Raw genomic sequence first — 142,079 nt, 5'->3', positions numbered from 1 at the left:
ACTTTATTAAATTCTGGTAACAGACAGTGTTAAGCTTTTATGAATCCAAAAATTAGTTCATCATCAAAACTAAAGAAAAACTGAAAAAAACCGGAAAACATTCTGTGAAACCATCAAACTCATGTGCAGTTTGTAAGCAGTATTTTGAAAAACATTCTAGTTGCCAAATAGGCTTCTGAAACAAATTTATTTGGGGGATCATTGAAATACATGTTCTGGTAAAAATTAATATGTATTAATACAGGCAAATCGTTGTTGTTAACCTGTAATGTGCACCAACTTGGTCGAACATTGGAACATTTCATTTTATATTGTGCACAGGAATGTAAATCAAAATACATGTATAATGTATCTCGTAAAACAATAACAACTGCTGATCCAAATACTAAATACAATAATTTTACAACCAAGGATCTGAATACATGTACAATAAAGTTCCTCTTACAACCACTGTCAAAGATATTACTAACAAATAATATTTACTTTGTGACATCACTAGATATGTAAGAGACTAAAATCAAAACATTGTCTAATCAAAATAATATAAAAACTACAAACTGAATATTTCCGCTGCAACCCAAGCACAAGTAAAATGTACAAACCTCTGCGGTAATTGAACAAGACAAGTTAGCACCTTGTTAAATAGTTTAAGCTCTGCCAACAAACAGTTCGCGTAAACCAACATATTTTCGTGAGCTATTAAATTTCGTGTATTTTGTGGACAATAATAAATTGAGAAAATATATTGCCACAGTTTTCAAACAAAGGTAATGTAGATACAAGTTATACGCCTCGATCGCGAAATTAGAAAAAAAAAGTTGTGCAGTATAAAAAAAAAACGAATATCGATTAGTCATAGCGAAAATTGGCCGGTTTACCGTTGCAGTTATACAGTAATATATAACAAGTTAAGTACCGTATTTTTATCAAAAAATAACACTAAAGAGTCAACTTATCCCTGATATACCATGTAGATCATACGTATGACGTGCATAATTACAGGACTAGAAAAAATTCGTTGTTAAAAATTCATAGTGCTGATATAGAGAATGCATTTATTGCCTGATAAATTACGGTAACAGTGTATATATATATATATATATATAAAAGACATGGTTGACGTGGTACAATAAGCATAACATTGACTTTTGATTATACCCAAATTAATGATATGGCAAACATATCACCACATGTCTGCAAGAAAATGAAACAAAAATACCAGTTCCACAAAAGGAGAAATATATATGAATTGTAAGAGACTGTAATATTTCTGAGCTGTTGGTTCAGTCTGTCTACCTAAACTTAGCCACCTTGTTATTGACTGGCATAGGTTTATAACTGGGGTTCTCTAAATAAGCCTTGATCTTTGGTAGCTCTGCGAATCGTTTATGGAAAGCCGTCAATTTGGGAAACTCATCGAGACAGCCAGGCTTCATAAGGAGATGCTGGTCCAGAAGTTCGTACATTGGGAAATCACATGCCGTTACCTGAAGGTAAAATAACTTATATGAATTATGTTATTTTTATACTTTTCATGGCATTCATTGATATTACTGTATACACTCAAATCAAATCTGTCTATAAATATTTCCCAAAGAACAAGGAAAGTCATCTTTATAGTCAGCTGGTCTTTACACATGGGTCCAATGGTACAATGTATAAAAGCCATTTGCATTGGGCCATCAGAAAGTAGTCTTATTAAGCAGGTTGTCTTGATACAGAGGTTTAACTGTACCATAAAAATATATCTGCATGTCTGACAGTCTAAATACAATACATATGAAATGTATAATGGTTCATACATGTATATAATACTGCAGTAAATATGTCAAAGATCTACATCAATTTTCTAAGCTATCACATGGGAGTTTCCTCACTTCAATATTCACACGCACATATTGATATAATATTTCATATACATGTACAAGCATTTTATAGGTATTACCGACAGAAAGAGATAAAGCTGAAGAGATGAAAGTATCAATCTGCACTTTCTTAAATCTATTCATATATTATATATAATCAAAAGGTCAAATTTATTAAAGATTTCTCAGTAAATGCCAATATAAACACATTTGTTATATGTAAACCTACTCTTAATCTAGCTAGTATACCTCTTCTCCATGAGCAAACCAGGATTTGTCACCCAGAAATTTCTCAAAACCCGGAAAGACAACTTTCATAAGTCTCTCAAAGTAGGCATCTTTCAGGTTATCCTGGAAAACAAGGATAGTTTTAACAAAGAGGTAGTTTATATGGATCAACATGTACATTAAAAGCTTACGATGTCCCTAAAACAAAATTCAGAGTTTATCAATAACAATTATATATGAATGAACATTTGTATTTCTGGCCTAAAATGGAGTTACCATTTACAACATCAAATAATTACAAGATTCTCGTGTCAATCTGTATAAAAAATGAAGGGTTATTTCACGGTATTGACTTGTAGACATAATGATATATAGTTAACGACTGTGTGGTTTAATTAGGGCGCGACACCATGAAAGTATAAGACAAACCTGTGTTATTGAAAATCCAGCATTTAATCATCTAATCTGGTATCTAAAATTTCCTGGGAGTGATAAGACCTGGTAGTGTAATAATATCAGTACATAGCATAATAAAATTAATGTGACAGAGCACAGATTTTTTCATTTTAATCATTGCCATCGTTAGGTATTTAACATTTGGAATCTCTGGTTTCACTTTTCTTAAATGCTCAGCCAAAAATATATTCAGAGTATTCACCAGGGTTACATATTCAATTTTACAGAAAATATCAATAAGCACAATCATATTGTAGTGTAATGTTTTTGATGCGATGAAGCAACTGAAATATGATTACTGCTAATATGTATTACTAATTACTTATCTAAATGAGGAGAACTGTGAATTCTATTATCTATATATAGTTATTAACTTACATAGTCTGGATTATAACAAAGGCGAACAGTTCCATTTCTGAAGTCCATAGCATTTTCCATACATCAAGTCACATTTTTACCTTTTCTTCTTTAGTCTTTCCTCACTAAAAAAATTAATTCATGACATTTTTTAAAATTTCTAATGATGAAGAACAAAAATGTAAGGATATCTTCACAAGTCTGCTACCGTCACCCCCATCCTCCTCCTATAGATTGGAGGGTAAATGGTAATATTTCAGGATACCTGAACAAGTCTGCCACCGTCGCCCCCATCCTCCTCCTGGAGATTGAGGGCTAATGGTAATATGTAAGGATACCTGAACAAGTCTGCCACCGTAGCTCCCATCTCCTCCTGGAGATTGAGGGCTAATGGTAATATTTAAGGATACCTTAACAAGGTCTGCCACCGTCGCCCCCATCCTCCTCCTCCAGGAGATTGACAGTTAATGGTTAATATGTCAGGATACCTTAACAGTCTGCCACCGTCGCCCCCATCCTCCTCCTGGAGATTGACAGTTAATGGTAATATGTCAGGATACCTTTACAAGTCTGCCACTGTCACCCCCATCCCTCCTCCTGAGAGGGAGATTGAGGCGACTAATGGTAATATGTCAGGATACCTTAACAAGTCTGCCACCGTCTCACCCCATCCTCCTCCTGGAGAGATTGAGGGCTAATGGTAATATGTCAGGGTTACCTGTACAAAGTCTGCCACCGTTGCCCCATCCTCCTCCTGGAGATTGAGAGCTAATGGTAATATGTCAGGATACCTTAACAAGTCTGCCACCGTCGCCCCCATCCTCCTCCTGGAGATTGACAGTTTAATGGTAATATGTCAGGATACCTTTTACAAGTCTGCCACCGTCGCCCCCATCCTCCTCCAGGAGATTGACAGTTAATGGTTAATATGTCAGGATACCTTAACAAGTCTGCCACTGTCGCCCCCATCCTCGCTCCTGGAGATTGACAGTTAATGGTAATATGTCAGGATACCTTTACAAGTCTGCCACCGTCGCCCCCATCCTCCTCCAGGAGATTGGACAGTTAATGGTAATAATGTCAGGATACCTTAACAAGTCTGCCACTGTCGCCCCCATCCTCCTCCTGAGATTGAACAGTTAATGGTAATATGTCAGGATAACCTTTACAAGTCTGCCCACGTCGCCTCCCATCCTCTCCAGGAGATTGGACAGTTAATGGTAATATGTCAGGATACCTTAACAAGTTCTGCAACCGTCGCCCCCATCCTCCTCCTGGAGAAATTGAGGGCTAATGGTAAATATGTCAGGATACCTTAACTAGTCTGCCACCGTCGCCACCCTCACTCCTCCTGGAGATTGAGGGCTGAAAGGTAATATTATGTCAGGATACCTTAAAAGTCTGCCAACTGTCAGCCCCCATCCTCCTCCCCCTGGAGATTGAGTTTAGGCTAATGGTAATATGTCAGAATACCTAAACAAGTCTGCCACTGTCGCCCTCTTCCTCCTCCTGGAGTTTGAGGGCTCGATGGTAAATATGTCAGGTATTCCTTAACAAGTCTGCCACCGTCGCCCACTATCCTCCTCATGGGAGATTGACAGTTAATGGTAATATGGCAGGTTACCCTTTACAAGTCTGCCACTGCTCGACCCAACTTCCTCACGCCTCCTGGTAGATTGAGTGCTTATAGGTTAATATGTCATGATTCCTTATACAAGTCTTGCAAACGTCGGCCACCCTTCCTCTCAGGAGATTGAAAGTTAATGGTTATATGTCAGTGTTACCTTATACAAGGTCTGCCACTGTCGCCCCCATCCTCCTTACTGGGAGGGAATGGAAGGGTTGATGGTAATACTGTCAAAGATTCCTTTCTCAAAGTTGGCCACCGTCGCCTCCCATCCTCCTCCGGTGGAGATTGTCGGTTTATGGAAATATGTCAGGGACAAGACCTTTTACAATGTCTGCCTCTGTCACACACATTCCCTCCCTCCTGGGGGGAATGACAGGTGATGGGAACTATGTCATGATTACCTTTTCTAAGTCGGCCAACACGTCCGCCTCATCTACTCCTCCAGGAGATTGACAGGGTAATGGTAACTAATGTCATGATACCTTAACAAGTCTGACCACCGTCGCCCCCATCCTCCTCCTGTGAGTTTGACAGCTAATGGTAATATGTCAGGGATACTTTAACCTAACTCTGCCACTGTCGCCTCCATCCTCCTCTGGAGTTTGACGTGCTAATGGTAATATGTCAGGATACCTTTTACAAGTCTTGCCACCATTGCCCTCCATCCCTCCTCCTGGAGATTGAGGGCAAATGGTAATATGTCAGGATACTTTAACAACTCTGCCACCGTCGCTGCATCCTCCTCCTGGAGTTTGACAGCTAATGGTAATATGTCAGGATACCTTAACAAGTCTGCCACCATCGCCCCCCATCCTCCTCCTGGAGATTGAGGGCTAATGGTTATATGTCAGGATACCTTAAAAAGTCTGCCACAGTCGCCCCCATCCTCCTCCTGGAGATTGAGGGCTACTAATGGTAATATGTCAGGATACCTGAACAAGTCTGCCACCATCGCCCCGCATCCTCCTCCTGGAGATTAAGGCATTAATAGGTTTTTCAGGATAACCTTAAAAAGTCTCCACCAGGTTCGCCCCCATAGGAGATTGGGGCCTTAGTAATTGTACAGGATACCTTAACAAGTCTGCCACCGTCGCCCCCATCCTCCTCCTGGAGGGTTATTTTTAAGGGTTAATGGCCAATAATATGTCAGGATTAGTAATGTAACTACTTGCCACCATCAGCCCCCCATCCTGAGTTTGACCCCATATTTGATGTCAGGTTATAATTGAAAAGTTAACCACTTAGCCACCATCCTCCCAAAGATTGAGGGTTAGTAATTTGTCAATACCCTTAACCAGTTGCCACCAGTCATGGCCCCCAGAGGTTAAGGGTTAGTATTTATTAAACCTGCCTACCACTCAGCCCATGGCCCCAAAGGTTGATTGATAGTAATTCAGGATACCTTTGACCAGTCAGCCATCATGGCCCCCAAAGGTTGAGGGTTAGTAATTTCAAACCTTAACCACTTAGCCCCCATCCATGGCCCCCAAAGGTTGAGGTTAGTATATGTAAATAACCTTAACCCCTTTTCTGCCACCATCTCAGGCCCCCACCCCTCCCCCTATCATTTGCATTTGAATCCCCAGCCTATGGAGTTACCATTGAATTATGTTGCTATAATTAATTATATGGAAATAGCCTTAACCACCCTGCCACCATGGCCCCCATCCTCCTCCTCATTTGACAATTATGTCAGGATAAGGATTTACCATACCACTCAGCATTTGGGGTTAGTTTTTAAGCAGACAAGGCCCCCAATATGTTAGGGTTATATTAAACCTTTAACCACCACTAGCCTTAACCACTGCCACCGCCATCATGGCCCCCAAAGGATTGACAGTTTAGTAATTAAGAGACCTTTAACATGTAGCCACTTGCCCCCATTCCCCCTTGCCCTTGAGGGCTAATCAGTAATATGTAATTATTTAACCACCCTTAGCCACCATGCATTTGGGTGCCCCATGCTCCTTGAGGGTTAGTAGATAGGGCTTTAATGGTAAACCACCTAACCATTTTGACCCACCGCCCCCATGGCCCCCAAAGGTTTGAGAGTTAGTAATTTGGACCCTATTAAGGTAACCATTCATCATGGCCCCAAAGGTTGCAGAGTAAGAAGTCTCCATTTATTTGGAAATTAAGGTTCAGGAATTAACCTTAACCACTTGGCCACCAGGCCCCCAAAGGTTGAGAGTTAGTAATTTTAAGCCTTAACCACTCAGCCATCATGGCCCCCAAAGGTTGAGAGTTAGTAATTAAGCCTTAACCTTAACCACCATGGCCCCCAAAGGTTGAGAGTTAGTAATCAAACTTTAACCACTTAGCCATCGTGGCCCCCAAAAGTTGAGGGTTAGTAATTTTAACCTTAACCACCTTTGCAATAAGGCAAACTTAAACCAATCTAGCCTTCATGGCCCCCCAAAGGTTGAGAGTTAGTTAATCTAAGCACTTTAAACCAACATCAAGCCATCTCATGGGCCCTCAAATGGTTCAGGGTAAGTAATTTAATCGCCTAAAAAATCCTTAGACATACATTGGACTCACATAGGCTTGAGTGATTGAGTAATTAAACCTTAACAACCTAGCCATCATGCATCCAAAAAGGTTGATGGTTAGTAATTATTTTCAAACCTTATCCCACTCAGCTCATCATGGGCCTCAATGGTTGAGGGTTAGTAATTTTAACCTTAATCTACTCAAGCAACATAGCCACACAAGGTTGAGGGTTAGTAAATCTATCCTTAAACCACTTTGACCCTCAATGGACATCCCAAAGGTTGAGAATTAGTTTTTAAAAATCCATTATCCAATTTAGCCATCATGGCCCCACAAAGGTTGTCGGGGTAGTAATTAAGACTTACACACACTCTGCACCCCATGGCCCAGCAGAAGGGTTGTGGTGTAGTAAATTAAACTTTAACCCCACACGGCCACCACACAAAACACAATTGAGCAGAGGATTTTTAGTTGAAAATTATATCTGGGAACAACCTTAACCACTGGGCCAATCTCTGGCACCTCTGACTGTTCAACTACTGACGGGGGGGGGGGGATTACTATGAAGGTGAATATTTTAGCTCTTTAATTTAGACCACGGTACATATAGATGAATCGTTAGGTAACGTTACGGAGATGTATTTGCTCAAGCAGATTTACACTAAAAACATTGTATAACTCGGGGTCATCTATACAAATCGTCATCCATCAAAATTTGGGCAACTGGAATATAATTCAGATAAAATTAATTTCAATTTTCCTTGGTGTTATCAATACATATCCTGTAGAAACTCAATTAAGTTTATTTAACTTTATTAAAGTTAATTTATTAGATAATTAAAGCCATTGACAGCATATCAAAATCTAGGTTGAGATGGATCATATTGAATACCACGGTACCCTAGGTTTCAGGTTGTGTTGGTCATATTGAATACCCAGGTACAACTAGGTTCAGGTTGAGAGGGATCATATTGAATACCAGGGTACCCTAGGTTCGGTTGAGATGGATATATTGAATACCAGGTACCATTGGTTCAGGTTGAGATTTTGAGATGGATCATATTGAATACCAGGTAACATAGGTTCAGGTTGAGTTGCATAATATGAAATACCAGCTTATAGGTACCCCTAGGTAAATCGCATTGTTTACTCTAGGTATCCATATAAACATGTACTTATCATATATGTTCAGTACATTTATTGCTGAGAATAACTTTATAGTCATACTATATTGCGTTTACGTAGAAAATATGGTTACATTGTTCAGAAAAAATCATTAATTGGAGCTTAGGTCATCATCAGTGTGACCTTGTAATACTCCCGTGCAACACGGCCAAATGGACATGACATGCCAATTGATTTTGGTTTAAAATGGTGTTTTAAATGGATGAAAATGCCAAATTAAACCTGAAACCTACTGGTAATGAATACTTACAACTGGGAAATCTAGGCCAACAGATATCTTTCCACACCTAGGCTTCCATGCTTCCATGCTGAATTCTGGACATACAGAGAAACACAATAATGTTACAAGTTAATAATAATGATCTGATTTGGGCCCCCCCCCCCCCCCCCCCCCCCCCCCCCCCACCCTTACGTCATCGGGTTTTTAAATAATCCACGGGATTACAAGCTACTACACAGCTAAGACAAAGCTCGGAGGCTCTATAAACTATCCTTCAGATGATGGGTACTATTGTTGCATTTGGACGGTTTTTTTGTTTGATCTGGTATTGGTTGGATCGATTTCACTTAACATCACTAATTATGCTAATTTGAAGGAACAAAACTCAACCTGCTGTAGGGTGTGTGTGAAAGTCTGTTTGTTTTGGAAGGTTCAAAACCATTGTATAGGCAATATGAGCTGTATTAGAACCAAACATCATTTCTTTGACTACTAACTCATTGTGATTTCCATTGTACAACATGTTTTCATTGAACATTAAATCATTCAAGTATTAAAAAAAAAGTGAACTAAAAATATTCGGCAGAACCGCCTACAATTATGCAGCGGTGTGAAAACCCTACCATGGCTGAACGCCAACATTGGTGCTTACATTTTTGGATAGGATCACGGTCTTCGGCTTGTTTCCCACCAACTACCTTTGGCACAACTGGGTTAATTTTGCTCCCAATATTTCGCTGCTATATATTTGTCTACTTTCATTCTACTTTCATTTGTCCCGTATTACTGTATTTGTATCTTATGTTAGTGTGTTTCATTTTGGTGTATCTTGATAATGGGCCAGGAACGTCGCTAACACATTCGACAATTTTTTTGTCCACTTGGGTTGGAATTACTTCTTTTGTCTCACCCTAGTTAAAATTAGGTTCATGAATATACAAGTAAACTAATTAACATCTTAAGAGGGAGAGTGCATCAGAGCACTTCTTGATTGTGTGTTAAATTAGAGTTTTATAAAAGTTTGGAGTTACATGTAACCTCATTCACCTCCTGGAAATCACCCCCAAACCCATCATTTTACAATTGGACCTGTTCAAGTCCTGGATTTGGACAGCAATCTAGATGCTGTTTCCAGGGGTGAATGTCGAGTTAATTGTGGCTTCAACTTATTTACTTGATACTTGCATTATTGTTTAGTTTATTCACCTACCTCTCACAGTTTGAATATAATTTTATGACTGCTATTATGTCAAATCCTTACTTTTAAATCTTGTTAATAACCTCAATGATTAATGTTCCATATATACACAACCAGTTTCACATACAAAATCCGTTACGTTGATATAGTGAGTGACTATTAAACTTTAGGGATTATAACATTATATGACTCACACCCTAGCACAGGATAACTGTCTCCAATACTTTCCATTAGCGTGTGTATAACAATATACAACCAGTGGGGACGTGTTTGGTATTCAGAATCACTTAATACAAGTGTAGTTAACGACCAAAAACTATAACTCAGACAAATTGATACTGACAGTGACTAAATATTGACATTTTTCAGAGTTAAGTAGGGGATAAAAAGTATATTTGATTGATATGCATCAATTTACAAATGTTGTTAATCTTAATAGTGGATAGATTTGGCTCTATGGGGAATCAGAACAACTGAGTATAGAAAGCTAATGGTTTTACATATAACATTTATCAAATGTGGCAATGCTTTTTATTTTGAAGTAGACAAAATAATCTACTATGTGTACTTTAATATAATTGGAAGTTATAGGGTCAATGGACACCCATTCCCGCTCATTTTTTTAATCGGGGGTTGGCATTGTTTAGTCTCCAATTACCCTGGGGAAAGGGATCTCACATTGTCTTGTCCCGCTTACACTGGGGTAGGCATGAACTCAAGTCACTGAGTCCCACCTTACTACTTGGTGTTGGACATGACCCTAGTGTAGTTCCCGCAAAACGTATGTAGGACATGGACCTCAGCTCTAAGGTTTTTTTCTTGCTACATCTGGGGTTGGCCCGACCAAGTCTATTAGTCACTTGCTACCAATGGGGTAGGGACATGAATCCAGTCTAGTTCCACTACTATTGGGGTAGGTACTGACCAACTAGTTTTGTTTCCGCATACACTGGTTGTAGGAATGACCCAGTATAGTCAACACTAAACTGGTTTCCTTTTTTTAGCGGTAGGACTGACCCAGTATTGTCCCGCAACACTGGTGTAGGACTGACCTAGTCTAGTCCAGCGTACTCTGGGGTAGGGACTCCCGGAACCAGGTCTTGTCCCATCCAACTGGTGTAGGACTGGTCCCAGTCTAATCATGATTACATTAGGGGTCTAGGACTGGACCCAAGTCTTAGTTCTGCTGATACATGGGCGTTAGGTAGCCTGACCACAGTTAGTCCACCACTACTCTGGGGGTTAGGACTGCCACAGATTAAGTCCCAGCTACACTTGGTGTGTGTAGGCATGACCACATTCTAGTACCTTACTACTCTCGGGGTAGGAACTGCGACCCAGATCTAGTCCAATCACTACACTGGCGGTTGGAACTTGGACCCATGTCTAGTTTTTTCCCACTACTCGGGGGTGGGAATGGACACAGTATTTGTCCAGCATGGTTGGTAGGACTGACCCAGTCTAGTCCTTTACTACTCTGGGGTGTTGAGGGACTGACCCAGATTTTATGTTACTTCTACTCGGGGGTTAGGACGGACCCAGTCTAGTACCAGTACTATCACTGGGGTGGACTGACCCAGTTTAAGTCCAGCTACTACTGGTGTAGGGAATGAACCGTATGGTAGTCACACTCTCAAACCTCATGAGTAGGGGAGAGACCAAGTCTACAGTCACCCGCTACACTCAGGTATCGGAATGACACCAGTTTAGTCCAACACTTCACTGGAATTGGGCCTGACACCCATCTAGTCCCCACTACTCATGGGGTTAGGACAGACCCAGTCTAAACCCGCTACACTGGTGTAGGACTGGATCCAATGTATACGTCCCACTTACTCTCTGGGATTGGAGAGTTTCCAAGTATAGTCTCCCGCTACAATGGTGTTGGACTTACCCAGTCTAAGTAACAATACACTAGGGGTAGGGATCTGTCACCCAGTATAGTCCCCACCTACGCTGGAGTTGGTCTGGACCCAGTCTAAGTCCAGCTAATCATTGGGGGTAGGATCTGACACATAGTCTAGTCCACTACTCTGGGATAGGGACTGACCCCAGTCTAGTTCCAATGACACTGACGCTTGTTGGACACGACTCTAGTGGGGGCTTAGGATTGGGGTACCACAGACCCAGTCTAGTCCCTACTTACACTGAGGTAGGACTGACCCCTGTCTAGTCCCGACTTAACACTGGGGTAGGACTGACCCAGTCTAGTCCCACTACTCTGGGGTAGGACTGAGACACAGTTTCTAGTCCCATCTACACTGGTTTGTAGGACTGACCCAGTTAGTCCTACTACTCTGGGGTAGGACTGGACCCAGTCTAGTCCCCAATACAATGGTGTAGAACTGACCCAGTCTTTGTCCCCGCTTACACTGGGTGTAGGACTGACCACAGTGTTATTCCCACTACACTGGGGTTGGACCTGACCCAGGTCTAGTCCCCCACTACACTGGAGTAGGACTTGACCCACTGTCTAGTCCGTACACTTTGGAGTAGGACTGAACACAGTCTAGTCCCATACTCTGGTTAGGTAGGATGACACAGACCCAGTCTCCACGTACACTGGTGTTAGGACTGACCCAGTCTAGTCCTCACTACATTGGGGGTAGGAATCTGACCATGTCTAGTCCCACTACACTGGGGTAGGGACTGACCCAGTCTAGTCCCAATACACTGGGGTAAGGACTGACACAGTTATAGTCCACACTACACTGGAGTAGAACTGACTAGTCATTCGTGTCCCTGCTACAACTGGGGTAGGACTGACCCAGTCTTGTAGTCCACTGGGGTACACTTGACTGGCCTACAATGGGGTAGGACTGACATGTAGTCTTGTCCCACTACACTGGGGTAGGACCTGACCCAGTCTAGTCCCGCTGACATTGGGGTAGGGAATGACAGTCTAGTCCCACTAAAAAAACTCTGGGGTAGAGACTGACCCAGTCTAGTCCCCGCTTACATCTGGGGTAGGAGATGTGACCCAAGTCTAGTCCCACAACTACACTGGGGGTAGGACTGACCCAGTCTAGTCCCACTACACAGGTTTGTTGGACTGACCCAGTCTAGACCAACTACTCTGGGGTAGGATTGTTTATTCCTATCTCCAATACACTGGGGTAGGAACTCACATAGTCTTGTCCGTTACACTGGGATGGATAGGACTGACCCAAGTCTAGTCCCACTACACTGGGGTAAGTAGGACAGCTCTTGACCCAGTCTTGGTCCCACTACTCTGGTAGTAGGACTGACCCAGTCTAGTCCCGCTACATTGGGGTAGGACTGACCCAAGTCTAGGTCCCACTACAATGGACGTAGTGATGGTAGGGGCGGTGGCTGTTCCCCAAGGTCACTGCATATAACTGTTAGGTCCCAGTCCCCACTACACAATGGGGTAGGAACTGACCTCAGTCTAGTCCCAAAGTACATTGTGGGTAGGAACATGACCAAGTCTAGTCTCCACATACAACTGGATGTAGGATTGACCCAGTCTTGTCCCGCTACACTGGTGAAGAACTGAACCAAGTCTAGTCCCACTCTACACTGGGATTAGACTGACACTATCTTGTCACCGTACACTGGAGTAGGACTGACCCAGTCTAGTCCCGCTTCACTGGGGTAGGACTCACACAGTCTAGTCCACTGTTACATCTGGGGTAGGACTGACCCCCAGTCTTGTCCCGCTACATTGGGGTAGGACTGACCCAGTCTAGTCCCACTACACTGGGGTAGGACTGACCAAGTCTAGTCCCACTACACTGGGGTAGGACTGACCCAGTCTAGTCCACTTACATTGGGGTAGGACTGCTACCCTAGTCTAGTATGTTCCACTTTCATCTGGGGTAGGACTGACCCAGTCTTGTCCCGCTTAACTACACTGGGGTAGGAACTGACCAGTCTAGTCCCCCTAACATTGGGGTTAGGACATGACCCAGTCTTTAGTCCCACACTACATGGGGTAGGACCTGACCAAGTCTAGTCCCACTACTCTGGAGTAGGACTGACCAGTCTAGTCCCCCCACTATCAACACTGGTGTAGAATATCTGACACAGTCTTGTCCCACTACACTGGAGTAGGACTGACCGTTAGTCTTGTCCCACGTACAACTGGAGGTAGGATATGACCTCTGTCTAGTCCCACTAAACTGGGGGTAGGACTCACCACAGTCTTGTCTAGTCCCGTTCTACTTACTGGGGTAGGACAGACCCTTAGTCTTGTAGTCTGTTTACTGACTGGGGTAGGACCCCTGTAACTGCCGCTACACTGGAGGTAGGACTGACCCAGTCTAGTCCCGCTACACTGGGGGTTGGACCCAGTCTTGTCCACTACATTGGAGTAGGACTGACCCAAGTCCCCCACTACTCTGGGTAGGACTGACCCAGTCTTGTTCCAATGCACTGGGGTAGGACTGACCCAGTCTAGTCCCGCTACACTGGGGTAGGACTGACCCAGTCTAGTCCCACTACATGGGGTAGGACTGACACAGTCTAGTCCCACTACACTGGGGTAGGACTGACCAGTCTAGTCCCTTACACTGGAGAAGGAACTGACCCAGTCTAGTCCCACTACACTGGGGTAGGAACTGACTCAGTCTTGTCCCGTTACACTGGGGTAGGACTGACCCAGTCTAGTCTGTCCGCTACACTGGGGTAGGACTCACACAGTCTAGTCCCACTAAAAAACTGGGGTAGGACTCACACAGTTTAGTCCCTGCTACATTGGGGTAGGACTGACCTAGTCTTGTCCTGTTACACTGGGGTAGGACTGACCCTGTCCTAGTCCCACTACACTGGGGTAGGACATCACACAGTCTAGTCCCGCTACACTGGTGTAGGTTTGACCCAAGTCTAGTCCCACTACATTGGGGTAGGACTGACCCATAGTCTAGTCCCCACTACTCTGGGTTATAGGATGGACTGACCCAGTCTTGTCCCGTTACACTGGGGTAGGACTGACCCAGTCTAGTAATCCCTTTACATATACTGGGGTAGGACTCACATAGTCTTTATCCCACTTACACTGGAGTAGGGACTGACACAGTCTGGTCCCACTACCTCTGGAGTAGAACTGACCTAGTCTTCGTCCCTTTACTACACTGGGGTAGGACTGACCCAGTCTAGTCCCGCTACACTGGGGTAGGACTGACCCAGTCTAGTCCCACTACACTGGGGTAGGACTGACCCAGTCTAGTCCCACTACTCTGGGGTAGGACTGACCCAGTCTAGTCCCACTACACTGGAGTAGGACTGACCCTTCCCACTGTCCGGGTTACACTGGGGTAGGGACTGACCCAGTCTTTTAGTCCACTACACTGGGGTAGGACTGACCAGTCTAGTCCCACTACACTTGGTAGGACTGACTCAAGTGTAGTAAGAACAGGTCTTTGTATATCCCAAGTGTTAGTACTAAATGCTATGGTAGGATTATAAGTACCCCCATGACAGTCTAGTTCCAAGATCACTGCTGTACAACCCAGTGGGTTTAGGACTGACCACAGTCTAGTCCCGCTACATTGGGGTAGGACTGACCCAGTCTATGTCCCGCTACACTGGGGTAGGACTGACCCAGTCTAGTCCCGCTACACTGGGGTAGGACTGACCCAGTCTAGTCCCACTACACTGGAGTAGGACTGACACAGTCTAGTCCCACTACACTGGGGTAGGACTGACCCAGTCTAGTCCCGTTACACTGGGGTAGGACTGACCCAGTCTAGTCCCGCTACATGGGTGTAGGACTCTGACCCAGTCTAGTCCCACTACACTGGGGTAGGACTGACCCAGTCTAGTCCCAATGCTACATTGGGGTAGGACTGACCCAGTCTAGTCCCGCTACACTGGGGTTAGGACTGACCCAGTCTTGTCCCCCTACATTACACTGGGGGTAGGACTGACCCAGTCTAGTTCCCGCTACACTGGGGTAGGACTCACATCCCACACACTGTGTAGTCTTTATTGTCCAACTACACTGGAGTAGGACTGACACAGTCTTGTCCCACTACACTGGGGTAGGACTGACAACAGTCTTGTCCCACTACACTGGGGTAGGACTGACCCAGTCTAGTCCTGTCTTGTTACACTGGGGGTAGGACTGACCCAGTCTAGTCCCGCTTACACTGGGGTAGGACTGACCCAGTCTAGTCCCACTACACTGGGGTAGGACTCACATAGTCTTTATCCCACTACACTGGAGTAGGACTGACACTAGTCTAGTCCCACTACACTGGAGTAGAACTGACCTAGTCTTGTCCCTTTACACTGGGGTAGGACTGACCCAGTCTAGTCCCGTTACACTGGGGTAGGACTGACCCAGTCTAGTCCCACTACTCTGGGGTAGGACTGACCCAGTCTAGTCCCACTACTCTGGGGTAGGACTGACCCAGTCTTGTCCCACTACTCTGGAGTAGGACTGACCCAGTCTAGTCCCACTACACTGGGGTAGGACTGACCCAGGAGAAGTCTAGTCCCACTACACTTTTGGTAGGACTGACACAGTCTAGTCCCAAAGTACTTGTGTAGACCCAGTTGATCAAGTGTAGTAAAGTACCAGGGTACCCTTTGGTAGATTCCAGTGTTGTCCTAATTGCTTATGGTCCAGACTGAACGCAGTCTAGTCCCGCTACACTGGGGTAGGACTCACATAGTCCTTTATCCCACTACACTGGAGTAGGACTGACACAGTCTAGTCCCACTACACTGGAGTAGAACTGACCTAGTCTTGTCCCGTGTTACACTGGGGTAGGACTGACCCAGTCTAGTCCCGTTACACTGGGGTAGGACTGACCCAGTCTAGTCCCACTACTCTGGGGTAGGACTGACCCAGTCCAGTTCCACTACTCTGGAGTAGGACTGACCAAGTCTAGTCCCACTACACTGGGGTAGGACTGACCCAGTCTAGTCCCAATCTACACTGGGGTAGGACTGACCCAGTCTTGTTCCAATGCACTGAGGTAGGACTGACCCAGTCTAGTCCCGCTACATTGGGTTAGGACTGACCCAGTCTAGTCCCCCTACATTGGGGTAGGACTGACCAAGTCTAGTCCCACTACACTGGGGTAGGACTGACCCAGTCTAGTCCCGCTACACTGGAGAAGAACTGACACAGTCTAGTCCCACTACACTGGAGTAGAACTGACGTAGTCTTGTCCCGTTACACTGGAGTAGGACTGACCCAGTCTAGTCCCGCTACACTGGGTTAGGACTCACACAGTCTAGTCCCACTAAACTGGGGTAGGACTGACACAGTTTAGTCCTGCTACATTGGGGTAGGACTGACCTAGTCTTGTCCTGTTACACTGGGGTAGGACTGACCCAGTCTAGTCCCGCTACACTGGGGTAGGACTCACACAGTCTAGTCCCGCTACACTGGTGTAGGTTTGACCCAGTCTAGTCCCACTACATTGGGGTAGGACTGACCCAGTCTAGTCCCACTACTCTGGGGTAGGACTGACCCAGTCTTGTCCAGTTACACTGGGGTAGGACTGACCCAGTCTAGTCCCGCTACACTGGGGTAGGACTCACATAGTCTTTATCCCACTACACTGGAGTAGGACTGACACAGTCTAGTCCCACTACACTGGAGTAGAACTGACCTAGTCTTGTCCCATTACACTGGGGTAGGACTGACCCAGTCTAGTCCCGTTACACTGGGGTAGGACTGACCCAGTCTAGTCCCACTACTCTGGGGTAGGACTGACCCAGTCTAGTCCCGCTACACTGGGGTAGGACTCACACAGTCTAGTCCCACTAAACTGCGGTAGGACTGACCCAGTCTACTCCCACTACTCTGGGTAGGACTGACCCAGTCTAGTCCCGCTACACTGGGGTAGGCCTCACACAGTCTAGTCCCACTACACTGAAGTAGGACTGACACAGTCTAGTCCCACTAAACTGGGGTAGGACTGACCTAGTCTTGTCCTGTTACACTGGGGTAGGACTGACCCAGTCTAGTCCCGCTACACTGGGGTAGGACTCACACAGTCTAGTCCTGCTACACTGGTGTAAGGTTTGACCCAGTCTAGTCCCACTACATTGGGGTAGGACTGACCCAGTCTAGTCCCACTACTCTGGGGTAGGACTGACCCAGTCTTGTCCCGTTACACTGGGGTAGGACTGACCCAGTCTAGTCCCGCTACACTGGGGTAGGACTCACATAGTCTTTATCCCACTACACTGGAGTAGGACTGACACAGTCTAGTCCCACTACACTGGAGTAGAACTGACCTAGTCTTGTCCCTTTACACTGGGGTAGGACTGACCCAGTCTAGTCCCGTTACACTGGGGTAGGACTGACCCAGTCTAGTCCCACTACTCTGGGGTAGGACTGACCCAGTCTAGTCCCACTACTCTGGGGTAGGACTGACCCAGTCTAGTCCCACTACTCTGGGGTAGGACTGACCCAGTCTAGTCCCACTACACTGGAGTAGGACTGACCCAGTCTAGTCCCACTACACTTTGGTAAGACTGACACAGTCTAGTCCCAAAGTACTTGTGTAGACTTGAGACTCAAGTGTAGTAAGTACAGGTACTTTGTAGATTCCAGTTATGTCCTAATTGCTATGGTCAGACAGATTATAAGTATAATGGCCATGATAACACTGTTTGTATCCCATGACAGATGACTGTGATGGTGTGTTCCCTAAGGTCACTGTATATACTGTTCAGACTGACCATTTAATAGCACCATGAGTCCTATAGACATATAATGGGGCCTACTACAGTACTGGGGATAATCATAACTCTATTTTTGTACTGACCATCTCCTTGTTCATATAAAATGTCTTCAAAGTCTTCTCCAGCATAGGTCAGCAACAGGCGGATAGGCTGGGCAAGCTGAAACAGGTTTTATAACCTTACATTAGTAGACATAGACAAAATTAATACCTATAAGACAACACGATTCAGAAGATTGTGTACAGGCAGCATTGATTTCCGAAACATTTCTAGTTTGCTACGGAAATGTCCATGAAAAACATTATCCCCCTTTGGTACTTTATCTGAAGATTTAAGGGGCTAGTCTTTCTAGGTAAGAGATCTTTATGTGTAAATAGCAAACATGGTCCTAGAGGGTTGTTCTAGTTCCTCACCTGAAACACTGATTAAGATTCTCCATATACTGTTACCGGTATATTGCTGTAGCCTGTACACAGGGTAGAATTCATTAAAACACAAAAAATGTTGACTCTGCATTGTTCATCATAAGATATACCATATTACCCTTAAGGCTACCAAGAGTATCTGATAGTCTGCTACTTTTTAAACCCTAATTACATTTGTATTTCCGTTTTTGATATATAATAACTACACCTGGTGGTGTGTTACCTGTCTAATGAGACCATGAATCTACCTGGTGGTGTGTTACCTGTCTAATGAGACCATGACTACACCTGGTGGTGTGTTACCTGTCTAATGAGACCAAGAATCTACCTGGTGGTGTGTAAACCTGTCTAATGAGACCATGAATCTACCCTGGTGGTGTGTAACCTGTCTAATGAGACCAGACTACACCTGGTGGTGTGTTACCTGTCTAATGAGACCATGACTACACTGGGTGGTGTGTTACCTGTCTAATGAGACCATGACTACACATTGGTGGTGTGTTACCTGTCTAATGAGACATGAATCTACTTGGTGTGTTACCTGTCTAATGAGACCATGAATCTACCTGGTGGTGTGTTACCTGTCTAATGAGACCATGAATCTACACTGGTGGTGTGTTACCTGTCTAATGAGACCATGAATCTACCTGGTGGTGTGTTACCTGTCTAATGAGACCATGAATCTACCTGGTGGTGTGTTACCTGTCTAATGAGACCATGAATCTACCTGTGTTACCTGTCTAATGAGACATGAATCTACCTGTGTGTGTACCTGTCTAATGAGACCATGACTACACTTGGTGGTGTGTACCTGTCTAATGAGACCATGACTACATGGTGGTGTGTTACCTGTCTAATGAGACCATGACTACACTGGTGGTGTGTTACCTGTCTAATGAGACCATGACTACACTTGGTGGTGTGTTACCTGTCTAATGAGACCATGACTACACCTGGTGGTGTGTTACCTGTCTAATGAGACCATGACTACCTGGTGGTGTGTTACCTGTCTAATGAGACCATGACTACACTGGTGGTGTGTTACCTGTCTAATGAGAACATGACTACCCTGGTGGTGTGTTACCTGTCTAATGAGACCATGACTACCTGGTGGTGTGTTACCTGTCTAATGAGAACATGACTACCTGGTGGTGTGTTACCTGTCTAATGAGACCATGAACTACACCTGGTGGTGTGTTACCTGTCTAATGAGACCATGACTACTACCTGGTGGTGTGTTACCTGTATAATGAGACCATGATTTTACCTGGCGGTGTTTACCTGTCTAATGAGACCATGACTTTACCTGGTGGTGTGTTACCTGTCTAATGAGACCATGAATCTACCTGGTGGTGTGTTACCTGTCTAATGAGACCATGACTACACCTGGTGGTGTGTTACCTGTCTAATGAGACCATGAATCTACCTGGTGGTGTGTAACCTGTCTAATGAGACCATGACTACCTGGTGGTGTGTTACCTGTCTAATGAGACCATGACTAACCTGGTGGTGTGCTACCTGTCTAATGAACTGACTGACTCTACCTGGTGGTGTTAACCTGTCTAATGAGACCATGACTATACCTGGTGGTGTTTACCTGTCTAATGAGACCATGACTATACCTGGTGGTGTGCTACCTGTCTAATGAGACCATGAATATACCTGGTGGTGTGCAACCTGTCTAATGAGACCATGAATCTACCTGGTGGTGTGTTACCTGTCTAATGAGACCATGACTCTACCTGGTGGTGTGTTACCTGTCTAATGAGACCATGACTCTACCTGGTGGTGTGTTACCTGTCTAATGAGACCATGAATATACCTGGTGGGTGTAACCTGTCTAATGAGACCATGAATCTACCTGGTGGTGTGTTACCTGTCTAATGAGACCATGACTCTACCTGGTGGTGTATTACCTGTCTAATGAGACCATGACTCTACCTGGGGGTGTTACCTGTCTGATGAGACCATGACTCACTGGTGGTGTGTTACCTGTCTAATGAGACCATGACTACACTGGTGGTGTGTTACCTGTCTATATGAGACCATGATCTACCTGGTGGTGTGTTACCTGTCTAATGAGACCATGACTACACTTGGTGGTGTGTTACCTGTCTAATGAGACCATGAATCTACCTGGTGGTGTGTTACCTGTCTAATGAGACCATGACTACCTTGGTGGTGTGTTACCTGTCTAATGAGACCATGACTACACTTGGTGGTGTGTTACCTGTCTAATGAGACCATGACTACACTTGGTGGTGTGTTACCTGTCTAATGAGACCATGACTACACTTGGGTGGTGTGTTACCTGTCTAATGAGACCATGACTACACTTGGTGGTGTGTTACCTGTCTAATGAGACCATGAATCTACCTGGTGGTGTGTTACCTGTCTAATGAGACCATGACTACACTTGGTGGTGTGTTACCTGTCTAATGAGACCATGACTACACCTGGTGGTGTGTTACCTGTCTAATGAGACCATGACTACACTTGGTGGTGTGTTACCTGTCTAATGAGAACATGACTACCTGGTGGTGTGTTACCTGTCTAATGAGACCATGACTACACCTGGTGGTGTGTTACCTGTCTAATGAGACCATGACTACACCTGGTGGTGTGTTACCTGTCTAATGAGACCATGAATCTACCTGGTGGTGTGTTACCTGTCTAATGAGACCATGACTACACCTGGTGGTGTGTTACCTGTCTAATGAGACCATGACTCTACCTGGTGGTGTGTTACCTGTCTAATGAGACCATGACTACACCTGGAGGTGTTACCTGTATAATGAGACCATGATTTTACCTGGCGGTGTTGACCTGTCTAATGAGACCATGACTACACCTGGTGGTGTGTTACCTGTCTAATGAGACCATGAATCTACCTGGTGGTGTGTTACCTGTCTAATGAGACCATGAATCTACCTGGTGGTGTGTTACCTGTCTAATGAGACCATGAATACACCTGGTGGTGTGTTACCTGTCTAATGAGACCATGACTCTACCTGGTGGTGTGTTACCTGTCTAATGAGACCATGACTATACCTGGTGGTGTGTTACCTGTCTAATGAGACCATGAATCTACCTGGTGGTGTGTTACCTGTCTAATGAGACCATGACTACACTTGGTGGTGTGTTACCTGTCTAATGAGACCATGACTCTACCTGGTGGTGTGTTACCTGTCTAATGAGACCATGACTATACCTGGTGGTGTGTTACCTGTCTAATGAGACCATGAATCTACCTGGTGGTGTGTTTACCTGTCTAATGAGACCATGACTACACCTGGTGGTGTGTTACCTGTCTAATGAGACCATGATCTACCTGGGGTGTTACCTGTCTATGAGACCATGACTACACTGTGGTGTGTTACCTGTCTAATGAGACCATGACTACACCTGGTGGTGTGTTACCTGTCTAATGAGACCATGAACACCTGGTGGTGTGTTACCTGTCTAATGAGACCATGACTACATTGGTGGTGTGTTACCTGTCTAATGAGACCATGACTCTACTGGTGATGTGTTACCTGTCTAATGAGACCATGAATCTACCTGGTGGTGTGTTACCTGTCTAATGAGACCATGAATACACCTGGTGGTGTGTTACCTGTCTAATGAGACCATGAATCTACCTGGCGGTGTGTTACCTGTCTAATGAGACCATGACTATACCTGGTGGTGTGTTACCTGTCTAATGAGACCATGACTACACTGGGGGGTGTGTTACCTGTCTAATGAGACCATGACTACACTTGGTGGTGTGTTACCTGTCTAATGAGACCATGACTATACCTGGTGGTGTGTTACCTTGTCTAATGAGACCATGACTACACCTGGCAGTGTGTTACCTGTCTAATGAGACCATGGCTACACTTGGTGGTGTTTACTGTCTAATGAGACCATGACTACACCTGGTAGTGTGTTACCTGTCTAATGAGACCATGACTACACTTGGTGGTGTGTTACCTGTCTAATGAGACCATGACTACACTTGGTGGTGTGTTACCTGTCTAATGAGACCATGGATCTACCTGGCGGTGCCTGGCGGTGTGTTACCTGTCAAATGAGACCATGACTATACCTGGTGGTGTGTTACCTGTCTAATGAGACCATGACTCTTCCTGGTGGTCTGTTATCTGTCTAATGAGACCATATACGTATGGTGGTGATCAGCTATTAAGTAAGACACTAACTGTCCATGTACTGTACATGCATGTGGATCTCTGATAAATTTAGGTCACATGTTATAGTGGTAAAATCGTATGCACACATATACGTACGTACGCCGGTACAGGCAACAACGCGTACACGTGTAGTCTAACCGGTGAATTCCGACACGCATATCCCTACATGTCGATATGCATGTATAACAATGATCATTAATGAATTATCACTGCACATTGTCGCATAAAACACGCACGAACTTACGTATAACGGTGATCAAGACTTCGCTTGTGATTGGGGCACGGTTATGTAAAGTATCATATCCAGAGAGCTAACTATAAAAGTCAATCTACATATATGTACAGCATGGCAATCAACTGATTATTTCCTTCATAATTGCTTACCCCTCTAATTTTCCAGTATCCTAAGCGGGACGGCATGTTGGCTGTTGTTTCGTGCACACACACACACTAACTGCTAGCGTTGATAATCTTGTAAGGCGGTGTACATATGTGTGATTTTGATTACAATACGATGACGTCACACTGCCCGGTATTCGGTACGTACGTGATATATATACACGTGTGTCTATCTAGCCTACACATGGATATGATGTACTTTTATAGGAGAACATTTATTTATAGTTACCAATGAACGAGCGTCATTACTACTAGTCTGCAATACTAACAGCTATGCTTAAAACCAGAAACATATATATGTATATATGTTTCTGTGTTTCTGTTAAAACTAACAGCTATATTATAGAATTCCTCTTTACCAAGGACGTACATGTATATATATGAGACTCACTTAAAAATCCTTGCCTTTCTTCTCTTCATATGTGGAACGGCTTTGATTGGATGACACATGAATATGAGAATTGGTTACAGTTTATATAATTTAATATGGACCCACCAGATCATTTCTCTTAGACCATTTCAGACGTTTTTATTTCACCTTCTCTCTTCTTGCTCATCTTCTGTAAAAACAAACACACACACACACAAGCATTTTCGTTTTGAAAAATAAATGAATCAACAATGTGTTGTCTCATCACTACGGAAGCGTTCTAGACTAACTTATGAAAATATTTTTCATGATAACGAAACATTTTTATTGCCCACCAAATAACTATTTGACGGCCGCCACTTAAAGCTGCTCCACCGCCGACAGAGCATAAATGTTATTAATCATTTGAGCAATAATTGGATAAGTACACTGTAACTTGTCTAACTGAAGAAAAATACTAAATCGTCTGCTCCAGTTTTTCTAGTGAAAAAATACCATTTTCAGCGGTGGAGCATTTTTTTTGCAATAAAAATATATAAAAAAAAACCACATAGTATTGTTAAATTTAACTACGGAAGCGTATTAAATTTGAAAACAATTTATTTGGCGGCCGCTATATGATATTATATTACGACCGCCACCTAGTTATCTGGCGGCGGCCACCAGATGAATTATTTGGCAGTTGCAAGATAACTATCATATACCAGAAATTAAATAATGAAATATTTCTGAAATGAAATAAAAGTATGTAGTGTCGCGGTTATCAGAAACATATATACATAGAGATTGGAAACTCCTTCTTTGTCTTTGTTGACAGGCAGAGGGACCTCCCGTTTATAGGCATTTTGCCTTGGCTAACTACTTTTAATCGTATTCTTTTAAACATAATATTTTTGGATCGACACAAAGTTTAAACATTATATCATGGTTTGATGTGATCAGTTTTCCCGATTGATGTTATTTAATATGATATTTTAAAGCACGAAAATAAGCAATTTTACCTGGTTTTTCGAAAAACAGGCATTCAAAACCGGAAGTGCGTTTTGTTTTATTAATAAATAAGTTAAAATGTTATTTTTTTTCTATCAAAAATCGTACTCAAACCATCTGCAAATTACTCAACTTTTACAACATATCAAAGTTATTCGTTTATATTCATCTATTGAAGAGTTTATCTAAAAACCCCCTAAGCACATACAGAGGTACATCTGCCGATCGTAAAATTGGAGGAGTTGCCAATCTCTATGTATATATGTTTCTGCGGTTATTAACATTAATTTGGATGAAAGCGATTAGTTATGATGACCTGATGTCTACCAATGATAATGCGTATGCTAGAGGTGAATTCGAACTGACTGGTCAACATTGATGATGAATGACTGACCGATATGAGTGATTATATGTAGCACAAACCAATTAGATTGAAGTAGGTGATGAACGAATGAGATGAATAATATTTATTTCAAAATGATTATGATACAGTGTGTTGTTTGTAAAAATAAAAAATACACCTAAAAATCAAGCGTTTTAGGGGTCTACATCATATAAAAAAAATCGGTAATGTATATGGATTGAGTATGATTTTTACCGATTTTTCATCTAGACCCCTAAAACGTCTTAAAATGGTCTTAGGGCAGGATCCCTGTGCTTCTAAATAGCAACATTTAAAAAATGTATAGGTCTATAACGTAATTCTAACAAAAAATGCCTAATTTATTACAATTTTGGTGACAGAAATTAAAATACAAATATTGTACATACAAAGTTAAGACATCGATGACTTATTTCGTGTAAACCTCACCAACAATCCAAATTGTGGCTGTAACTTAAGTGTGAGAGTATAATCGTAATAACCATTGTGACTCTACAAAATCATGAAACTAGTTTCACAGGTAAAATTAGAACAAAAATAATAGCCGTTTCGGAAACTTAGTGGTAAAATAATTGTGTTTTTTTTATTCCAAAAACCAAAACAGGGCTTACACAACTGTGCCATCTCACAGGAGGGGAACCATTCGACACACTTCATTCATACCAGGAATTTACTGTTAATATCTTATTCTGAGTTTTCAAATACACCGTATATTATGCTGCTATGATATCATAAGAGTGAATGGACAAATATCATACCTCTCAGCTACAGTGTAGAGTTCAGACAATGTGGTGGTAAATTATAGAACATGTTAAACGTTTTAGTGGTGATCAAAGGGAGATAAACACTATACACAATTACGCCCCTTGTTTACATTATAGGTGGCGCAACCGAGTTGTTTATGGAGCAACAAAGATGGCGGTGCATGGACTGAAACAGCTGGACCTTGGAAGGAAATACACATGATTCCAAAGGTATAAACGGTAAAAAATTCGCGACTGAGCCCCAGAACAATTTATGTATTTGTTAGAATGTGTTGTCTCTGTCCACGTCTATCGGCTCATACTTATACTGTACTAGGCATACTACTGATTGAGCCAATTTACTAAGTTGCAATTGAACAGTTAACGTAGTTATGCCTTTTGTACATATGCTTGCCATTAGACACTGCGTTATGTGTCTTATCTTGCTAAGCCTCTTGTGTAAGGTCGTGTATGAACGTGGCCAGTTGGGTTTCGCACGATCTGGAAGGTCTAAAACCATGTTGTTTATCGTATAGTATGTTGTTGTTTTCCAGATGTGACATGGTGGCACTGGTGATGATGTGTTCCATTAGTTTACATGTGATGCATGTGAGTGACATAAGTCTTTAGTTTGCGGGATTGTATTTGTGGCTTTTTTTGTAAATGGGATTGACATTTGCGTGTTTCCAGTCAACCAGTTGAGGATGCCCAGACACCAGACTTAGGTAGACATTTACTCCAACAATGTTAGAGGTATAGCACGACGAGACACTTTTGGAACATTACGTCGTGTCTAACCTCTAACTTCCGATAGGCCATTTACCCGATGCTGAGGGTAACATTTTCAAAGTTTGGATTGTGACGATTTAAAATGTTTAAATCATATCTAAATCGTCACCAATGTCAAATACCTACCTCTTTTTCATAAATCAACAAGTATTTTGACAAAATCAGCAGTAAAATCCATCTAAAACAAATATTTACATCTCCTGACGTAAACTTTCATGACCCAGACAAAACTTCATGATGAAAGCGATCCGGCCGGTAAATAGAAAAAAACGCATTGCAAAGTATCCAAAATGCTTGAACTGCCTTTACTTTTCCTTGCATTCTGCCCACTTGAATTCACGTTCTGTTTTTTGTGGTAACCAGCCGCCATATTTAAAACTAGGTCAAAATATTACGGAAGGGATTCATCATATATAATCCGCTGAAATACTATCTTATGAGGCCTCAAGTTATGGTTTTCCTAGATAAATGGGATAATTAATACCTAAACTGTAAGTACACATCATTGTTATCACTTTTAGAGCAAGAAATATTGATATTATTGCACTTTTCCTTCCGCTTTCATCTGACGTCGGAAGCTGCATCAAAGAAATAGGCCTTCGGAAATGAGAGTCGACAGTCAGCAAAATAATGTCCGATAAAAAAAACGCCTGACCAGACGATTCTCATGTTATGGGAGTAAAAGACATTATGCCAAAGCCCAATGCTATATCAAAAGGTGTAATTAACTCACCGACACTGTTTGGTATCGGGCTGACGAGATTAGAGGCCATTTGCATACTATGAGAAAATGGCAACGATTACGAGGGAAATTTTAAGATTCAGGAATGAAACTACTGTATTGACATAATATACATGCATGCGTGATAAAATGAATTTTTAGATAAATTATTAATTTGTTGAAAAGACCAAGGTAAGTGACAGTTCTTGGTGGTAAAGTTTTTTAAGCTGTCTGAATTGAAGATGACCTTGACTGATACCAGTGTTGACAAGTTCCACCTTATATAGCAGTGCACTTTGACCCTACACCAGACTAGACAACAATCTGTCATAATGTCTAAGCCTGGTATCGGGGACAGAGTATCTTGGGCTAGACTAATGCTTCTCCCTGAGTTGATGGAATTTATCTAATTTACATACATAATTACTCCAACAATGTTAAAAGTATAGCACGACGAGGCACTTTTGAATCATTACGTCGTGTGGAACTGTCAGCAAAATAATGCCAATAAAGATAGGCTGACCATTGACCTCTCATGTTATTGGAGTAATACATAGTATGTAACAGGTTTTAATTGTTAATAGTGGTAGAACGCTTTCTAGCTTTACGCTAGGGAGGGGGTGTTCCCTTTAGGTCAGTCGCTAGAGCAGTAGACCAATTAAGAAGTCTGGTGTCATGGGTTGAAGTCTGGCTGGCTGCCCACTACTCTAGTCCTGACATTTGGTGCTGCAGATCGCTATAGTAACTGACACACTTCCTATAAGAGAATCTGGATTAGTCTATGTGAGGGGGTTGAATACATTTGGGGAGAATATTGCATGCATATGTAGCAGGTTAATTGTAAATAGTGATACAGGCAACATCAAGCGGTCACTGTACAGTCAGAAATCTTCCCTCTGTTGTACAGGGCTACGATGTTGCTCAAGATTGTCATCTGTCCTGTTGATTTCTGCATAGCTCATGTACACTCAGTAGATTTACTTACCCTGGTACACTTGAATAAAGTTCCCAGACAGATATCTTAAATAATTCAAATCATACATGAACATATGTGTAAGAATGAATTAATAATCATCTCCTGCCTTAAATCACTTGATTTTTATGACAATGACAATCTGTCAGAAATTATCCTATGATTATACCGAGGTTATATTTAACTGAAGGTCAGTTTGATTGTCAAGAATTTACAATTTGGTCTTTCGTTACTTTTACAGGTCCTGATTTACTATCTTGTCATGAGAGCTACATTGTAGTTAGGAAAGCTGTCTATTTGATCACCAGTTAAAAGAAAAGAGAAAAATGCCGCCACACAGGGGTGGACAGGTGGACATGATGGACTCGGACCTGAGTTTCCCACTCAAGCGGTTGTTTGATGAGTACAACCTGGACCATGTTCCTGAGGAGGATCGCATGAGTCTATTCAAACACCGAGACTTGCCACATGTCAAACATTACAAGGCTGCAGTGAAGATATTTGGTGGTCCACTGAGCAGGAAGAGGATCATTGTGGCTCCTCCAATGGAGACAAAGATGAGACATCGACTTGGTCACTATCTCAACCAGAAACCCAAACCTGCCCCAGTTGATATCACCACAAGTGTGAAACCCCCTGAACCTTTGGTCGATAAACTTGAGTATGATCAAGAAGAAATACAGAAAGAAATTGAAAAAGATAAAGAATTCCAATACAAAAAATGGATTCAAGAAAGACAGAAGTTTCGAAATAACATAGAAAATATGGGACTTAATGAAGATTGGTTAAGAAATAAACCAAAGAAAACTGCATTGGAGAAGCGTGTCCTACGACGTATGGAACAAGAGAGAATGCCCAAAGAAGTGGAGCTGCCCCCTCCCCCAGAGACCCCCATTAGTGCAGAGATAAAAAGTGTTCCAAGTGTCAAGGTCCCATCTCCGTTGGGTATCCGAATATTGGATTTATTCCTCAAGCGGAACAAAATGAGACTGATAGATTTGTTTACACAAACAGACAAAGACAAGAACTGGAAATTATCTCGAGATGAGTTCAGAAAATCTATTCGACAGGTATGTAAACAGATGCTTCAACATTTTTAGCTCACCTGGCCCAAAGGTGTCGTTGAGCTTATGTCATGGCGCATCGTCCGTTGTCTGTCCGTCAGCATTTCCTTTAAATCACAACTGCATATTATAGTCATAGAATTCTGCATGGATTTTAACCAAGCTTGGCCAGAAACATCCTTGAGAGCAGGAGAACAGAGTAAATATAAATTTTGGCTCGACCACCTGGGGGCAGGAGGGGATTGGCCCAATAGGGGAAATAGAGGTTAAATCTTTTAAACGGCTTCTGGTCATAGAGTTCTACATGGATTGAAACCAAATTTGTCCAGAAACTTTCTTGTGGGAAGGGGCACAGAGCTTGTATAAATTTTGGCTCAGACCCTGCAGGGGCAGGGGCTCAATAGGGAAATACATTGTACATCATTTAAAGGCCCACTACCTTTCCGGAGCAAAATATAAAGGTTCCTTAAAAAACATTAATGACAACAGAAAATACATGCCGATGGCCTAAGATGAGGTTACAACACCAAACTTATGCAAGATTTCTACATAATATATGGAAACAGTTGAGAGTCAATTCGCTGTTTTGCCGTCTGACGCAGTGATAGTCAACTACCTCGCAGTATTTAGAACGACATTGGGAAACATAAAATGACCCACGTTATGAAAATTAACATTTTGTTTATTTTAAATAAATTGTTCAGAAGGTGATGATATGTAGTATTAATGGTAAGTTAATAACTTTTGCAACTCTACAAAGGTATCGATTTTGTTTTACATTGCCATTTCAAAAACTATATGTAAAAGCGGTTTAGGTAAGGTATATATTATATATAGTGGACCTTTAAATTAATACTATTGTCATAGAGTTCTACATGGATTATGGCCAAATTTTGCCAGAAACATACTCTGGGGAAGGGGGAACAGAGTGTGTATACATTTTGGCTCTGACCCCCTGGAGCAGAAAAAATGGTATGTTATAGTGAAATTAGAGGTAACCATATTGAAAAAAGCAGTGGAATTCCAGTGGACTCCATTGGAATCACCAAATTCCAGTGGAATCCACTGGAATAACAAAATCCAGTGGAATTCCACTGGAATAGAAAAAAAATCCACTGGAATAAAAAAATTCCACTGGAATTCCAATGGAATTTTTGTACTCCAGTTGCATTCCACTGGTATTCCAGTGGCATATAGAATTGTTTCCATTGGAATTCCAGTGGTTCTTATTAAGTATCTAAATCTAACATTAAGCCAATAAAATTGATGAGAAAACTTTTCATATTAAATGTGTTTGTTTAAGTTCTAAATATCCAAGGTTTTATACGCTTTAAGCCCACATATCATTTCCCATATCTTCCTGCTTCTAAATTTAAAGTTACATGACCACATGAGTCACATGACTTATATATGTTTCCCGCCAAAACAGTCACCATCCAAAATGGCTGTTGTGTCTGCTGGAGTGTGGAAGGGGAAACATGTTTTATCTTAAATGGAAGTTTTGCCAAATTAGTGAAAGGATTATCTAATTCCTGAATTTCTTTAGGCACAGATGAACACTTTAGTAAGTTTTAATTTATCTGCAATTCTTTTTCAACATGAAATTGTTGCACCCTGATGTTGTCACATGTATAGTGTTTATATTGGTTTGTGTAGGTATTTGTCATTTGTTATTGAATTATATTGTCTATATAAACTATAATGCTTTACAACTATAGGTTTATTTTGGACTAATACTTATTTCTTGAAATGTATTATGAAATTGATTGCTGCATATCCCTGAAAACAGATTTTCGTAGCATTTATCTGTGGAAGTTTAAAACATAACGAACACAATAAACTGTTGCCATTGATGAGAATTTGTTACATCAAATATTTCATTGGGTAAGAATTTCAGGAATTCAATAGAATTACCATTGGGTTGATAGACCATTTCATAAAAAATTATATCACTTGAATTTTAATCGAAATATCGTTGGAAACACCAGTTGAAATTTCAATGGAATCCTGCAGAATCCAGTGAAATTCCAATGAAATTTCTGTAGGGCAACACTGGAATACCACTGGATTCCAGTGGAATTCAAGTGGTAAAATCTTGTGGATTCCAGTGGTATTTCAGTAGAATACTTGTGGTAAAATCTTGTGGAATCCAGTGGCATTCAAGTGGTATTCCAGAGGAATTCCAGTGGTATTTCAGTGGAATTCCAGTTATAAAATCTTGTGGAATTCACTGGAATACCACTGAATTCCACAAGATTTTACCACTGGAATTCCACTGAAATACCACTGGAATTCCACTGGTTTTTTTCACTAGGGAAATCTTTAAATCCTTCAGAAAAGAAACAATGATCCTGTATTTAGAACATTAAACTTGACATTACAAACCAGGTGAGCGATACAGGCACCCCGATTAATGAGGATTACATGATCCTGGGTAATTGTCTTCAGAGGCAGCATTTTGTTTATGTAATCATGGTGGATATTTCTAAACATTTCTTTGGGTTGGAAAATGTAGTTTGATATTTTATGTATGGTTTACAATTGTACAATGTCATCTTCATTTAATCATCAGACAGAAGATGACAACTTGTACACATTGATAATGGGCTCACTAAGTCAACCAAATGTCATATATAAAGTACTCACTGGTTCAGTGTAACAAATATTGTATTATTATGGTGGAATTTACATAACCTTAAAGTAAGTATATGTTGAAATTCGGCAATAGTTGTCTCTTACTATATTTCCTGGCATGTCTATTATTGTTTCAAGTCCAAAGTTCCTTTGTCCGAACCTTTGCTGGAAGACCTCATTTTATCCCTGGATGCAGACTTTGATGAAGAATTAGATTACAAGGAGCTGGCTCGAGGACTGGACAGCTGGCATAGAGAGCGTCGAGAAAACAGACGCAAACAACTGTCACGGGAAACAACATCAGTGTCATCTAAAGGTTCTGGCTCTCATACTGGTAGGTGGCATTAATAAACACTATGCTAACGATAAAAAACTTCAATTTTCAAAATTCAAGATGTTGGAAATCTTGTTTTTGTGTCAACCAATCCCAAAATGCAATATGCATATAGAAAATATAAAAAATACAAGACATACAAATTAGAAAATACTGAGACACATAACAAAGAATACTTTTTATATTATAAAAGAACCCAAAACAGGCTTTATCATAAACATCAAAAACCAAATTTATTTACTCGTCACTCTTGATCATATATGACTCTGAATCAAGCTCAAAGTCGGTATTATAGGTCATAATACGATTGGAAGCTTCATTGATATTGTGTACCCGCTCATACATTTTGTTTTGGGCCAGTAATGTTGCAATTTTCAGTGGCCCAACTATGTTTTTAATCGCCACTGGCGACCAGGCGACTGACTGTGTCAAGCACTGCAAAAAGGCTCAGGTGTTGAAAAGAACTAGTAAAAATTATTACATATTAGTAGTATTATTGATTATTGAGCACTATTTTTTTATATTAATTCACACCTGGCGACCAGGCGACTGACTGTGTCAATAGCACTGCAAAAAGGCTCAGGTGTTGAAAAGAACTAGTAAAAATTATTACATATTAGTAGTATTATTGATTATTGAGCACTATTTTTTTATATTCCTACCATTAACACACATGTTAAGATAGATACTCTTTGTATGTATGCAATATTATTATATAGTAATCTTGTTCTGGTAAAAATAATTCCATGATGTTCATTTCCTGTGTATAGTAAAACCTGCCTTATCGACCACCTCTGTATAAAGACCTAGTATTGCTTATTAAGATCACATTCTTAGGGCCACAAATGTATAATGTCATCAAACTTTGACCTATGTATCAATCCCATTTGGCTGTAAAGACCATTTTTCTTTGTTCCTTGAGTGGTTTTAGGTTCAATGGTATATGATATCCAAATGATTTACGTTCTAAAGTCAGTTGAGTAAATTCTGAGTTTCTATCTTTTGTTAATAATAATGCTATAGCTATCACCATAATTCTATTGTCAGCTTCACCCATACCAGTAACAGAATCTGGTCCAGAGAGGGAGTTATCTGACCTGACCAAAGTAACTATATTATCTGGTACCAAATCGGCCAAGTCCAGCGCAAGATCCGCCCCAAAGTCGGCCAAGTCGGCTGGTCAGGGTTCAGTTGGAACTGACCAATCTAAAGTAGAAGGCCAGCCTACTGCAGTAGAAGGGGAGGTAGAGGCGGTGAAGAAGAGGATAGACTCGGGTAAGGAGAGCGCCCAGGGCAGTAGTCGAACTCTTCACACCCAGAGTCGCAGTAGTACCCCACAATTCCTTCATCCTCCGGACATTGACACACGGCCGGAACAGATGGTGCTCAAGTCTGACGAGGCCATGGTGGATTTACGGAAACGGGACAGAGAGGCCCTGAAAGGGTCCAGTCATACCCATAAAACGGTATGTCAGAATGATACACCCCTGGGTTGTTGATAACCTGACAGATTTGGGTAGGTCATTTCACGATGGCCAAGCATGCCCCCACCCCTACCCCACTTTATGTTGATCAGGGTCAATTCTTCCTCAGCAAGAATTTGCTTTAATGTATCAAATAATATGAAATCATAGACCTTGTTTTACTGGTATATAAGATAATATAGATGAAATCCCTATGTATGTCTAGGTTGCATGATCATTGTCTTTTAATCAGTGATTTATTAACTGCTATATGAGGAGGTAAAAATGGCTACTCCTTTAATATGAAAAGTGTAGGTACGTAATGTGATTGGAATCAAATTACTACATCTTTTTTTTAATAGTTTCCATTTCACAAACAAAATTTTCTGAATTTAAAAATATTTTGTTTGTTTATAATTTATAAGTAATTTTTTTCTAAATTCATAAAAAATTACTTTGTCAGTTTACAAAAATGATTTTCTCATTTCACTCTATATGTGTAGCTATTAACCCATATAGATAGAATCAGCTGATTGATGTTGAGGATGATACTCTGTCTCTGTTATATATGTTTGACCTGTAATATGATTATGAAGATATATAATGTGGGACTCTTCATAAATGATTCATGCATGTTTAGCTACATAATTATGTAATCCACAAGAGACTTCTACTGAATCTACAGGATGTAGATACTTGGTCTAGTTCCGATGATCTGTTCTTGTTGGACCTGGAAGATGACAATTTGGTGGTAAACTTGATTGGTTCTATTGTAGATTTTTGTTATTATGGGGCTTTGGGTTAAAGTTATATTTGATGGTTTTCCAAGGTATTTGTACATGTATATTGTATAACTATTAAGGTTTGTAGCAGTGATATGTCAATAGATTGTTTACTACCATATGGGTTCAAAGTTTTTAAACTGGAATTAATTTTTCAACACCTTTCATGTATAATGCAGTAAAACATGTTTATAATGAACACCTATAAAAAAAATCCATGGTTATTGTATAGAAATTTTCATATCTCAAGGTGTTTTCTATATTATCTGTATAAGGAATTATGCAGAACAAAGAAATTTTGTTCATACCCAAAGGTGTAAATTGTTATAACCATGTTTTATTTTCATGTGTATATAATTATACATGATATCAACACATTAATGTCAGGCCTTTCAAGCCATTTTCAGGCGATAATATATTTATACATATATAGGTCTTTTTTACATTGTTCTGCTAAGTGTAGAAAAATGAATTGACAAACATTGAACTGTAAGCACTTAGAGGTATGTTTACACAAAACACTCTGATAGTTGTCAATTCATTTAGATATTTTGGTATAAACTTCTAACACTGTAGTGTATTTCATAGATTGTGGTGAAGGTATATATAGGTACACTTTAACTATTTTAAGAAGTTACAGGAAAACATGATTAGAGGAAATTTATCAATGCAGACAATAATTCTCGGAAATAAGCTAAATTTAGAAATTACAATAACAACTTTACTAAACTGAATTAAAAGTTACAATTTATGACGTTAATCACAGTTGATGACACAGGTAAAATTAATTCAGGGATAACATTAATATAGCTAATGGTAGAGGTTAATAAGTTTAAGTGTGCATTATTAATCAATTAGTTACAGGTGAAGGTACTGGTTATATACAAACATTAATTAGATGTGAGGTTAATAGAATTAGAATTAAAATGACTTGAAATGGAACTGTTTAAATACAGAGGTCTCCAACTGTACTGTACTGTGATAAATTTCTGACAAAATATCTTATAACACTTATAACTTAATTTTTCTTACATCAAGGAAATATTCTGAAGGTGACTGCCATATTCAGTTGCCAGGGTTTTGTCCCTTGCCACACCAAACTCAGATCCAAGCAAATCTCTTTCTTATAATAGTCATTTTGTGAAATAATGAAATTGCAATTACAATATACTTATTTTGTTTTCATTTTTTTATCCATAATATAAGAGCTATATATGCTATAATAATGTAAGTACTAAAGTAAACTTGAGTATTAGACAGAATGCTTATTTTGACAGTATGAGTATTAGACAGAATGTTTATTTTGACAGTATGAGTATTAGACAGAATGTTTATTTTGACAGTATGAGTATTAGACAGAATGTTTATTTTGACAGTATGAGTATTAGACAGAATGTTTATTTTGACAGTAGTTTGACAGTATTTTTGACAGTATGAGATTACAGAATGTTTATTTTGACAGTATGAGTATTAGACAGAATGTTATTTTGACAGTATGAGTATTAGACAGAATGTTTTATTTTGACAGTATGACGTATTAGACAGAATGTTTATTTTGACAGTATGAGTATTAGACAGAATGTTTATTTTGAGTATGAGTATTAGACGAATGTTTTTTGACAGTATGAGTATGAAGATGTTAGACAGTATGAGTATTAGACAGAATGCTTATTTTGACAGTATGAGTATTAGACAGAATGTTTATTTTGACAGTATGAGTATTAGACAGAATGTTTATTTTGACAGTATGAGTATTAGACAGAATGCTTATTTTGACAGTATGAGTATTAGACAGAATGCTTATTTTGACAGTATGAGTATTAGACAGAATGTTTATTTTGACAGTATGAGTATTAGACAGAATGTTTATTTTGACAGTATGAGTATTAGACAGAATGCTTATTTTGACAGTATGAGTATGAGTATTAGACAGAATGCTTATTTTGACAGTATGAGTATTAGACAGAATGTTTATTTTGATAGTATGAGTATTAGACAGAATGCTTATTTTGACAGTATGAGTATTAGACAGAATGCTTATTTTGACAGTATGAGTATTAGACAGAATGTTAATTTATTTTGACAGTCTCCGAAGAAAGTTCAGGAAGATACAGCTCCGGGTATCATTAAAGTTGGGGATCGCGCCATCGACAATCACTGCATGAAGTCTACCCTACAGGGAGAAACAGCTTCTATGATTGACAAATACAGACAGCTGAAGCTAAAGGAGTATTACGAGATCACACGCATGTGTCAGGTCCAGAATACTCCACTCAGTAAAAAACTGCTGGAAAGAGGTAAATGTAGGACAGTTATATGGAAATCTGTAGGTGCACGTTTGAAAGAAGAATGAGAGGAAGTCTTAAACCTGCGTCCTCAATATCCATGGTGTTAATAGTCACTTTTGATCCCTACTTTTATGGGTTTGTACTAAATTATAGTAACTTCTGCATATATGGAGGATGGTCTTAGCCAAGGATTTATTTATATGTAGTTAAGCTGTGGAAATATCACTAAAGTAATGTTATTTATGGATTAATGACAATTTTCGGTTTGAAATATTCTTTATCTATATGATGTGCACTTGTATAATATCAGATGTTGTACCATTAGATCCATGTTCATTGTTACTATAACCTATGTTTTCTGTATAATTTCAGTTTTACTCCATCCTCCTGATCACCCACGAGTCTCCATAGAGCGACGAGTCAAAACTCCTGGAGCACCCCTTCTGTCCAGTCACCATGCCGACCCACCTAAGCGACCCCGGACACCAATAGAGGTCAAACACAAGGACAAAGTTCGTAGGTCCCGTAGTGGTAAACTCCTAATTGACAGTCGACACAAGTACCCACAGCGATCGTCTGTGGCCGCCACTGGTACAAAGGAAAACCTGTCCACTGGAAAGGCTGTTATTAGGCGGCGGGTCGACTGCTGGATGACGTTCGAGGAGTATGACAAACTCACAAGGTAGGCTTTGATCTTAAATTTTCTTAAAATACTAATTAAGAAATGAATAATAAAGATTGATTATCTGATAATGTAAACGTTTTTGCACAACTTTAACACTAAAATACTGTTACATGTAACCAACTATATTTTGCGGCTACTAATTTTCGCCATTTCCTTTACAAATTAATTTCAGGGTGATGAACTTTTACAGATAAAATTAATGAATTGAAATTGCTTCAATATAACATTGGGAGATTTTAATTCACTGAGTTAAACCTTTTTTGCGAATATCAATCAAACGCATAAGAAAAGTTGCGGTATGATTTTGCATATTATCTGTAAATAATATTAATTCAACTGTATCTTAAGTATCAAACCTGCCAAAAGGAAAGGAAAAAAATCTGTGATTTGCTTATCTTGTCTGTTATTTTTCTGTAACAATGTGAATTGCTCCAGACCATTGTTACACCATTGCTGTTACTGTTTAATTTCTGTAAATGTAGTGACCCCTTGTTTTTGCACCGCTCGGGTAAGAATGAATATCCATACAATGTACAATTTTTCTTTTATATTTTGGATAATGAATACCTTATTATATATACTAGGAGGGGATATTTTTATTATTACTTGTACGTTGGATTGTTTTTCTCAAAGATAGATGGTGTCTTCTTTGTTTAATTCACTAATTATCTCCCTTTGGATTTGGCCTGGCCACATCATTGTTACATTCCACTCAACTCTCTTACCATTACTTAACTGTAATTCCATTGTGTCTTATACTTTTGTTACTGTTACTTTCCCCTCTTAATGTCTCATCCTTGTTAGTCATAAGTTAATCTTTCTTTTGTCTTTTTTCATACAAAACTTTTTTATATTATATTAAACTCTTTCTTATACATAAATCCTCTGAACATTTCCAAAACAATCTTCCTCTCATTTCAATTTCACCTTTTTTAAACAATACCCCTTATCTTTGTTAAGCTACCTATTTTCCTTTATCTCTTCTTTTTACCCAAACAATGTCACTCCATTCAATGTCAATTCTGTAATATTTACTTAAACGATCTCCATCCCTTTTATCCCTTCCATAAATTTCTAAGCAATCTCAATTGTCATTTTGATAATTTCTTGCAAGCTCTCATCGATCCCTTTCTTTAATATTTGATCCTTTCTGAAACTGTCTCCCACCCTTTTATTTCTAACTCTTTCCTGAAAGCTCTCCCTCCCCTTTATCTGCCATTTATCTCTATTCTTTCCTGAATGCTCTCCCTTCCTTTTATCTCTAACTCTTTCCTGAACACTCTCCCTTCCTTTTATCTCTTATTCTTTCCTGAAAGCTCTCCCTCCCTTTTATCTCTAACTCTTTCCTGAACACTCTCTCTCTCTTTCATCTCTTATTCTTTCCTGAATGCTCTTCCACCCTTTTATCTCTAATTCTTTCCTGAACACTCTCCCTTCCTTTTATCTCTAATTATTTCCTGAACTCTCTCCCTAACTTTTATTTCTAATTCTTACCTGAATGCTCTCCCACCCTTTTATGTCTAATTCTTTCCTGAACACTCTCCCTTTCTTTCTTCTCTTACTATTTCCTGAACGCTTTCCCTCCCTTTTGTTTCTTATTCTTTCCTGAATGCTCTCCCACCCTTTTATCTCTAATTCTTTCCTAAATGCTCTCCATTCCTTTTATCTCTAATTATTTCCTGATCTCTCTCCCTACCTTTTATCTCTAATTCTTTCCTGAATGCTCTCCCTCCCTGTTATCTCTAACCCTTTCCTGAACACTCTCCCTCCCTTTCATCTCTTATTCTTTCCTGAATGCTCTCCCACCATTTTATCTCTAATTCTTTCCTGAACACTCTCCCTTCCTTTTATCTATAATTATTTCTTGAACTATCTCCCTACCTTTTATCTCTAATTCTTACCTGAATGCTCTCTCTCCCTTTTATCTCTCTTTCCTGAATACTATCCCTCCCTTTCATCTCTTATTCTTTTCTGAACGCTCTCCCACCCTTTTATCTCTAATTCTTTCCTGAACGCTCTCCCACCCTTTTATCTCTAATTCTTTCCTGAATGCTCTCCCAACCTTTTATCTCTAATTCTTTCCTGAACGCTCTCCCTCCCTTTTATCTCTAACTCTTTCCTGAACACCCTCTCTCCCTTTCATCTCTTATTCTTTCCTGAATGCTCTCCCACCCTTTTATCTCTAATTCTTTCCTGAACACTCTCCCTTCCTTTTATCTCTAATTATTTCCTGAACTCTCTCCCTACCTTTTATCTCTAATTCTTTCCTGAATGCTCTCCCTCCCTTTTATCTCTAACTCTTTCCTGAACACTCTCTCTCCCTTTCATCTCTTATTCTTTTTATCTTTTATTCCATCCTAAACGATATTCTAACCTTATATCTTTCATTCTTATCTAAATGATCTTTCTCCCTTTTATCTTTCATTCTTTCCTTAAAGATCTTCCTCGCTTTTATCTCTAATTCTTTCCTAAACGATCATCCTTCCTTTTATCTCTAGTTTTTTCAAGGGAATGGACTATACAATAATTCAAAATTGTTTTTGTTTCTTAACACAGTCGTACCAAACATGATTATAGTACTAAAAATGCTATTTAAATAAATAATAATTAACAGGGGTGAGGTAATTCTCCCAATTCATCACTTATATCACAATAATTACATGAAATCTCTAATTCTTTCATTAACGATCTTCCTCCATTTCATCTGTAAATCTTTCCTAAACGGTCTATTTCTCTCCTTTTCTCTCTCCAGCAATCTATCTTTCTTTTCCTTTCCACGTACTTTTTTGAGTTGTCTCTCCTTTATCTTAGATCCTTTCCGAAATAATTTCTTTCTTCTCTCATCGTTTTTTCCTCTCATTCGAGATCCTTTCCTAAGCAATACCATTTTCTAGAATTTTCTTCGGACATTCCGGTTTTACTCCACCTACTAAACCAGTGAGTTCAAATGGTATTTGTTGTTTATAGGGCATAAAACAAAAGAAACCGGATGTCTATTACCCCATTCCTTCTCTGTATTTAGGTCATCTGACCCAAAGGGTCAGAATGACCTATTATCTTCATGCATCGTCCGTCGTCGTGCGCCGTGCACCGTGCGTAAACTTAACATTCAAACGACTTCTTCTCAACAGCCAAAAGGCCCAGGGTACTGATATTTGGCTTTAGCATGCTGGAATGAATGGCTATCAAGTTGTTTGTTCAAATGAATGACCTTGACCTTCATTCAAGACCACAGGGGTCAAAAAGACTAAAATCTTAAAACCACACCTTCTGAAGAACTAATAGGCCAAGGGTACTCATATTTTGCCTGCGGCATGCTGGAATGAAGGGGTACCAAGTTTGTTCAAATTAATGAACTTGGCCTTTATTCAAGGTCACTGGGGTCAAATAGGCTACAATCTTTGAACACCTTCTTGTAAATAACCAAGAGGCGTAGAGACTTAATTTGTAGCATGGTGAAGATCAAGGGACCTTCATTCATGGTCTAATTCATCAAATTTATAAGAACCTGAACTTCTGTTAAAAGAGATCTTTTGTATTGCCTTAATTGTTTGCCACTACTATATTATGTGGACCTCTTGTCTTTATTCTCTTTCAATTCATTTTCCTTTTCTTTATTTTATTGTCTTTCAAATCGGTATAACTCCTGTAATTGATAATAAGTTCAATGGGGTGTCTATAATGAATAACATATAGTGGCAATATGAAATAATGATAGCATGGATAACATTTCCGTTGATTTAGTTCATTTTACTATGCACATGTTATATCTATCTGTACCTGTCTCCCAGCGCCTGACCAATACGAACCTTACAATCTTTCTGACTCCATGTTCAGATTAAGCACTGAAAAAATACAACATCATTTATTCTGCTGATTTAGTAGGATCACGCCAATTTGTCTGTCTCTGGGCTATTTCAGCTTAACTATCTGTTAAACATTTTTATCTGAAACATTGACTCGATTTAAAAATACATTCTCACTTCACAGCATATTCAGTGAAAACCAAAGACAAAAGCTACTAGTTTAGTGCCCTAAAGAGCGTAGCCTAAGTAAATCCCCTTTGAATGTGAATGTGTATTCTATGGAATTTTGACCATTTTCGTACAATTGCTTCTGCACGGCATTTCAATGTGAATGTATGTATTTGTTTTTTACCGCATCACAATCCTTGTGTTTTTATTGTACGTTGACCATTCAATTTATTTGGTGTCAGGGTTTAGATGGTCTCGCAATGAAACCCATGCCACCATCCCAATTTCGTCCTCGATGAAGTGCTGTTGAACGTTAGTTTTTCGCCTTGCCATTTCCACTAACACAGTATTGTACATAAGTACTTCACAACGTGTGTTTAGATAATGTCGCGTTTTGTCTTGCTCAGGGGACTTCTATCGCTGTCGTTCCCAGGTTTATGGCAAAAACCTTGTACGTTTAGGTTTACTACATTCTCGAATGTGTTATAAGCTATATCCAGAAAGAAATGACGCCAGCATGATCCCAAGACATTACGAAGTGGAGTTAACAATATTTACCTGGGGGAAATCTAATGTCTAGAAGCTAAGTTGTTCTAACACACGACTTGTATAAACTGTTTTCAGACAACATTCCTCATATTCCATTTTTAAATCTTTGGTGAACATAAAGTAGCATCTGTACTACGGAATAGATTTTTAGAATCCGGTAACGGTTTTTCGAATGGTGATGGGTTCAAACGCATTCGTCTCATTTCAAAAAGGTGAAGTGACAAGACCAGGCCACGATTTCTCGAAACAAAGCTTATGTAAAGACTCAAGAACGGGCTTAAGTAAAAGCATTTCATATAAGTTACCTAAGGAGGAAAAATTAGTTTTCACTTAAGTCTGCACTTTTGTTTCAAGAAATCAGACCCAGCTTTATTTATATATATTTAACATGTTTGTTTAGGGGGGGGGGGAGTTTCAGGAAAATGTGTTATGGACTATGATTTCTTTCATACCTACACGTGTAATACTGGCTGGTCTAGGGCAATACACTCATGTCGCCTGAGGCTGTATTGCATGGCTACCCATGCAATAAAGCCTCGTGACGTCACGGCGTCAACAAAATCTCTATTTCCTCGGTAAAATTTTAACATTTTTTTCACAAAATTGACTGGTTTTACTATAAAAGATGCAAGCAACGGAATTTGTGTTGAAAATATCACGTAATTTTTCATGTATGGAAATTGACTTCCTTCGTGGATTTCTTCGAATTTATTTCAAAATGGCGGGATATTATAGTTGTAAAATTGCAGTAAAACGTCGTGGTATGAAAGAAAAATACTCTTTCATAAGTGGATATGAAGGATAGGGATATTCTACTCTCGGGATCACAAAATGTTGCAAAACCCTCGGCAAGCCTCGGGTTTTACTACATTTTGTGACCCTCGGGTAGAATATCCCTATCCTTCATATCCACATATGAAAGAGTCTTATAATATTTTATGTTTGTTCATAAATAACGTTCTTCATCAACATAATATATCACAGACAAAAGCCATGTTGCTGTATAAAAGTGAATATGACGAGAACACTTTTGTAATGAACTTAAAGCAATATGTATCCCTATATGTTTGATGTCAATATAATTAATGGTATTTGGTTTAAAGGAAATGTTGTATGTATATTAGGATGAGTTATTGGTGAACTGGTTTGTGTATCAGGTTAAGGACGGAATCAATACTTTTTGTAAATATTTATTTCTAAAAGTATGTTTGAACGATTTTGCCGTTGCCGAACCGCTGAGTGCATGGAAACATTCTATAGTGTCCAGAGAATACAGGAAATATCTTGATAAAGCCGTGAGAATTTTTAGCCATTTTACATTGTATGAAGTAGTGCTTCCTCTTTGATTTAAATACCGTTTTCCATATAATTCAAATGTATATGTGTAAACAAAGGCAGGCATTGCTATATAGTTTAGTTACAAAAGACGAAAGAAACCGTAATTCAATCATGATGAAAAACCAAAAGCATTACACAACAGATGTTTTAGATGTATACCTTTTTCTGAGAATATATTCAGTAATTCATTTCATTATATTGAATCTATTAGATTCCAAGGAAACAAAAAGACCATTATAGTTTTCCTCTAAACTGGTACACATTACTTTGTCTGTGAATATTGAAGATATGGTTTAATTAGGTTGTGTATATTGAAATGTTTTGATTGTGTATACTACTTGTGTATTAAATTTCGCGACTTTAGGTGAATTCACGAAATGAAAACTCACACGAATATTAGTAACTATACCATAATATCCCAGGTCAGATTTATTGATATTTTGATTGTGTATACATATTAGATTTTTGGTTTTGCATGCTTACAGTTTTGGTAGTGTCTGTTGGAATCAAGGTTGCATATGTTGGAATTTTCGTTTTGTATATTGGAATTTTCGATGCGTAGATCCACAAATGCATACATAATTTATATTGGAATTTTGTTATGCATATTTATGTTGACCGTTTATATTGATGTATATGTCATTCTGTATCATTTACAGTCACTTGGCCATTAGATACCAGCAGTTACATGGTACAACGAATCAGAATGCATTTTGGCCTGGACACCTTCTGGACAAGGTACGGCTCTGCATGCCGCCGTATAACGAGTCTGAAATAGCGGACGGTGCTCACAGCCTTTTCACCCACGTCAAGGGAGAACAGAGTATCTACCCCGGACTACAACGGGAGAACAGTGCATGGCCTGTTAACGAGGATGGTTTTATTCAGTCAGGCATTCATGACCCATTCGCTCGCAAATTCACTTACCTGTGATATGAATAAAAACTAATATTAGCTGTTCCATGTTAATAGTGCTCCTTTCAGTCAGTTTTTGACGCTGGTTATGACACGTGAACAGGAAGAAAGGAAGACACTGTCGGACCAAGGTTTGATAAATTAAGATGAATGCCAATTGTGTCTGTGATAAAATATTTTTGATTCTATACAGGGACTTTATTAGTAACCGGTATATTTACTTTTTTGTTAAGACTATGTGTTAAAAGGTTTAATGGGTTTCGAACACCCGAAATGTTGCATAATCTCGTGTCGTGTCCTTCAATGTGTACATGCCTACCTTATATATTGATGACACGGCCTTTTGAACTGTTTGTTAATTGTATTCTTATCTATTATATATCAAATGACTGCCAAATTGACACGACATCTTTTGAAATATTGATTATTTTTCACCCTCAGCGTTGATTTTAACTCCTCTGGGGATTTTAATGTTGAGGGTCGCGCTACACGAGACATGTGTATGCTCATATTTTAAGGCGTAACCATAATGTTATACCAGTTACTATTTTGAAGACATGCTTATTTCTAGATACTGTACAAAACGTGCTTATATTCCTTTGAGAGAACTGCGTCTGCGTTTCTCTGTTTATTTCTGTACATGGCATTATTTCTTGGTAATATAATTGTACCATCAGAGTAACGAAATTACCAAAGTTAAAAAAAAATAAAAATTCGTAGATTAAGAGTATGACGCAACTCCTGAAATAACTGAAACTGTATGTAAAGGTGGGGTGATATATATACGTGCTACTTGTATATAAGGGGGTCTCTTTATAGCTTTCGGCGATCTTTAATATACACATGATAGAAAAAAAACCAAGATTTTTTGTTACACAATGCGGTTGGCATGGCAATGGGAAATAAAATTGGTTCTTTCATCAAAACGTTATGGACAAACATATATCACATATTTTTGTATCTTCATTAATTTTGTTTATTAAATCCATTTTATATTAAAAAGTTGCCATTTTGCGTTGTGTTTCCTTTTACCATACCTACCGATTCCGCATATTTTTTTTCACAGCTGTTAAGAAAAATAATAATAAAGCATCGGGTATTAGAAGGATTTTACATTAATGCACGAAACCATTTCTATAGATGCCGCACCTTATTACACTGTTAGTACATAAAACGTTTCGAAAGGTTAAATGTGGTCCATTTGTCAGGTAAAATATGGTGATTTTTCTTAGTACACACAGAGAAAAAATTACCATAGTACGTACATTTTTAATTAAACATTGTAATTTAATATAGTCAAGACAAAATAAGTAATTACTATACGAACTTATATCAGTCCTGATGAAGAAAACATCAACAGTTGTTACTGAAACGTCACGAACAGCTTTTATACTTGTTGTATCAAATAACTAATTTTTCTCAAATCAATATATGATTCATGGGCCTCTTGCTAATTATACATCGTAATTCGAGAAAGTCAAGACAAAATAAGTAATTACTATACGAACTTCTATCAGTCCTGATGAAGAAAACGTCAACAGTTGTTATTGAAATGTCACGAACAGCTTTTATATTGGTTGTATCAAATAACCATTTTTATCTCATAATGAGATATGTTTCACAATGGAAATATACGATAAAGACAAGTTATTCAACAAATTACTGTTGTTCATCGTGTTTATCAAACTCGGATAAAATTGACAAGTGGGTGTCGTTTCTATATTAGAAATTGTTTTATCTTAGTATAACTTTTAAGTCTATACCGTGGTGTTTTGCGTCACATTCAGGAAACTTCTCTTTTTCAAACGATAAATATCGTAAACAATGTTCAACGACCCATGTCTATATGCTTCATGTTTTTCAACTAAAATAAACCCCAAAAAAACTGGCGTGTTCAAAACTTGTCTTTTGGAATGCTAACCTCTTAGGCTATCTTAAACACGAAGATTACATATTCAAAGAGACCCGATAATTTAGTTCATCGGATCCACTGGAAGTTTTTCTTAACTGAAACAGACGAAGGTGTTATGTAGCTTTACTGTATGTTACGGCATCATATTACTAAATAACATGTTATATCATAAGAAACAAACCGGATATTTTCAGGACATTTCCTGATCAGTCAGATTAAAAGCTATAATCCAAACCGATATCTTGTTCTAATAGTTCGATGTTGATCTAAAATAGCGAAACTTTAAAATAATAATGGTAAAACACGACTCCAAAGCCAATCTGAGGATATCTTAACTTGAGATTTGCGTACATTTAAGTGGTGGTTTAGCCATACACTTCGTTGGATATGTGATATATAATTTGTATAATAAAACATCTATGGGATCTTGTGTGTCTCCTGACGATGTCGTTCAATTTTTGGTACGACACCAATCATTTGGCGTTCTGATATCCGCGAATTGAACTACCGGTTATACAAAAAACTTTTTTTTAAATATATTTTTGAAGAGACATTCCTTCACCGCATGTTTGCACGGAAATCACATTGCTATCACTACGGTAACGACGACTAAAATGGTAAAATTACAAGAACCAGTTGCGCATGAGTAAGGGAATGTACGAAATTATAACTTCTTGAACATAAAACGCCAGAGTGTTTCGAAAAGTTAAATGTGGTCCATTTGTCAGGTAAAATATGGTGATTTTTCTTAGTACACACAAAGAAAAAATTACCATAGTACGTACATTTTTAATTAAAAATTGTAATTTGATATAGTCAAGACAAAATAAGTAATTACTATACGAACTTATATCAGTCCTGATGAAGAAAACGTCAACAGTTGTTACTGAAACGTCACGAACAGCTTTTATACTTGTTGTATCAAATAACTAATTTTTCTCAAATCAATATATGATTCATGGGCCTCTTGCTAATTATACATCGTAATTCGAGAAAGTCAAGACAAAATAAGTAATTACTATACGAACTTATATCAGTCCTGATGAAGAAAACGTCAACAGTTGTTACTGAAACGTCACGAACAGCTATTATACTGGTTGTATCAAATAACTAATTTTTCTCAAATCAATATATGATTCATGGGCCTCTTGCTAATTATACATCGTAATTCGAGAAAGTCAAGACAAAATAAGTAATTACTATACGAACTTCTATCAGTCCTGATGAAGAAAACGTCAACAGTTGTTATTGAAATGTCACGAACAGCTTTTATATTAGTTGTATCAAATAACCATTTTTATCTCATAATGAGATATGTTTCACAATGGAAATATACGATAAAGACAAGTTATTCAACAAATTACTGTTGTTCATCGTGTTTATCAAACTCGGATAAAATTGACAAGTGTGTGTCGTTTCTAAATTAGAAATTGTTTTATCTTAGTATAACTTTTAAGTCTATACCGTGGTGTTTTGCGTCACATTCAGGAAACTTCTCTTTTTTAAACGACAAATATCGTAAACAATGTTCAACGACCCATGTCTATATGCTTCATGTTTTTCAACTAAAATAAACCCCAAAAAAACTGGCGTGTTCAAAACTTGTCTCTTGGAATGCTAACCTTTTAGACTATCTTAAACACGACGATTACATATTCAAAGGGACCCGATAATTTAGTTTATAGGATCCACTGGAAGTTTTTCTTAACTGAAACAGACGAAGGTGTTATGTAGCGTTACTGTATGTTACGGCATCATATTACTAAATAACATGTTATATCATAAGAAACAAACCGGATATTTTCAGGACATTTCCTGATCAGTCAGATTAAAAGCTATAATCCAAACCGATATCTTGATCTAATAGTTAGATGTTGATCTAAAATAGCGAAATTTTAAACTAATAATGCTTAAACACGACTCCCAAGCCAATCTGAGGATATCTTAACTTGAGATTTGCCTACATTTAAGTGGTGGTTTAGCCATACTCTTCGTTGGATATGTGATATTTAATTTGTATAATAAAACATCTATGGGATCTTGTGTGTCTCCTGACGATGTCGTTCAATTTTTGGTACGACACCAATCATTTGGCGTTCTGATATCCGCGAATTGAACTACCGGTTATACAAAAAAAACTTTTTTTTAAAATATATTTTTGAAGAGGCATTCCCTTCACCGCATGTTTGCACGGAAATCAAATTGCTATCACTACGGTAGCGACGACTAAAATGGTAAAATTACAAGAACCAGTTGCGCATGAGGAAGGGAATGTACGAAATTATAACTTCCTTGAACATATAACGCCAGAGTGTTTCGAAAAGTTAAATGTGGTCCATTTGTCAGGTAAAATATGGCGATTTTTCTTAGTACACACAAAATAGAAAATTACCATAGTACGTACATTTTTAATTAAACATTGTAATTTAATATAGGCAAGACAAAATAAGTAATTACTATACGAACTTATATCAGTCCTGATGAAGAAAACGTCAACAGTTGTTACTGAAACGTCACGAACAGCTTTTATACTTGTATCAAATAACTAATTTTTCTCAAATCAATATATGATTCATGGGCCTCTTGCTAATTATACATCGTAATTCGAGAAAGTCAAGACAAAATAAGTAATTACTATACGAACTTCTATCAGTCCTGATGAAGAAAACGTCAACAGTTGTTATTGAAATGTCACGAACAGCTTTTATATTAGTTGTATCAAATAACCATTTTTATATCATAATGAAATATGTTTCACAATGGAAATATACGATAAAGACAAGTTATTCAACAAATTACGTTGTTCATCGTGTTTATCAAACTCGGATAAAATTGACAAGTGTGTGTCGTTTCTAAATTAGAAATTGTTTTATCTTAGTATAACTTTTAAGTCTATACCGTGGTGTTTTGCGTCACATTCAGGAAACTTCTCTTTTTTAAACGACAAATATCGTAAACAATGTTCAACGATCCATGTCTATATGCTTCATGTTTTTCAACTAAAATAAACCCCAAAAAACTGGCGTGTTCAAAACTTGTCTCTTGGAATGCTAACCTCTTAGACTATCTTAAACACGACGATTACATATTCAAAGAGACCCGATAATTTAGTTCACCGGATCCACTGGAAGTTTTTCTTAACTGAAACAGACGAAGGTGTTATGTAGCTTTACTGTATGTTACGGCATCATATTACTAAATAATATGTTAATTCATAAGAAACAAACCGGATATTTTCAGGACATTTCCTGATCAGTCAGATTAAAAGCTATAATCCAAACCGATATCTTGTTCTAATAGTTCGATGTTGATCTAAAATAGCGAAATTTTAAACTAATAATGCTTAAACACGACTCCCAAGCCAATCTGAGGATATCTTAACTTGAGATTTGCGTACATTTAAGTGGTGGTTTAGCCATACTCTTCGTTGGATATGTGATATATAATTTGTATAATAAAACATCTATGGGATCTTGTGTGTCTCCTGACGATGTCGTTCAATTTTTGGTACGACACCAATCATTTGGCGTTCTGATATCCGCGGATTGAACTACCGGTTATACAAAAACCTTTTTTTTAAAATATATTTTTGAAGAGGCATTCCCTTCACCGCATGTTTGCACGGAAATCTAATTGCTATCACTACGGTAACGACGACTAAAAGGGTAAAATTACAAGAACCAGTTGCGCATGAGGAAGGGAATGTACGAAATTATAACTTCCTTGAAGGCAAGTGACAGCAAACATCAAAAACCTTTTAAAACTATTTTTTGCTCCTGTTATTTGTCTTATTGTCCAGGCGTAAGCACCCTTTGTTCTTCCAGTTCCTAACAGAAAGTATTTGCTATTGCGTCAGCTGACAATTATATGACACGTCTTCGTGGTATGAAGGGGCTATTTAGGTGAGCTGTGTATAAATATAACCAGATAAGTAGATAAACAAAATGATGATATTGATAAAAAAGTTAATGAGCTATTCATCTTTAGCCAGAATTTCGTTCAATGTTCAATGCAACCAAATCATGGTTTGAACCGCCAGTAAGACTTTGATGGCTTTATAAAGTTTATACGTGTACCAATCGGTCATATCGCTGTAAAATTGGAAACATAACGACAGTAAGTAATGATAAGATACGGTATACTTGATGATTCCTGATGAATGATTGAGAGGAAAACAATAACCAATTCGGAAAGTAAATAGGAATAATCGATTTAACAAGGCAATATAACAGAAATGAAACCATGTATCCCACAGGAGAAAGCGTAACCGACACCCACAATACAAATCTAGGTCACGAAGACACCCACAATACAAATCTAGGTCACGGAGACACCCACAATACAAATCTAGGTCCGAGAGACACCCACAATACAAATCTAGATTACAGAGACACCCACAATACAAATCTAGGTCACGGAGACACCAACAATACAAATCTAGATCACAGAGACACCCACAATACAAATCTAGATCACATAGACACCCACAATACAAATCTAGATCACAGAGACACCCACCATACAAATCTAGGTCACGGACATACCCAAAATACAAATCTAGGTCACAGACACACTCACAATACAAATCTAGGCCACATAGACTCCCAAAATACAAATCTAGGTTACATAGACACCCACAGTACAAATCTAGGTCACGGACACACCCACAATACAAATCTAGGCCACATAGGCTCCCTCAGTACAAATCTAGGTCATATAGACTCCCACAGTACAAATCAAGGTCACAGAAACACCCAAAACACATATCTAGTTCACATAGACACCCACCCCACAATACAATGTAGGTTCAATAGACTCCGATAATACAAATCTAGGTCACAGAGACACCCACAATACAAATCTAGGTCACGGAGACACCCATAATACAAATCTAGGTCATGGAGACAACCACAATACAAATCTTGGTCACAAGACGCCCACAGTACAAATCTAGGTCACATAGACACCCACAATACAAATCTAGGTCACGGAGACACCAACAATACAAATCTAGGTCACGGAGACACCCACAATACATAATACAAATCTAGGTCACATAGTCACTTACAATACAAATCTAGGTCAAATAGACACCCACAGTGAAATCTAGGTCACATAGACACCCACAGTACAAATCTAGGTCACAGAGACACCCACAATTCAAATTTAGGTCACAACGACACCCACAATACAAATCTAGGTCATACTGACATCCTACAATCCTGATTTAAGTAAAATCCGGTCAAGGCATCATCTCAAAAGAAACATTCAGCGACAAAGGAAGCACAGTCTTGAACAAAAAATATACATGTAGAAACGGTACACAATTAGAAACCGGTTCACAGCAGTCTCATCCACATTGGCTGTTCAAACGTTATCGAACATAATGTAGGTATTACTTTAGAGATTGATAAGTATATTTGACAGCATACTAGTGAATCTGGATTAGCATTACTTTGGTTACCATATGAACAATTAACTTTTGTTTGTATGCAACGAACAATAACATTAAAGATTTCCACAGAGGAAGGTTGATAACAAAGTTTTTTTCACAATGACAGTCAGGCATTGTTTTATTACCATTGATAGGATGTGTTACGATGAAGAAGCAGTAAATATGTTATTTCTCGCGACTTAATGTCTTCATAACTAAAAATATTTTTTTAAATATACAGTTTATAGTTCTGTGTTATTGATTTTGTCTAGAATCTAGAACTTCCTTGTTTTTGGCAAAAATTTACAATATACACACAGTTATAAAAAACAGACGGGAGGACCGGTATCATCCCAAAATCTAAGTTGTCTAACAGATTAAATGGACGCAAGAAAAATAAATCCATAAAGTGATATTGTCCATGTAATATGTTACCATCTAATGTTCAAGAAAATATACATTGTACGCAATAAAACACTTTCTAACACAATAAAGATATTAGTATTGACGTTAAGCTTAAGGAGTATGTGTCCTTCGTCATCCTTTGACAAAAACAGTTTGTGCTGTATTTTTCAAACTCAGGAATCAAAATGAGCTTTTTTGTATTCTATTTACCACAAAAAAGTTACTTACATTTTGAAGATAAGAATATCTATTATTAATTTTGAAGATAAGAATATCTATTATTAATAATGAATATAATGTAGTTTTTAATGTTAAAATTACAAATAAGAGCTGAAAATGATTTTTGGCAGTACTACCAAAATTATTATATTTACATTGTTGTACAGTGCTGTGAAATGAGCATTGCGGTCTACAATGTCATTTAACATGTTTTAGTGCTATAAGTAATTGAAAAGTGTGTTTTTCCTTTATGTTTCTATCTTTACAAACTAGTACATATGGCTTAAAACAACAATTTTACAATGCATAATGTTTGAGTTGTAACTAACGTTTATAAAGCATCGTATATGGTTGTCTTTCCTTTTGAATAATTTCCACGACTTAATTCATTCATTAAACCTTATGGTTTTTAAAGTTATATGTGCCGTACTGTTTATACTCATGAAACAATAAGAGTTTAACATATGTTATTCACCACCAAAATTAATTAACATTTTGAGAGTTATAATACTTACAATGGATAGGTTTAAATTTTATGAAGTCAACTAAGAGGTCAAAATAAGTTTTGGTAGTATGTCTACAGTGCAGTATAATGAGTACATCAAGTCAAACCATGAAGCCAATTGTGGTCTACATTTTCATTTCACATTTTCACTGTGTTAATAGTAATCTTAAGTGACCAGGCAAATATGTTTTCGTTTGAATATACATAAAGCAAAAAACAGGAACTTTTAGAATGCAAAAATATCATGTTAAAACAATTGTGTATAAGGTATCATACATGTTTGTTTGTGCTTTCGAATGAGTTCTACCGCTTAATTCATCATAACTTATGGTTCTCAACAGATTACTGAAGAAAAAAAAGCATGTCAAAACTTACAGTTTCCGAAACGATTTTTATTTTTTTTTAAATGTGAATGTAAAACGAAGGTCGATAATTTTGTTGAGTCGCCAAAGTTATCAACTTACTGTTAATACTACATCTATCATCACCTTCTAAACAATTTGATTCAAATAAATAAAATGTTAATTTTAAAAACGCCGTCGTCCTAAATACCGCCCTGTAGTTGATTATCACTGAGCAAGCAGGCAAAACAGGGAAATGAAACTGCACTGTCATATATAACGTATGCATATGTTTCGTGTTGTAACGTCATCTTAGGCCTTCGATTGATTTTTTCTTATGTTATTAATGTTTTTTTAAGAAAACTTTAATTTCTTCTTTCTTCTTCGGAAAGGTAGTGGGCCTTTAACGGACGTCTAAACTTTTACAAAATTCCCCAACAAACATTTTTCCCCATTGTGACAAATACCGTCACCTACTTTAAAAGTTTATAAACAGTAATATTAATGCTATAGAGTAATCTCACCGATAAGAGTTCAATATATCAGCCAGACAGGTATACAGGCTTTAGATTAGTGTCCCACTTACGTAACTGACAGTATCCAGCGGAAGGTTATATTGTGTACGTGAGGTCAGACCTACAGCGGAAATAGCGACGTGTGAGAGCATATCAGTCAGGTCACTACTGGAGTGCTATAATACATGGACTTCACGTTATCTAGTAGCACTGCTATTTATCGTCAAGTTTTGTCCATTGCACAACCCCATTTTGGTTCCTATTAAATTGCACGTGTTTGTTGGTAATGAAAGGTCGGGGTATTCGGAGAGAAATCACCGACTTACGGTCAGTACATGGCAAATGCCACACGAGCACCTCAAAATGACAAAACAAAACACTAATATTGATAGAAGAGCAAGAAAGCAAGCTGACGTATTATATAGAATGTTCTTCAAAACTTATCCTTTTTTCAAAAATGACCCCTTTAACCTTGATTTCACTTATCTTTCCTGTAGGGATGCAGATGGTGTGAAAAAATTAATTGATGTTTTTTTTTTGTATAAAGATAAAAAATAAGTGAAAAACAAACTAATGTACGAGGGCATCAATGGATACGTAAAGAATATGTGCCTGAAAGGCCTCGAAGTGGTACATTGTACTGCAGGTAATGTGAATAGATTTCATCGGTTATTGTTTGTGCGAAAAAGGAATATTTGTATGTGTTCTTTGTAGCAGAGATTTGTATGAATGTATGTGGATTGGAGAGTCTTGCTTTGATAATTCTCATTAGTGATGCGAATGCGGTAATGCATCTTTGCAACAACATTGAGTTACTACGGACCTTATAGTATAAGCTTACTGAAAAAGCCTCAGTGCAGTAGAGGAATTATGTTGGTATATTCTCATTAAGTATTGCGTATAGAGTAAACATGTAAACATTTAAACATATACACTGTATGCAATATCCATAAGACATACAACGTACAGGGAAGACAATTGATATGCTTTGAAAAATATATACAGTAATACTTTATAAACTAGTACAAATGAATAAAGATTTTATATTTGTAGTCATCTATAGTGCAGAAAACAATATTTGGACATATATAATAGTATTTTCTTAAATATAACTGTTTCTGAATATTAAAAAAGAACATGTCATAAGATTTGATACTTCATAGAAAATTCAAATCACAATAATGCAATTTCCTATTTTGATATTCAACATTAAAACCAACTACCAATAACAAAGCAAATAAAGGGATAACTAATTATATAAGCTTCCTAAAGACTCAAGCAACGGGGAACTTAGCTTCCTATATACTCAAACATCAGGAAACTTAGCTTCCTAAAGACTCAAACATCAGGAAACTTAGCTTTCTAAAGACTCAAACATCAGGAAACTTAGCTTTCTAAAGACTCAAACATCAGGAAACTTAGCTTCCTAAAGACTCAAACATCAGGAAACTTAGCTTTCTAAAGACTCAAACATCAGGAAACTTAGCTTCCTACAGACTCAAGCAACGGGGGAACTTAAAGACTCAAACATCGGGAAACTTAGCTTCCTAAAGACTCAAACAACGAGCGAACTAAGTTTCCTATTCAAACTGTTGTACTGATATAACTCAGGTACATTTTTACAAGCAGTGATACGCATGGGAAAGTAAGAAAATACATAGAAAAAAGAAAGCAATTTGAATTCGTGTAATGAGACATAAGTAATGTGATGGTTATTCCTAAAGCATCGCACTATTATTCAACACATGATTGACTAGCCATTTTTATGCTCTTCTTTAGATCTTGTTTGTAATTTTTTTTTAATATAAAGTAAAGTTAAAGCATAATTGCTACAAAGTGTTAATACAAAAAGGTCTAGACCAAGCGACCTACGCTGAAACTCACACTTGGAGTACGCTAAACCTTCCGGAACGCAAAGTTAACACAACTTATTCTCATTACATTTTTAAGTATATTTACTTATATTTTTCAATTAAATCTTGCATTTTGCATTGTGAAATTTATCGATATGTTCATTGATCAGGTATAACTTTAGAGCATGCCATAAAAAATGAACAAACAATGATAGAACAAAAGCTGTGGCCGAGTTTTCGCCCACACAGCGCTGATAAATGGCGATAACAAATCACGTATTTATTCAGTGCGGAACAACGACAGCAAAAACAAGGTGACTTCTATCACTAAGTGTACCTGTCTGTCACATCTACCGGCAACTGTTTATTTACTCTAGTTTGGTAATAACTATATTTTATTATCGTACAGGTTTGTACAGGAATACTACCTTTTTGATATATAGTAAATTAAAAAAAAGAAGAAAACAAAAACAAAAAACAACGAAATAACCGAAAAACCAATTAATGAATGATAAAAATAATTAATAATTAGGTAGCAGGTAAAAACTCAGTTATGTTGGACTCGGTTGAAAAATACCAATGTTTCGCATGAACGTAATTAGGTCCAACTTCTAAAAAAGTATCGGTTGTAGAGTTTGCTTACTAATCCATCTCGCCTGTACATTTTTGCTGTTCAACCAAAACCATGACGTGCACATAGAGTTATAAAGTAACGCATGACGTTTTGACATGTTTAACTGTCATATTTTGCTGAAGACAAGTGCGAAATAGGCCTACTGTAGACTTCTGAGTTTCGGAAGCCGTATGCTCTTGTCAAATTGCTCCTTCACACGAGAGATGTCTCTTGTGTATCCTTTATTCATAGGCGACGTTTAACCATTAAACGAAGCAAGAAACAATAGCCACACCTTTAACTTTAGCATATTGTTTAATGGGAAGGGTGAAGCTTCTCTCTCACAAAAATGTTACATAAGACAGAATGTCTACATACACAAGAAAAGTAAAATAAAGAGGGAAAGTCAATGAAAGCTGTAAGGGTGACACTTTATTAACATCAATCTACGATACTTAAATAGCAAATGTAGACAAAACGATTTTTTATTTGTTTGTAATCGATTACGGAAAGCTACAACAGGGGAAAACGCGTCAAGAAGTTGAATCTGAAAAGATAGGGAAATAAAACACATGTGAAACATTCGACCTGCAAAAATTGTTATAAACAAAGAAGAAAATTTATTGGTCGACACAAGTTTAGTCACGACCCAAGGACATTGTAACATATTGTGTTTTAATATTAGTACTCGTCTGGGCGTTGAATAAACGTCAGGACTACTCCTACCTCACATGACGCTTATCGAAGGTCAGACACCAATGCTTATTCATCACGGAATATTACATTACCAAATTGATTAAAAGTATAAAAATGTCATTTAAAGAGAAATAATTGCCGAGGATAACTGAACATTTAATGCTGTATATGATTCGATCGAATCAACAATGTTATTATGTTATTCCACGTTATAAAATTTTACCGTCCTACGTTAAACATGTATCACGTTTAATGCATTTCTATAGTATTGTTATGTTAAAGAGACAGGAAAAAATACCTTCTTGTGGACAATAACCACTAAATCGAATCTAGGTTGTTTTCAATGTTAAACATTAGTCTACGTCTTTAATTCTATAGAACAAAAATAAGACATTTCTAGTGTATAACACATTAACAATGACCGCTTCTACTCAACGCTATGTTAAAGTACAATTTATCGGGTGCAAAATCCTGGAGCTATACTCTCGTGGGCGCAATACTGATTATAATACCGGAACTTTCTTTATAAAAGCTGTGAAGTATTTGAAATAAAATACGGTACACCATCTTATTCTAAAGATATATAAACATTAGTCTTATTTTCTCTGTACCACATTTGAAAGAACCACGCGTGACAATTACACTAGATCGCCAGGACAAATCAGATAAAAAATTATCTAACCTATTTGTCTGCGGAAAAAAAGTCCACTCTTAGTCTGCGGCGTATTCAAAGGCAATTGCACCTACGAGAACGGTATACTGTGTAATCAAAAACGACACTAGAATACAGAGACAGTTCTATACCTTGTTACTCGGTAAAGTTCCCTTCAATTACACGAGACTCTGTATATATATATATATGACTGAGCTACATTTTGTACGCGATGGTTCCTTCGGGTTGACGGAGGTAATTATATAAATGGCCCTTAAAAATTGGGTATAATAGTACTATACAACAGAAAGTAACAAAAGGTCAATGAAACCATCAGTAAAGATGTGTACTTGTTACTAACGAAAGAATGCACCAGCTTCACGTGGTCCCTAGTGTATGTGGCTGCTCAAAGAATTACTCGACAGAAGAGTTTATGGAAGGGACGTTAATCAGGGGAATAATCCAATATGTCAGACGTAGGGCGAGTGACGCCATGAACGATAAAGATCCTCCAATGGTAAATCGGAAAGAGAAGGCTTATTACAAGTAACCACCACAGGCATGTAGACTTGTGTTAGGTTAATATAAATAAGCAGGTATGTTCGTTTAGACATAGTTATTTGTCTAACGATACCAAAATACTTTATTGTTTATTTTTGTTCTCTTGGTTGTCTCACGAAGATTTGGAACAATGTATAAAGTGCAGAATTTGGACCCCTTGTCCAAGGAGCGTTTATAGCCGAATCAAGAACGTTAAGCCCCATCACATAATCAAGGATTTAAGGAAATTTGGTCAGGTGGGAGGTTACAACAATAGAAAAATAGAATAACAGCTAAATGAGAGTGTGGGGATATGGAAAAATGACTATAATAACAACTTTTTAGGAATAAATATAAATCATAAAAGGGAATATATTTAGCAGGAATATAAAAGAAAATATTAATATCAGCATTAAAAACAATATGTTGAATGACATTACGAGAATTAATTTTGCATAAAGATAACTCAAGAACTCATCAAAAACATATTTTAAACTTTTTTTTTTGTTATAACAAATATTCCGGTATATTTTCCTTTTTAATTCGAGCAAAACCAAGATAAAATGCTAAATTTCTAATTGAGTTTTATGAAAATCGATACCAATTATCTTCCTAATTCAGTTATCTATTTGACAGCTGTGTTCCCCATGTTACCAATATATCGCCCATCAGATAGCAAAAGAGTTTCCATATTCCAATATCATACAGAGCTGCTGCTACTTCTCCACGCATATTCATCTCGGAACGACATGTTTATTGGGATTATACGACAGTTTTGCGCGCCTGTTTCGCAGATTAACTTTCCTTCCAATTTTATATAAAATCCACATATTAAACCACGGTGTTTCTGGCTGATTTTACGGAAGCGCCCTTTTGTTTATACTTCTATGGTGTCTTATATTCCCTACAAACCATGCATGTGATAAAAGTAATACAAGTAGAGTTCAGTCTATCTAAAAGGCTACCCAGGAGATAAAGTAAAATGGTCAAGTGGACGTTATACACAAGTCACACTGTAGAAATTGACCATCTGGTGTCCTAAAAAGAGGTCTTAATAAGCAGGTGGTCTTTATACAGAGGTGGTCGCTAAGCAGGTTTGACTATAACACGTTCCAAAAATCATTTTTAAAGACATTAGTTACAACAGTATCCCGTACCGAGAGAAGTGAGTCGCCATTTTTATCAATCTCAATTGAATACTATCGATAGTGCTTTGTAATTCGCCTGGTCATCTTTAGCCGGTAACCAACACCACTGAAGATTTAGTGGTCTGTTCAGCTGCACACAACGTTTAGTTATAAGCCAACAATTTCCGGTTTACTGGATTGGTATCGTCCTCATACTTTGCCCATTATCGTTGTATTATTATTGCTTTTTATGGTTTCATTTGGGTTCCGGATAATTAAATTTCAATTGGCGGTGGAACAGCCTAAACGTTATTTAAAATGACATTACCATAGTGATTACTAATTAGATCATTTCCAATTAATAATGGTATACTATACAGCAGGATAAGAACAGATGAGCATTTAGTGATGTCGTAATTTTAACTTTTATTGATCCTTTGTTAACCGATTTTCAAGGATGTAGTAAGGTAGTTGGTGTTTAAATAACAATGTATATTAGAATAGTCTTTCCCGTGTCGCTTCCTCAGTATTGCATTAAAATTGATAACTATTATTTTGTTTTGTTTATAGCATCACTGAAAAAAATATAGCTGTATAATTAATGTCCCTAAATTTACCGACCATTCCTAAAAAAGATCAACAATTCTATGGTGACCCTTACATCACTTACGAGTCCGAGAAGAAGGATCCAATTGCTTAATGATGTCCCTAACATCACTGATAAATTCTGAAAGATTAAACTGTTGTATGTTGACTATAACGTCACTGACGAGTCCAGAAGGATACTTACACCAGGATTACCGACGAGTCAAAGAAGGATTAAACTGTTATATGATGACCGATAAGACGTTACCTAAACAAGTCCTAGGTAAAAGGGGTCGGACTTTGTTTTGCGAACAAATGAAAACTATGTGATGCTATTTTTCAATACATGCGATTTTGTCAACTCGATAATACTATTGGATTTCATAGACCGCACAACTTTAAAAACACCTTTTAAATTATTTGACCGCTATATGTATAGGCGTAAGTGTACATTGTTTACATTGTCAGTGAGGTATTCATACGCTTGACCAGATGGGAGTTCATATCCTGATATTGCCTACCTGCTTTAAGTGTACACGGAAGGGAAAATTATATCTTGATATGTTTTTTTTCTGTTGATCTCCTGACAAGAATGTTGAAAACCGCATCAAACCGGAAACTGAAAATAAAAAGGAAATATAAGGCTATATGTACCCAATCGTACATATGGTATAAAGCAGAAAGACAATTAATAATAATATACGGAATATGAAATAACGACACCATTTGTACACACAATTAAAAAGACACATATGCAAATATATGTCAGGTATTACTCGATAAAGCCATAAGAATACAAAAGGATACATCAGCGTCAGGCTTTTATTCTTTATTCAAAAATGTAAATTTTATCCCTATCTCATAATAATATTTTCGCAACAGCTGTAACGCGTACGGTAGCCTGTTATTTAAAACACATCATTTACCGACTGTTAAAGAACAAAGATCCGCGCATGCTCTTTATCTAGTCTTTTGCACTCAACACATCTTGGGAATTTCAGCTATAAGCAGCAGAGTGAAAGTATTAGGTAAACTTACCAAGAAGTAAAGCCTCGGTATCATTGACCGGCATTTTAGTCGGTTGACGACTGGCGTTGTTGGGGTCTATGAACGCCAGAGACAAGCAATTTCATACCATATGTATTGTGGTATGCTATAGCAACATGTGTTGGTTGTAAATAGACAAAGTCCTCAAATGCTCTTCACCATCACCCACTTCTGTATTTTTTGTTGGTGGTGGCTGTCAGAGTTTAGTTTTAACCTCTTCTTGAGACTTGTTGGTAACCATGCAGGCATTATCCCCTTCTCACTCATTTCTGAACACAGACTTGGACGCGGCTACAACGGGATTACACTCACTTCTTTATCTCGTCATTCTGTATTTGAATATTAAAAAGTTATCTGTTCTGATGGGTAGGTTGATTGTTACGTCAAGTGTTTGTGAGCGTGACGTCGTGTTCCAGGGAAAAGAACACAAGCTGGTAAAAATTGTCGAAATGGACTAAAGACTAAAATGCAGGGGGAAAAGTATACAATTTTGATGAAGGTATCCAGAATTACTGAACACAATACATTGTTGTTTGTCTTTCTCAGTGTGGCAAAGCCACGTGATCGAATGGTACCGTATACGGCTGCACACATTAATTTGCTCTGCGTTTTCCTTTGTGCCATACCCGTAGTAGCATTCCATATAATCCCGAAAAGCGAGTTTTTTTTTTAAGTTTTTTTTTTTTTTTTTTTAAATATTGTAGTTTTTGCACCAACTTTGATACCATTAGACGCGTACGTTACTTTACGGATGCATCCATAGTATCAAAATTGACTGCAAAATCTACACAGTTTTGAAAGTCATCGGATTGTCTATGTTGAAATTATAAAGAATGCTATTACGACTATGTACACTAAACCTCAAAACAATCGATGCAGTAAAACGTCAGTTACTTTGTACCAGATCATGGTGGTATACTTTTTGGTCGCTTGGCTTCTGTTTCTATTACAGACAATTTATTAGTCTAAAATGGTGTTTTGACAGTCAAAAAAATCTATAAGATATTTTTAGAAATTTTCTATCGGTTCAGGAATCTAGTGTTATTTCATTAGAGTACATATTGCTACAATCCTGTTAACATGTTCATTCTATTTTAAGCTTATATTGTAAATTATACACTGACCATGTCTTTTCGATAAAGATGTTATATTTCCCACCGTATACGAACAGAAACGATTAATCTATATGCTATATTTAGAGACAAGGGATACATACATGTATGTTGAAATCGAAAGCTTTATCTTAATCGACTAGAGGCTTGAAAAAATCGAATCCTGCCACTGTAGCGAAAAAAACCCAACTAACAATAACAAAAAGTTCGGAAGTAAATCTCGCACGTCATTGATTATAATGTTGTCTGTGGATTTACAATGTTTTCTTAATCTAAGTACTGAATTAGCCATTATGTCGAATTAACGCTCAATCAATAAGCTTTCAGGACAAAATATCTGATTTGTTACTGCGGTTTTTTATAGGTATCCATCGTCAGTTACCCGGCACGTAAATAAGAGTGGTGTAGTTTAGACAGTGTGGTTTCTATATCAGAACTCTATGAATCTCAAACAAGGACTCAATAGTACACAAATAAACCATGTACGCTGTACCATTTCCACGTCATGTCTTGCTATGTGTGGTATTAACGAATCTACAAAATTATCAATCTCGTTTTATATTCCCATTTTAAAAGCCGTTTTAAAAAATGTGTCAAGGAAATTATCCTAGTTTATTTTATTGGTAGACGAACAGAATTTAGACAACTAGTGCTATTAGGGGGAGGGAGGGGGCAACATTATTTACTAGTAAAAGTTAGCTACTTTAGTACTCTGTCATGTGTCGCATAAATGAGCAATGAACCCCAAAGTACAAATGTCAGTTACCACAAATCTTCCAAAATAATTTTGGGATAAAAGTATTGAGTTTGTGAATTATTTTCATAACGGATGTATAATGATATTTTTCTGAGATATAAAGAATGGAAGCCTACCGAGATATTTGTGAAAAAATCATGTATATGGACAAAACAGTTTCTTAGTACACTTGGAGGGTTATGAAAACGGCACTACAATTTTTGATCGTATGCGCATTAACATTAGAAGATCATGTTTATATATCGATGACTTCCATTTTACATGGATTGCCAATGAACATAACGGAAATCCGATTTTCAATCACACACCACGTGGTATGTGACACCTGGGTATTAGATGATTAACTTTTACCAGTCATTTATATAGCTTCCTCCTAAACACATGCAGATAGAGACTTACAATTCAACATTTGTCGATAAACTTCATTCTGTTAATACAAATATGAATACGGAGACATGCAAATTTAATGTCTACGTTCATAAATTATCATTTTCCATAATGCCATAACAATGAGATGATGTCACATATGTGGCTCAGTTATAGCGGCTTGTTTTACGTTTGTGCTAACAACATCATACATGTATGACATCATATAGAAGTAAATGATACATTTCTTTTTGATTTTTACAATATGAGAAGGAATCTACATCCTTAATCGTGTTACATATGTCGAGTTTGCAGTTGACGCGAACTACTTTCACCTGATAAAGATTGCACACAAACATATATTATTATTATTGACTGCATGTGTGGTTTTGCCATTACAATAGTGTGGAGGTTTAGATTATTTACCTGGACTATGTCTCTTGGATTATATTCCTTGTATTTTGTATTGGTAAGATGAGGCTATGGGTAGTGTTGTATATGGTCAGGTCATTGGCAGTGATAACCGTATAAAGTAGTCTCTGACTAAGAATAGGAAACATAAGCAGTGTTAAATAGCAGAGTAAGTGTAATTCTTAAGTCTGACTGTTTACATCCTCGATATTCCAGGGGTTCCGTTCACTTACGATTTCTACACCTCTGGACTATCTCATAGTGAAATTGTAGGCAGCTCAGCGGAAAACATTTGACCAATCACAGGCTAGCAAAGATTTCCTTTGAAGACTACAGAGAGAGCGACGCCTAACATCAAAGCCACACAGTCAACCACAGTGTACCGTTATACGGGTCTTTTGATGTACGTCGTATGACTTAATTACCTGTTCTATTCTGTTGCCTCCAGTTTTACTATGAGATAGTCCAGGGGTGTAGAGATCGTAAGTGATCGGAACCCCTGGAGTATCGAGGATGGACTGTTTAGTGGTCTGGGAGTTCTTTTTATACGTATACATGTATGATACAGAGCCTGGGTACTGCAGTGTATTAATAAATTTCAATAAAGGAGTTAGTGTGTCCAGTTCCTAGGGTGGCAGGTGATGGTCTTAAAATATGTATGATGTCATTGATGGTGGCTTATTTAGTCCAGTTCCCTCGTTCCCACCTTCTGGTGAAAATAAGTATGATGCTATTTAGGGAGTTAGCAGTTTGCTATGGTTTTCACTTCCAGTTTAGGTTTTGTTTTTGAACATATGAGACCATTCTAATTTTAGATTTTAGTGGTACTTATATACCCCAGTAATAGCCAAGAACATAGGGACTAATTTCTGTTGTTAAGAAATAGTTTTGAGGTCCATATCAAAATGACTTTAGAGTCTTATTAGGGGGTTATGCTAATTCTGCAGTTCTTTGTGAGGGTTTATTTTAGTTGTTTACGTTGAGTTGTTGAGTTTCTGAATATTGTAGGATTTTGTGGACTTACAAATGTAGCTCATGCGGAAGAATTGTTTCAGCATTCAAACAGAGTTTGCAAATTCTTTGACGATAAATATGATAATAAGAGATGGTAATAGAGATTACAGTGCTTTGATGCTAGATATTACCGGAAACTGTGCTGTGTATAGATAGTTTGGTTTTGTGTATTGTGTTGAGTTATTTACCTACGAATTTTGTGTGACCACGTATGATAACTTACGCTAAGAAATAATTACTTCAGTAGTTCTGATTTTACTTTGAGAGTTTACTATACATTGTTCTTAAGTAACCATTACGTTTATTTTGGAATTTGACTTTAGACTTTAGACTCATGGATTACATATTCGGATTTTTATTGGAGTATTTTTATGTGGCAAGTACTTCAAATACATCCTTGATTCTTCTTACTAATAGATACAACGTTTATGAGATTTATAATTTGTGTATATTGTTTTCTTGACAAAGCAAAAATGTAGCAAAGATTGGTTGATACATATAGTTGAGACTAAGCATTTTGCGAATTGGTGTTTGAATGCACTGTATGTACGAAAAGCTAATAATAGATAGTGTATACCTACACATTTTCTGAAGGCGGTTTGTGGATACGAATTAGGGCATATCATTCTGTAGAACGTAACAAGAGCGCTGTATCTCCATTTTAAACATCTAAGTGCAGATTATTTATCAGAGTGTAAAGAGGGCATGTCGGTGTGGTTTGTAAAGAGTATTACGGTCTGTTCACTCAGCTAACTATAAAGGAGCCGGCTTCGTTGACTCAGTAGAGCCGTCAGTACACAACTGAGACCCGGGCTCGATTCCTGGTCGGGCCTCTCAACAGGGAAGTGTATTTTCCCAGTTTTTCTACAGGAGCAAAATAATCTGGATATTTCAAAATCTTTTAACATCAAAGCTATCGTTTAAACAAATAGAGTAATTCCATTCCTTAAATCGAGATAAATCTACAAAGAAAATCTAATACGCCCATTACTTCAATGGCCTTGGTAAAAGGATAATGGCTGACGAAAAAGCAGATACACCAATAACCCACGACAATACACACAGTCGTTGTAATACTCCTCAAGTGTTATTCCCAGTATATCAATAGTGATATCACAGGTATTGTTACATGTTATTTAGTTCTACTAGAACCCGAATGAGAAAATGTTAACCTGTAAGTTGGACTAGTGCATTTGTATGTATATGTGTAGCTCAAAGGAAAGAATTCGGTCTTTCAGCATGAGGGTTACCATGTGCTGATAAGCAATACCTTAAAAACTGTTAATTTTTTTACCTACTTGGTGCATCCATGTATTATTTTATGATGATATCACTACACCTTATTTGCATATGTCGAAAAATATCTGGTTTTTGCCTTCTTGTAGATGATTTAATAGTGGTAGAAACAGGTCACACAGCTCAATGTATTTTGATATGGAATTTATTACACACTTGTAAGTTATTTTTTAAAAGTTACAAAAGACACTCGTTGAAGCTCGTGTCTTTAGTAATTTAAAAAAAAAATAACTCACTCGTGTGTAATAAATTCCATATCCAACAACCAATCGTTGTGTAACCTCTATTTCTAATATTCAATTTGTATTTTGTTGTCCGATACGACGGGAAAAGACATTAACACTCCAAGAAGAGAGAAAATGTAAAAATTGTAACAACACCGGGATGGAGTTTCACTTTCTTCTGAAATGCTCTATTTCAAGACTTCACATATCCCAAAATGGATAAGTTTACTGGACTCTTCAGGTTAATTCATTTCAAACAAAATTGCTATCTTTGTTAAAAAGGCAAAATGAAGTGAGGTCAGAAACCATGTACTATACACAGTTTTATGGGTCATTGTACAAACTAAATGTTTGTATATAGCATATATAGATGTAATCTGTTTACTATATAAGGTATTGATGTCAAAATATTGTTAAATCATACTGCGGGCTGGAGGCCTCTTGTTATTGTTATTATTGTTATAAAAATATATTTATAATAGCCTTACCTTACACCAATTATAATTACCCTATTAACTACCTATTGTTGTACGTTTACACAAATATATTAATCTATTGTGACACTTATAGTTTATGTCATAAATAGTTATCGGAATGAAAACGCCATATTCAAATACACGATCATTTCGCTACTTTGATGTAATGGCGACTTAATCCCATTCTCTCTGACATTCGTCATACATATACATACTTTTATTACGTGCTTAAGTACAGCCCTATGGGCTCGATTCTACTGTTTACAAATATGCGTTTGTTTTTATGTTCGATAAACAGCGCTCTAAGTTAATCTGGCTATGTAGGGTTATGTTACAAAATATCAGATCACGTGGAATTTTACAATCATTCCTGATATATATACTTTTGTCGTTTTCATTTTTTTGAAAATAACATTGAGATTTAAATCATTTACAGCACGTGTTTGCTTGAGATGAAGCATGTAAAGACAAAGCAGATATGTTACCCGAAGCGTTGTTAATGGGTCAATGGACTTCAAAAAAGGAAAGTCGTTTATGGGAATATTGATCTTTTGTGATCATAATCCTCTCCTGGAACAATAACCAGTTTCTGTGTCCTTAAGCATATAGCAGTATAATAATCAAATAGAACGTGATTTGTGCAGCTTTGCTTTATAACAAAATGAAGTATTTTCCAAATTCCTGAGTCTTACTTCTGAATAGGGCATAAATAAATAAAGTGTTCAGAGGAATTTCGACTGAACGAAATGGTTGCCGTGTAATCTCGATATTGGCTGATGTTTCTGAATTTGGTAAAATACAGGTTTACGGGAGTATTGAACTTTTGGGGCGTTTGCGTGTTTTTTTTTTATTATCATCGTTTGCAACATGTGTTTTCTTAATTCATATTTCGTAAAATGGTCATAGTTTCATTTTATCCATATTTTAATCTTATCAAGTTATCATATTTTGTCAGGCCCTGCAGGTATGTCGTTAGAATTGTACCTGCTGCCCATATTGCATGATCGTAAAAGGCGACTAAATTTAGGACCTTATCTTTTCTCTTCTTCCTAACTGACTTTATCCTTCCTAATGCCTCCCTTGGCACCGTCTCACTTTTGGCCTTGAGTTAAGTGTTCGCCCCTGTGAGGAAGGTCCTGGATTCTGTCCCCTTGTCGAGACACACCAAAGTCTATAAAAGTGGTATGCCCTAGTTTCTGCTCCTGCTTCGCGCTCAGCATACAAGGAGTGGGACGACTGGTTTGCCCGTTGTCAGTATAATCTGACCGGGTGGGATGTGTTGCTTGGTGTCTTCGGCGGCATGCTTCAGTGATATAGCACTATAAAAAGGGCAACAGTTCCACTATACAAGAAGACACTACATGAATATACCGCAGTCTCCCAAAACACGCACCTCGCACAAAAATACACGCAACACACAGCATACATGGGAGGCCGTCATTACATGACCCTGGCTGTTAATAGGACGTTAATCAATCAAACAAACAAATCATTCATTCATTTAAATGTTTAAACTGTAAAAAAATGTCATTCATCAGAGTCATCTTCAGACGTTGTTCAATTTATAACAATGTAATTTTCGAAGCTGAAATCTATCCATGATTTAACAACACTTGAAGAGACCATGATAAGAGGTTAACAGTTATTCGATTATAGTTGGTTTGCTTAGGATTTTCATAAAACCAACTCAGAAATTATCTTGATGTACACTGGACTTTATTTATTTTTGCTGTTAAAATACCAAGAAGCAACCTTATAAAACATGATGAAATACGTATAAATGGTCAATGTATCTATTTTTTATGTCATTTTTTAGAAAAAGTACTCATTTGAAAACTTAACATCTAAACTAGATTGTATAGCAAACATATAAAGCATACAATTTCATATAAATGGTCTACATATCCAATGTATATTTTTACTAACTTTGCAAATTAGGAAACATTGACGTCTAAGATAAAATGTTATGCTGTGACAGAGTAGTACCAGGACAATAACCCGATCATTAGTTACAAAAAATCATTACACGGCTAATTATTCTCTTCCTTGCGTAATCCTCCCTCGAGGCTAAGTTAATACATAAAGAGAAATTAGAATACAGAGACTAGAAACTGTAATGGATCGGAGAGGTGCAATGTGGAACTAAAATATTACGACCACTTCTGCTGGATTCGTTAGAGAAATAGGTTACAAACTGGTGGTCGTTAGAGAAATCTGTTACATATCTTTAAACTGATGGACGTTTTAGAAAGAGGTTAGGTGGCTACAAACTGATGGTCGTTATAGAAAGAGGTTAGGTGGCTACAAACTGGTGGTCGTTATAGAAAGAGGTTAGGTGGCTACAAACTGATGGACGTTATAGAAAGAGGTTAGGTGGCTACTAACTGATGGTCGTTATAGAAAGAGGTTAGGTGGCTACAAACTGATGGACGTTATAGAAAGAAGTTAGGTGGCTACTAACTGATGGTCGTTATAGAAAGAGGTTAGGTGGCTACTAACTGATGGACGTTATAGAAAGAGGTTAGGTGGCTACTAACTGATGGTCGTTATAGAAAGAGGTTAGGTGGCTACTAACTGATGGACGTTATAGAAAGAGGTTAGGTGGCTACTAACTGATGGACGTTATAGAAAGAGGTTAGGTGGCTACTAACTGATGGTCGTTATAGAAAGAGGTTAGGTGGCTACTAACTGATGGACGTTATAGAAAGAGGTTAGGTGGCTACTAACTGATGGACGTTATAGAAAGAGGTTAGGTGGCTACTAACTGATGGACGTTATAGAAAGAAGTTAGGTGGCTACAAACTGGTGGTCGTTATAGAAAGAGGTTAGGTGGCTACAAACTGGTGGTCGTTATAGAAGAGGTAAGGTGGCTACAAACTGGTGGTCGTTATAGAAGAGGTAAGGTGGCTACAAACTGGTGGACGTTATAGAAAGAAGTAAGGTGGCGACAAACTGGTAGTCGTTATAGAAAGAGGTAAGGTGGCTACAAACTGGTGGTCGTTATAGAAAGAGGTTAGGTGGCTACTAACTGATGGACGTTATAGAAATAGGTTAGGTGGCTACTAACTGATGGACGTTATAGAAAGAAGTTAGGTGGCTACAAACTGGTAGTCGTTATAGAAGAGGTAAGGTGGCTACAAACTGGTGGTCGTTATAGAAAGAGGTTAGGTGGCTTAAAACTGGTAGTCGTTATAGAAAGAGGTTAGGTGGCTACAAACTGGCAGTCTTTATAGAAAGAGGTTAGCTGGCTACAAAATGACTGTAGAAAAATTAACACCATACCTATCGTTTCAAAAGTCATTAAATATTGATCAATATTAGTGAACTAAAATAAATTTAAAATATATTAAAACGGTAGCAAATGTCTAATAAATTTTGATTACAGTAGACAATAACTACTTCATATGAATACAGCTGTTGTATTTACATAATACGTGCACGGGGCAACTATTTTGGAATATCCAGGATATGCCTACCGTTCTTGGCCTAAGTACCAATGTAATCCAATTCCATCACAAGAAATCATTACGGATCCTTGTTTCTTTACGATATCAACATTTTGTATAACAAGCAAAATCTTCCTTGTTATAGTTGGTGGGGAATCCTGTTAGATCCCCGCACCTAAGCAGCCAAGTGAGAATTTTCCCCCCAAATCGCAACGAAGAACAATGCCGCGTTGGAAACCTGAATGGCTCGCGCTGCCAGTTTTTGGAATAAACCAAGAATGAAAAGAAACCTACGTGTACATGTGGTTATTTCTAGCTATATCGATGATATACTAAAGGTTCATCGTTTGTTTTCTTATTGAATTTCGTACTAATGCATCTCCCCTCAAAAATATTGTAAATGTTCTGTTTATGTTACAGCTCTCTTCATTGCTTCCGAGTAACTATAAACGAAGTTTTAGCTCTACTCTATCTTAATATGCGACAAATCTTATGTTTCTGCGTGTGTGTGTTGTATGTGTGTACCATTCATCAAGAATATCTTCTATCGAGACATAAATAACAATTAACACATAAAACGTCGGATAATCCGTTTATGGCGGTATCAGATGTAAAACTAAGACCTGCTAGCCTATTATATAGTTTTCCTTATCGGGTGGCTGCCCAATTCGACATGCCATTTTATTCATGTCACAGTCTGTAAGACGACGCCCGCTCAACCTATCAAGTCACCATGTTCATATTGGTACAGAACGCTGGCTTGAGGACACACGATTTCAATGTTGTCAACCTTGCTGCCTACATTGCTTATCGATACGAGAACAGAATAGGGTTATACATGTCATACCATGTATTGATCGGCGTTAGAGGATGCGTTTATTATACAATATATAACATGCATTATTCCTCTAAACCTGTTAGAGATGACAATCTTGTCATATGTCATACGATTTATGTCGCGTGGATCAATACTACTCCACACCTTCCTAACAAATGTTACTATGCAAAACAAACTTCGGTAATGTAAGTCACATAACACCAACAAAGAGCAGTACTGATTTTTAAACTGGATTGCAACTCGGTCAAGCCTATCTCGTAAATGTGTTCCTCTTCCAGGTCAAGGTCGACCCAGAACGGAGGCCGGTATTGACAGAAGTACTCCATGCGGTTCACATGTAACACAGGTGTACTATCGATAATAACACTGTCATTTTACGTTGTTCTATGTTATTAGACTTTCAATCCGGGTAATTTTAAGTCATTTTCCAAGACAGCACGTGGAGAGCTGTGTTTCAGTCTACATCGATCGGAGCCGGTACCTCGCCTGCAGATGGATAACATACAGTGACAGATGACCAAACAGCCACTCAAACCAGCAGTTACATTAACGGTGCTAGCCATTACATGTGAATTATTACGTCCAATGATAAGAGTGCAGCACCTGCGACTACACCCGGCAAATATGGATCATATACCTGTCATTCCCGCGTAATGGTGACAGTTAACTGCCATGGTAGCTAGACGATATCGCCAAATTTCGTGTGTTGGTAAGGTTTACTGATGATTTATATGAATGATGACTTTGACAAGCATTAGGAAGAATGAAGAAGCTTACAATGTGTTTGGAGTGGATGACGTTTAGACTGTGGTATACCATACTGATATTATTCCATGGATGCTGGGGATGTATCAACACTAACCTGTCTGAGTGTCAGCTTTGTTCTACACAGGTACGTACATACTGTATTAAATGACAATGCTTAGGTCTTAGTCACGTAGTTTATGTGTATATCAATATTATCATCAGCAATGTATTACTTTTCTATCACAAACACGCATACACAAGGAAGAATCTACCCACTATCACATGTTATCATAGGTATTGTACATGTCATATTACTATACAACACCACTCGAACTGATCCTCACATATTTGTGCTTCAAAATACATCACTGAAAACTTTTATTTATTCATGACAACTTTGGTACAACTGAAAACAGGAAAAGTGTTCACTGGACCAGAAATGAAGCAGTTATCTTAAAAATGCATGACTATTCATATTCAGACATCGCTGACGACTGTAAAGGTTTTTTTTTTAAAATAACCGTAAGACCTCATGCAAGTACACAAGTCTGTATGCAGTATGTGAAAACATTCACAAAATTTCAAATGCATACACACACGGACACATACTTTGATGTAGAAACACGTGTACCCTACACCTCCTCGTATCTGATTCAGTTACGTCTATCATAGACTAAACAGTAAGTTACACCTCGCTGACTTAATCAGTCGAGGGTAGAGTTTTACAGGTTACTCGTTTTCACTAACCCACAAAATGTATTTTTATTATAAGGATGTATTGTGTAGCTAGATTACTGACACTTCTAACTAGAGGGTTACTTTAAATAAATACGCTTTGTAATGACATTCAGATTTTACTCACGAGTAGTCATATTCGGTTGTGGTAATTTAAACATGACTCTATGTGCAATTTAATAACTGATAGCTAATTTGTGTATATAATTCCATCCTCTAAAGTAACTGTTAAAACCGACATGTTGCCAAGGGATGTTTCACAATGGATCCATATACATAGGCTTTTATTTTGTGTACATTTAGAACACTATTTTTACATTGATATTAAAATGAGATAAGCAAACAGTCGTCCTTCATAGTATTGTTTATTAGTTCACGTACTCCATCAACACGTGGATTTACAACCCGTGTTAAGCTCATAGACTGCAGTATGTTAAAACATTCCGAACAGAAATACTCTCTATATATTCTCATCTATATTTTACTAAATGTTCTAATCCTTTTGTTGTCCTTCTTTCTAAACTATTCATGGACGGCAATATGTTAAACAATCCAAACAAATTATTCTTTATATATCCTCATCTATACTTCACGAAATACGGTGGTGTATTCATTACTTATCATTTATTGAATACAAATGTACATAATTTGATTAAATTGAATACAAGGAGTGAAATATTGACGTTTCAAAGAATCCATTCGAACACTTACCTTAGAATAGTCACAGTTAACGGATGTCCAATGGATGTCTGTGTTTTCCTTTTGTGTCCTAATCCTTATAACTAGTACTGTTAGACTGTGGTCCGGAACATGAGGTTTTTTTTGTCTTTTTTGTCACAATCTGCATGGCTTTGTCCTTCTTAGGTGTTCGGAGCTTCAATTTATTTTACTCCCTCACTTCCCGCTTATTTGTAATTTTACGGGTAGCATAATGAAGTCTTTTCCATTTCATTGTATTTATGTACCCACACATAAAACAATAAATACACAGACTTTGAATCCGAAAGGATAAAACCTTGGAATTACCCAAATATAACTCTTTTTATCGAAAAATTGCAACGTTTCTGCTTAATGGCGATTCTTACTATGTATACATGATGAAATTGCTCAATTTATTGAAGTTACTTAATCGCTTAAGGTTGAGAAAATTATCTAACAAAATAAGAGATGTCTTATTGCTAAATTGTATTGTATTTTTACGAAGATTTAATTATATTAATAAAATCATGAGTAGAAAAAGAATATTTTCTGCGACCTTTTGTTATAATTCCGTCATACTATTGATGGCCTAGCTTCAATAGAACAATTAGCGTAAACTTACATATTCGTGAATTAATCATTCATAATGTACATTTAGCTTCCGTGCATCTTTGAGAAACATACTAATTGTCCCTTATATCATTCCAATTTGCAAATTCTGCTTTTCCAAGTCTAGTAGCTTCCCTGGAACTGTCCAGTGTCAACTTAGTCCTTGTTTGGAGACTCATTGGTAATATCCACGGATTGAGCTTTTCCATTTAAAATAAAGTTCCGTACATATTGATATTGTACAGTATTTCAAACGTAGATGTGTCGGAATTGACTGTCTAGCGAGTCCGCAAAGTTAAACGTTTATTATCACAAAATCCTATTAATACCGCCTGACTTTGTCTATATTTGGTTTCTAATACAGCTCGGCTAATTGCCTTTTCATATGGAGTTTGATGACAACGTACAGCTATACAATTTGAAGGCATATTGGATATCTGTTCATGTAATGTAATCTTTTTTACCATTTGCTTTGATATCAATTTTAACAGAAACGTCCACATCATTTATCTTTATATATTGTTTATGATCATAGTAATAAAAAGCTTATTATATTGTTTGTTTAGTTGTAATTATATTCTTATTTTAATAATTCTGTACAGTTGTTTCATATCATATCAAGGATTTCAAGCAAAAAATGTTGGTATTTTAATTTTGTCATACGCAAATGATCAATATTGGATATATGTGAACAAAACGTATTTCTATTTCTTTCTGACAATTATTTGATCACTCTTCAATATTTATGAAAATAAATCCAGAACATGCTGTCATTCTCTTTAATATTGAACAACGGTGGCGATAGAAATAAAATCGAAATCGACCACGATAATATGATCATGATAGCAACAGGTTTTGTGGCCGAGAAAAAGAAAATGACATTTATCGACCACGATAATATGATCATGTATCAAATGCAGTGTACTATTGCCATTTCAATTAATTTGTTTCGTAGTTTAAGAAATATTTCTGTAAAATGTTAATTTTGACAAGCTATTTCGAAAATTTAGAGATGTGCCTTGTCGGCTTAAGGACAATCGTACCGAAAAACGGAAAGGCAAACTTTTAAACCACAGCCCAAAAATGTTTTCAAACTAATTTTAACATTCTTACTAACTGATAGTTTTTTCTCATACTCCAAATACCCTATATGAATGTAAGGTATTTTCGCTATCTACAAAAGTGCGTCATCAACTTTGTGTAGCAATTTCTAAAGTGAATTAATTTCTATAGACGCTAATAAAATAATTGTTTACAATTTTCATATATACATATCGTCTAATTAACTTTGTTAATACTGCTCGCTGGGTGTTTAAATAAGCCTGATTTTAACGGCAAAAAATCGGCAGATTATTAGAACTTAAATATAGTTATTGAATGTATTGCTAAAAGATCGCAGTTTGTTACATTTATGTGATAAAAAAAATCAATATTTCTTGGAGGAGAATGCTTTAACATCTCCTGTGTGTGTAAATCTTTATTTAGCGCAGCATGTTTATGTGTATGTACAAAGCCTTGCATCACAATTCATAAATCAAGTCTGGTTGTTTAAATCTGTTAGGTAATATCGCTACGGTCCATACCAAATATTACTAAGATTAATATCACGAAAAATACTGATAACATCACATCGATGGACATTACCCTGCCATTAGTGTCACCAGCAATATTTAATTTGAATAAAACCTTCAATTTGAAAATATGAAATCGGAAATTCAAGAGGTTTTAATGCCTTTGTAGTATGATGCTTCGTGGACAATTGGCGTCTAGTTGTAAATGATAACAGCTATGTTATAAACAATATGCAAATATTATTCATGAATTATTCATAATATATAATATTAACATTTATTGCAATACATATATGGTCTTTGATGCGTGACTTATCGATAAATCATTTAAATAATACCGGAGAATCATTGGCAGTCTATATGATATTTATGAAATTAAAAAAGTGTAACGTTTTATCTCGCTCAAGCTTGTCAGGCACGTTAATGTTATGGAATAAGAGCGATTATTAATGCAGAAGTAAAATTGCATTTTGTTATCTTTATATTTCCCGATTATACTGAATTTTGCGTCATCCGAACGGTTTTGAGAGAGTGATACTATTGTTCCTAAGAAAAGTAACATCTGGTTGAATTAATGAAATATCGATTTCAATATGATTATGTTTTAGTTAGAAATATCATACAATATAACAAAAATAACATATACATGATAAACAAAGCAATAAGTTTTCTGATATCATGTCAAGGTGACGTCTAGACGGATTAATGAAATACACATTACATAATATTGTATATATATTTTAGCATCATGTATTCCGCCTTTCCATATTACAGAGTTAGCTCCCATGCGGATATGTACCCATTGTTACGTCATTATTTTGTGGGCGCAATTCGCATCGTTTTCCTAGATATAATTGGCGTTACGCTCGCAAACACATGACATCACAATCAATACCTACCTGCAAGGACAGATAACTCTTCGATATACAAATACAGAATAAAAGTATAAAATGATTAAACTGATCATGGGTTACTCCTATTTATCATATTTGGTGTCCTATCACCCTTTGTCTTACCATCAGCAGACAATATGCTTTTGTCTTACTATCAGCAGTTATTATGTGTCCCCCCTTTTGTCTTACTATCAGCAGACTTTTGTCTTACTATCAGCAGACATAATGTGTGTCCCCCCTTTTGTCTTACCATCAGCAGACATTATGCGTCCCCCTTTTGTCTTACCATCAGTAGACATTATGCGTCCCCCTTTTGTCTTACTATCAGTAGACATTATGCGTCCCCCCTTTTGTCTTACCATCAGCAGACATTATGCGTCCCCCCTTTTGTCTTACCATCAGCAGACATTATGCGTCCCCCTTTTGTCTTACCATCAGTAGACATTATGCGACCCCCTTTTGTCTTACCATCAGTAGACATTATGCGTCCCCCTTTTGTCTTACTATCAGTAGACATTATGCGTCCCCCTTTTTGTCTTACCATCAGCAAACATTATGCGTCCTCCCTTTTGTCTTACCATCAGCAGACATTATGCGTCCCTTTTGTCTTACCATCAGTAGACATTATGCGTCCCCCTTTTGTCTTACCATCAGTCAGTGACATTATCGTCCCCCTTTTGTCTTACCATCAGAACATTATGCGTCCCCCTTTGTCTTACCATCGTTACGAACATTATGCGTCCCCTTTTGTCTTACCGTCCCCCTTTTGTCTTACCATCAGTAGACATTATGCGTGTCCCCCTTTTGTCTTACCATCAGTAGACATTATGCGTCCCCCTTTTGTCTTACCATCAGTAGACATTATGCGTCCCCCTTTTGTCTTACTATCAGTAGACATTATGCGTCCCCCTTTTGTCTTACTATCAGTAGACATTATGCGTCCCCCTTTTGTCTTACCATCAGTAGACATTATGCGTCCCCCTTTTTGTCTTACCATCAGCAGACATTATGCGTCCCCCTTTTGTCTTACCATCAGAACATTATGCGTCCCCCTTTTGTCTTACCATCTCAGCAGACATTATGCGTCCCCCCTTTTGTCTTACCATCAGCAGACATTATGCGTCCCCCTTTTGTCTTACCATCAGCAGACATTATGCGTCCTCCCTTTTGTCTTACCATCAGCAGACATTATGCGTCCCCCTTTTGTCTTACCATCAGTAGACATTATGCATAACCATGTTGTTTTTGTCATCGGTAAAAGACAGAACAGATAAATGATGCGGCCTTTCCTACTATTCTTAAAGCAGTTTTAATGATTTGACTTTTGTGTACTTTCGTCATTGCTAGATTATTGATTACACCCTATATGGCGCCTATGTTATTAACAGTTAATTCTACATATGATCAATTTCACTTATCTGTATGTACTTAGTTTTCACACTTAAGAGTATTGTCGTAAAACTATAGAGCTTACTCTATGTATGTATCTTTCTTTAATGATGCTCCGGTTTACATTGATAAAGTGTACTAGGGCCTAAGCTTTATAAGAGACAAACAGGAAACGATAATTAAGTACAATAGAATATTGTATAACTTTAACATAAAAGATCCCTAATATAAGTGTATATCCTTGTATGGTACAGATCACCACGTGCTGTGAAACACCCTTTCTGAATTTTGTCCCTGACCCATTTTCGCAACCTCTAACAGAACGTTTAAGATATTGAGAAACGTAAGATCGGGTTTCAATCAACCAACAAACGCTGTTAATAACATATATGCACGCTATCTGCCAATACAAGTCAAGGATTCGCCTGAATGCTTGCCATTTTGGTCCTCAGTTTTGTTTGTGTGTTTGTTCCAAGACCATGCTGCATACATGAACACTTTTTGATATCAGTAATGTTAAAAGGCATGATTAATTAGAGGTTATGCATGAGACACTAAATATAGTTGATGGCTGAAAATACTAACCTAGGTGAAACAGACACCCGTTAAGGAATTCAAGGACTTTACCTTAACCGAGATTCTTTGTTAATAAGTACTTATTAGATCAAATTACTTTATTTCCATTCTACTGGGCAATATAAGGCTATGAACTCTAATCTGGTCAAGCGTATGAATATTTAACGTTTCCGCCGCGTCACAGTCAATGTATACCATGTATACTTAGGTATAACGGCGAAATAAAAAAAAAACGGTCTTAACGTTGTGCGATTTTTGAAATCCACTAGTAATATCGTGTTGACAAAATAGCATGTATTGAAAAATATCATCGCATAGTATTCATTTCCTCGCTTGTTTCAAACCGTTTTGTGTTGATTTTTATTAAGATGCTGATGCTATGGCTGTTAATACTAGCGCAAGCGGGAAATTCAAAAGATATACGTGAATGATTTTGAATATGAATGATCTTAATGAAAATATAAGTAATAAACCTTTACAAGATTGGACATATAGTTGATATGAATCCCATCCGTCAGAAAGATAAATATTCATGGCGCCCTAACGGACGCCACTCTATTTATCGTCCTTCCGGATGGGCTTCATATCAACTGTATGTCCAATCTGGTAACAGTTTATTTCTTAAACGATTCATTTTCAATATACACGTTAAGTACTTATTTTTCCAGTTTAAACTACTGTTACTTTTCAAAATGTAGCATATCGAAGGATTCACTTCGGTATTGATAAGTCTAACAATGTCACTACCCACCTGGTTCCTGGCTCCCCGTGCGAGATGGTATTAATGACATCATGAATATTCATAAATGATTCATGAACTTTCAACAATATTAGCAGATTGTGGTTCATGAAAAAAAGTTCATGAATATTCATCAAATGACACTCATGATCTATTCCTGAAGTTTTATGAACCCATGAAACATTCATGATTGTTCATGATCAATGTGTCAAGAATCATTCATGAAGTTTTATGCATGACTTATATTCATTAAAATTCTTCAAAACGAATGAAAATGTTTCATTTATTTTTAAGCATTTTAATGAATATAAGTAATGCATAAAACTTCATGAATGATTCTTGAAATGTTATTTCATTCATTTTGATGACTTTTATTGAATATCCACTGACTTGTCACATGACCACATTAGTCACATGACTTCTACATAAATTTCCGCCAAAACAGCCACAATCCAAAATGGCATTGTATCTGTTGGCATGTGTGAGGAAAAACATTATTCATCTTAAAATGGACGTTTTGGCACATTAATGAACGGATTATTTCATTCCTGGATTTCTTTAAGCACAGATGAACACTTCCAGTAAGTTTTGATTTATTTGCAGTTCTTTTTTCAACATGAAACTATCATGTTTCACACTGATATTGCTATAGTGATTATGCATAGATATTGGTTTGTGAAGTTTTGTCAAATGTATTTGAATTAAATTTTCAACATGAAACTATCATGTTTTACAATTATAGGTTTATTTTGGACAAATACTAATTAACTTGGAATGTATTATGAAATTGATTGATGTGTATCAGTGAAAACAGATTTTGTTAGCACTTATCTGTGGCAGTATGAAAATATAATGAACACAGTAAACTGTTGGTGATCCTCTGATGTTATATATCAATAAATGGATTATACTTATTGTCTTAAGAATCTGTTTAATCAAATATTGAATTGATTCCAGTAGAATTGTCATTGGTTTGATAGAAAATTTCAATTCTGGACCCCCGTACAGTTCATGAAATTTAGATGCCGCTGACTCCATATTGCATTCATTAAACTTCATGAACATGACACAAGTTCATCAATATTCATGAATTTTTCCAGTTCATGAAGTTTATTTATATTTATGAATAATTTGTGCCAGTTGTACTTCATGATTATCACGAATAAACTTTCATGATAATTCATGATGGTTTTAAATTCATGAATATTTTTAAAATATTCATGAACTTTTTTTTGAATTTTTATGAATGAGTTGTTCATGAATGAACACGATTTCATGAATAAAAGATTTTCATGAACCTTCATGAATTTAGGAATGTTCATGAATTTTTTTCCCTTAAATTATTCATGAAGTTTTCAGTTTATGAATTGTATGAAAATATTCATGAATAATTGAAAAATATTCCTGAATCTTATCCAACGTCTCGCAGGGGACCGATTACCAATGATATCAGATTTCACATTCCACTTGGAATATTCCTTCTTTGCATATAACAGAGTTATATCCCTTGCGGGTACGTATCGATTGTTTGACGACACAAATGTAAAGGCTAATAACTTTGTGATATACAAATACAGAAAGTATTCTTTATGCTTATTAGAAAAATGTTTCATTAGAATGAATAACCAAAACAAAGTGCCAATATCAGGGTAGGATGATTCAGGATTACAAGAAGACAATGGATTTTATGATATATCATCAGCATACTAACCATAAAATGGTATGGAAGTCAAATTTGTGGCGAGATTAATAGTTTGATTTTCAGCATCAATATGTGAGCATTGTCGTATTTAAAACCACAGGCGGTGATTAATCATAGACAATGCTGGAGTAATATGTTATCTAAAATCGATCTTTTAGTCCGGAAGCATGGCTCTTCAACTTTTTATCACCGCTTGTCACCACCTAACCTATAAGTACGATGACTTTATTAAGCAATAGCTGTAATAACGTCATGTTACACGTACGTTAATTAAGTACGGGAATGGTTTAAACAATATCTCTAGTTAAGTTCCCTGTTAAAGGTGTTATATAATACAGTGATTTACACGAGCACTGGAAATTATCTCAACACACAGTCGGAAAGAACACACGACAGGTCCGGGCAGATAAATTTAAAGGAGACAAACGAAGGGATTAATACAGAATCGAAAATAATAAACATGATCTTCACCATGGTACCGGTAAGACTCCAAATGTCGGTTAAAGAGTTACGATAGCGAGAACTATTTACAAGTAATTGTTACAACAGCATGCAGTGAGATGGAAATTATTAAATTGTTATAATCGTATAATTACATAGGTCTGTCAAGTGGAAACTCGAGTGCTCAGATTTTGGTTTGTCATTGTGAGGCTTGCCGAGTTATTATCAGCCAATATATGGACAAACCACGAATATCTCTACCCACGAAATATCTTAAAGCTTCAAAGAAAGTACTCACGAACATTTCATATTATACAGTATACAAACACACATATATGGTTTGTCTGAACAACGAGAGAACCTGTATAGGCTTATCCTGTTGTTTGATCCCTTTTCATATTTTGTATGAAATGAAAAATGTTGAAATTGAACGGCGAATAGAAGGAACACTGAAATATATATAATGTTCGAGTATTAATGGCGCTCTTGTACTCATATATATTTATATGTATCACTAAATGTTTGTACTTACACGTAAGACATATATTTTGATATTTCTATCAAGCCTATTTTCAGTATAAGAATTTCAATCCTTTCACAAACATTTTAGTAAGTTTATGTATGAAATAATTTTGGGTATATCTAGGTCATAACCATTTTGCTGTTTTCTGCCACTCAGGTAGATGGATGGAGTCAATAACTGATTTATGTAAATCAAAGTCATAAACATTCTGCTATTTTTTCATCCAGGTAGTTGCAGATAAAATCGACACCTTAATTATCTAATTTACATCTACTCTGCTGCTTTCTGTCACTAAGGAGTCTACTAATGAATTCGGAAGCTGACTCGTTTAGGTTATGACATTTTAGCCGCTTTCTATCATCCAAGTAGTTGTGGATGAAGTCAATACCTAACTTATCTTGTTCATAACCTTTCTGCTGTTTTTGTTACATAGGTAGCTACTGATAAAAAAAGACAATACATGACTTATCTAGGTCACATATCAGTGTTCCTTGACTTTTATCACTGAGGATGAATTAACAGTAGGCGTTACATTGATATTTCTCCATAGGTTTCTTCAAACAACTGTTAACAAAATACTGTCCATCCGATGTTGTTTGATTTCCCGATTTTAGTTCTAATACATATTTCAATTTTCTGTTGGGCACTTAAGACTTGTTTAATATTATTAATGATAATAATTATATAATGCTAAATAAATATTCCTCGATGTCGAAAATCGCTGGGGCTTTAGACCTGATCGTTAATCGCATCACAACTAAAATGTCATTGCTTGCCGCTGGGATTGTGATCGCGACTTAAAATCCATAGTCGTATAATCCTGTATTACACAAAACCACAACTGTCGTCCATTGTCCATGGAGGTTTTAACATCATCTGATATCTTGATCTGAATCGAGTATTATATTCCACAAAACATGTTTTAATCTTCTAATAATTTTTAATGACGCCTAAGATTTAAACGATGATTAAAATTCTAAAAAAATTTATCATAAATTGAATAACTCTGATAGCCTGAACAAAATTCTCTCTTTCTTGTTCCTGTTCTCTTTCTTTGTCTTTTTTTATCATAAATACGGATATACTAGCACTTGCAGTGGTATTGTTTTCCGATGCAGTACAGCGTCGTTTTCTGTATTATATTCTATGACACCAGACATGGTAACACCTCAGGTCAAGTATCCCTATATGAATGTGGTGACTGTGTCAATACGATCGATACAGTGGAGTACAAGTTCAAACACCTCTGGCCTACCGAGATATAATCTCCTACAATGGAACGTAAGCTATGGCAAAAGGGTCATTTTATCTTAAATAAACAAACGGTTCTTCCTCAAGTATCTTATGTCTTTATTACTTGTGCCCGTATAATGCATGTATAAAGCCAGTCAGTGAATTAGGAAGAAAACAATTGTCTACTTGATAAACAAAAAAGGCTTTTTCCGTTCACGCATCGTTCTTTACCACAATCTTCAACATAACATAAGCATCGTATACATCTATCATTTAATCCTCCCGTCATTGGTAAACAATGACTAACACAGGAAGCTGCCGTTCAACAAAGCAAGTGCACCAGGGTTAACGTCTGTCAGCTTGCACTTGTTTTCATATAAAGATAAATAATCGAAATGTCTGCCAAAATTTACTACCTGGTGGCGATACCGTAACCTACTTAGCACAGTAGAAGTAGAATCAAAGACACAGAAAGCTTTGTAGCATCACATTCCCAATGTATGCATACATCGAAAAAATCAGAAAAGCCTTATAAATGTATTTCTTATTATTTCATTTCTAAATTGTAACATATATCCCAAAGACTGTGAACATGTCAAAGTACATACTATAGATTGGTTGCAACTACCAGAAGTTTTATTGCTGATCATTTTGGTACTAACTGCGATTAGAGGTCAGACTATTCATTGTGTCCCGTTTCACTACTTGAGTAAAATGTGAGAATGTATGATAAGATGGATTGTATTTAAATTTGCATAGTGGTACCTGCGATAAAACAGAGAGTGTAAATCCTTCATTAATTGACTGTTGTCTCTATATACAAAAATAACTTTTTTCCTATTATCCCTAGTTTATATCTTGCTATTCTATCACTGTATTTTTGTGCAGTTCTACTGGAAGTAAACATTTTTTATCCTCATCCACATCTCGTTCTCTTCCTCATTCTCATCATCATCATCATCATCATCATCATCATCAATTCGTTCTCTTCCTCATTATCATCATCATCAACATCATCATCATCATCATCATCATCATCATCATCATTATCTCGTTCTCCTCCTCATTCTCATCATCATCATCATCATCATCATCATCATCAATTCGTTCTCTTCCTCATTATCATCATCATCAACATCATCATCATCATCATCATCATCATCATCATCATTATCTCGTTCTCCTCCTCTTTCTTTTCTCCTCCCTTCTCTCCCTTCTCCTCCACTAGTATTGGGTTGTGTGTTTAAACGTGTATGAGCGGGGTTATGCAAGTGACCGAATGGAAAATATTACCACCATTTCCTGAGTTCTCATTTGTCAAAACATATATAGACATTTACTTATTTCAGCGAAAATTGAAAAATACAGGGTATCGAGAGATGCCTAATAAAATAGTAACGTTTTAAACAATTGTATTGCCATGGTAACAAAGAAGAGGCTTCTAAAGGATTGAAATAGGACTTTTGCAATAACATCTAAATACAATTGTCGATGGATTTCTGTTTTTTTTTTTCATTTAAATGAAAAGATACCACATTTTTTCTATTGTGAAAACAAATTGATGAACGATAAAGCCACAGAATCAAGTCCATTCAATAAATATCTGTTCAGGTCTATTAGATTTCCAAAATATTTTTTGCCGATATCGTAGTTTTCAGATAATAGTTAGCATCCTCAACCATCTGTCGTATCTATATGCATCTGTGGTGACGTTTACAACACACCTTTTTTCTCTATTGACGTCAATGCACTCACATTTTCTTCTCAGAACAAAATTTCAAATTTTCACCGTTATATTACATATTTTCTGTGCTTGCTGAATATAGGTCAAAAGTTGAAGTATTATGAAAGTGAAACATGACTTATGGTACATGATGTCTATCATGATTTCGTTCAAGGTCACTATGGTATTGAATAAAAGATATGTTTACAATACTGTTTCCGCTATGTGTCATTTTGATGAGTGTTCGACAGTATTCTACTTTCCTGGGCACTAGCATTGCTCAGAAGATGACAAGGGATGCCACAATTTTACGAGGTGTCATCGACTCCAAGACTAATAACTTGCTCATCTAAGCTTATTGATTTTAGAAGCGTAACATAATGATTACCCAGCCAACATGTCGTTTAAGCAATAAATATAGCCCAGGTAGATCTGCGAGTTCATTAACTCCCATAAATAAAGGGAAATAACTCTGTTATCAGAATAAGCAGTATGAAGATAATGTGGTCATTGAGTGTAAATCTCTATGTGTATTTAAGTCTTATACAATTTTATCAGTTACCTTAAATAAATGACCAAATCTGGTTTGCCCCTTTTTGGCCCCTTAATCCGTCGATTTTTTTTAATTACGTGAAGAAAGTTATATATGTGGCAAAACTGGGCGAAAAATATGTGGCATAACTGGGCGAATTTCGACATGTTATTTTATCATCAGTTTTGATGAATAAAGCTATGAAAGTCATTCAACCAAATAATCATACTGTATTATGATTTACAATACAATACAAAATAAATAATGCAAAACACACTATTTGCACTGTAAAAGGTTTTTATGTTTACAATATATTTAAATGAAGACAAACCTACAGAAATCACTTTAAATCACAATTATTAAAACCACTGTAAAAATGTGAAATGAAATCGTAGACCTCAACCTGGACCACATGTACTCATTTCACTGCTTTGTAGACATAAATATAACGATATTTGGCAGTACTTCCCAATATTCCTTTTGAGCTTTTATATGACATTGTAAAACTAAACCTACGCATTGTAAGTAAATGTGTTGTAATTCTCAAGATGTTGATATGTTTTTCTTGATTCGTGAGTATGACAATTACTGCACACATATACAGGATCTTACATGAGTGATCATTTAATATGAGATTATATAAAAGTCAAAGAAGTTTTTATTTTTACGAGCCTTGGCGAGCAAAAATTAAAACTTCGAGACGAGTTTCATAAAATCATATGAAATGATACAGATTACTTTTTATCACATAACCACAAAACCTACATTACAAAGAATTTAACATCGAAATGTATTCCGAAAATCCAGCGATGGCCGCCATTTTGTCTCCCCGTCCTCGTAATCCTGACGTCACGTCATTTATTCCTGACGTCATTTTATTGTTTCTGTCTGACTTCACAATGAATTTTCATGCAATGAAAATCGTTCTATGTCATATTACACTAGTGACATATGCAACAAAATTACATGAGCGAAATTACTGGATATCAGGCGGATTATGTGATAAAACTAAGTAATGACGGTCTACTAAACCTATTATATATATACAAGACCAATACCAATAGGCAGAGCACCATTCCTTCAATACAAACAACTTTTTCATATCAAAACAAATATCCTTAACAAGAGCAAACACATGTTTATTTCCATACCAATGGTTAGCATTGTGATTATCAATGACGATTAAAATCGCGAAATAGGAAGAGACATTAAGACAGTGTAGGCTACAAAACCTGCGTGTTTTCTAATTGTTGACTCACATAAAATTGATGTTCCAAGAAAACGTTGGTACCAAATACCATGTATAGAGAAGAGTAAGTACGCACGCCCTGGGGAATCGACAAACTAGCTATGCGATATTAATGATGTGAAGAAGCAGACATTCATATAATAACAGTTTTTAGTAGGCCTATGTGGGCGAGGTTGACACCAATCCTGTTCTCCTCGGGGCTAAACCTCGGCGAAAACAGCTTTAACTAAATGTGATGGTGATGAGGTTTGTCTCGGCTAAGCAGCATACATTTTATTATCTTTTTACAATACAGGCGAGACCAGCTAACGCATTTCTCTGTGTAATCGTCCTTCAGATAGTGATGGTGTGTCCTTTTAACTAAAAGGAGTTAAAATAATGATGAATTATTTAACCATTAATTCTATACTTCTCGGTTGTTGAATTAATAGAGGATAGTGGCATTACAAATACGGCCATTAATAGTCGTGTTTTGTCAGAGCTGATCAAGGAGAGAAATATGCGCCTTATAAACTTGCAGGTCATGCTTGGGTATGAAGGGGATAACATGGAGAAGCTGTTTAATGTGTTTCACATGACGAATGTTCCATAATGCTTTAGGAAGCCCCCTTATAAATTGTGATATCCTCGACGCTACCTGATTCTCTGTCTAATTGGTGATTTGCATAAGAATGTATAGTGCGGAAGAGGAAGAAGGTGGAGGGGCAATGATAACAAGAAAGCTTTCTTTACACTCTACATTTTGTTTTATTTTGAATTTTGATCATGGTTTCGTTAATATGGTATGTTAGTACATGTATGTGTTATTTTGTGTTCTATATTATAATATACATGAATGTAATATGCCCACTTTTGTAAACGCTTTTGAAACAGCATATGTCTCATCTTATTCTGCATTCAGACAATGCAACTCATCCTAAATCTGCTCGAATCAATCATTATCATTTAATCCATTCTCAGTTGAAATAAGCCTTGATTCATTTTACATTAAAATGTATCATTATCTAATTGATGGCCATACTTCTGTCAATAATTACTTTCAGATTATTATATTTCAGTACAGGGCTTCCATGTTACTGTTCAATATCAATTTCTATATTTCTTTATCTCATTTTGATATATGGTACAATGTATATTGATTTTCAATTTTCTGTACTTATATCTAGATTTCAATATGAATAAAATGACTTCGATTACATTATTTTAGTTCTATTACAATAATTAACTGTAATTACTGATTTATTTATTATAAGCTAAAGGCTTATCTACCACATTTTCGTGATTGTGTTGCTCACATGCCAATATTAACATACATCATCCAGCAGTTAACAGGTAAACTATTCTGAAATGATGGTCAGTAAAAAAGGTCGTAAAAAAACAAAGAAAACAAGCAATACGATGTAAAAGTACTGAGACGTATTCCATCTCTTTATATATCTAGAGTTACTTCCCTTTCGGCAAGGTCTCCTTTGTGACGTCATTTTTGTGAATGAAACCCACGTCCTTTTCCACATAAAGTATGACGTTACGCTCGCAAACACATGACGTCATAATAGATACCTATTCGAAGGTAGATAACTCTGTAATATGCAGACACGGCATTACGTCCAGGATGTCTGGGAATTATTGGGATATGATTTTTTTTTGTTACAGGAGGATGTTCCATGTAAGATACAGAGACTTGGTTACCTATGTATCCCTCCAATCCCAGGTATGTCAACTTGTCAGGTACAGAGACTTGGTTACCTATGTATCCCTCCAATCCCAAGGTAAATCAACTTGTAAGGTACCGAGACTTGGTTATCTATGTGTCCCTACAATCACAGGTAAGTCAACTTGTAAGTTACAGAGACTTGGTTACCTATGTATCCCTCCAATCACAGGTAAGTCAACTTGTAAGGTATCCCTCCAATCCCAGGTAAGTCAACTTGTAAGGTACAGAGACTTGGTTACCTATGTATCCCTACAATCACAGGTAAGTCAACTTGTAAGTTACAGAGACTTGGTTACCTATGTATCCCTCCAATCACAGGTAAGTCAACTTGTAAGGTACAGAGACTTGGTGACCTATGTATCCCTACAATCCCAGGTAAGTCAACTTGTAAGGTACAGAGACTTGGTGACCTATGTATCCCTACAATCCCAGGTATGTCAACTTGTAAGGTACAGAGACTTGGTGACCTATGTATCCCTCCAATCTCAGGTACATGTTTTGTAGGTCAACTTGTAAGGTACAGAGACTTGGTTACCTATGTATCCCTACAATCCCAGGTAAGTCAACTTGTAAGGTACAGTGACTTGGTTACCTATGTATCCCTCCAATCACAGGTAAGTCAACTTGTAAGGTACAGAGACTTGGTGACCTATGTATCCCTACAATCCCAGGTAAGTCAACTTGTAAGGTACAGAGACTTGGTTACCTATGTATCCCTCCAATCACAGGTAAGTCAACTTGTAAGGTACAGAGACTTGGTTACCTATGTATCCCTCCAATCACAGGTAAGTCAACTTGTAAGTTACAGAGACTTGGTGACCTATATATCCCTACAATCCCAGGTATGTCAACTTGTAAGGTACAGAGATTTGGTTACCTATGAATCCCTACAATCCCAGGTATGTCAACTCGTAAGTTACAGATATTTGGTTACATATGTGTCCCTCCAATCCCAGGTAGGTCAACTTGTAAGGTACAGAGACTTGGTTACCTATGTATCCCTCCAATCACAGGTAAGTCAACTTGTAAGGTACAGAGACTTGGTGACCTATGTATCCCTCCAATCACAGGTATGTCAACTTGTAAGTTACAGAGACTTGGTGACCTATCTATCCCTACAATCCCAGGTATGTCAACTTGTAAGGTACAGAGATTTGGTTACCTATGAATCCCTACAATCCCAGGTATGTCAACTCGTAAGTTACAGATACTTGGTTACCTATGTATCCCTCCAATCACAGGTAAGTCAACTTGTAAGGTACGGAGACTTGGTTATCTATGTGTCCCTACAATCCCAGTTAATTCAACTTGTAAGTTACAGAGATTTGATTACCTATGTGTCCCTCCAATCTCAGGTACATGTTTTGTAGGTCAATTTGCAAAGTACGGAGACTTGGTTACCTATGTATCCTTCAATCCCAGGTAGGCCAACATTATATATCCTAATATCACTGAAGCCAGGGCCTTAAAGGGTGCACGCAGTGACAAAATATAAAACGGCGGGAAATCCAAATTACAGTATTTCATGAATTTCCTTATAGACATTTCTTTTTTGGTCAGCAAATTACACTGGAAGTTGCTAGGGAAAGTTTAATATTTGAACATCACCTAAGAATATATTCGTTTTACAAAAAGGTTAAAAAAATATAAATATTTTTCTGGCGCTTTAAATGGATTTAAAACAATAATGACAACAGCATACGATATATAGCAACGATCAGTGTAATAAATAATAAAAATACTGTATTTCTTCCAAAATTTGAACGTTTGCAAATTAGAAAATTACCCTTGAGCTTCTGTCACATAAAGCGTTTACTCATAATCCAATTACATGAGCGCTTGAACCGTTCGGCAATATAATGAGCTTACTGGAAATCCTAGTGATTTTACCCATAACCCTCAATACGAATCCAAAATGGTTCCGGGAAATAAGAGCTGTTATTTTGTAGACGATTATGTTCAAGATTGGGGATTTCTTTTATTTTCACGTAAGTTTGACCCTTATAAGAGGTATAAACCACTGAATCATGAAAAAAAAATCAATCACCTACCTGACAGATTGTGTTTTTGAGTGTTTTCATTCTTCAAATGAAAATAATTAGATTCCAATTTTCAGGAGATTAAAATACATAATTTCTTGACCATCATCACCATATCAGTTCTACATCAACATGAACGTGCCTATTATTCCGACATTTGTATTTCTGTCTAAGCCCTTGCGTTATTCCATTATTGTCATTTTTCTAATTGGTACAAGTTCAATTTATTTTTGACATTTTATTTTTATTATTGATAGAAAAGCATTTTAATATGTTAAGCTTACATATCTTGGCGCAAACAAGAGCTTAACAACATCGATCTAGCAATTGCGTTATACAACATCTTGGTTTTGGTGGCAGAGTTTTTAAAAACACCACTCATGCTTTTCTTTATTTTACAAAGTGTCTCCTTTGTTTGATATGTATAATGCTATGCCTTAGTCAGTATGACTTTTTATTTGTTTGTCTATATATTTTGTGTAATATTAAATGTCACCATCCGGTGGCCATTTCACACAAAACTATTTTTTGTTGTTTATGTCACAAGATGGAGGATGCATAAAATGTACTTTGTTATTTTACTCTTTGGTAAACCGATTACATATTCTGAATGTAGTTGTTTAATATTATTTCATTATTTACACGTTATATCACAGACGCTGTTGAAGCCTGGCCAGGCACACCACACGGCTTAGATGCACACATCAAGGACGTCGGCAATGGGGTGTATCGGGCCGAGTTTACCTGGAACGCTCCGTATGACTGTAAGTACGGAATGCTACACGTTTGTTTTCGCGCAAGTAACCAATCGAGCAAGACATGCCAGACGATAAACAGGAAAGATAACACAGTCCCTACCAGACAAACAAAACAAAAATGTTAGTAGCCATTAAGTTACGTTACTTATTAAAGGTATGAGACATATCAAAAGATGGTTTCGTGTCTGTCTATCGTCGGTCAGTGGCGTAGGAAGATGAAACGTAATGCGGGGGAGTGGTGTCGCTAACAGGAAGATAATGAATACGCAAATAAAGGGTATCCCCTGGGAATTATTATGATAAAGAACGACTGAGATGAGTTTTACGATGGAATTTGAGGATTTTGCGCGCGCCGAAGGCGCGAGAGATTTTGGTGTTTGGCGGGCCGGGGGTCTCCCCCGGGAAAAAAAATTACGATTAAGATAGGCAGAGATGAGTTTTACGACACATTTTGTTGAATCTGCGAGGGCCGAAGGCGCGGGGATTAAGGTGTTTGGAGGGTCGGGGGTCTCCCCCGGGAAAAAAATTACGATTAAGATAGGTAGAGATGAGTTTACGACACATTTTGTTGAATCTGCGAGGGCCGAAGGAGCGGGATTAAGGTGTTTGGGGGGGGGGGGGGGGATTAAGATTTACGATGTATTTTGATGAATCTGCGAGCTCTGAAGGCGCGATATTTTGTTGTTTTGGGGGTCCGGAGGTCTATTTTGCTGATATTAAAGCGTTCTTAACAGGGTATTTTTTCGATTTAAAGTTACCTGCATTTAGAAATGATAATGGTGAGTTCGTCCTGTCATTATGCAACCCTGCTCGATCTTAACATACCGGATTCACACCATCGGCACATTGTTGTGTAACTCAAAGTAATAATGAATTGAAGACATATGAACAAATTAATCTTTTAAGAAGCATTATTTTTAAATAGTATAGTCCCTTGATGGACATGTCTAGTCTAGTTCGTGTGTATTGAATTTTCATTATTAAAGGTTTGAACATTACGTGCTTGAAAAATTAAGTACAAAAATGTGCATGAGGACCCTTTTTTCTTTCAAATGTGCATTTTTAAAACATTTCACTCGGCGAAAATGGGGGGGGGGCAAAAAGACATGTTTGCCCCCAGTCCTGGGGAACGGGGGGGGGGCATTGCCCCCCCCCCCCCCCCTGCCCCCCCCCCCCCCCCCCCCCCCCCCCCCCTTCCTACGCCCCTGTTTGTCACCAACAAAGATCGCGTTGTGACTCGTAGGTTTCCGGAGTTGCTTCGTGTTCAGAAATAACTTGCTTTGTCGTTGGCATAGCTAAATGACACACGGTCATAAAGCGACACCACAACAATATAGTGCAACACATTTTAAAACCCAGTTAAAATTTGTTCATGAAAGAAGACATTTAAAAAACTTTTTCTCCGATAAAAATAGCGACACGTGGTGTAAGCAGCTGTTAGTGGTGTAAAAGCATTAAACCAGAATGTGGCACGGATCAAACACTTTCTAGCCTTATGATCAGGTGTTATAAAGTGCCACACAATGTCCTCTATCTATTTATTGACTACAAATTATCCGTTAGTTCTGTAGTTTAGCCTCAGCGAGCAAAGTCTGACGGAAGCTTGTGTAAATTATACCGATATTAAAATTGGCTCGTGTGTAATTAATATTGTTGTCTTAATTTGAAATTCACAATTTTATTATGATATTCTGTTGTTCAAGGACATGTGTGGGTTAGTTATATTGTTTCAGCGAATATTCTGTAAAGCCAGTTTAAAGTGAACAGTCGGGCAGGATGGCTGAAGTCGGTAAAAATGGTGTGAATGTATCCAGTATAATTTCTTATGAAATAGAAAAATAAAATCTCTCGCCAAAATCCGTCTGCGTACGAAGAAATTAATTTAAAGTATAGGAATCCTAAAACGTCCTCCCGACTGACTATGTCCGTGGTTACATTTCCACGCAGCCTCGCTTTCAATGCTTTCAACTTTCCTTTATTTTAATGGTCAGAACTGGGAAACGTAAGCAGAACTTGGTCGTCGTATTAATATGTGAGAACTTTTGGAAGGCCAATGAACGCATTTAGACTGATTTTCTTTGCCCGACTATTCACTTTAATTACACGGGTCAAATTGTCGCGATTTTATCTATAAAGATTAACATTATATGTAAGCGGTTCTAAAAAATCGCAATTTGGCCTTCAGAGTCTATTTGATTCTAAACGTTTTCAGTATATCGATTATCAGATTTTCTTGATCGCTGCCATGTCAGAATTACATAGCGGAAAAGGAATTTATATAAGCTTTTTAAAGCTTGTTTCCCGATCCCGAAATGTGCTTATTTACTGTATGTTTCATTACATCAATCATCAGCCCCGCGACAACAACCGTACTGTTATTCTTTCCTACGTTGGTTTTTAAATTTTTACACTCGTCTCATTAAGTTATAACATATCAGACATCAAGCTTTCGATTCCAACACGATGTCACATGTGTTAATTTATAGAAAACTTAACGATTTCCACGCAATTCTCATTAAATTTGGGAGTTCAATGCTAATGTGTTTGATTGGTAGGAGCCCCGTAGTGGTAAGGTGTACCCTACAACAAAACAAAGGGAGATGTTCGTTATAGCTATATATAAGTAATGTTTGTCTTGACAGCGTCCATCAACAGTTTACAAGGTTTCCTGATGATGGTCCACTGCGAAGACAAGGAGAGTATCGGCCTAGCTCGCTGTTTCCATGCCAACCTGACCGATCACACGTGGGCGGACAGAGGACGCGCGCATGTAAGATTAGATTTTGATATGTATTCAATATGGGAATCCTGATACGGCAACATCTAATGCTGCAACACTGAAGCGCAGAGTTCACGGCAAAGTCTTGATAGTGTCCGTTTTTTATTTGCATAGCCATAAAATTTCAAAATCTTGCACCTAGTTCTGTATGTGCTTTCTTTTAGGCCTGCGTATGAAATCGTCAAAACCGGGTTTGTTTCAACAGTGTTCAGTTTGGATGAATCCATATTCGATTACCATCGATATATTCGATTACCATCGATATATTATCTTTCAAAACATTTATCTGAATGTTAGGTTACAATGTTGCTCTTAATAGTAGTCAATTTTTGTTAAACATATGATCTAATATGGTAAGTAATGTTTTGGATCATGGCTTTGTTATTTTGTTGGCTTCGTTGTTTTTATCGAGCACCTGTTGCACTTTAAACTTCCGTTTTCATTTACATTTCATGAGCTATTTGCGTCACCAGTTTCATATCGAAATGAATTTTAAAATAATGACTAAACTCCCTTTTTGAATTTCAGAATTGACAATAAAACTTTAATCATGAAATAATTGTTGTCTGCAGTAGCATCGCTATGTATAAATTAAGCGCATGATTGTTTTACGTGATATAGCTTAATCACGGTAATTCTGTACTGATTGTAAACTACTTGAGGTTCTTTTCAATTTTTCTCTATCTAGCTGTATATTTCCAAATGTATGGAAAATGGCTAAAGCTATGCCTCTCTTTAAAAACAGAGATAGACATTCTAAATCAAACTATCGTCCCATAGTGTTTGAAAGGGTAATGTTTAAGCACTTGCATAATTATTTTTTTGTAAAAAAAATATTTTATTAGTTTCAAGCCGGATTTATGCCTTTTCATTCAAAAGTATAACAATTAATTGGAATATACCATAACATTAGTCTAAATCTAGAAGAAAAAAATATACTTGTCTGATATTCTGTGACATTTCTAAAGCCTTTGACAGAGTCTGGCACAAAGGTCTTATAATTAAATTAAAATCATATGGTATTATTAAATAAATGATTTAGCTGATGAACTTCAATCAACACCACGTTTATTCCCTGATGACACTACCCTTATAAAGCCGTCATCTTCATGTCGTGAAATAAACACAGATTTAAATAGGGATTTAGATAAATTAAATCGATGGGCAAAAACGTGACTTGTTTCTTTTAATCCTAATAAAACTGAGGTAATTCTTATATCAAATTTTGATAACATTGACAAAAATTTGGATTTAATTTTTGATGGAACTTTTTTTAGATTTTAGTAGTTTTCGTAGACATGTTGGAGTCATTTTTTATTTCAAATGTTAAATGGTCTGATCACATCAATGAAATTTATAAATCAATTATGAAAAAAAAATATCTTAAGGAAAATGAAATAATTGTTAAAGCGTGGTGCTCTTTTAACAACTTATAAGTCTTTTTTATTTTACCTGTTCTTGAATATGCATGTGGAACGGATGCTCTCGGGCTGATTCTGATAGATTAAAGCGGGCTCAGCGTGATGCAGACAGAATTATTACCGGGTTACCGTATCATACTAGAAATTAATCATTATATTTTGAAACAAATTTGGAACCCCTTTCGGACAGAAGAGCTAAAAGAAAACTACAATTACTATATAAAATACATAATAATATGACTCCAAGTTATCTATCAAACTTATTATTTCCTACAGTAGTCTATAATAATCCTTATACTTCAAGAAATAGCGAAAATTTCCAAATTCCAAATTACCGACTACTACAACCAAATCCTTCTTTCCCACTACTTTAAGAAGCTGGAACAACTTAGATGTCGATATTAAATCCCTAACTTTTTCTTCCTTTAAACTAGCTCTTTCCCAATCTATTTCTACTAGTCTACCATATTATTTTAATTATGGAGAAAGAGAAATTAAGACATCAGTGTAGTTCTCTAAAAGATGACCTTTCCCGTGTAAATTCTATTTGTAGAAATTGTGGCTACACTTGTGAAAATGCTAACCATTTCTTTTTCGAATGTCAAAATTATGCTGCTGTCCGTTCAGAAAAGCTCCAAATCTTAAATGATTGAGATATACAAGTAAATTTAAATTTATTACTTTACGGAAATGAAAACTTGACTTTGGGAGTAAACTGTCATGTATTTGGACTTGTGCAATCATTTATAAAGTCCAGCAGAAGATTTTGAATACTACATAATATTATACAAATATTTCATGGGTTACTGTGCTCTAGTTCATAATATTTAACCCGAGGTGATGGTAATCAACAAATGTTATATTGCACGAGGCCTCACAGTAACCATGCAATATTTGTTTTATTACATAATCACCAGTTTTTCAGCTGAATATTTTTTATAAAACGAATACGGCAATCACTTAACAAAATCAACACCGTACCGTACGGAAAAAACCTTAATATCCCATTGAAGATTGACGTATAGCCCACGTGCGTCACGTTGTAACTCCGGTTTGGATGTCTTATTGTCTGTTTTCACATTATTAGACCTGCTTGCAGCCTTTTGATCTAATACATTCATCGTGTCCGTCCTTTACTCGGTACTGTAAACGTCTACATGACGTGCTTGATTCGAGATCTAAAAATCCAACGCGAAATTGAGCGTGACCCTTTGTGACGTCATAATAACGTAACACACTGTTACTCGCAATTCCTCGGAAGTTTTCTACAAAACTAGACAACAACAGCGAGGTGTTCCTAAAGCCGTGCAATATAACATCTCGAAGCGTGCAATATAACTTCGAACCGTGCAATATAACAAGGTTTTATTGAACGGTCGGTGTAATAGTTGAAAATATTATATTTCTTCATATATAGATTGGTGTAAACAAATTATGTAATAACATAATATATAGTATATATCTTGTTATTATATACTCTGACAAAATCAATTATTATTTATATCTATAGTATGTATGTCATCACCTGTAAATATTTCATGTTGATTGGAGAAGGCTTCTTAAAGGCCCACTACCTTTCCGGGGCAAAATATAAAGGTTTCTTAAAAAGCATTAATAACATCAGAAAATGCATACCGATGACCTAAGATAAGGTTACGACACCAAACATATGCAAGATTTCCTGCGTAATATATGAAAACAGTGGAGAGTCAATTCGCTGTTTTGCCGTCTGGCGCAGTGATAGTCAACTACCGCGTGGTATTTAGGACGACGGCGGGAAACATAATACGACCCGCGTTATGAAAATAAACATTTTATTTATTTTAATCAAATCGTTCAGAAGGTGATGATCAATGTAGTATTAACGGTTAGTTAATACTTTTTAAGACTCTACAAAATTATCGATATTTTTTTACATTCCCATTTTAAAAATTAAAAGCCATTTCGGAAAGGAAGTGGGCCTTTAAAGATGCTCCACCGCCGACAAATGGTATTTTTTTTCAATATCAAAAACAGGAGCAGACGATTTAGTGTTTTTCTTCAGTTACAAAAAATGCTTACATTACACCATTACCACCATTGAAAAGTTTGAGCTTCTTTTTTTACATCAAGTTGAAAATATAAAAAATAATTAATTGCATCCCGAAAAAAATCCGTGGCACTATATTCTATATGGAATGAAGTACTGATTGTGCACGCATCAAAGGTGAAATGAATTGTTTTATATTAATTTTTGTGTTAATTAGGGATATATATACACGATTAAACACCAGTTATTGTGCAAATGATGAATATCATTTATGCTCTGTCGGCGGTGGAGCATCTTTAAGTTGAAATAACTTGTGCCTAATCCATTTGTAATTTTATGACAATAAAATATGTTTAAAGTCAAAACAGTATACTGATTTGCCGGTATGTATCTGGCCCCGTGCTATTAGCGTTTCTGTGTCAGCTGTTTATAGAACGAGGAAGTAGACCCATAAAACGTATCATGACGTCACAAGTCACGTGGTGATGCTGTCTTTCACTTAAAACATGTTCCATCACACATTCCATTTCCATTGTCTGGTGCAAAATTTAGTGTGTTATTTCTCACGTAAATGGTCGTTGTTCACGACACTCTAGAGTGTCTAGCATATAACATAGAAGACAACATAAAAATTGTTCGAATATCGATTATGAATGTGATTAAATGTTTTGGACATATTTATGTCATTACTATCCTGTTGCTGTTTACTGGCTGATGACAATATTTGATAATAATAGATCATTTAAAGAAATCTTTTTGTTATTCTTTGCTACGAAAAAGTAATAATATGTTTACTATAGCTAAAAGAAAAATGTCTTTATTACAACACGACACAATACGGACATACTTTCCCAAACCGCGGTTAGTTTGGTGTAATGTAAGCGAGTTATATGTCGGCGGAAAGTTTGGGGTATAGTGTAAGGGAGTTATGTGTGGGCGGTTACATAAGTTTGGAGTAGTGTAAGGGAGTTATGTGTAGGGGGTTAGTTTGGGGTAGTGTAAGGGAGTTATGTGTAGGCGGTTAGTTTGGGTTAGTGTAAGGGAGTTATGTGTAGGGGGGTAGTTTGGGTTAGTGTAAGGGAGTTTTGTGTAGGGGATCAGTTTGGTGTAGTGTAAGGGAGTTATGTGTGGGCGGTTAGTTTGGGTTAGTGTAAGGGAGTTATGCGTAGGGGGTTTGTTTGGGTTAGTGTAAGGGAGTTTTGTGTGGGCGGTTAGTTTGGTGTAGTGTAAGGGAGTTTTGTGTAGGGGATCAGTTTGGGGTAGTGTAAGGGAGTTATGTGTGGGCGGTTAGTTTGGGGTAGTGTAAGGGAGTTATATGTGTGGGCGGTTAGTTTGGGGTAGTGCAAGGGAGTTATGTGTAGGGGGTTAGTTTGGGGTAGTGTAAGAGAGTTATGTGTAGGGGGTTATTTAGGAGTAGTGTAAGGGAGTTATGTGTAGGGGGTTAGTTTGGGGTAGTGTAAGGGAGTTATGTGTAGGCGGTTAGTTTGGGGTAGTGTAAGGGAGTTATGTGTAGGGGGTAAGTTTGGGGTAGTGTAAGGGAGTTATGTGTAGGGGGTTAGTTTGGGGTAGTGTAAGGGAGTTATGTGTAGGGGGTTAGTTTGGGGTAGTGTAAGGGAGTTATGTGTAGGGGGTTAGTTTGGGGTAGTGTAAGGGAGTTATGTGTAGGGGGTTAGTTTGGGTTAGTGTAAGGGAGTTATGTGTAGGGGGTTAGTTTGGGTTAGTGTAAGGGAGTTTTGTGTAGGGGATCAGTTTGGGGTAGTGTAAGGGAGTTATGTGTGGGCGGTTAGTTTGGGGTAGTGTAAGGGAGTTATGTGTAGGGGTTAGTTTTGGGTAGTGTAAGGGAGTTATGTGTAGGGGGTTAGTTTGGGGTAGTGTAAGGGAGTTATGTGTAGGCGGTTAGTTTGGGTTAGTGTAAGGGAGTTATGTGTAGGGGGTTAGTTTGGGTTAGTGTAAGGGAGTTTTGTGTAGGGGATCAGTTTGGTGTAGTGTAAGGGAGTTATGTGTGGGCGGTTAGTTTGGGTTAGTGTAAGGGAGTTATGCGTAGGGGGTTTGTTTGGGTTAGTGTAAGGGAGTTTTGTGTGGGCGGTTAGTTTGGTGTAGTGTAAGGGAGTTATGTGTGGGCGGTTAACTTGGGGTAGTGTAAGGGAGTTATGTGTAGGGGATCAGTTTGGTGTAGTGTAAGGGAATTATGTGTGGGCGGTTAGTTTGGGTTAGTGTAAGGGAGTTATGCGTAGGGGGTTTGTTTGGGTTAGTGTAAGGGAGTTTTGTGTGGGCGGTTAGTTTGGTGTAGTGTAAGGGAGTTTTGTGTAGGGGATCAGTTTGGGGTAGTGTAAGGGAGTTATGTGTGGGCGGTTAGTTTGGGGTAGTGTAAGGGAGTTATATGTGTGGGCGATTAGTTTGCGGTAGTTCAAGGGAGATATGTGTAGGGGGTTAGTTTGGGGTAGTGTAAGGGAGTTATGTGTAGGGGGTTATTTAGGAGTAGTGTAAGGGAGTTATGTGTAGGCGGTTAGTTTGGGTTAGTGTATGGGAGTTATGTGTAGAGGGTTAGTTTGGGGTAGTGTAAGAGAGTTATGTGTGGGCGGTTAGTTTGGGGTAGTGTAAGAGAGTTATGTGTGGGCGGTTAGTTTGGGGTAGTGTAAGGGAGTTTTGTGTAGGGGGTTAGTTTGGGTTAGTGTAAGGGAGTTTTGTGTAGGGGATCAAGTGTAGTGTAAGAGAGTTATGTGTGGGCGGTTAGTTTGGGGGTAGTGTAAGGGAGTTATGTGTGGGCGGTTAGTTTGGGGTAGTGTAAGGGAGTTATGTGTAGAGGGTTAGTTTGGGGTAGTGTAAGGGAGTTATGTGTGGACGGTTATATTAGTTTGGGGTAGTGTAAGGGAGTTATGTGTGGGCGGTTAGTTTGGGTTAGTGTAAGGGAGTTATGTATGGACGGTTAGTTTTGGAGTAGTGTAAGGGAGTTATGTGTAGGGGGTTAGTTTGGGGCAGTGTAAGGTGTACGGGAGTTATGTGTCGGGGGTTAGATTGAGGTAGTGTAAGGGAGTTATGCGTAGGGGGTTAGTTTGCGTTAGTGTAAGGTGTAAGGGAGTTATGTGTCGGGGGTGAGTTTGCGTTAGTGTAAGGTGTAAGGGAGTTATGTGTCGGGGGTGAGTTTTTGGGTAGTGTAAGGGAGTTATGTGTAGGCGGTTAGTTTGGGGTAGTGTAAGGGAGTTATGTGTAGGGGGTTAGTTTGCGTTAGTGTAAGGTGTAAGGGAGTTATGTGTCGGGGGTGAGTTTTGGGGTAGTGTAAGGGAGTTATGTGTAGGCGGTTAGTTTGGGGTAGTGTAAGGGAGTTATGTGTGGGCAGTTAAATTAGTTTGGGTAGTGTAAGGGAGTTATGTGTAAGGGGTTTGTTTAGGGTAGTGTAAGGGAGTTATGTGTAGGGGGTTAGTTTGCGTTAGTGTAAGGTGTAAGGGAGTTATGTGTCGGGGGTGAGTTTTGGGGTAGTGTAAGGGAGTTATGTGTAGGCGGTTAGTTTGGTGTAGTGTAAGGGAGTTATGTGTAGGGGTTAGTTTTGGGTAGCGTAAGGGAGTTATATGTGGGCGGTTAGTTTGGGGTAGTGTAAGGGAGTTATGTGTACGGGGTTAGTTTGGGGTAGTGTAAGGGAGTTATGTGTAGGGGTTATGTGTAGGGGTTAGTTTAGGGTAGTGTAAGGGAGTTATATGTAGGGGGTTAGTTTGGGGTAGTGTAAGGGAGTTATGTGTAGGGGGTTATTTAGGGGTAGTGTAAGGGAGTTATGTGTGAGCGGTTAGTTTGGGGTAGTGTAAGGGAGTTATGTGTAGGGGGTTAGTTTGGGGTAGTGTAAGGGAGTTATGTGTAGGCGGTTAGTTTGGGGTAGTGTAAGGGAGTTATATGTAGGGGTTAGTTTGGGGCAGTGTAAGGGAGTTATGTGTAGTTGGTTAGTTTGGGATAGTGTAAGGGAGTAATGTGTAGGGGTTTAGTTTGGGGTAGTGTAAGGGAGAGTAGGGGTTAGTTTGGGGTAGTGTAAGGGAGTAATGTGTACGGGGTTAGATCGGGGTAGTGTAAGGGAGTAATGTGTACGGGGTTAGTTTGGGGTAGTGTAAGGGAGTTATGTGTAGGGGGTTAGTTTGGGGTAGTGTAAGGGAGTTATGTGTAGGGGGTTAGTTTGGGGTAGTGTAAGGGAGTAATGTGTAGGGGGTTAGATCGGGGTAGTGTAGTGTAAGGGAGTTATGTGTAGGGGGTTAGTTTGGGGTAGTGTAAGGGAGTTATGTGTAGGGGGTTAGTTTGGGGTAGTGTAAGGGAGTTATGTGTAGGGGGTTAGTTTGGGGTAGTGTAAGGGAGTTATGTGTAGGGGGTTAGTTTGGGGTAGTGTAAGGGAGTTATGTGTAGGGGGTTAGTTTGGGGTAGTGTAAGGGAGTTATGTGTAGGGGGTTAGTTTGGGGTAGTGTAAGGGAGTTATGTGTAGGGGGTTAGTTTGGGGTAGTGTAAGGGAGTTATGTGTAGGGGGTTAGATCGGGGTAGTGTAAGGGAGTTATGTGTGGGGGTTAGTTTGGGTTAGTGTAAGGGAGTAATGTGTAGGGGGTTAGTTTGGTGTAGTGTAAGGGAGTAATGTGTAGGGGGTTAGATCGGGGTAGTGTAAGGGAGTTATGTGTAGGGGGTTAGTTTGGGGTAGTGTAATGGAGTTATGTGTGGACGGTTATATTAGTTTGGGGTAGTGTAAGGGAGTTATGTGTGTAGGGGGTTAGTTTGGGGTAGTGTAAGGGAGTTATGTGTAGGGGGTTAGTTTGGGGTAGTGTAAGGGAGTTATGTGTAGGGGGTTAGTTTGGGGTAGTGTAAGGGAGTTATGTGTACGGGGTTAGTTTGGGGTAGTGTAAGGGAGTTATGTGTACGGGGTTAGTTTGGGGTAGTGTAAGGGAGTTATGTGTAGGGGGTTAGTTTGGGGTAGTATAAGGGAGTGATGTGAAGGGGGTTAGTTTGGGGTAGTGTAAGGGATTTATGTGTGAGCAGTTAGTTTGGGGTAGTGTAAGGGAGTTATGTGTGTAGGCGGTTAGTTTGGGGTAGTGTAAGGGATTTATGTGTGAGCAGTTAGTTTGGGGTAGTGTAAGGGAGTAACGTGTGAGCGGTTAGTTTGGGATAGTATAAGGGAGTTATGTGAAGGGGGTTAGTTTGGGGTAGTGTAAGGGAGTTATATGTGAGCGGGTTAGTTTTGGATAGTGTAAGGGAGTTATGTGTAGGCGGTTAGTTTGGGGTAGTGTAAGGGATTTATGTGTGAGCAGTTAGTTTGGGGTAGTGTAAGGGAGTTATGTGTGGGCGGTTAGTTTGGGGTAGTGTAAGGGAGTTATATGTGTGGGCGGTTAGTTTGCGGTAGTGCAAGGGAGTTATGTGTAGGGGGTTATTTAGGGGTAGTGTAAGGGAGTTATGTGTAGGGGGTTATTTAGGGTTAGTGTAAGGGAGTTATGTGTGAGTGGTTAGTTTGGGGTAGTGTAAGTGAGTTATGTGTAGGGGGTTAGTTTGGGGTAGAGAAAGGGAGTTATGTGTGGGCGGGAAGTTTGGGGTAGTGTAAGTGAGTTATGTGTAGAGGGTTAGTTTGGGGTAGTGTAAGGGAGTTATGTGTGGACGGTTATATTAGTTTGGGGTAGTGTAAGGGAGTTATGTGTGGACGATTATATTAGTTTAGGGTAGTGTAAGGGAGTTATTATGTGTAGGGGGTTAGTTTGGGGTAGTGTAAGAAGGTTATGTGTAGGGGGTTAGGTTGGGGTAGTGTAAGGGAGTTATGTGTAGGGGGTAAGTTTGCGGTAGTGTAAGGGAGTAATGTGTAAGGGGTTAGTTTGTGGTAGTGTAAGGGAGTTATGTGTACGGGGTTAGTTTGGGGTTAGTGTAAGGGATTTATTGTGAGCGGTTGGTATTGGGTAGTAGAAGGGAGTTATGTGAAGGGGGTTAGTTTGGAGAAGTGTAAGGGAGTTATATGTGAGCGGTTAGTTTGGGGTAGTGTAAGGGAGTTATATGTGAGCGTGTTAGTTTTGGATAGTGTAAGGGAGTTATGTGTAGGCGGTTAGTTTGGGGTAGTGTAAGGGATTTATGTGTGAGCAGTTAGTTTGGGGTAGTGTAAGGGAGTTATGTGTGGGCGGTTAGTTTGCGGTAGTGCAAGGGAGTTATGTGTAGGGTTTTATTTAGGGGTAGTGTAAGGGAGTTATGTGAAGGGGGTTATTTATGGGTAGTGTAAGGGAGTTATGTGAAGGGGGTTAGTTTGAAAAAGTGTAAGGGAGTTATATGTGAGCGATTAGTTTTGGATAGTGTAAGGGAGTGATGTGGAGGTGGTTAGTTTGGGGTAGTGTAAGGGAGTTACGTGTGAGCGGTTAGTTTGGGATAGTATAAGTGAGTTATGTGAAGGGGGTTAGTTTGGGGAAGTGTAAGGGAGTTATATGTGAGCGATTAGTTTTGGATAGTGTTAGGGAGTGATGTGGAGGGGGTTAGTTTGGGGTTGTGTAAGGGAGTTACGTGTGAGCGGTTAGTTTGGGATAGTATAAGGGAGTTATGTGAAGGGGGTTAGTTTGGGGTAGTGTAAGGGAGTTATATGTGAGCGATTAGTTTTGGATAGTGTTAGGGAGTGATGTGGAGGGGGTTAGTTTGGGGTTGTGTAAGGGAGTTACGTGTGAGCGGTTAGTTTGGGATAGTATAAGGGAGTTATGTGAAGGGGGTTAGTTTGGGGTAGTGTAAGGGAGTTGTATGTGAAGGGGGTTAGTTTGGGATAGTATAAGGGAGTTATGTGAAGGGGGTTAGTTTGGGATAGTATAAGGGAGTTATGTGTAGGGGGTTATTTAGGGTTAGTGTAAGGGAGTTATGTGTAGGGGGTTATTTAGGGGTAGTGTAAGGGAGTTATGTGAAGGGGGTTAGTTTGGGGAAGTGTAAGGGAGTTATATGTGAGCGGTTAGTTTTGGATAGTGTAAGGGAGTTATGTGTAGGCGGTTAGTTTGTGGTAGTGTAAGGGAGTTATGTGTAGGCGGTTAGTTTGCGGTGGTGCAAGGGAGTTATGTTTAGGGGGTTAGTTTGGGGTAGTGTAAGGGAGTTATGTGTAGGGGGTTAGTTTGTGGTAGTGTAAGGGAGTTATGTGTAGGCGGTTAGTTTGTGGTAGTGTAAGGGAGTTATGTGTGGGCGGGAAGTTTGGGGTAGTGTAAGGGAGTTATGTGTAGGGTGTCAGTTTGGGATAATGTAAGGGAGTTATGTGTGGGCGGTTGGTTTGGGGTAGTATAAGGGAGTTATGTAAAGGGGGTTAGTTTGCGGTAGTGTAAGGGAGTTACGTGTGAGCGGTTAGTTTGGGATAGTATAAGGGAGTTATGTGAAGGGGGTTAGTTTGGGGTAGTGTAAGGGAGTTGTGTGTGAGCAGTTAGTTTGTGGTAGTGTAAGGGAGTACTATGTGAGCGGTTAGTTTTGGATAGTGTAAGGGAGTTATGTGTAGGCGGTTAGTTTGGGGTAGTGTAAGGGATTTATGTGTGAGCAGTTAGTTTGTGGTAGTGTAAGGGAGTTGTGTGTGGGCGGTTAGTTTGGGGTAGTGTAAGGGAGTTATGTTTAGGGGGTTAGTTTGGGGTAGTGTAAGGGAGTTATGTGTAGGGGGTTAGTTTTGGGTAGTTTATGGGAGTTGTGATTGGGCGGTTAGTTTGGGGTAGTGTAAGGGAGTTTTATGTGTGGGCGGTTAGTTTGCGGTAGTGCAAGGGAGTTATGTTTAGGGGGTTAGTTTGGGGTAGTGTAATGGAGTTATGTGTGAGCAGTTAGTTTGGGATAATGTAAGGGAGTTATGTGTGGGCGGGAAATTTGGGGTAGTGTAAGGGATTTATGTGTGGGCGGGAAGTTTGGGGTAGTGTAAGGGAGTTATGTGTAGGGTGTCAGTTTGGGATAAGGTAAGGGAGTTATGTGTGGGCGGGAAGTTTGGGGAAGTGTAAGGGATTTATGTGTAGGGTGTCAGTTTGGGATAATGTAAGGGAGTTATGTGTAGGGGGTCAGTTTGGGATAATGTAAGGGAGTTATGTGTAGGGGGTCAGTTTGGGATAATGTAAGGGAGTTATGTGTAGGGGGTCAGTTTGGGATAATGTAAGGGAGTTATGTGTGGGCGGTTAGTTTGGGGTAGGGTATGGGAGTTCTTTATAGAACCAGATGTGTGCCCCTTATATGTACGCACATTTCAGTTCTCTTTGTCACAAGACCTCACCGGTGCTCGCTGATCTTGTCTTGATACAAGAATATCGGAACTCGGCGTGACGTCAAACGATATTGTATTACCATGCATTAAAATGCTTACATGCAAAATAATGTGTTTAACTTTCTTCCGCGTTAGATAAAACATCAGGCGCTCGCTTGATATATTTATTTTCCCCATATACATAGCTAAGTGTTCATATCTCAGTTTGAGTTTAGTCAATAGTTCCGATATTTTGAAGATGATTATTGATGATTATCATTACCAGTTTAGCAATTAAAAACTACCATTAACTACCATTCCTAAACCAGGAAAGACTAGGTGACCGAGTGCTTACGTGACTCGTCTATTAATATGTAACAACAACATGAAAGAAAAAAAAAAAAAAATTAAGGAAGGGCATCAAGCTTGACATAAAAAGCTGAGGCCAATATACAAAATAGAAAGCACGCGTAAAAACGTTTGAGAGTTTATATACGTGCTTGAAACTTAACTGTTTATTCGAGGAAGTTTACTTAAACCTGACAGGTTTTATGAAATACTAACGAAAAAACCAATTGGAGAATGTTGTACATATTATGAATTGATTCTATACATTGATATTAATGGACACAATGCAGTTTCGTTCATTGTCTGTAAATGTCCGCTGGTGCGCAAACGTCAGAAGTAATTAAATAGCTTAACACTGTAAGATTAGAAATAGGTACTCTTAGCCCTCACGAACGCCACATAGAAGGTAAAGATTATTCTATTTTATCTGACTCGGTTGACATTGAATATATACAGATGAATGGGAGTGGAATTGTGTCTAATAATGGCATCCCCTGTTTCATTCACATCTACAACTACAAATATTTCTTTGTCATCTCAACTTTAAACGGTGAGCGTAACGCATGTTTTTACTGGGATGAGAAATTAGAAGCATTTGACTACTTGTCTATTCCGTCTTTGCATATTACAGAGTAAGCTCCCTTGCGGGTAGCTATCGATTGTTACGTCAATATTTTGTGAGCGCAATTTACGTCGTTTTCTCCGAAACGTATGACGTTACGCTCGCAAACACACGACGTCACAATCAATACCTACCCGCAAGTGCAGATAACTCTCTAATATGCAAATCCGGAATATATGCTCGGATATCTTTTTTGCTGTGAGTGATGTGTAGTTCATACGGCGGAGTATTAGGGCTACTACAAAATTTATTTATCTTGTACGTACAACTTAGTATCTTGTACGTACAACTTAGTATCTTGTACGTACATGATAGTATCTTGTACGTACAACTTAGTATCTTGTACGTACAAGATAGTATCTTTTACGTACAAAATAGTATCTTGTTCGTACAAGTTAGTATCTTGTTCGTACAACTTAGTATCTTGTACGTACAAGTTATTATCTTGTACGTACAAGTTACTATCTTGTACGTACAACTTATAGTATCTTGTACGTACAAGATAGTATCTTGTACGTACAAGATAGTATCTTGAACATACAAGTTGAGTTGAACTGCTGTTCATCACCACCGCAGAATTGAGTCACCCGCCTGATATTTTTCGTAATTAAAGATAGTCGGTCTACTTCACATTGCTTCAAGCACGATCACAGGTTTATTAACTTATTTGACAATATTAAAAATATGAATATATATTAATGAGAACAATATCTTTTTAACAATCGTAATTTGAAATTGCCGGATTATGAGTTGAAACTGTATAGTCACTTGCATTATTTTGAAACTGACACTGTATAGTTCCTTTCGAGAAAACTGTATAGTCGCTTGTTTTATAGATAAGATATATTTAGTGATAAAACGGATATGATACATCTCCGATGAATGATAAGTTTGATCTATTAAACAAATTCGTAATTTTCTTCAGTAATAAAAGTTAAATACTTCACAATGGTGCGATTATTGGAAATGTTTGAGCATTTATTTTACTTCAGAATAGTAATATTGAAAATAATTAACTGCCTCCGAAAAAAATCCTAGGCATTATGCCCTAATTCGAATGAGTTACTGATTGCAAAGACAACAAAAGCAAAACAAAATATTTCATATGTGTTTTTGTGCTTATTAGACCTATATACACACATCAATTATTGTCCAAATGATGATCATAGTAAATACTCTGTTAAAAACATTTACATATAAGTGTTCGGAAACTTATCACAGCATTACAACTCCACAACATATATTCTTTTCTCCCTTTGGCTTAAACAAAGTTTACGTAATATACGTATAGCATGCGATGCCATTGTGAGAGTAAACCAGCCAAAGCCTTTAATACCGAGAGTTTCAACATTATACTATCTTGTACGTACAAGATACTAAGTTGTACGTACAAGATACTAACTTGTACGTACAAGATAGTTGTACGTACAAGATACTATCTTGTACGTACAAGATACTAACTTGTACGTACAAGATACTAACTTGTACGTACAAGATACTAAGTTGTACGTACAAGATACTAACTTGTACGTACAAGATAATAACTTGTACGCACTAGATAATAACTTGTACGTACAAGATAAATAAAAGTTTGTAGTGGCCCTATTACGCCGCCGTAAAATCAAGATACATTCATATGTTTCTTTTTTTTGGTAAATCCTTAAAGATGCTCCACCGCCGATAGAGCATAAATGATATTGATCATCGGAACAATAACTGGTGTTTAACCGTGTATATATATGTATACATGTATGTCTAATTAAAGTTGTATTTCTGATAATTTTCACTGTAACGATATATTGCTTAAACATTTTATATTTGAACATGCACATGTAACTTATTGATTAAGCTCCCAAAAAGAATATGTCGGCCTATAAGAGCGCCGAAATCTAGGGATCAGCGCCTTCAAACACCGCCATGTTCAGTACCTTCGGCTTTTGTCGGCATTCCGAATCGTACCACGTGACTTATGTCCACACGTCCTGCACGTGGTGATCCAGGTTACTAGCGTAAGCGCACATGTGTTTATTTACGTTTTCCTTCTGGCTAATATGAGCAAATCGTGCTGGTATATGTCCACAGAGCGAGTATTTGAAACATCTAACTCACACATTGCCGTAATTCAATATTGTGTGTATCAAATATTGTAATGTGCATGCATTATTTTCTTTGTAAATCCGGTCTGCTGAGGTCGACCGCATGTTTTGTTTATGAAAAAAATTGTTGACATTTGGTTTCACATCTCTCGTGTTACTTCGAGGTTGTCGCGACGATGTTCGGAAGAGTTCGGAATGATTCGGCATCTTTCGAGCTTATTTTTGACGTGTACACGTTAAAAAGATTTTTTACTTCTATAATTAAAAATACTTCCAGTGCTGCAACTTTATAAAAAGTGGTAAAAGTAGAAAGTTTAAACCTCGGACAGACGGGGAAAAATGTGTATAACACTTAAACAGTTTTCACTATGACAAAAAGAGCGAAAGTGATAGACCATACAACTTTAACACAAAAATAATATAAAATAATTTATGTTGCCTTTGGTGCATGCGCAATCAGTACTTCAATCCATATAGGATATAGTGCAACGGATTTTTTGGGATGCAATTAATTATTTTTCATATTTTTAACTTTAAGTAGAATTAGAATCATACACCGGAGAAGTAGGGGACATCAAACTGTGAATATTAATTTTTGATCGTGACTTTACGTGAACTAATGGAGAAACAACGATAGAAATTTTATAGATAAATTGAATCCATAAAGAAATTTGTCTTTCTTTGTTTACCCACATTGTATCAGTCGCCACCCTGCATACTGCATATGAAGTTACTCTCAAAACCTGTCATTGATTTATCTTTCCGTCTTCTTAAAATATTGATTATTTACTTTATTTCTTAAAAGTGGTTTTTCGTATCTCCGTCCTTATTTTAGGACAAGGTATATAAGCATACTGCTATCAAGATTAAATGGTGATGTTGTCGAACGGGTTTTTTTATTAATCAAATACATTTATTTGCATTTTTTACATCCACAAACAATGATCGATAGCAAATTGCAAAGATAATATTACATATATTACACATTAATAATGACTACGAAGCTTGAACAAATTAACAATAGATTACAGACGGACAATCTATGAGCCTAGCCGAGTACAATAAGGTAAACCAAATTGAATGCGATTTATGATGTGTAGGAAGGCTTCAAAATTGATTGCGTGTAGTGCGTTAGATTTCTTGTAGGTCGTTGACACAAACAACTATTCTTTATAGCTAACATGATGGAGACGCAATGACGTAATGGCAACTATAGTATCCAATCCAATGGTAATGTATCCATCCGCCTGTGGTCAGGGACAGAAGAAATAAGCCACAAAATGACCTCACAACGCACCTGGTCTATTTGAGCTCTTTTGTCAGTTATATCCTATGTGAAAGATTATTGTACGTCCTCTCTCCCGCTTCACCTGTGGTATTAGGTCACAGCTCGCTGCCTTTTACATGTAGTTCCGCGAACTGGTTTCCATAGTGGCTGACCAGTCCACTGGCACCGCTTATACTCCTCGGCATAGGATCGATACTGCATCATACAAAATGCATCTTTCCAAAACAATGCCTTTTACCTTACCCATACTATTTTTTTATGTTTTCTACATAGATGAATATCATGTCAATAGATCTTAACAACTGCGCAGGACCTTCATATGATATATATAATTACAATTCAAAAATATATGGCACTCTTGGTGTTTTCCTATAGGTTTATCCCTGGTCGTTAGACGATATCAAGTGTGTGTTCATGATTTTGTATCGATATGCTTATCTCTGTTGTAGGACATCAAGTTTAAGTTCACCTGTGTGCAGTCGACCAAACATGTGAAGGTGACATTGAACTTGTCGAGTTTACCAAGGCCGCCGAAAAATATTATACGTAGTGGTGTAACTAAGTCGATTACGTTGCCAGGTACGTGAATATGGCTTCTAACTTTTTCATGTTTTATCAATTTAAAGATTTACAATAGACAAACAAAATGTTGCTATTCGTTAGGGAGGTATTCCTCTGAGAAGTCAACACTTTCTTTATCAAATATTTTTCACACCGAGAGTTTTGGAAATAGCAGTTCATACCATAGAAGAAATTGGAAGAAAAAAACCAACATATGTCCGTGTGCTCGTTTTTGAGCTTTTGTCACTCAAAGATACCTAGTTGACAAAATATTGGGATTTGTTTTAGGAATTCTGCAGTTTTGACCACATATACGAGGGATTAAAGCCAGAATTTCCTAACGAGGTGTTTGATTTGTATGGATGTTTGCTTCTTTAAAAATATACCGGTTGTGATTAATAAGACTCTATTTTTTTCTCAGAATACCAACATATGCTACCCCTAACGCTTAACTTTGAGCTTCAAAATGCACCATTTTCAGCCAGTTTTGACAAATTAAAACCTTTATAGAAAAAATTCCGGCGTAAATTTTGTAAATATTTTGCATAGCAACAGGGGAAAGATTGCTTTTTCTAAACAAGGCAGAAAAACTATACAGCTAAAAATGCAGGAGCAGTGATGATTTAACTTTGGCTCTACACAAAGCAAAAAAGACACATTTTCAAAATGGCCGCCAAATGGGTAATAATCTTTTTGACAAAATTCGCAACTTTCAACTTATATATTGATAAATCGTATTTGGAAATCTCATAGCGTCTTTGATCTATGTATAAACTAGTCTCCATTGGGACTTAAACCTCAGAGGAATACATCCTTTAATTATGATACATAAAGTAAAACAGCGTTAATAATGCTATAGGTTTATGTAATGCTTTCCAGGATCCCGTCCAAAATGGAACCCTCTGATTGACACGGAAGTGAAATTAGGCTCCGACAGTTCATCTAGCCTCAAAGTAAGATTCCAGCCTTTGTATCCGGGAGCTGCAGCACATCACGTGATTCTAACAAAGAACAGTAAATCAGTCAACCGTAGTCTCATCTACGCGGTAAGTCCTTATCGCGTCAGTAAGTCATTCATTTCCTTTTGTAAATCATTTATCTTGTCGATGATTCACACATTTCCCCGGTAAGTCATTTATGTCCTCCATGAGTCTTTTATTTATTCGCTAAGTCATTTTATCTCATTAATGAATCAATTATTTACATGACAAACCATTTATCTTCTTGATGAATCACTTATTTCCGCGGTAAGTCATCTTTTTCCTCGATAAGTCACTTCTTTTGTCGCCAAGTCATTTATCTCCTCGATAACTCACTTATTAAATGTTTTAAACTTTGTAAATCATCACAATGCATCGTCATGACGTAATATCTACAATGAGAAACAATGCACTAAACCTTGTAAATCGTCATGACGTAATATCTACAATGTACTTATAATAAGCATTGATGTTACTATTTTACGTTGTTGTTACTAAACTGTGTGAATCCACTAGCGGATTCTCACAAACGTTTGCATACAAAATTTATTTCATAACCATATGAAGTCAAAAAATAGTTACATCAATGCTTATAATTAATTTTCAGATTATTTGAAAACATCAAGTACGTTTAAACGTACGATTCCAATGCATTTCCAATGGATTATTTTTTTCTAAATCAATACGCAACGTCGATGTCTCTATTGTGACGTCATGATTACGGCTGATTTTCGCGCTATTCTCGGATTTTTTCTTCCTAGTACACGAAGAAAAAGGATCTACCAATCAGAGAGCTGGATTTAGTATGAAAACAAATAAAAATCAATTATTAAACCTTGTAAATCGTAATGACGTAATATTTACAATGTGAAACAATGTACTAAACCTTGTAAATTATTCTAAAGTAATTGTCAATGCAAAACGCAAAACAATTCATGGTTCCGATATGCAAATGAGCATCAATTTATTGACCAATGAAATAATAGCTCGGATTTTGTCCGGAGCTGTGATGTTTTGGCCGCCATGGTTGCATCACAAACAAACCGTGATACAGGCTTGTGATGCAGGGTACTATTTGACGTTTCGGTCTTTAAACCAATAATGGTCCGTCGATGTGTTTGGGGAAAATGTAACACAGACGAAAGGTATCGTGACCGATTAATAGGCGTGACTTTGTTACCATTCCCAAAGCCTAAGACAAATTTAGATAAGTGTTTGAGGTGGATCAAGGCGTGCGGTAGACCCCATGATCAACTGAATATCGAGAGAATAGATGGAAACAGGAATAAAGTCGTCTGTTCAAAGGTTAGTATGAATAATCTGACCCTGTCTCCTTCGTTCCGACCGAAAGGCAATATTTGAAATTGAGATCTTATTAACTGTTTGAATATGACTACCGCCGACTACTACAGCTCACGTGTACAGACGACCAGTTCTCGGCTGTACTGTTAAGCGACCAGTTTTCACCGGGTACCAATTAGGGCCTGTATATCGCCATCGTATGTGTACTTGTGTGATCACACACGAATTTTTAGACCATTTTTTGTGGAAATTAGCATGGTAGTGTCTTCTATAAGGAGATGGCTTCAGTGACTAAATTTTCATTTTAATTGTGTAGGAGAGAATTGGTACTCGGCGAGAACTGGTCGCCTGCAGCCAGTAGTACGCGTACGGTTACCTCGATTACCTCGCACATTAATAAAGCCTAGAAGACAGTAGCGATGGCACTCAGCCTGCCAATTTTTAGCTCACCTGGCCCGAAGGGCCGGTGAGCTTATGTCATGGCGCGGCGTCCGTCGTCCGTCCGTCCGTCCGTCCGTCCGTCGTCCGTCCGTCCGTCCGTCGTCCGTCCGTCAACATTTCCTTTAAATCGCTACTAGTCATAGAGTTCTGGATGGATTGTAACCAAATTTGGCCAGAAACATCCTTGGGGGAAGGGGAACAGAACTTGTATAAATTTTGGCTCTGACCCCCAGGGGGCAGGAGGGGCGGGGCCCAATAGGGGTAATAGAGGTAAATCCTATAAATCGCTACTTGTCCTAGAGTTCTGCATGGAGTGTAACCAAATTTGGCCAGAAACATCCTTGGGGGAGGGGGACAGAACTTGTATAAATTTTGGCTCTGACCCCCTGGGGGCAGGAGGAAACGGGGCCCAATAGGGGTAATAGAGGTAAATCCTATAAATCGCTACTTGTCCTAGAGTTCTGCATGGATTGTAACCAAATTTGGCCAGAAACATCCTTGGGGGAAGGGGAACAGACCTTGTATAAATTTTGGCTCTGACCCCTCGGGGGCAGGAGGGGTGGGGCCCAATAGGGGTAATAGAGGTAAATCCTATAAATCGCTACTTGTCCTAGAGTTCTGCATGGATTGTAACCAAATTTGGCCAGAAACATCCTTGGGGGAAGGGGAACAGAACTTGTATAAATTTTGGCTCTGACCCCTCGGGGGCAGGAGGGGCGGGGCCCAATAGGGGTAATAGAGGGTAAATCCTATAAATCGCTACTTGTCCTAGAGTTCTGCATAGATTGTACCAAATTTGGCCACAAATATCCTTGGGGGAAGAGGAACAGAACTTGTATAGATTTTGGCTCTGACCCCCTGGGGGCAGGAGGGGCGGGGCCCAATAGGGGTAATAGAGGTAAATCGTATAAATTGCTACTTGTCCTAGAGTTCTGCATGGATTGTAACCAAATTTGGCCAGAAACATCCTTGGGGGAAGGGGAACAGAACTTGTATAAATTTTGGCATTGACTACCCGGGGGCAGGAAGGGGGGGGGCCCAATAGGGGAAATAGAGGTAAATCCTAAAAATTTCTACTTGTCTTAGAGTTCTGCATGGATTGTAACCAAATTTGGCCAGAAACATCCTTGGGGTTAACAGAATTCGTATAAATTTTGGCTTTGATCCCCCATGGAGGAGAAAGAGTGGGGCCCAATAGGGGAATTAGAGGTAAATATCCAAATTTCTTCAGAAAAGAAACAATGAACTTATATTCAGAACATTACTTGGCATTACAAACCAGGTGAGCGATACAGGCCCTCTGGGCCTCTTGTTTGTTGTAGGATCTAAAGGGTGATCGAGTATGTAGACATGAATGACCCTATAACATACTGTACATGTCAATATGTCATACATGTACAGTACATGTTCAATGTACTGATTATATAAATTAAGTCCCTTATTAAACTGAAAACATGGCAATTGTAAACTGTCATTCTATCTCATCTAACTATAGGTATGACGTGTTGAAAAGTACTATGATTTAAAAATTTGAATTATGAACTATTTTTAAAATTGTAGATAACTATCTATAACTATATATATCCCTTCATATCAAAATACTGATAATTTGCACCTGCCAAGTAATGTAAATAATTCATTATAACTGTAGTTTTTTGTTTTGCCATTAACAAACTTTTTTTTTTAAATTTGGTTGTGTTTGTATCACAGCATTTTGTTGGGGGAAATGGTCCCACTGAACAGTACCCAGATCCTCTACCAGCTGATGGAAGTAAGTGTACACCAAGCCGTCCACTTCCAAAGAAGCGATACCTTGATAACAGAGAAAATTGTCCACCGAAAAAAAATTGACACTGGTTCCATCCAACGAGAAAACAGAGAAGTAAGAAACAGGCCTTGCATAATTTATCATAGCTCTCACTGGTTGGTGGGCTTTTTAGGGTACTCTGGTTTCCTTTACCATTAGAATTTGCATGTTTGTATACGGCCTGTAATGTTATGATACCTATTAAACACATATCAATTCATCCTTCGATATTTTAGGGATAATACATTTACAAGGGTTTGTGTCTATAATCTTATATATGCTTTTTAAACATAGATAAGGAAAAGGACATTTATAAACCTCCCAACAATAAACATAAAACAACTCTTTAAGTATGTTGATTTTTATATTAGTAATTGAAATTGAATAAGTTGTGTTAGATTTTGTTAATTTGCAGTGGTTAGATACTGGCAATATCTTTACAGCTAGTCAAAACCCCATCAAAATTGATTTCAATACATGTACTAGTATATGGAACTTCTATTACACATGAATGTTATAATTATAAACATGACATTATTATCCAAATTGTCTTTTTCAGTAATGGTGCTCCTTTACTACTTGGGACTGATCATACTTATGCTGGAGTCAGACCTGTCACTGATTGTTCTTCATCATCAACAACAGAATGTTCAGTCCAAACAGATGAAAAATGTAAGTATGAGTTACATAAGTAAGATCAATATACACAATGCACCAGAATATCTCCTGTCAATAAGATTTCACCTTTACACCATGTACTGCTGTCCATGTTCCTTCATGAAAGTTGATAATTTGACAAGCATATTCTCCATATATGGTACATCTGGAAATATTCTTTCTACAAATAGACTTCTCTGTGTGAATACAACAAACTCACAAAAGTTACAGCCAGATATCATAAGTTGTCCTTGAACTTGAGCAAAGTACATATGATTCTTTTTCAAACTCATTGCTTGACCATTCCGCTCTAAACAAAAGCCATCGATTTCATCACATGCTCTGTCTATGTCCATATTCCTTGCTGAATAAGGGCATTTCACTTCCAGAATACCACATTCCCCATTGTCACAAACTTTTCCATCAGGCGATGCACCGAGAAAGTTAAAGTTGTTGTTGATAATAAATCCGCAGTCATGAATATGTCGTGAAGGAAAGGTCTCAAGATACTTTGCCTTGGCTTCTTTTTCATGCTTGGAGCCGTAATCTAGGGCAGGTGCAGATTTTGTTGTTCTGTTGAACACATCTTCCAAAAATGATGGTGTGGGCTTTGCTTTTCTGCTGATTACTCGGCCAAAGTTGGATGTAGTCAGTCTCACTTTTCTCTCATTAAGCCATGTATCAGATAGTGCTTGACTTCGTGTAGTTTTCTCTATATATTCTATATTTGCTTGCTCCATATGTCTGTTGAGAAATCTAAATACTTCCGGCAATACAACAGGTGATTGTCTGTGTACAGATGTATCACCACATCCAAAGGATACTGTCGGGGCAGGTGCTGCTTTCAAGTTCCGAGTCTGTAATATACAAAACATTGATATTAAAAAACTATTAAAGAAAATGTATAAGATCAAAAGTAGATATCTGTATTTTAAATTAAATAAAGGTTCCTGTAAATTACCAATACATGTACATTTGCATATCTGTATCAAGTTGGTAAAAACACAAACTGCTTGCCATAGAAATCCCTATAAAAGGCTTATTATTATTTACAGGGGTATCATCGTTAGAAGTGTTGACTATGACTGCAGAGATTGAGTCACTGAAAGCTAAAGTCAAGGAGCAGGAGAAAACCATATCTGATCTACAACAAGCCGGTGTCACCACTCAGCCTGCTTCCAGTAACAGCAAATGGTTTGGGGTACAGGCAGTATTAGATAACAACACCAATCACAAAAACCTGTTTAAGCACTACAATGGTATAACATACATAAGATTTGTAGCCTTGTTGTCCTTTTTGATTCCTGAAAACTTCAGTTTACAATTTGAGAAAGGGCGTAGTGACTTGAAGTCTTTGTCTAATGAAGACTCTTTGTTTTTGACTCTGACAAGATGTCGACATAGTTTTAGTTTAGCTGATCTTGCTATGAAATTTGGTATCAAACTCCAAACCGCTGGAGTTGTGTTCAATACCTGGATTGACCATATGTACTTTAAACTTGCACAGTTACCACTATGGCCTCACAGAGATACACTCATAAAAAACATGCCAAAGGATTTCAAGAAGGATTATCCTACAACCTTGATTATTATTGATGGAACTGAACTTTATACACAGTCTCCATGTGCGCTTGGACTACAAAGTCAGTTTTACAGTGATTATAAGGGTAATACAACACTGAAAGGTTTAATTGGCTGTGATGCTAGAGGAACACTATTATTTGTATCAGAATTATTTTCTGGGTCTGTATCAGACAAAGTCATCACTGAAGAAAGTGGATTTTATGAACTTTTGAAAAGTCTGAAAGTGCATGGATACATTCAGGATGGTGATTCCATTATGGCAGATAAAGGGTTCACGATAGGTGACGAATTGGCAAAGTTGAATTTAAAACTTAACATTCCCCCTTTTGTTCGTGGTGGAAAACAACTGACAAGTGGAGAACGGAAAGAAACTCAAAAAATTGCTAAACACAGGATTCACATAGAAAGACTAATAGCTAAGGTTAAGAAAAATAAAATTTTGAAAAATGAAATTCCAACATGTATGTTTACAAGAATTAACAAAATCTGGACTGTTTGTTGTCACCTCACACTGTTTGAAGACATTTTTGTCAAAGATAAAGAATAAACTAAACTGTCAGTGTGTGTGTTCTTTAGGGTAAGAATTTCACAATTGTTTGTGAAAGTTTTCACTTGATTTAGTGAGTTATTAAAGTATACAAGTATGGTAATTTATATTTGTTACAATTGGAAAAAAAATTGTCTTCATTCTCTTCAAACCTACAATACATATAGCCTTATAAGTACTTTAAGGCATTAAATTTGGATAAATGAGTATATAATACATATACACTGTATATTATAATATAGCATGTCCATTTGAAATTCTGATTTACAGCCTACATACAAAAACATTGTGTAAGATTACGTTTTATAGGTTTGATGATATATAATGCAAAAAGAATATGCATGAATCTTGTCAATACCAAACAGTACAGTGTATTGGTAATAAAAAAAATAATGACTTCAATTTTATTGGAAATCAGTATTATTTGAACATTTTTTTGAAATTGACAAAAAGTTCCTATTTTTCAATTACGAATTAATAGAACTATGTATTTCATGTGTTGTACCTGATAAGAAAGTGATGATCCGATCGGAACATTTCCAAATGGTGTTGAGGTTGATGGAATATTGGATCTGGATGATGACAGTATATACTGTAGAGGGCTGCCAGCAATGTCAGCAAGATTCTTAAGTTCATCTTCAGTTACATTTGGAATTCTGAAATATAGAATTCAAATACATGGAGCATTTTCATAAATATACAATAGCATATATGTTATCAGTCTTGCATTTAATTAAGGGTGAAGTGGCTGGTTAAGTCTGCCTCTGGGTTGCAAGTTCAAACTATTTGCTGGTTTTTGGTTTTTCTCTGGGTACTCTGGCTTTCCTTCACCATATAAACCCGACACATTCTTAAATGACAGGCTTTTAATACATTATACATGTAGGATGATAAATTGATCAAACCATACTGAATGTATTAGACTGTAGTGTAAATACTGATTGATGTTTTGTTTGAACTTACGGGTAGTTTTCATCCAGATGACAGATTATAGGTTTTCTCTTTCTACTCTCCAATGGACGTGCCACGACAACATGGTTGATAGGTACCGGCTTGATCTTTGGTCCTCTAGGTACATTCCATTGTTGGGGGACACTTGTACAACTCTGATGTTGAGGAACACTGGTGTAATTGTGTAGCTTCAATCCTTGGAGTGTTTTGAGTAGTCCAACAATGTGTGAACAAATGTCCATCCATCCTATAAAATTGACAATGAAATAAATTTTACCACTTTTAATTAACATACACTTCTGATTTATGATATTGAGGAAAGCTGTGTAGTAAAAAAATGATTTTCATAGACTACTGTCCATATATTTGTCCCATGAATCAAGTTTCCAAAATAGCCTTTGTCAATAATTGGCTGTACAGCTGTAGATACATCTAGGGGGTGGGGTGGGGTGGGATGGGCAACATGGATGTGAAGGAGAGAGAGGTGGACAGGAATAATAATCAATATTCTATTGGAAAGTGTCTTTCATTGGCCATTCAATTTGTTGGCATTGATGGTAATTTCATTCAGAAGCAAAACAAGTAATCGCATAGTCTAATTTACTTAATGACTTGTATTGAACTGCGATAAATTATTAAAACCCTGCTTATAATTATTACATCCAACATAATCCACATGTAAATGTATGTACTGTATTCCCATTTAAATATCTCCATTTTGTCTGAAAATCTACATGATATGAAGTAAATTAACTATAGATCTTCATAGTTATTTTCACTTTTCATTTTACCTGGACATTATGACATCCATTTCCTAAAAGTACCAGGTTATCAGTAATATACATATGTATGAGCAAGGCTAGGTATAATACATGTAGAGTTAATGCACTGAAATGGCTGAGTTTACTATATGTGTGTGTGTGTGTGTGTGTGTGTTGTTGTTGTTGTTGTTGTTGTTGTTGGTTTTTTGGGGTTTTTTTTATGAGTATATTACCCAGTCATTACCACTCATTAGTGTGTTATTACAGAAGTGATAGAAAACAAAAGCAATGTTGTCAGTGATCTGATTTTATTAAAAAATAATGAAACTTGAAATCATGTATGTGTGTGAGTGTGTGTATTTTGTATGATGTATTTAAGAAGCAATGAAATAATTTGTTCTTGAAATACTCTTTTATCAAATAATGAAATATCAAATAAAAAGTGGTGTCCTAAACATGTTGATTATGTGTTTGTGATCAATGGAAGTATTTCATAACTCCTGTCAAATAGTATAAGATAGTTATAATGAACCAAATTCTTCAGAGGGTCCCATGAATTTAATTTTATCTTAATCAGATTGTAGATTTATCACATTGTCATTTGTCCAGAGATCGATCAGCTGATCACTGTACGGATACTGCTGTAAATTGTGGTCAACTCGGTACTTTTTAATGGTCAATTCGGCAATAGACATATGTAATGCTACTTCTGAAACACAAATGCTTACCCAGCTATACAGCTACAATGCGATTCCGTCAGCTTTTCATCTTTTAAACTGATTTCTATGTGTAGGCGATGGGGCAGCTCCGACTTCCGCATCGATCGCCAGCATCTCGCATCTACTCGGACGGTGTCCTCGTTAACGATAGAGTTCACGGTAATGTCGTGTATGTAACCCTGAGTGTAATAGTTTAACCCCTTCTGTTGAGTTTTCTCAGATAAATCTGCGTGGTTAGGTAAATACGTCACTGAAATATTGGCTGGGATATTACGAAGTGAGTCGGTGTTTGCTTCAGCAGTCGCCATCTTTGTTATTAATGTGATGCGGAGCAACCGTTGCTAAGGGGGCGTGGCTTAACGGGAGATTCTCGGAACCATGAATTACAATTGCAGGTTGGTGAGCCGTTGACAGAGATGACTAATAAGGAACGGAAATTGACTCGGATAGGCCAACATTCGGAACTCCTCGGGTCTCCAAATCGGATTGAATCAGTTAAAGAATATTTCAATTATTTGTTCACCGGAAAACTATTTACTCCCTATGTTCCCATAAGAAAGTACACAGTTATTAAATTTTTGGACAGCGAAAGCTTCATTTTTTAGAAAAAATGTTGTATATTTTTATCCTTCGATACGAACAACACGCAGCATCGATAAATTGGCAGTGTTTGAGGTACAGGACCATGTTGATTCTGAAATCTGCTCTATAATATCAAAATACGCTTTCATATCATGTCTGAGGTTACATTCAAGGAGTTCCGAATGGGTAAGTCCTTTATCTACGCGCACTATTTCCTGTACACACTCATTAGGCCCCTTTTTACGCGGTAAGACACTCATCTATACGCAAGTCCCTTATCTTCTCGATAGGACCCTTAAAATACTCCTCTAAAAGACCTGCAGATTGTGGCGGGAATATGCACGCTAAACGTACGTTTATATCGTAAATCGCCTCCGTGTTGAACTATGCTATATAAGCATTATCTTGTCAGGAACGGTTGCCAGGTAATTTAAAACTAGGCTATTAGCAATGACGTAAGTATCACCATGATTTCGCTGTAGTCCAGATCGGTCGTTATGTCATGGCAGCAGGGTCTGTGCGTATAGTGTTGCTTTTGCTGTTATAATAACCTATAACGACTCTTTGAGGTGAAACTCGATACGTCATACTCGATCTGAAGTAGTTGGGATATAATCCGTCGGAAATTCGATAATTTGATATGTATACAGCTGTATATGACAGGGGAATTCCCTTTGACTGATAACTCGATCTTAATGACTGTAAATCTGACTATATGACTATCGCAAGAATAGACCTAGATATAACTGGATCTAATATATGGATGAAAACAATGTCCGGGAGAAATCTAAGCAGACGTCAGATGCATATAAAGTTACCAAAAATTACAAATCATTTAATCGAGTTTTACTGACAACTACCGAATGATCGAAAAAAAGCATTGTAGGTCTAAGTTTTATATAACATTAAAAATTATTTCGTCCTTCCGTACTTGAAATCTCTCTGTAAACTTCTTTCACGCAGCACTGCAGACTGAAATTTCCGAAATTCAAACAGACTCCTTCCAACCCCTTTCAACACATTTTATAACCATTTTTTCTTTCCAAACACTATTAGAGACGCAAACAATTTTCATGAGCACACTAGGAATAAACAAACTCTTCCATCTTTTCCCAAACACTATCTAAACGTTCAAATCTACATGGACACGTAAAAGGGAAAATCAATTATTGTAGACTAAGAATGGGCCTCAATGCTAGTGTACTCAACAAACATACATTTTTGTTATAAATGAATTCCAAACAAATATTATGAATTCTCAGAATGTTACCCTGAAGATGCACGAAAGTCATTTCTTTTTGTTATATAACATGTTCGACAACCTCTGTATGATATTTAATCACTTGTAAAAAGTTACAAATGTTAATCCTGCTTTTATTGTAAATCTTTTACCTGTCGTACATGTATGGATAGATGTAACAAAAAGCATCATTATTCGATCTCTTTGTGTTAGATTTTCCTTTAAAAGTAGCCCACTCGAATCAATGCTTCATTGTGCGATATCCACAGAATATCATATAGATCCCTGTATTTCACCTCAAGAGAAACACCAAGGTACGTAAGACATACGTGTACAGTATATGGAACTATGAGACCTAGAGCGTTGCGGTAAACATGGTTTTTCATATGTAAGGTCTTTAGCCTGATTTTTCACCACGAGAAATCTATAAAACTTTACAGAAATGTGATGACATATCGCATTAATACAAAACTATATACAATTCAACAATGAGCTATTCCGAAAGCGTTGTTTTATCACGGGAGTTTGTGTATTCCGATACATAATCCTGATCGGAACTCCCCGTAGAATTACTAATGCAGCTGACTGTCACAATGGCAAAGATATATTGTTTTCACTGGGTCACATCAGACAAGATATATTCGGCAATATACCCATCCTTCCTGTCAACAGACCGTGCCGAACGCTACCATTCCTCAGGAGCGATGTGTATCCAAATAAAGATTTGTCAAAGGAACCTTGTTGTAGTCGTTGATCTCAAACCTATTTATTGTGTATATAGACACAGCCAACCGACTCTGTGTAGAAGACAAAAAGTTCTTTTTTTTCTTTTGTCATTCAACTATAGAATAGAAGAAATTTGGTATTTAAAAATGGGGTATGTCTTTACGGGAATGCCATTGTCATTGCGTCTAAGATCTATTATTCATCATTGCAACAAAGCGATTTTCTAAGATTTTATTAGACGAATGGTGTCTTAAGGAGCAAACATGTTGACTGATAAATTAGAGAGTGTGTATGTTTGACACTTTTGGTCTTTGGTTGAGCATTGTCCCTGTGATATAGGCTCTGGTTTTTGTCCCATAGACACACCATAATCTATAAAAGTGGTAGTTTCCGCTCCTGCTTAGCGCTCACCATTAAGAAAGCTGGACGACTGGTTCGTCCGTTGTCATTTTAATGTGACAGGATAGGGTATGCTGCTTGGTGTCTTTGGCGGCATGCTTTAGTGATATAGCGCTATTCCACTATACAAAAAGGCACAACACGAATATACCGCAGTCTCCCAAAACACGCACCACACATAGACGTAACACACCACATACCCGTGAGGCCGTCCTTACATGACCCTGGCTGGTAATAGGACGTTAAATTAATCACACAAATAAACACACTATACGGATACGAATATGGGTTAACTTGGTGATAATCGTTTACATGCACACGCTTTCATAAAAAATAAGTGTTTTTTGTTGCCTTTATTTCATCTTGTATGAGTTCAACTTTAGTTTAAGTTTAAGAGGTGAAATGGCTAGAAATAATCCTGATATCTTCGACTTAACTTCAGTTTTGTGGTTTTTGTGTTGCTGTTCAAATGAATTAAATTTTTCAATTCAAATGAATTAAATTTTTCAATAACTTGATTAATCTTTTTTTACAGCCAGAGAATGTCGTCCTCTTCACACACGTTCCCAGTAACGATAACTACACCATTTGGGTGAGTATCATTTTTAACTTTGTCATCTCGTCTATAGCATTTCCTACAACATTGCACTGTACATATAAACGTTTCTTCCATCATTTACTGAGTTGTCACCGGTTTAAGTCCCGAGATTCTCGATTTTCCTGTAAACATTGACGTGCAACTTTGTCATCTCGTCTATAACATTTCCTACAACATTGCATTGTACATATAAACGTTTCTTCCATCATTTACTGAGTTGTCACCGGTTTAAGTCCCGAGATTCTCGATTTTCCTGTAAACATTGACGTGCAGTTGATGGAACCATGTTCATATCGCGGAGAACATGCTTCTTTTAAAGACTATTGACTCAAGTTCTGCATTTGTACATAGGAGGAAAGGAATCATCCTCTACCTTTGAAGGTGTTACGAAATCACAACGCGAGTGGTTATTCATGAACTTCCTACCTAAGTCTTGTAGATCCTATTAGTATTTGAAGTAGGCCATGGATGAATTGTTATAGTTTCAACAGAAATGGAAACAATTCATGTATCCCGTAATATCCGATAACGTCTGTGCGGGATTGGTATCACCAGTGGTGATGGAACACAATTCTTTGTAATCTTCCCGCTGAAATGATGTTTGCACGAGATATAATTTTTAAGGTCATTCCATAACTAATAGAAACAATAACTAGGCACAATTGTAATTAAGTATCACGTGGTACGTGAATTTGTCATATTGTAACGATGTATCCTCCCCCGATGATGATTACTGTTAACAGTATTACTTCTAATTTTTTCATCTCATTCAAAACACAGATAAAGGTCTGCATCGTATCCAGAATAAATTTACTGATATTTTGCATGTGTATTTATCAGTTATCTCATGTACTTTGACAGAAAATATGATTAAATGCTATTGAATAATTAACCTACACACGTTCGCGGAATCCCATTCTAGCACTTTTTGCGACAGACACTTTGAGCTTAAATGTTATTACGTAAACAGTCATTATTTATGTCATAGTATATAACTACACTAGCAACCTGCTAAAAATACATTTTTCGCCAAAATACTGCTATGGCGATTTCATTCGGAAATGGTTATATAGCTTGATTAAGACATGCAAAGTTATCAATAGCATATTTCTGTTTGGAATTAGGTTTTAAATGCAAGAAATATATAGTTCATATGAAAGTACTTTTGTTCGAGGGTTACGTGAGCTATTTTTTGTAAATATGAAATAATTTCCAACGTATAGCCCAAATATTTTCTTTTTTTCTCTAATTTGATAGTTTTCACAAATAGCCCACATTAGGCATCCTCTGATGTTAAAATACGTAGTAATATTACGGTACGTGAACAGTATATGGTGACTAACTCCTGTTATGCATAAAGGTTGATATGTAATTTGCTAAGCATGTCCAATGCGTATTGTGTGTATATAGTTTGTGATAATTATTGATAGGTCTTATTTGATAGACATACATGGTTTCAATCTTGGTTTATAATGTTAATCAATACCTGTCTAAACATGTAAAGGTTCATAAATAGGCATAACGAACAATGGAATTACATTACTTTCAAAGACATACGGAGATAAGTTCACAATGCTTCGCTATTAGAATCCATTGACCTCTATTATCGCCCGTAATTAGCTACACAGTCAATCTGTATCTATGCTCCTGATATAACCAGCTGACTGTACTAGTATTAAGATTTATGTTGCGTATAATAGCCAGTAATGTTACTTATTTCTGTCTTGATTGATCCCAGAAAACACGATATCGATCGCCGAATTATATCAAATTATCCTGGAGAGAGAATCCAAAGAAAATGGCGGATCAACAAAAGATCTGAATGCGTCAAGAACCATTCTAATTCTAAGATTACAGACCTAAATCATTAGCATTTTAGATATGAATATTAAATTTTGTGCAATAGCCTTATGGAAATAAAAATAATGACGTAGCGTAATAACTATATTGATTGCATGACCTTAAATAGAGGTACCTTAAAAAGCCTAGTAAAACAGATATATGCGAGATTTAGTGAAAAACATAATTCTGTCTGTGTATTTAACGATATGAATAATCTGTTTTAATGTTATTAGATTGATATCTGCTTACCAGGAAAGATGATTGATTTATTGCAGCTCCGACCTGTGGATGGTCGTGAACAATACATAGGAGACCACTTCTTGGAATCAAAGCCTTTCAATATACCAGGTGACGTAATTGATCTCACTATTTGTCTATGAATGTGGGCGCTTCACGTTTAACGTGGGCGTATTGGAATCAAGATTTTACTACATTTCTTATGATTATGTTTTCCTCTTTAATTCATTTTTTCGTATTTTCCATTGATTATATCTCTGAAAATTAATAACAAACGAAGCATTAGGTATATCAAAAACATGGACCACATGACAGTCACGAGTTTTATGGCGAGAAGACTATTAATCGATAGATTATGACGTGGACCTGGACTTCATTCCTAGATGTGTGGCGGTGTAAATAATTGATATAAAGGCAATAGTGCAGTAATAAAGTGAAACATACCATATTTCTTTCAAGCCCAACCGGAAGTAACAGAAGAAGACTAATATAGGCAATATACCTGTTGTCTTATTCTTTTGATAATATAATGTATATATATATTCTGTATATTTGTATGTTTGTATTGTTGTTAAAAAATGAAACACCTGAAACAGGCACGAATGCTATAATTAGTAACAGCTACCCAAGATCAATTTAATTTTGCAATATATAAGGGATAATTTGAGTGTGGGGTAGGGTAGTTTATACATGTTAAAACTATTAAATATGTTTTCATTCTCTTTGAACATTATATTATTGTCTCTTCCAGTGGTACCACAGAAGCGATTCGTGGTCACAACGGGAGAACCTATTCGCATGGATAAAAGCCATGTTGCAACTGTAATCGTTGTTCCGATTGTCATGTTGTTTACAGTCACCGGCACAGTTATCTTCTTCTGTCGTCGAAGGGGTAGGTATACAGGGACAGTATATAATGAGTATACAGGAGGGGGTATACAGGGGTTAGTATACAGGATAGGTATACAGGGACAGTATATAAGGAGTATACAGGAGGGGGTATACAGGGGTTAGTATACAGGGTAGGTATACAGGGACAGTATATAGGGAGTATACAGGGGTAGGTATACAGGGGTTAGTATACAGGATAGGTATACAGGGATAGTATATAGGGAGTATACAGGAAGGGTATACAGGGGTTAGTATACAGGGTAGGTATACAGGGACAGTATATAGGGAGTGTACAGGGGTAGGTATACAGGGGTTAGTATACAGGGGTAGGTATACAGGGACAGTATATAGGGAGTATAGAGGAGGGGGTATACAGGGGTTAGTATACAGGGGTAGGTATACAGGGACAGTATATAGGGAGTATACAGGAGGGGGTATACAGGGGTTAGTATACAGGGTAGGTATACAGGGACAGTATATAGGGAGTATACAGGAGGGATATACAGGGGTTAGTATACAGGGGTAGGTATACAGGGACAGTATATAGGGAGTATACAGGGGTAGGTATACAGGGGTTAGTATACAGGGGTAGGTATACAGGGACAGTATATAGGGAGTATACAGGAGGGGGTATACAGGGGTTAGTATACAGGGGTAGGTATACAGGGACAGTATATAAGGAGTATACAGGAGGGATATACAGGGGTTAGTATACAGGATAGGTATACAGGGACAGTATATAGGGAGTATACAGGGGTAGGTATACAGGGGTTAGTATACAGGATAGGTATACAGGGATAGTATATAGGGAGTATACAGGAAGGGTATACAGGGGTTAGTATACAGGGTAGGTATACAGGGACAGTATATAGGGAGTGTACAGGATTGGGTATACAGGGGTAGGTATACAGGGGTAGGTATACAGGGACAGTATATAGGGAGTATAGAGGAGGGGGTATACAGGGGTTAGTATACAGGGGTAGGTATACAGGGACAGTATAAAGGGGAGTATACAGGAGGGGGATATACAGGGGTTAGTATACAGGGGTAGGTATACAGGGACAGTATAAAGGGAGTATACAGGAAGGGGTATACAGGGGTTAGTATACAGGGGTACAATTGTAGGTATACAGGGACAGTATAAAGGGAGTATACAGGAGGGGTATACAGGGGTTAGTATACAGGGGTAGGTATACAGGGACAGTATATAGGGAGTATACAGGAGGGGGTATACAGGGGTTAGTATACAGGGGTAGGTATACAGGGACAATATAAAGGGAGTATACAGGAGGGGTATACAGGGGTTAGTATACAGGGTAGGTATACAGGGACAGTATATAGGGGTATACAGGAAGGGGTATACAGATGTAGGTACATGTATTACAGGGTAGGTATACAGGGTGTACTCAGGAGTATACAAGGGGTACAAAGAGGCAGGGTTTATAGGGAGTATACAGAAGAGGTATACAGGGGTAGGTATACAGGGACGGTATATAGGGAGTATACAGGAGGGGGTATAAAGGGGTTAATATACAGGGTAGGTATTCAGGGTAGGTATACAAGGAGTATACAAGGGTTGATATACAAGGATACACACGGATAGGTATACAAGGAGTATACAGGAGGGTGTATAAACGGGTAGGTATACAGGGTGTGTACAGGAGGGACTATACAGGGGCAGGTATACAGGGGGTACACAGGGACAGGTATATTGGGACAGGTATACAGGGGTATACACGGGTAGGTACATATATATGTGTATATAAGGTTGGACGGGGCAGGTGTAAATTCCATAAGTAATGAGACGTCATTAAACATATTTTATTATTAATATTTGCTAATATATTTTGTTTCATCAAAAAGTGTATATTGACTTACGTCTCCGCCCTCTCTAGGGGATTTACGGTACTTGTCTAGTTCTCTGATTACTGAAATTATAAAATGCTCTGACAACTGCTGAATCGATTTTCTGGTGACATTGCTACATGACAGATATAGGTTGGTTCAGAAGTTTAGAATTTCTGGAATTAAATGTGTTTCTTTTTGTTCAGGAATTAGATTGATTATATCAGAGATGTTAGACATTATGATTCGTCATAATGAAGATAATGGTTGGTTATCTAAGCTAGTAGATTCGTTTATCGTCAAACTTTTACGATGTATAATGAATACCACAAGTGACTTGATCCAAATAAGTGTAGTGTTAAACGCAGATACTGATTACAATAACCTTTTTCAAATCGGAGAGGACGCTGATAATAATAACTCTTCATGGTATTTTTATGCTGTCACAGTTGATACGAATACAAATGTGATGTTGCACAAACTGACATCTACAACACTAACATATTGATTAGCAGTCAACTTACATATTAAAGTTTTAGTACATTAATTACGTAGGTCTGTTGTACACATCTGGTATTTGATAATTCAAAATTTAGGCAACGATTGGTAATGTAAACATCGCAGGCAAAATATCTGTAGGTATTTGACCTGAAAAGAGCCGGACTTGAAATTAAATTGAAATGAAAATGAATTCAAACATTTGTTTGATATGATGATTCTATTCATTGGTTATCGTTTAGTTATCGTTGGACTATGTCCTCTGTTTCATTGTTATCCTTCAGTTATCGTTAGACTATGTCCTCTGTTTCATTGGTTATCGTTCAGTTATCGTTGGACTATATCCTCTGTTTCATTGTTATCCTTCAGTTATCGTTGGACTATATCCTCTGTTTCATTGTTATCCTTCAGTTATCGTTGGACTATATCCTCTGTTTCATTGTTATCGTTCAGTTATCGTTGGACTATGTCCTCTGTTTCATTGTTATCGTTCAGTTATCGTTAGACTATATCCTCTGTTTCATTGGTTATCGTTAAGTTATAGTTGGACTATATCCTCTGTTTCATTGTTATCGTCAGTTATCGTTGGACTATGTCCTCTGTTTCATTGTTATCGTTCAGTTATCGTTGGGACTATGTCCTCTGTTTCATTGTTATCGTTCAGTTATCGTTGGACTATATCCTCTGTTTCATTGTTATCGTTCAGTTATCGTTGGACTATATCCTCTGTTTCATTGGTTATCGTTCAGTTATCGTTGGACTATATCCTCTGTTTCATTGTTATCGTTCAGTTATCGTTAGGACTATATCCTCTGTTTCATTGTTATCGTTCAGTTATCGTTAGACTATATCCTCTGTTTCATTGTTATCGTTCAGTTATCGTTAGACTATATCCTCTGTTTCATTGTTATCGTTCAGTTATCGTTAGACTATATCCTCTGTTTCATTGTTATCGTTCAGTTATCGTTGGACTATATCCTCTGTTTCATTGTTATCGTTCAGTTATCGTTAGACTATATCCTCTGTTTCATTGTTATCGTTCAGTTATCGTTAGACTATATCCTCTGTTTCATTGTTATCGTTCAGTTATCGTTGGACTATATCCTCTGTTTCATTGTTATCGTTCAGTTATCGTTAGACTATATCCTCTGTTTCATTGTTATCGTTCAGTTATCGTTAGACTATATCCTCTGTTTCATTGTTATCGTTCAGTTATCGTTGGACTATATCCTCTGTTTCATTGTTATCGTTCAGTTAGTTATATTCCTCTGTTTCATTGTTATCGTTCAGTTACTATATATCCTCTGTTTCATTGTTATCGTTCAGTTATCGTTGGACTATATCCTCTGTTTCATTGTTATCGTTCAGTTATCGTTGGACTATATCCTCTGTTTCATTTGTTATCCTTCAGTTATAGTTGGACTATATCCTCTGTTTCATTGGTTATCGTTCAGTTATCGTTGGACTATATCCTCTGTTTCATTGGTTATCGTTCAGTTATCGTTGGACTATATCCTCTGTTTCATTGGTTATCGTTCAGTTATCGTTAGACTATATCCTCTGTTTCATTGGTTATCGTTCAGTTATCGTTAGACTATATCCTCTGTTTCATTGTTATCCTTCAGTTATCGTTGGACTATATCCTCTGTTTCATTGGTTATCGTTCAGTTATCGTTAGACTATATCCTCTGTTTCATTGGTTATCGTTCAGTTATCGTTAGACTATATCCTCTGTTTCATTGTTATCGTTCAGTTATCGTTGGACTATATCCTCTGTTTCATTGTTATCCTTCAGTTATCGTTGGACTATATCCTCTGTTTCATTGGTTATCTTCAGTTATCGTTGGAGACTATTCCATCTGTTTCATTGTTATCGTTCAGTTATCGTTAGACTATAGTCCTCTGTTTCATTGGTTATCGTTCAGTTATCGTTAGACTATATCCTCTGTTTCATTGGTTATCGTTCAGTTATCGTTAGACTATATCCTCTGTTTCATTGGTTATCGTTCAGTTATCGTTAGACTATGTCCTCTGTTTCATTGGTTATCGTTCAGTTATCGTTAGACTATATCCTCTGTTTCATTGGTTATCGTTCAGTTATCGTTGGACTATATCCTCTGTTTCATTGTTATCGTTCAGTTATCGTTGGACTATATCCTCTGTTTCATTGGTTATCGTTCAGTTATCGTTAGACTATATCCTCTGTTTCATTGTTATCGTTCAGTTATCGTTGGACTATATCCTCTGTTTCATTGGTTATCGTTCAGTTATCGTTGGACTATATCCTCTGTTTCATTGTTATCGTTCAGTTATCGTTGGACTATATCCTCTGTTTCATTGGTTATCGTTTCAGTTATCGTTGGACTATTCCTCTGTTTCATTGGTTATCGTTCAGTTATCGTTGGACTATATCCTCTGTTTCATTGTTATCCTTCAGTTATCGTTGGACTATGTCCTCTGTTTCATTGGTTATCGTTCAGTTATCGTTGAGACTATATCCTCTGTTTCATTGGTTATCGTTCAGTTATCGTTGGACTATATCCTCTGTTTCATTGGTTATCGTTCAGTTATCGTTAGACTATATCCTCTGTTTCATTGGTTATCGTTCAGTTATCGTTAGACTATATCCTCTGTTTCATTGTTATCGTTCAGTTATCGTTGGACTATATCCTCTGTTTCATTGTTATCGTTCAGTTATCGTTGGACTATATCCTCTGTTTCATTGGTTATCGTTCAGTTATCGTTGGACTATATCCTCTGTTTCATTGTTTCTTGTTATGTGATCGTTCAGTTATCGTTGGACTATATCCTCTGTTTCATTGTTATCGTTCAGTTATCGTTAGGACTATATCCTCTGTTTCATTGTTATCGTTCAGTTATCGTTGGACTATATCCTCTGTTTCATTGGTTATCGTTCAGTTATCGTTGGACTATGTCCTCTGTTTCATTGGTTATCCTTCAGTTATCGTTGGACTATATCCTCTGTTTCATTGTTATCGTTCAGTTATCGTTGGACTATATCCTCTGTTTCATTGGTTATCGTTCAGTTATCGTTGGACTATATCCTCTGTTTCATTGTTATCGTTCAGTTATCGTTAGACTATATCCTCTGTTTCATTGGTTATCGTTCAGTTATCGTTGGACTATATCCTCTGTTTCATTGTTATCGTTCAGTTATCGTTGGACTATATCCTCTGTTTCATTGTTATCGTTCAGTTATCGTTAGACTATATCCTCTGTTTCATTGGTTATCCTTCAGTTATCGTTAGACTATATCCTCTGTTTCATTGGTTATCCTTCAGTTATCGTTTCAGTTATCGTTGGACTATATCCTCTGTTTCATTGGTTATCCTTCAGTTATCGTTGGAGACTATATCCTCTGTTTCATTGTTATCGTTCAGTTATCGTTGGACTATATCCTCTGTTTCATTGTTATCGTTCAGTTATCGTTGGACTATATCCTCTGTTTCATTGTTATCGTTCAGTTATCGTTGGACTATATCCTCTGTTTCATTGGTTATCCTTCAGTTATCGTTAGACTATATCCTCTGTTTCATTGTTATCGTTCAGTTATCGTTAGACTATATCCTCTGTTTCATTGGTTATCGTTCAGTTATCGTTAGACTATATCCTCTGTTTCATTGTTATCGTTCAGTTATCGTTGGACTATATCCTCTGTTTCATTGGTTATCGTTCAGTTATCGTTGGACTATATCCTCTGTTTCATTGTTATCGTTCAGTTATCGTTGGACTATGTCCTCTGTTTCATTGTTATCGTTCAGTTATCGTTAGGACTATATCCTCTGTTTCATTGGTTATCGTTCAGTTATCGTTGGACTATATCCTCTGTTTCATTGTTATCGTTCAGTTATCGTTGGACTATATCCTCTGTTTCATTGTTATCCTTCAGTTATCGTTAGACTATGTCCTCTGTTTCATTGGTTATCGTTCAGTTATCGTTAGACTATATCCTCTGTTTCATTGGTTATCGTTCAGTTATCGTTGGACTATATCCTCTGTTTCATTGTTATCCTTCAGTTATCGTTGGACTATATCCTCTGTTTCATTGTTATCGTTCAGTTATCGTTGGACTATGTCCTCTGTTTCATTGGTTATCGTTCAGTTATCGTTGGACTATATCCTCTGTTTCATTGGTTATCGTTCAGTTATCGTTGGACTATATCCTCTGTTTCATTGTTATCCTTCAGTTATCGTTGGACTATATCCTCTGTTTCATTGGTTATCGTTCAGTTATCGTTAGACTATATCCTCTGTTTCATTGGTTATCGTTCAGTTATCGTTGGACTATATCCTCTGTTTCATTGGTTATCCTTCAGTTATCGTTGGACTATATCCTCTGTTTCATTGTTATCGTTCAGTTATCGTTGGACTATATCCTCTGTTTCATTGTTATCCTTCAGTTATCGTTGGACTATGTCCTCTGTTTCATTGGTTATCGTTCAGTTATCGTTGGACTATATCCTCTGTTTCATTGGTTATCGTTCAGTTATCGTTGGACTATATCCTCTGTTTCATTGGTTATCCTTCAGTTATCGTTGGACTATATCCTCTGTTTCATTGGTTATCCTTCAGTTATCGTTGGACTATATCCTCTGTTTCATTGGTTATCGTTCAGTTATCGTTAGACTATATCCTCTGTTTCATTGTTATCGTTCAGTTATCGTTGGACTATATCCTCTGTTTCATTGGTTATCGTTCAGTTATCGTTGGACTATATCCTCTGTTTCATTGTTATCCTTCAGTTATCGTTAGACTATATCCTCTGTTTCATTGTTATCGTTCAGTTATCGTTGGACTATATCCTCTGTTTCATTGTTATCCTTCAGTTATCGTTGGACTATATCCTCTGTTTCATTGGTTATCCTTCAGTTATCGTTAGACTATATCCTCTGTTTCATTGGTTATCGTTCAGTTATCGTTGGACTATGTCCTCTGTTTTATTGGTTATCGTTCAGTTATCGTTGGACTATATCCTCTGTTTCATTGGTTATCCTTCAGTTATCGTTGGACTATATCCTCTGTTTCATTGGTTATCGTTCAGTTATCGTTGGACTATATCCTCTGTTTCATTGTTATCGTTCAGTTATCGTTAGACTATATCCTCTGTTTCATTGTTATCCTTCAGTTATCGTTGGACTATGTCCTCTGTTTCATTGGTTATCGTTCAGTTATCGTTAGACTATGTCCTCTGTTTCATTGGTTATCGTTCAGTTATCGTTGGACTATGTCCTCTGTTTCATTGGTTATCGTTCAGTTATCGTTGGACTATGTCCTCTGTTTCATTGGTTATCGTTCAGTTATCGTTGGACTATGTCTCTGTTTCATTGGTTATCGTTCAGTTATCGTTGGACTATGTCCTCTGTTTCATTGGTTATTTTCAGTTATCGTTGGACTATGTCCTCTGTTTCATTGGTTATCGTTCAGTTATCGTTGGACTATGTCCTCTGTTTCATTGGTTATCGTTCAGTTATCGTTGGACTATGTCCTCTGTTTCATTGGTTATCGTTCAGTTATCGTTGGACTATATCCTCTGTTTCATTGGTTATCGTTCAGTTATCGTTGGACTATATCCTCTGTTTCATTGGTTATCGTTCAGTTATCGTTGGACTATATCCTCTGTTTCATTGGTTATCCTTCAGTTATCGTTGGACTATGTCCTCTGTTTCATTGGTTATCAGTTATCGTTGGACTTATCCTTGTTTCATTGGTTATCGTTATCGTTGACTATGTCCTTTTTCATTGGTTTTAGTTCTGTCTTTTGATATGTCTTTTTTCCTTGGTTTTTTCCTTCAGTTATCGTTGGACTATGTCCTCTATTTAATTGGTTATTCTGGTTTCTGGACTTGTCTTTCGCTGGGTTATAGTTCTATGTCTTTATTTTTCATTGGTTATAGTTCAGTTATTGTTGGACTATGTCCTATTTTTCATTGGTTATGGCTTCTTGGACTACAATGTATGTCCTTTTTTTCATCGGTTATTGTTAAGTTATCTTTGGACTTTGTCCTCTGCTTCATCGGTTATCGTTCAGTTATCGTTGGACTATGTCCTCTGCTTCATTGGTTATCGTTCAGTTATCTTTGGACTATTGTCCTCTGCTTCATTGGTTATTTCAGTTATCGTTGAATATGTCCTCTGCTTCATCGGTTATCGTTAAGTTTATCTTTGGATTTGTTCTCTGCTTCATCGGTTATCGTTCAGTTATCGTTGGCTTATATTCTCTGCTTCATCGGTTATTGTTAAGTTATCTTTGGGCTTTGTCCTCTGCTTCATCGGTTATCGTTCAGTTATCGTTGGATTATATTCTCTGCTTCATCGGTTATTGTTAGTTATCTTTGGCTTTGTCCTCTGTTCATTGGTTATCGTTGTTATAGTTGCACTATATCCTCTGTTTCATTTGTTAAGTTTCAGTAATCGTTGAACTATGTCCTCTTTTTCATCGGTTATCGTTCTGTTATCGCTGCACTTTATCCTTTGCTTCATCGATTATCGTTCTGTTATCGTTGCACTATGTCCTCTGCTTCATTGGTAAATACATATATCGGACATGAACATTAACAATGTACATATGGGGTAGTGAGAATGACAGTATATGGGTAGATCAGTTTGAATGTACAATCGATAAAATTCAGTAAAGTAAAACAAATTGGTTCTTAATGTTCAAATCACAGTATTGCTGAGTGGGTTCTAACGAAAGATATTTCTTCAGGTCAAGCACCTTTAGGAAAGAAATAATCATGGTAACCTATCCTTCGCTGGAATCGATTATACTGCGATAGTTTTGTAACTGAGGACTTATTGCTATCATTATCGGATGCCATATTTAAGAGGGGCATTGCTTTATATTAGTCAACGTAACATGATATGATTACAGCTTAAAAAATATCAGGCGTTTAAAGGGATGAAAGGGATGGAGTTCAATGAAGAAACATCATCATGGGAATTCTAGTCCTCTATTAAACACTAGTAAACAGAGAATAGTTTAAGATAGTATCAGTGTGATATCAGTGATTTTGTTCATGTAATTGTTTTTCATATGATACTTATTAGATGACAGAATTCAGGAATGGTTAGGAAAATGGCTACCTCTGCAGTAACGTAACACAGTTTGATATTGAAATCCTTTCGAACGTTGTTTCTTGTAGCAATGTGATTAAAACTATCTAACTGAATGTGTTCAGCTTATATTAGATTTTATGAACTACGAATACATTTGTGTTTCCTATAGCACGCAAAGACTCGTTTCGTAAAATTCCACATAACTACCTGTAAGCAGATGCCATAAGGAACCTTTAGTGAACAAAACATTACCTTCTTACAAATCCTGTTATAGGAAAATGCCAGTTGTTGAAGTCGGTACCAAACAGTCAAACTAGCGAGAAACTAGCAAACGACACACCAAACAACGAACAGGAGATAACATCACAAAGTAAGTATATACTCTATCATTACTTACCGACCATGTTTATGTGACCATTTTAGATATGGTTATTTCAGCTGTGTATTTCCTCCCGATAGCTAGCATAACTAGATGGTGTGGTGATGGTGTGTGTGGTGAATTATCGTTTTATGCACCACGTGGACGGGTATGATCGTGTCCCCACACCTGCCATCCTCACCCTCTTCTAACAAAGGTTATATGCTGTGACAGAGAAGGAACCCGACATCCTATAAGATAAAATCACATCAGAATTTGTCTTTGTAGAGTTGGTGGGTATGTAGTATCTGTCTACATCGCTTTAAAGAGGAACAGTTGCGAAGCTTAAAGCAACTTGGTAGCTTTACGATTCATACATACGGACATTTCACCTTTATACTTCATTAGTTCGCTGATGTGGCTTTGCAGTTGATCATCGACCGCCGAGGTCACCTCTTAGATTGTAACCACTGTGCATGTTACAATAATATCACTTGTCCTACTTAAATTGTCTGTATTTACATGAATTGATCTGGAATATAACCAGAATGATGGTTTCACAATCACCTTAAACGAAATTGAAAATTTAGTGGCGTATAGATTGGGTGTAATTCACATGCATGGACACCTAGCTTAATATCATGAAATGATCAATAACTATAGCTACGTCTTAGAGCTGATGCGGATCATCGTCAAGAAGCTAGTCTCATACAGAATATCCACCATTGTTCAACATAGGTTATATATCTACGTATTACAAATGTAATTCCCCAACACCTGTATGGTTATCTTAGTAAATAAGGCAAATGTGCCTTTATGAAACAATAGTACTTTTTTAATCTAATCAACGTAAACTAGGTGATGCTTTGTAGGGCATGACTCTTGTATTGATATTTGGAGACATCTTAATATAAATCTGCCTGTGTCGTGGTGGATGTGGGGGATGGCACATAGACTCATATTATACTTCAAACCAACTCTCCCGTGCGTTAATTTTCGCGGTTTTAGTTTGAAAAGGAAATTTCTGTCAAAATAAGGGATGTACATGTAGATATAAATTCGAGTAAATAAACTTTCGCGAATTTACTTGGATCGCGCAATTCTCGAAAATAAATCACACGTGAAACAAAGTTGGTTTACTCTATTTGTCTTTAAAAACAGTACTACCACTGATTTATTTAAGGTGCAAGTTGATCTTGCTTTCTTTGTTTCAGATGCAAATGACCAGGGCATCACAGCGGTGTTTTGTTCCCAAAGGAATACAAAAGTAGAGAAAGTCTGTAATTTTTTCGTTCAGTTTATCAAATCCAAAACGGACGTCGTTATACTAGAGCACTGTTCCTCGGAACTAAACACGGAGTCGTACATCCATAAATGGCGCACTGGACAGAACGCATGCACTCTTTTGATTCTATTGTCGGAGGAGCTATTGGAAGGTGTTGAAATGGCCAGACGGGGTTTAGATATACTTAACATGCCAAATTTAAAGCTAGATTTACATCTATTGAACCTATTAATTGAGATTGATAGCGTAACATCGGCCCATCTTCCACCAGTAATGTTAGTGTGTGTTTACTCCGGACTTTGTTCGCGCTTTCTTGAGCTGTTACCTAATCTGGGACAGCTGTATTCCATCGTTGATGATATCGACCAACAGAAATGTCAATTGAGGAACTCTGATCTGGAGCAGCTATTTGTGTCGCTGACTAAAGGTGATCTCAGTCATCTTGTCACTCTGTCTCACAGCACTCTGAATGGATGCGTACAAACAAAACTATTAATGGCGGCCATACAGGAACTTCTCAATGTCAGAACCCGCCAGTCCAAGACACCCTTTGGTCTGTGTAATCAACCTAAACCTTCAGAAGTGGGAAGGAAGACATATCAGTGTGCATATCGACCAAATGACGAAGCTAGACCTACATATATATACAGAGATTCTATCCGACGTGGAGCTCCTTACTGTGACGACAGTTTCGTGCGTCCGACTCAGCCCGCGTGCTGGACAGGTCCGCCAGTCAACCCACGTCACTTTCACGAAACGTGTGTAAGGACCAATTCGTTCCCAGATAAGCCAGTCCATACACAGTTTCAGTCGTTTTTGGGACAGGTTGACAGTGGGTTTGATACTATGGATACCATGACGTTATATGTTGGTACAGAACAGGCTGAGAACTCTCCATTTGTAGTCCGGCCTCAAATAACAGATGCGGCCGACATACGTATGAAAGAACGTACACAGAACGGTAGGGGTGATGACGAACTGGCCCTGTTTATTTCACCCGAGTCGGACGATGAGTACGATGGGGTGTCTCTGTCTCAAAGGATCATAGAACTCAATCAACGACATACATCACAATGGAACAAGCCTTGATAAGTAACGGTCCATGTGCTGGATTCAAAATGTACTAGTGTGTGTATTAAGTAAGGTCATTTGTATACATATTTTGTGTTTGATATGTTAGATATTCCTGATACGGATATCAGCAAATGAGTTATTGAGGCAGTATATCGTTACAAAAACAAATTGACCCTACAATTATATTTGTTACAATTTTTATCAACTAAATGGATATTTTGATAATGACTATAACTGATGTTTTGTTATAGCCACTGTTACTTTTTTGTGTATGTACAAGGCGGTTTTCGATAGCTCAGCTGCTTCAAACGTAAATACTTCAGTAAATTAGTACTAAATAGGATATTTTGATAACGACATTCATGTGTGACGTAATCAATAAACGCATGCTCGTTCAAACAGTTGGTGAAACATGAACTCACACATTATGGTTCGGTTCGGTTTGCACTAAAGTGGATGAGGATTGATCGTCAATAGTATTGACAGAGCTTGATTTGGGTCACTATGGGTGAGATTTGAACGTCAATAGTATTGTCGGAACTAGATTTCGGTCACTATGGGTGGGGTTTGAATGTCAATAGTATATTCGGAGCTGGATTTCGGTCACTATTGGTTTGGTTTGAATGCCAATAGTATTGTCGGAGTTGGATTTTGGTCACTTTGGGTGAGGTTTGGGCGCAAATAGTATCGATCGTCGTAGCTAGATTTGGGTCATTTAGGGTGGGGTTATAACGCTAATAGTATTGTCGGAGCTGGATTTGGGTCAATATTGGTGGCGTTTGGACGCCAATAGTATGGAGCTGGATTTGGGTGTTGTTTGAACTCCATATGCGGTATGTGTGTAACTTGAATGATTTCCATTAATATGAATAAGAATTTAGTACCATAAGTCAGTAAGGATTGGGCTGGAGTTATATCAGTATAGATTTGGCCTGCGGTCTATATCTATGGTTGGGGATTAACAGCCAACAGTGTGGCTTGATTTTTCATCAGTGTGAGCGGGTTCATTGCGGGTTTATTGTGGATTTGTTTTAGCTCCATCAGTGTGGGGCCTGAACTCTATTGTTATCATGGGGATTGACATTATAGGTATGCATTGAATTTGAACTCCAATATTGTATGTGGGTCTTGGGAATCCATCAGCGTGGGTTGGGATTAATATTGTGTTCCATCAGCTAGTATAGAATATGTTTCAACTCCACTTTACTATGTGGGTGTTGGTTTACACCAATATAGAGTGGGGTATTCTTCAATCAGTTCAGAAGGAATTGAATGCAAGTTTGTTGCTATTGGGCTTCCTTGTGATGACTGGAGATAGCAATGTATCCTGTGATAGCAATGTATCCTGCATCGAATTGCTAACACCATTTGCCTTCTGAATGCTCAATAATCTGTGCCTAGAATCGCTAAACAATCACAAGAAGAGTTTGTGTGATATAACCATTTATTTTGGTATAAAAGATGGCGAAATTTATACTAGTCTTAAAGTCTTGAAGTTTGTCATTGCATGATAGTTTTCGGTTCAATAAACAACGACATAATTAAAGGGATAGCAATCAAAATATTCATCTCAAAATACAAGTAGGGGCAAAATATGAGTGTTGTCAAATACATGTATGTATTCGCATTTACAATCAAATTAGATATTCTGCTCAATAATTCATAATCAACATCTATTCTCTATTTTTGCTCAAAACACGGGTCTTACGTAGATATATTTAGCGTATAGCCGGTTATTGTCGTGGGAAAGATATATTTGTGGTTTCACGAGACATTGCTATAATCCCTAAATTTGATCCGTGAATTATTGAGAAACGTTTGCATGAGACATACCAGATCGCAATAATTCAAAACAGATATAAAAATTAATTTCTATTGTCTGCGTAAATAACCGGCTATATGATGGAACATTATACATATTTCAAAGATAGAATGAGATAATTATATAATGTTAATATATATATATATATATATATATCATTTGTAAAATTTCGTATGAATGCCTTGGATAAATGTAGAGACGATTTATGTCAATGTATTTATATAATCAAATGCAAGCATTGTGTGTTGACAGACATCATAATTTAGTAGACAAACTATAATCAAGGATGTATATAATATCATACAAATGTACAGTTATGTAGATTAAAACGAACCCGTTGAACATGTAAATGTCATCTTAAGACTATTCGTGTTCTATTTTCGTATTAATTATTCGTCCGTTTGTTTTAACAATCACTTTTGTTTTATTTGTACCTGGAACAATGTGTGTGTTTACACACTGCAATGAAGTATATGGTGTTAAACCTACGTGTATTTTTTAACTGACCATCTTGCCAACGAAATAGTCATCTCAGTCCTATTACCCAGGACTTTGGCATTTCAAACATTGCATTAATCAAGAATTGAATTTTTATGCTTAATGTATTTTTACTATTCAATAATTGATATTTCAGTATTTTTATCATAAACTATGACCATAGAACCTAATTGTGACATATAAAGAACTTAAATGGAAAGTTCAAAAATACAAATTAATAGGAATTATTGATAATATAAGCAAATTGATATTGAATATAGATACACATAATGTTCACTGGACATTACGAATAATTGAATATAAATCAAATAAAATTACATTTATAAACTTTATTCTACATTGATTGAGAAACAAGTAAAAAAACCTTATGTAAATCACTTTCGATGGCTCGGATGTAAGCGCGTGAATGGTCTTAGTATGGAAGGAAAGCGGAGTACTAGGAGAAAACCCACGTGAAATTACGTTGAATATAGATGTTTAGTTATTGAATAATCCACCATTAGATATGCCATATACGACCAATGATAGATATAAAGCCTTTTAAAGGGACCTATTTTATATAAAAATATAAGTATTAAATAAAAAAAACAAGTAGTTGATATCAGAGGTCTTTTGTTAGTCTCACAAATAAGCATTGTGTAATGTCAGCCTTGATTGGTCAGTTGCAAGAACGGGCCAATCAACATTGAGATAGATATGTCCATTTTAAAGCGCGATTGTGGTGGATAGTAACGAGTAACAAGGCGGTTTAGGAATATTGACATTTTAGTGTCGCACTTGCATGTAAAATGCAATCACATTTATCTTCTAAACATTTTTTTTTTACATTTTTAGCTCACCTGGCCCAAAGGGCCGGTGAGCTTATGTCATGGCGCGGCGTCCGTCGTTCGTCGTCCGTCCGTCCGTCCGTCGTCCGTCTGTCCGTCAACATTTCCTTTAAATCGCTACTAGTCATAGAGTTCTGCATGGATTGTAACCAAATTTGGCCACAAACATCCTTGGGGGAGGGGGAACAGAACTTGTAAAAATTTTGGCTCTAACCCCCCGGGGGCAGGAGGGGCGGGCCGAATAGGGGAAATAGAGGTAAATCCTTTAAATCGCTACTTGTCCTAGAGTTCTGCATGGATTGTAACCAAAATTAGCCACAAACATCCTTGGGGGAAGGGGAACAGAACTTGTATAAATTTTGGCTCTGGTCCCCCTGGGGCAGAGGGGCAGGGCCCAATAGGGGAAATAGAGGTAAATCCTTTAAATCGCTACTAGTCATAGAGTTCTGCATGGATTGTAACCAAATTTGGCCACAAACATCCTTGGGGGAAGGGGAACAGAACTTGTATAAATTTTGGCTCTGACCCCCCGGGGGCAGGAGGGGCGGGGCCCAATAGGGGAAATAGAGGTAAATCCTTTAAATCGCTACTAGTCATAGAGTTCTGCATGGATTGTAACCAAATTTTGCCACAAACATCCTTGGGGGAGGGGGAACA

At 37.5% G+C, this 142,079-nt stretch overlaps 5 protein-coding genes across 8 annotated transcripts; 3 read left to right on the top strand and 2 right to left on the bottom strand.

The window, feature by feature from the left end:
• Positions 1-1,188: 1,188 nt before the first annotated feature.
• Positions 1,189-23,462, bottom strand: LOC138304999 (glutathione S-transferase class-mu 26 kDa isozyme 47-like). The gene is made up of 10 exons (XM_069245415.1): positions 23,302-23,462; positions 18,383-18,458; positions 5,393-5,505; positions 4,221-4,271; positions 3,996-4,031; positions 3,698-3,733; positions 3,172-3,279; positions 2,928-2,990; positions 2,115-2,216; positions 1,189-1,487 (listed from the first exon to the last, which is right to left on the bottom strand). Exons 1-10 carry the CDS (start codon positions 23,335-23,337, stop codon positions 1,293-1,295), a joined length of 816 nt encoding a protein of 271 aa, XP_069101516.1. The 5' UTR covers positions 23,338-23,462; the 3' UTR covers positions 1,189-1,292.
• Positions 23,463-25,914: 2,452 nt separating this feature from the next.
• On the top strand, positions 25,915-45,315 carry LOC138336325 (EF-hand calcium-binding domain-containing protein 12-like). 4 transcript variants are annotated; one of them, XM_069285766.1, is made up of 9 exons: positions 25,962-26,032; positions 26,356-26,410; positions 28,526-29,354; positions 32,121-32,316; positions 33,364-33,782; positions 34,465-34,530; positions 36,648-36,858; positions 37,222-37,531; positions 44,055-45,315. In XM_069285766.1, the coding sequence occupies exons 3-9, from the start codon at positions 28,611-28,613 to the stop codon at positions 44,326-44,328; spliced, it is 2,220 nt and encodes a 739-aa protein (XP_069141867.1). In that variant the 5' UTR covers positions 25,962-26,032; positions 26,356-26,410; positions 28,526-28,610; the 3' UTR covers positions 44,329-45,315. The 4 variants fall into 4 exon arrangements, with proteins under 4 accessions (XP_069141865.1, XP_069141868.1, XP_069141866.1 ...); XM_069285764.1 differs by lacking the exon at positions 26,356-26,410 and having other exon boundaries at positions 25,915-26,032; XM_069285765.1 differs by lacking the exon at positions 26,356-26,410 and having other exon boundaries at positions 25,960-26,041.
• A 25,527-nt stretch (positions 45,316-70,842) lies between these two features.
• LOC138336322 (uncharacterized) lies at positions 70,843-139,599 on the top strand. Its single transcript, XM_069285760.1, has 11 exons — positions 70,843-71,586; positions 87,709-87,766; positions 90,465-90,572; positions 93,209-93,336; positions 109,763-109,892; positions 110,754-110,920; positions 123,106-123,162; positions 125,286-125,358; positions 125,999-126,139; positions 135,833-135,928; positions 137,131-139,599. Exons 1-11 carry the CDS (start codon positions 71,458-71,460, stop codon positions 138,288-138,290), a joined length of 2,247 nt encoding a protein of 748 aa, XP_069141861.1. The 5' UTR covers positions 70,843-71,457; the 3' UTR covers positions 138,291-139,599.
• LOC138336324 (uncharacterized) lies at positions 114,970-117,206 on the top strand. The gene is made up of 2 exons (XM_069285763.1): positions 114,970-115,076; positions 116,117-117,206. Exon 2 carries the CDS (start codon positions 116,143-116,145, stop codon positions 117,190-117,192), a length of 1,050 nt encoding a protein of 349 aa, XP_069141864.1. The 5' UTR covers positions 114,970-115,076; positions 116,117-116,142; the 3' UTR covers positions 117,193-117,206.
• LOC138336323 (uncharacterized) lies at positions 115,070-118,451 on the bottom strand. Its single transcript, XM_069285762.1, has 3 exons — positions 118,156-118,451; positions 117,698-117,848; positions 115,070-115,918 (listed from the first exon to the last, which is right to left on the bottom strand). Exons 1-3 carry the CDS (start codon positions 118,434-118,436, stop codon positions 115,151-115,153), a joined length of 1,200 nt encoding a protein of 399 aa, XP_069141863.1. The 5' UTR covers positions 118,437-118,451; the 3' UTR covers positions 115,070-115,150.
• Positions 139,600-142,079: the final 2,480 nt, after the last annotated feature.

The sequence above is a fragment of the Argopecten irradians genome, chromosome 12 (assembly GCF_041381155.1).
Source record: "Argopecten irradians isolate NY chromosome 12, Ai_NY, whole genome shotgun sequence".
NCBI lineage: Eukaryota > Metazoa > Mollusca > Bivalvia > Pectinida > Pectinidae > Argopecten > Argopecten irradians.
The sequence above is the reverse complement of the archived record's forward strand: the minus strand, read 5'-3'. Positions and strand labels throughout refer to the sequence as shown.

Coding starts and splice junctions, on each gene's coding strand:
- LOC138304999 (XM_069245415.1), bottom strand. CDS start 23,337: ATGCCGTCCCGCTTAGGATACTGGAAAATTAGAGGG. Junction 2,991..3,171: donor ACGGTGGCAGACTTGTTCAG/GTATCCTGAAAT, acceptor AATGTGACTTGA/TGTATGGAAAATGCTATGGA. Junction 1,488..2,114: donor GGTTTGCTCATGGAGAAGAG/GTATACTAGCTA, acceptor TTTTACCTTCAG/GTAACGGCATGTGATTTCCC.
- LOC138336325 (XM_069285764.1), top strand. CDS start 28,611: ATGCCGCCACACAGGGGTGGACAGGTGGACATGATGGACTCGGACCTG. Junction 34,531..36,647: donor TGGAAGATGACAATTTGGTG/GTAAACTTGATT, acceptor TTATTTTGACAG/TCTCCGAAGAAAGTTCAGGA. Junction 36,859..37,221: donor TAAAAAACTGCTGGAAAGAG/GTAAATGTAGGA, acceptor GTATAATTTCAG/TTTTACTCCATCCTCCTGAT.
- LOC138336322 (XM_069285760.1), top strand. CDS start 71,458: ATGAAGAAGCTTACAATGTGTTTGGAGTGGATGACGTTTAGACTGTGG. Junction 123,163..125,285: donor ACGATAACTACACCATTTGG/GTGAGTATCATT, acceptor GATTTATTGCAG/CTCCGACCTGTGGATGGTCG. Junction 125,359..125,998: donor AAAGCCTTTCAATATACCAG/GTGACGTAATTG, acceptor TGTCTCTTCCAG/TGGTACCACAGAAGCGATTC.
- LOC138336324 (XM_069285763.1), top strand. CDS start 116,143: ATGACTGCAGAGATTGAGTCACTGAAAGCTAAAGTCAAGGAGCAGGAG.
- LOC138336323 (XM_069285762.1), bottom strand. CDS start 118,436: ATGTTAATTAAAAGTGGTAAAATTTATTTCATTGTCAATTTTATAGGA. Junction 117,849..118,155: donor CATCTGGATGAAAACTACCC/GTAAGTTCAAAC, acceptor TCTATATTTCAG/AATTCCAAATGTAACTGAAG. Junction 115,919..117,697: donor GATCATCACTTTCTTATCAG/GTACAACACATG, acceptor TGTATATTACAG/ACTCGGAACTTGAAAGCAGC.